The 144179-nt window shown below is 42.9% G+C and overlaps 1 protein-coding gene and 1 long non-coding RNA gene across 5 annotated transcripts; both read right to left on the reverse strand.

The window, feature by feature from the left end:
* Window positions 1-11490: 11490 nt before the first annotated feature.
* Window positions 11491-17652, reverse strand: LOC116970677. Its single transcript, XR_004411256.1, has 3 exons — window positions 17578-17652; window positions 16331-16339; window positions 11491-11500 (listed from the first exon to the last, which is right to left on the reverse strand). It is a non-coding gene; the product is annotated as an uncharacterized LOC116970677 (long non-coding RNA).
* Window positions 17653-22993: 5341 nt separating this feature from the next.
* On the reverse strand, window positions 22994-106890 carry slc20a2 (solute carrier family 20 member 2). 4 transcript variants are annotated; one of them, XM_033017900.1, is made up of 12 exons: window positions 106571-106888; window positions 78151-78311; window positions 65698-66234; window positions 57618-57758; window positions 53760-53845; window positions 53548-53644; window positions 49594-49713; window positions 49297-49500; window positions 38154-38745; window positions 30568-30753; window positions 27873-27957; window positions 22994-25176 (listed from the first exon to the last, which is right to left on the reverse strand). In XM_033017900.1, the coding sequence occupies exons 3-12, from the start codon at window positions 65984-65986 to the stop codon at window positions 25012-25014; spliced, it is 1965 nt and encodes a 654-aa protein (XP_032873791.1). In that variant the 5' UTR covers window positions 65987-66234; window positions 78151-78311; window positions 106571-106888; the 3' UTR covers window positions 22994-25011. The 4 variants fall into 4 exon arrangements, with proteins under 4 accessions (XP_032873791.1, XP_032873792.1, XP_032873789.1 ...); XM_033017901.1 differs by lacking the exons at window positions 27873-27957; window positions 78151-78311 and adding an exon at window positions 26876-26960 and having other exon boundaries at window positions 106571-106890; XM_033017898.1 differs by lacking the exon at window positions 78151-78311.
* Window positions 106891-144179: the final 37289 nt, after the last annotated feature.

Raw genomic sequence — 144179 nt, forward strand, 5'->3', positions numbered from 1 at the left:
TAGGATAGAAGTATATAAATTATGGGAGGCATATGTAGAATAGATAGGCAGAACCATTTTCCCAGGGTGGAAATGTCAAAGACTGGAAGGCACAACTTTAAAATGCGATGCGCGGGGCAAGTTTTTTGAATGGCAGGTGTCTGGAAAGCACTGCCAGGAATGGTGGTGGGGGCAGATACGATAGTAACATTTGAGAGGCTTTTGGATAGGCACGCGTGTATGCAGGAAATGGAGGGATATGGATCACGTCCAGGTAGTGGAGATTATTATTATCCCATTATTATCGCCATGGACATTGTGGACAAGTGCTTGTCCCTGCACTGCATTGTTCTATGTTTCCCCTTCCCATGCTGCATTTCATCTGTAACAGGGGCTGAGACAAGGTGCAGGGGTGTTTGTAATGGCAAGGTCCTGCAAATTGTGAATGGAAAATGCCTAAGTGTATGCATTAGTGGACAGGATTGCAGGTTGGTGGGCTGATTTCAAAACATGTGATGTTGATTGGAAGATGATATTGTGGGACGAGGAGGGTGGGCAGGCTGACAGGATGTGAGTGTATCCTAATTGTGAGCATCCTCGCCTCTAGGTTAGTGAGCTGCTGAGTTTGGGAGAGACCTCTCCTATTTGTAGCAGCAAACTGAGTAATCTTTTCCTATTGGAAGCAAGCACAAGTAATGGTGACTGCATTGATCTGCAATAGTTATATAAATAGCATTGACAGTTGTCTCCACTGACGTTGATGAGGAAGAGAGGGCATTAACCTTCTTTCTGCACTGGTATCAGGTTGGGGGTTCACTAACCTTGCTCGTCACCTCCTCCACTGCTATTTTATCTGGGATGAGGGGAGCCTCCCTGGGGAGTGCACCAATGCTCTTTGCAGCTGTCAATATTTGATAAGGATATCAAGGTCAGTGGGAGTGTGGCTGTCGGCATAGTCCCAGCCAGGAGCCAACACTGTGGATATCCCTCTGCACAGGGCAGTGACAGCCTGTGCAATGACCTCCCCGTGTGCCTGGTGTCACTGGTCAGTGACATCAGTTGGAGGGGGTTTATTTTGTTAGATGCAGGCCACGCATAGAAACATAGAAAAATAGGTGCAGGAGTGGGCCATTTGGCCCTTTGAACCAGCACCGCCATTCGATATGATCATGGCTGATCATCTAAAATCAGGACCCCATTCCTGCTTTTTCCCCATATCCCTTGATTCCTTTAGCCCTAAGAGCTACATCTAACCCACTCTTTACTCAGATATAAAGTTCACTAAAAGAGGTCAAAACAGTTTCTTCAATTCAAACAAACTTTTACACTAAGGAACAGGAAACTACAAATGTGCAGGAAGGAACTGGAGATGGTGGTTTTAAACCGAAAATGCTGGAGTAACACAGCGGGACAGGCAGCATCTCTGTAGAGAAGGAATGGGTGACGTTTCGGGTCTTGACGTAGGTCCTGATGTAAGATATAAAGTCAGGCAACACAGAGTTTGCACAAAGACATACAGTGCCCTCCATCATTTATTTATTTGCCTCTGTACTCCACAATTTAAGATTTGTGATAGAAAAAATCACATGTGGTTAAAGTGCACATTGTCAGATTTTATTAAAGGCCATTTTTATACATTCTGGTTTCACCACGTAGAAATTAGAGTTGTGTATATACATAGTCCCCCCCATTTCAGGGCCTCATCATGTTTGGGACACATGGCTTCACAGGCATTTGTAATTGCTCAGGTATATTTAATTGCCTCCTTAATGCAGGTATAAGAGAGCTCTCATCATCTAGTCTTTCCTCCAGTCTTTCCATCACCTTTGGAAACTTTTATTGCTGTTTATCAACATGAGGACCAAAGTTGTGCCAATGAAAGTCAAATAAACCATTATGAGATTGAGAAACAAGAATACAACTATTAGAGTCTGAAGAAGGGTTTCGGCCCGAAACGTCGCCTATTTCCTTCGCTCCATAGATGCTGCTGCACCCGCTGAGTTCCTCCAGCAATTTTGTGTACCTTCGATATTCCAGCATCTGCAGTTCCCTTTTGAACACAACTATTAGAGACATCAGCCAAACCTTAAGCTTACCAAAATCAACTGTTTGGAACAGTATTAAGAAGAAAGAGAGCACTGGTGAGCTTACTAACCGCAAAGGGGCTGGCAGGGCCAAGGAAGACCTCCACAGCTGATGACAGAAGAATTCTCTCTATAATAAAGAAAAATCCCCAAACACATGTCCGGCCAGATCAGAAACATTCTTCAGGTGTGGATTTGTCAATGACCACTGTCCACAGAAGACTTCATGAACAGAAATACAGAGGCTACACTGCAAGATGCAAACCACTGGTGAGCCGGAAAAATAGGATGGCCAGGTTAGTTTGCCAAAAAGTACTTAAAAGAGCAACCACAGTTCTGGAAAAAGGTCTTGTGGACAGATAAGATGAAGATGAACTTATATCAAAATGATGGGAAAAGCAAAGTATGGAGGAGAGAAGGAACTGCCCAAGATCCAAAGCATACCACCTCATCTGTGAAACACGGTGGTGGGGGTGTTATGGCCTGGGCATGTTTGGCTGCTGAAGGTACTGGCTCACTTATCTTCTTTGATGTTGGTAGTAGCATAATGAATTCTGATGTGCATAGACACAGCCTATCTGCTCAAGTTCAAACAAATGCCTCAAAACTCATTGGCCGGCGGTTCATTTAACAGCAAGACAATGATCCCAAACATACTGCTAAAGCAACAAAGTAGTTTTTCAAAGTAAAAAAATTGTCGATTCTTGAGTGGCCAAGTCCATCACCCGATCTGAACCCAATTGAGCATGCCTTTTATATGCTGAAGAGAAAACTGAAGGGGACTAGCCCCCAAAACAAGCATAAGCTAAAGATGGCTGCAATACAGGCCTGGCAGAGCATCACCGAGAAGACACCCAGCAACTGGTGGTGTCCATGAATGGCAGACTTCAAGCAGTCATTGCATGCAAAGGATATGCAACAAAATACTAAACATGACTACTTTCATTTACATGACATTGCTGTGTCCCAAACATTATGGTGCCCTGAAATGGGGGGACTATGTATAAACACTGCTGTAATTTCTACATGGTGAAACCAAAATGTATAAAAATGGCCTTTATTAAAATCTGATAATGTGCACTTTAACCATATGTGATTTTTTCTATTACAAATCTCAAATTGTGGAATACAGAGGCAAATAAATAAATGATGGGTCTTTGTCCCAAACATTATGGAGGACACTGTAGATTTTAACATAGAATATAAAACATAGAACTGTAAAGCTCTGGAACGGGCCCTTTGGCCCACAAAATCCACGCCAAACAAAATTCCAGGTTAAACAAATCTCCTCTGCCTGCTCTTGATCCCTATCCCTCCATTTCATGCATATTAATGTGCCTATCTAAAAGCCTCTCAATTGTCACTGTTATATCTGCCACCACCATCTCCACTGGCAGCCCGTTCCAGACACACACCAGCCTGTGTGTAAAAACCATGCCCTGCACATCTCCTTTAAATCTTGTCCCTCTTACCTTTAACCTATGCCTTCTAGTCTCTGTCATTTCAACCTTGGGAAAAAGATTCTGACATCTACCATTCTATGCCTCTCATCATTTTATATGCATCTCTCAGGTCTCCCTTCAATGTCCGATGCTCCCGAGAAAACAGTCCAAGTTTGTGCAAACCTCTCTTTATAGCAATACCCTCTATTCCCGGCAGCATTCAGATAAGCCTCTACTGCACCCTCTCCATGTCCTTCTTGTAAAGTGGCAACCAGAACTGCGAGATGTGCCCTAACAAAAGTCCTTCAAAGTTGTATCATAAGTTCCTGACTTATACTCATTGCTCCGACTGATGAAGGCGAGCATACCCCACCCTTCTTTACCAGTCTATCTATGTGTATTGCCACTTTCAGGTAGTTATGGACATAGACCACAAGATCCCTCGGTACATCAAGGGATGTTAAGGGGCTTGTCATTAAGTAATACTTTTCCCTTACATCCAACCTCCAAAGTGCACATCTCACATTCGCACAGATTAAATGCCATCAGCTATTTCTCCACCCATCTCTGTACCTGATCCCACTGTATACTTTGCAGCCTTTCCCACAGTCCGCAACACCACCAATTGATGGTGTTGTCTGCAAACTTACTAACCAACCCATCTACATTTCCATGCAGGCTCTTTGTATATATCACAAACAAGGTCTCAGCATAGATCCCTGCGGAACTCCACTAGTCACAGACCTGCTGCCAAAATAACACTTTTCCACTCTGTCATCTGTAGGTAAGGCAGTTCTGAATCCAAGTGACCAGTCATCATGGATCCCATGCATTTTAATCTTACCATGAGAGATCTTATCAAATGCCTTGCTAAAATCCATGTAGACAACATCCACACCCTACCCTCATCGATCACTTTTGTCACTCCCTCAAAAAAACTCAATCAAATTCATAAAAGAGGACCTGCCATGGATAAAGCCATACTCGAGATTATCCAAGTCCAAGTGACTTTATTGCGAGATTATTTGGAGGTTATAAAATTATGTGGCGATAGCAGCCATTAATTCAAAACAAGAACCAGTCTTCAGAATATCTGTTCTAATGTACACAGGAAGCAATCATCAGTTTGAAGCTAAAAGGACAGTTTTGTAAACAGGTTTTATTTTGTAAACAGCTGTCCACTGATGTGACCATGGCCTGTTCTCATCTGCATCAGCCAAATGTAAGACACTGTGGAGTTAATTGGCTTACATCAATTCAAAAATCTTCACTTTAAGTTATTTCACACCATTGTGAAAGAGATGAAGGAAGCTTCCAGACCAGACATTTTATCATTTGCACATCTGTTATAGGCATATTTGTGTCTGTCTACCAATAACTTGGGGGTATTTGCATGCTGAAGAAAGTCAGCCCTCAGAACACTAATTGTGATTGTCTGGACTCTGCTCTTAGAAGCTTTTAGACTATACATATGAATTGCTTTGAACCAACAAAGGTTTTGAAACATTCAGAGGTGTCTTGTCAGCGACATTATAAATATGTAATTCAATGGAACGTTGTCAGTCTCATATTATCAAAGTAAACAATATAATTGTAGCTATCATTGAGGCCAGTTCATTGGCTATATTTAAGAGGGAGTTAGATGTGGCCCTTGTGGCTAAAGGGATCAGGAGGTATGGAGAGAAAGCAGGTACAGGATACTGAGTTGGATGATCAGCCATGATCATATTGAATGGCGGTGCAGGCTCGAAGGGCCGAATGGCCAAAGGGCTGAATGGCCTACTCCTGCACTTATTTTCTATGTTTCTATGTTTCTATTGATATTCCATTGAATCACCTGCTGTTATCTTTGATTTTAAGAATATATACACTCGAGTTTCAAAGATATTAACGACAAGGTCTATAAGAGAATATCTGTTTTTCTTGACAAATGCTCTTTGGCTCTTTGGTCTGCCCGAACCTTATTGATCTCCCAGCAGAGCGAGGTGTCCGTCAGGGAATGCTGCTGACTGGCCCATTCCAGACTGCAGGACTACATGCTGAGGGACGCACTGACGCTTGGTGCAGCCAATGCCAAGGCCCTGTGGGGGACTACTGTCTAAGGTCCTTTCACTGCGGGATATTGAGGGGCAGGGTGTGGTGGAGACACCATTCAAACGGGGAAAAGGATATCACTGCAGAAGGACACATGAGTGGCAAGAGTGCCTGGATGAAGCATAGTTGTAAATGCTGCCAAATATGAGACTAATTAATTTTTAGACGCTAAGAATGTCAGAAGAGTTTTTGCGCTGTTCTTGTTTTGTATATGTTTTGTATATATTTTTTATTATGAATAAAGTCTACTTTTGGGGGAAAAAATGATAGGTGCAAACTGAGTATAACACAAATGACGCTGAGAATATCTGAAGAGGTTTTGGGCAGTTTGCAGTTTATATATTTTTTAAATTCTGAATTAAGTTTATTTTTGGAAAAAAAGAAAGACTTTTATTTCAACCAACTTCAGCCTCTGAATGACTCAGTTCAAAAAAGTCACAACACTGACTGTCTCTAATTAGCCTGTTCTTTTGCAAATACAAGTAAATCTGTCCCAAATAATCCTCCCTAATAACTTACCTGGAACTGAAGGGAGGTTTACCAGCCAAAAGTCTCCTGTATTATTTCTACTTCCCTTCTCAAAAAATGAATTACAATGGCCACTCTCCAGTCTCCTGGGACCTCACCTTAAAGAGGTTCTTAATTGGGGGGAAAAAGGCAGAAATGCCAAGTGATTAATGGAGGGAATTCTAGAGTTTAGAGTTCAGCCACATGAAGACATGACTTTAATGGAGCGATGAAATGCAGAATGAAATGAGCATTGAAGGAGTATGTGTATCCCAGAGGGTTACACTGCTGATAGAGATTACAGAGATACAGAAGGGTGATACATGGAGGGATTTCAACACAAGAATGAGATCTCATAATCCCGGCATTGCTTTACTGGGAGACAGAAACCACAAGGCAAATAAGTGGACAGCATTCACCTCAAGTTAGAACATAGTCCGCAGAAACCAAAATTACCTCAAATTCAGAGGAAGTCTACTGAGAAAGGCCAGCCAGTTGTGCTTCAGAGGAATTAAGTCTGGACAAAACAAAGTCATGGAAAGAATCTCCATGGTGAATGGGCTGGGGCAGCAGTGGACAAGTTGCAGAAATGAAAATAAGCAGTTTTCGAGATGGCATGGATATCTGGTCTTACTGAACTCAGCGTTAAATATGCAACCAGGCTTGCAAACAATCTGGTTTACAATTTCCAGGGAGTGGAATGGTTTTGGTGACAAAGGAATAAAGTTTGTGATGAGGATTAAAGAGGTTAGCTTTGCTCTTTCCATTGTTTAAGTGTCAAGAGTCAAGTGGGTTTAATTGTCATTTGCACTGACAACAGAACAACTAAATTCTTATTTGGAACATTTCAACAGGCCTATAACACAATACACGAAGATAATATGATAACCAAAAAAAGTAATAAATGAATAAAAGATCTATAATGCAACCAAACACAGTTCATAGTTAATAAGTTCGTGTTGTGTAGTGTTCAAACTTTATACTTTAGAGATACAGTGCAGGAACAAGCCGTTCGGCCAACCGAGTATGGACCTACCAGCGATGACCGCATACACTAATACTATCCTACACACTAGGAACAATCTACAATTTTTTACCAAAGCCAATTAACCTACAAATCTGTGTATCTGTGGGAGGAAACTGGAGCACCCGGGGAAAATCCATGCGGTCACATGGAGAGCATACAAAATCTGTACAGACAGCACCCATAGTCAGGATCGAACCTAGGTCTCTGGCACTGTAAGGCAGCAACTCTACTATTGTGCCACTTGAAGAGCCTAATGGTTGTTGGGAAGAAGCTTTCCTGAATTTGGTTGTCATAGTTCAGCATCCTGGACTTCTTTCAAGGTGGTAGGAGTAACTTATGCCCATCCAGCCCTTGATGTTGGACAGATGGTCTACTCATTTAAGTAGACTACCAACTTAAGAGGCTGGATCAAGAAAGGTGGTGGTGAGATCTAAGCAGAAATGCCTGTGGAGTCTGGAAATTGATCTTCCGGAGGAGGCGCTGCCCTGAACGGCTGCCTGTCCTGCAGCTGTCCGTTTTTTCCCCTTCTTTTTTATTATTTTTAGTACGTTGAGTGTAGTCAGGGGGCCTAATCTTTTTATGTGTGGGGGGTGGTGGGGGGGAAGGAGGAAACTGCTTTTCGAGTCCCTACCTGGTCGGAGGGGTTGCCTTCCTCCGAGCAGCGACTTCGACCTGTCCTTGCGGCCTACCAGCGGGTCCTGGAGCGACGTTTCCCTGAGGGGACCTGGCCAGAACATCGGCTTTGGCGGCGGCGCAGAACGTCGGCGTTGGCGGCGGCGGCGCAGAACATCGGCTTTGGCGGCAGTGCAGCGCTGGAGCGCTATTGCGGAGCGGGCGATGCCTTTCCTGGGTCGCCGCGCTGGGACTCCAGTATGCTTGGTACCGCCGAGGAAAACATCGTGGAGCCGCGGTTCTGCGGAGCGGCCAGCTGCGACGTTGAACTTACATCTCGCCGAGATCACCAGTGTGCGGAGCTCCGTCTGGCGTGGTCTGTTGGCTTGGAAGCCGCAGGCTCCGGTGGGAGGGCGGCCGTTCCTGGCACCCCAAGCCGCTGGGGGTTCTCCCGACGCCGGAGCACCATCACCCGGCGAGAACATCGGGCGCCGTGGCGGCGACTGTGGAGGCCTCAATAGGCCCGACTATGGGTGGACAAGAGGATGGGGACTGGACTTTGTGCCTTCCCCCACAGTGGGAATCACTGTGGGGGGATGTTTTGGTGTTGAATTTCTTTATGAATACTGTGTTGTATTTTTATTAGTGTGCTGCAAGGACATCATAATTTCCCCTGAATAAGGGGATTAATAAAGTAATCAATCAATCAATCAGTTGATAACCATTTAATTGTCATCTTTCTCTATAATCGGGTTCAGTGGATTGCCTGTGTATAGAATGAGATGGTGGAACAATTTGCTGTCAGGTGGGTAATGTACTCTGCCACATTAATGTCCTGGGGCAATGGCCAGCTGCACTTCAGGGATTCAGACAGTTATTCTGGGGATCATTTACAATACTTAGTTTGGGGAAGAGGAAGGTTATTTGTTTTTATATTAGTTTTTCAGACAGTGGGAAGAACTCTTTCTGTGATTGTATTACACCATCTGTTCAAAACCTCCTTCTGTTCCTTTCGTCAGAATGTCCCCAGAATCTTTCATTATTCCATGGAACTATAGATTTTAAATGACTTTTCCCATCAATTTCCAATAATGAAAACGATGGAAAAGTTTAAATTGTCTCAGTAATCTATAGTGTGTGCAGGCAATAATATTTAACATAGGAATTAACAAGTCTATTTTTGAAATATAGACAGTCCTATGACGTTGAATGTATATATTTAGTCCTCAGATATGAACTATGAATATTCTACCCACTGATACAAGGCTGTGACTAACAGCTGGTGGTTGGTCAAGAATCGCAATTATTTATGGGCGGAAATTCCTCCGATTGACCTTCTCAATGAACAGTTGTACGACAATTCTGCATTTGTTGATTACCTATCCTAATAACAGGAAAGAAATGGAGTGCAGGGAACAGATATCTATCAATAATCGGAATGTCAAGAGGAGTTTGACCTCCCAGCAGAAGGGTTGAGAGGACACACAAGGAACAGCAGATGTGGAATCTAAAACACAAAGTCCTGGACTAACTCAGAAGGCCCCTTGTCCCATTCCACCTAGATTCCTCCCGCTAGCTTAACATTTCAAGCCACTTTTCTCCATATTTAACACACTTTTGTTATCTGCCAATGAAGCTCCGCTCACCTGCAATGTTAACCCACTCCCAAAAGGACCCAAAGTGATGAAGTAACTCAACAGGTCAGACAACATCACTGAAGAACATGGCTATGTGATGTTTTGGGTCAAGACCCTTCAGAAGAATGAAGACCCCCTTCTGCACTCAGCCCATGCAGTGACCCGCACCCACCCCTTTTCAAGGTTTTTCCCCCCTATTCCAATCAGTTTGAAGAAGGATACCGTTCTAAAACATCGCCAGTTCATTATCTTCACAGGTGCTGCCTGACCCACTGAGTTCCTCCAGCACTTTGTGTTTTGGTTGAGTGGAAAGTCAGTCTGTAGTGGGGATCAACTCTGCAGCCTGCCAGCCAGGCAAAAATGAAGAGATAATAAATCAAGAACTTCTGTTGTTACTTGAGGGGCTTGAAGCAGTTGAAAGAAGAAATTACTTTTTTTTATTGGCCATGAAATAAACCCACTTGACCAAGAAATAAAGTATGACTTCTTGGTTGTAGACCAAGAGCCATCTGCAGGTTCTTGGCTGCAGATGGAGATGCTAGTCAGATAAACAAACAATAGAAAACGAGTGCTTGACTGTATGGTGTGTAGGTATTCCAGTATACTGTATCGGTCAGAGACAACACAAAGCCGACTGCAAAGGAAGATGAATTTTAACCAGACGTGCTCAAGAAAACTCCCACTTTCAACTCTTGTATTTTGTGTACGGTCTGTTGAGGAGCCTATCTTTACTTACCATTGGTGATCCATCTCTACCTTGCAAGGAATACATCATTTTGCTCACATCCTCGAAGGAGATCTTACCTTTACCATCCTGTTGTAGCAAGTGGCTATTCAGCCTACATACATGTTCCATTATTAAATAAGATTATATCAAATCTTTATCTTAATTTTCTTTATCTGTCTTAATTCCCCAACTCTTACTACTTTAAATTAATAAAATCTATCAGCCTTTGATTTGAAATATTTAATCGACTGGGACTGACAGCTTTTTTTTTGGTGGGGGGGGGGTAACTGTTTCAAACATATGTGGCTGTTTCTTCAATCAAGAGCTTACTGAAACATCCCTAAATGGCCTGCTACTAATTATAAGGTTACCCCCTTTTATTCTGAACACTCTTGCCAGAAGAATAATTTCCCACTATTTACCAATCAACTCCTTGAATCAACTTACACAATTTAATTAAATTATCAAAGATAGACACAGAATAGACACAAAAAGCTTGAGTAACTCAGCAGGTCAGCGTTGTGTTGGTCCATATTGAAGCACCCATTGGCCAACCTAAAGTAGTATGCCACAGTTGTCACATACCTCATCAATGAGTGTTCAGAGGACTGTGTGCCAAAGAAGTCAATCCGAGTGTTCCCCAACTGAGACCCACGTGAGTTTCACACTCAAGTGAAGATCAGCTCTGAGGTGTTTACGTTCGGTGATCCCCACCTGTACAGTAAATCTAGGCACAACCTTCACAAATCCATCCAGGGTGCTTAGAGCCAATTCCAGACAATTCCAGTCCCAGACTAATCACACAGACACTTGTCGATTGTGGCAAGGCTTGCAAGTGTAGTGGATACAAAGTGAATTTGGGCAGAACAGCTGTCAATTAATTCATCCCTCCCTGACAAATTCAATACTAAAATAAATAAAGGATTTCTAATTTCATTGTGTATTTTACACTTCATGGAGCCCCAAAGCATATTGTAGCCAATAAATAATGTGAAAAATATATTGTGTAGGAAGGAACTGCAGATGCTGGTTTACACCAAAGATAGACACAAAATGCTGGAGTAACTCAGCGGGACAGGCAGCATCACTGGATAGAAGGAATGGGTGATGTTTCGGGTCGAATTGGTTTGTTTCAAAAAAATAATCCCATTCCTTCTATTTAATAATGTATTGATGTAATGCAGGAAACACACCAGCCAATTAGCACTCAGCAAGATCTCACCAGCCACTATGTGACATTGATCAGATATATATTGGCCAGGGCATCAGGGAAATGGCATGCGCTCTTCTTGAACGATATCTTATGTCCCTTATCAACTAATTCTAAAAATAGCACAAATAGTGTAGCAGACCTATAGTATAGACTGGAGTGTTAATATAGACTTTGTGCTCTAAGTCTTGCAAGTCCTACCGGCGATGATTTTATAAGAAGGGTAGCGCAAAGCTAAACAACTTTCACAATAAATCTGTGTTCAGTTGATAAATCTCAACAGAGCAAAATAGGGGGTCTTCAATCAATTTGCAAAGCGTCTGTTTCCAGCAACTTCAGGGAACTCACATACAAAGTGAAGCCCGAGGAGCTGTGTATCTTGTGAGTAAGCAAGTTCTTGGAGTTTGGAATTTAAGCACAGAACCTTGAATATAAAAATCTGACACAGTATTCCACGTAAATGATTGGCATGTGAATCTCCCAGAGGTCAGACTCCAGACCTTTTACCCTCACATTGGGGACATGCTGGACATACCTCATCATTTGCCAGCTGTTACCACATTTGACAAAGGTTTCAAAGACTAGGCCCTCACAGTCAAATTAAGAGTGAACGAGTCATAACACCTGATACAACGTAGTGAGAATAGAATACTGATAAGATTCACATCCTAGTTTGTTCACTAGGCTGAGTTCGACAGTGGAGTTAAACAAACTTCTGGTGACTATTCTCCTCACCCCTTCACCATTTCATTGGAAGGCTTGTGTGATAACTCTGTAAGTTCCGATTTCTTTAACCCAAATTTTCCATAAACATGAAGGTGAAATAGGGCAAAGGTATGCCTCCTCTATGTTTCTTGTGTTGCTGAAAACAAAGATGAACAAACAGAAAATGTTGATATTCTGCTGCACAATCTAATAAATAAGTTCTCATTTTCCATATATTTTATACTGAAGATTTAATGCAATATGGTGTGATACAATGCAAGATATGTCACATTCTCATATTCAAGATTCTGTACTTGGAATTCCAAACTCAAAAAACCCTGCTTATTTACAAGTTATACTGTTTTTATTTCTCTTGGGCTTCACTTTGTCTATTCCTCTTTTGAGTCCCCAAAGTTACTTAAAACAGAGAGGCAACATACATTAAATGGTTTAATTTTAAAATGTCAAAGACCAAGGGGAAGATATTTTGGAAAGGCACAAACTCAGCGGGACAGACAGCATCTCTGGAGAGAAGGAGTGGGTGACGTTTCGAGTGGAGACCCTTCTTTAGTCTGAAGAAGGGCGACCCGAAACGTCGCCCATTGAGAGATGCTGCATGTCCCGCTGAGTTACTCCAGCATTTTGTGTCTATCTTCGGTTTAAACCAGCATCTGCAGTTCCTTCCGATGTATATTGGAAAGGTTTGGGCAGAAAGAAAGATACACATAAAATGCTGGAGTAACTTGGTGGATCAGGCAGCATCTCTGGAGAAAATGGATAGGTGACATTTTGGGTTGGGACCCTTCTTCAGACTGATTTCACACTGACTTCAGACATCAGTCTGAAGAAGGGTTCCGACACAAAACATCTATCAATTTTCTCCAGAAATGCTTCCCAACCCGCTGAGTTACTCTGGCATTTTGTGACTATCTTTGGTATAAACCAGTATCTGCAGTTTATTTTATTACATTATGGGTTGAGACATTTGGCAGCACAACCATTAAACACATTAAAGATGAGTGAACCTGTACATATTTTAATGATATAGGTGAGTTCAACGTACCTTGCTAAATGTAGTCAAATTTAACTTACTATGAATTCCTCTGTTCTGGGGTGCATAAACACAGATATCTGGAAGTGACTGGTCAAGTTTACAAGGCTGTTAAAAGTGTATGCAATTCAATGCTTTATGAGCAGACATTAGCGCGATAACAGCCAGAGATCAGCTCTGGCATCACACTTTAAGAAAGATGATAATGTCCTTTCCTTGAAATAGATGGAAGTGAGGATTACTGGAATGGGATCAGAAACTGGGTGGATGGAATGTTTAGTTAGACTCGAAAAATGGTGCATGTTTTCCTCAAAAGAGAAACTGAAGAGAGGATTTTATCAGGTCGTTCAACATCAAGAATAGTCTCACTAGTTAATAAAGGATTGTTTCCAATGATAAATAGGTTGATAATTGAGGCAAAGATTTATTACAACTAGAAAGAGAACTAGTTACTCAAAGAACGTGAAGTTCCGTCTGAGGGGATGCACTTCCTGAAAGGGTGTTGCAGGTTCAATAGTAACATTCATGGAGATCATAAAATCATGTGATAGGAGAAGAATTAGGCCCTTCGGCCCATCGTCCACTCCGCCAATCAATCATGGCTGATCTATCTCTCCCTCCTAACCCCATTCCCCTACCTTCTCCCCATAGCCTCTGACACCCATACTAATCAAGAATCTATCTATCTCTGCCTTAAATATACCCTTTGACTTGGCCTCCACATCCTTCTGTAATTTGTGAGTACCGGAAAAAAACAATTGCGCCATCATGGGAACAGAGCAGATTAGATGGCTACAGCAAAAGAACGAGGTATAGCGATGAGCTATCTCTTTATATGCTGTATACTTCAATTATATTCTTAGCTGTTAATAAATTCATGAAGCAATGTATTGCACAAAACATGACCTTTCTCACAAGACAGTTTATGACTTCCAAAATAGGTCTCAACCTCATACGAAGATAAATCATTGACAATGAAGGTTACCCTGCCCACTGTTATTATCTGTTACCTACTTCCTCCTCTTGTAAGCAATGGTGACACATGGTGACACAAGCATAAGACCCAGCCAATATAAAACCAAGTTCAGGAAAGTGATGGATTATTAAATGCTTCAGCCATGCAGTCTGACTATTAACCATTCAACCGCCAGTCACACGATATTTATTCACATCTGCTGACTAGCTCTGACCCTTTGACCTATTTGACCATTAGACCTATTGAATCTTGAATAACATCGAATTTCATTCACCTTACTAATTCTCTTAGTAAAATCACATTCCCATCAACTCTTTCCAGATTCTTCTACTCACCTGCACACATTTTACAGTAGCTAGAAAACCAACCAGCCTGCATGTCTTTGGAATATGGGAGGAAAATGGAGACAGGGCATGTGAAGCAATTAAGCTAATCTATTTACTTCCGTGTCCTCTCATTGGATTGATATCTACAGAAGAGACGGACTTCGTACTCTCACTCCTTTTTATAACTTTTAAACCGAAGCCCCTAATCTGTAGTGTGAGTAATGAAGAATCTCAGTTTGATCGAACTGAAGCTTGGTGCAGCCAACACCAAGGCTCTGTGGGGGCGGACCAGTCTAGGGTCCTTCCGCTACTGGACATTGGGGGTCAGGTGTAGTGGAGACGCCACTCAAATGAGGGAAGAGCTATCACCCCAGGGGACCACATGAATAGCGTGGGTGCCGGGTATAATGATATTTCTGTGAACGCTACCAAATACAATGCTAATGAATGTATGTGTAGCCTCCGAGAATGTCAGAAGAATTTTTGCACAGAGAGAACTGAAAGAGGGGTGGGGATGGGACAAAGCCGGGAGACAGGTGAGGATGGGACAAAACCGGGAAAGTGATAGATGGCTACAGGCGAGGGTGATTGATTGATTGATAGATGGGTGGATAAAAGCTAGAGACGAAGAGACAAAAGGAGACCAAAAAGTGACAGAGAGACAACAAAGTGTCAAATAAAGAGGGAAGAAAAATGTAAAGCCAGAGGAGGGGATATAGATGGAAGAGGACAGGGTAAGGGTGAGGGGTGTTTGTAGATTAGATATTTAAATTAGAGAATTCAATGTTCATACTGTTGGGGTGTAAGCTACCCAAGTGGAATATAAGGTGCTGTTGTTCCAGTTTGCATGTGGTCTCACTCTGGCAATGGAGGAGGCCCAGGACAGTTATGTCAGTATAGAAATGGAAAGTGCAGTTTAAATGGTTAGCAACAAGATATCCAGTAGGCCTTGGTGGCCTGAGTGTAAGTGTTCGGCGAAATGGTCACCTAGTCTGCGTATGTTCTTGCCGATGTAAAGGAGGCCACTTTGGGAGCACCAAATGCAGTAGATGAGGTTAGAGGAGGTGCATGTTGGGGTCCCTGGATGGAGATGAGGGTGGAAGTTTAGGGATATGTGTTACATCTGGTGATTGCAGGATAATGTACCTGGGGAGAGGGTGGTTTGGCTAGAAAGCGATGAGCAAACCAAGGAATTGCAGAGGGGGCAGTCGCTATGAAAAGCAAAAGGGGTGGGGATGGGAAGATGTGACTGGTGGTGGGATCACATTGCAGGTAGTGGAAATGTTGAAGAATGATATGTTGGATGCAGTGAAAGTGAAGGACCAGGGGAACTCTATCCTTGCTCCATTTTAAGGGAGGGGATGCAAGAGCACAACGGCAGGCCACAGAAGAGACATGCGGATGTATCCATCCACAACAGCACGGGGAAACTGCGTTTACAAGAGAAAAAGGACATCTCAGATGTGGAATGTCCCATCTTGGGAGCAGATGTGGGGAGGAAAAAAATAAGAGTAGGGATCACATCCTTGCAAGAGGCAGGGTGGGAGGAGTTGTTGTTAAGATAATTGTGGGAGTCAGAGTATTTATTGTAGATGTCAGTCGATAGTCTGTCCCTGGTGCTGGAGACAGAGAGATCAAGAAAGGGGAATGAGGTGTCAGAGAAAGTCCAAATGAATTTGAAGGCATGGTGGAAGTTAGTTGTAAAGTTGATGAAATCAATGAGATCTGCAAGGATGCAGGAGGCAACCCTAATATGGTTGTAGATGTAGCAAAGTAGGAGTTGAGAGATGATGTCAGTGTAAGTTTGGAAGGACTGTTCAACGTGAACAAAAAGGCAGGCGTGGCTGGGGTACATGCAACTCTCTGTGCCTACACCTTTTGAGAGAAGTCAAAAGATAAGTTGAGGGGAGGAGATGTTCTACCAGACGGAGGCGAATGTTAGTCTAGGGGAACTGATTGGGTCTCTGTTGAAGGACTGGTCTCTTGAGTTCAACTTGCTTTCAGTAATTTAAAAACTGATATTTTGTTTCAAAAGTATGTTGGCCTGTGCATTACAAAGTTCAGGAATGATATAATTTTGAAACTCCAGTAAACTTCCAAAACAATGGCTTTGACAAATTTATTGAGGATAAAGTATTATCAGCTGAGCCCCACAAATCCATAACCAGGGAATATGTATTTAGTTTCAAATGCTTGTTCCTGAAATCCAAGAGCACAGTATCCAGTTTCCTTCTCTACCCAACTGATATATAATCCAGGACCTTGGCTAATAATAGTGAAGTTGAATCCCACTTTAGCACCCCCCAAATTTAAATTCACTTTATTTTATATCTTAGGAGTTAAGATTGTATAGATAAAAATGACCATGAAACATAAACTGTTACATAAACTAACAAATTAATAGTCATCGATGTAGGAAACCTGTCATCCTAACTTCGCCTGATCATTTTGTGATTCTGGTCCCATTTCGTTGTTGTTGACTCTTAACTGTGTTCTAAAGTTAGCGAGCAAACCATGTAGTCATGTAAAACCAGAGCAAATAAGGTTGAGAAATACATGTCACTCTTGCCAGCAAAGTCAGACCCCCAAAGGGAAATAGCATTAGTATTTCTCTAAACTATACAAATACTTCACAGCAGAAAATTAACTACAATCAAATTGTTTTTATTTCTGGGTCTTTTAATGCAATACAGACTTCAATTTTGGCACCATCATGGTTACTTAGTTGTATATTTGATTATTGTATATTATCTATGTATTATTGCATGTATGTGCTTGTAAAATGCATGTATGGCGACCCGAAACATCACCTATCTATGTTCTCCAGAGATGCTATCTGACCTGAGTTACTCCAGCAGTCTGTGGAGTAACTCAGGTCAGCGTTTTAAGAATGTAATTGTTCTGTTATCAGCACATCTGACAATTAAACACTCTTGACATGATGTTAAATTTTGCATAATTCGTTTACCCAATTATAATCGCACTTGTCACTTACAACATTTCGCATGATGTGCTGTTTTCGAGATGTTCACACATCAGCTGTATCCACTCCCCAAGTAACATTCCCAGCAGACGTGGATAAGTGACATTTTAGATCAAGACCCTTCTTCCGATTTATTTAGTTGGGTAGATTTAAATCCCACATATACCTTAGAGGGATTTGAACACCTCTCTCTCTAGTTCCCTGCACTATCAAGCACATAGTTTACTGATCAGGAACATTGACCTGTGGAGTAAATCTGACAATTCCAATTTGGAAAATATCCAATGTTGAAATGTTGGAGTAAATTAGTGGCTTTGGCACAGTGACAATGGACCACTTGGAATCCTCAGCGTCAAAGGTGGATGGTGCTGCGAGGTTTGTAGTATAAGAGATCAGTTCCACATCTGCTTGCTTCCATTCACATTCTGGAACCTGGTCTATAGTTCTCTTCAAACTGATTTTCCATTGTTTTATAATCATGACATGCAGACAGTTCATCCAAGTATATTAAACTAGGGAGTTTTGTCTAACAGCAGTCAGGTTTTGGGACCTTTACAAATGTAGTGTTGATGTCAAATGTATTATAATGGAGCAGGTCAATGAATTAACTCCCCTTCCCATTCCAAAACTGACCTTTTTGTCCCAGGCCTGCTCCACTGTCAGTGTGACGCCAAACGCAAATTGGAGGAACAGCACCTTTGATTTCTCTTGGGCAGCTTACAACCCAGGATTTGAACGTTGATTTCTTTAATTTCAAGCAACGCTTTAATTCATTCCCCGCCCTATCCACTCACGCATAGCCCCCAACTGCACAGGCACGGCTAGAGGGGGGGGGGGGGGTAGAGAGGGAGAGGGTGAGGGGGATAGAGAGGGAGAAAGAGAGGGACAGAGGCAGAGAAGTAGGTAGTCAGGGGAGGGAGGGGATAGAGAGGGAGGGGGTAGAGATGGAGGGGGTGGAGAGGGGGAGGGAAGGTAGAGGAGGGGGTATGCGAGGGAGTGTAGACATTTGAACAACTCTCCCTACTCCCTCCTCTCTCTCTGCTCAACTCCCCAGGATTTTTTCCTCTCCCCCACTCACCTCTTCGAGCGGAGCCGATGGAGCTGGTCTTAGCGGGTCCGAGCCGAGCAAGTCCCAGCAGAGCTGAGCGTGCGGGGCCAAACTGGTTCCAGTGGATTGGAGTGTTGTACTGCCCCTGGTAGGGGGGTAGAGAGGGAGTGGGTAGAGAGGGAGATGCGCAGAGAGGGAGGCGGGAAGAGAGGGAGAGGGATCCCAGCTGGGCCGAGCGGGTCAGAGTGCTCAGGTCCCCCTCCCGCGCGGAGTGTACTGTCCTGACTTGCGAGTCGATTGTGACGTTAATCGGAATTTTTTCCTTCAAAATGAGAGCTTGGAAAATTTTAATATTTTGAAGCTGTTTTTAAAAGGCTAGTAACTTGTGAAATATAGGTTGAAATGCGACGGGAAAATATTTATCCCGTCCGTGGAAGAAATGTGAGTAGCATGTGTGAAAATGGGAAGGCTGTGGCCTAGCGTTTGGAAGAAGATAGGAATTAAGGAGAATGACAATGCTGACACAACCCTGGCCCACACACACACAAGAACAAAGGGAAGCGTTTTAGTATAATATAGATATATAGATAAGAGTCTGTCACAAAATACATCATGAGGGGCTTATGTAGATTCCTTAAAAAGGACAAATTGATTCTGCTATATATTAATGGTATAGATATAATTGGGTGTTACAAATGTGGTTCTAACATAGAAACGTGGAAAATAGCAGGATGAGGCCATTCGGCCCTTCGAGCCAGCACCGCCTTTCATTGTGATCATGGCTGATCGTCCCCAATCAATAACCCGTGCCTGCCTTCTCCCCCTATCCCTTGATTACACTAGCCCCTAGAGCTCTATCTAACTCTTTCTTAAATCCATCCAGTGATTTTGCCTCCACTGCCCTCTGTGGCAGGGAATTCCACAAATTCACAACTCTCTGGGTGATAAAGGTTTTTTTCTCACCTCAGTCTTAAATGTAGGACAACAGAAGGAAACAAAACGGGCTATACGGGCTGAAAAGATGAAGTACGAAGTGAAGCTGGCCAGGAATTTCCAAAGTCTACAGAGTGATTTAGGCCATTTGGAAGAATGGGCTGAAAGATGGCAGATGGAGTTTAATGCTGATAAATGTGAAGTGCTACACCTTGGCAGGACAAATCAAAACAGGACATACATGGTAAATGGTAGGGAATTGAAGAATACAGATGAACAGAGGGATCTGGGAATAACCGTGCATAGTTCCTTGAAGGTGGAATCTCAGATAGATAGGGTGGTAAAGAAAGCTTTTGGTATGCTAGCCTTTATAAATCAGAACATTGAGTATAGAAACTGGGATGTAATGTTAAAATTGTACAAGGCATTGGTGAGACCAAATCTGGAGTATGGTTTACAATTTTGGTCGCCCAATTATAGGAAGGATGTCAACAAAATAGAGAGAGTACAGAGGAGATTTACTAGAATGTTGCCTGGGTTTCAACAACTAAGTTACAGAGAAAGGTTGAATAAGTTAGGTCTTTATTCTCTGGAGCGCAGAAGGTTAAGGGGGGACGATAGAGGTCTTTAAAATGATGAGAGGGGTAGACAGAGTTGATGTGGACAAGCTTTTCCCTTTGAGAATAGGGAAGATTCAAACAAGAGGACATGACTTCAGAATTAAGGGACAGAAGTTTAGGGGTAACATGAGGGGGAACTTCTTTACTCAGAGTGGTAGCGGTGTGGAATGAGCTTCCAGTGGAAGTGGTGGAGGCAGGTTTGTTGGTATCATGGATGAGAAGGGAATGGAGGGTTATGGTATGAGTGCAGGCAGGTGGGACTAAGGGAAAAAAGATGTTCGGCACGGACTTGTAGGGCCGAGATGGCCTGTTTCCGTGCTGTAATTGTTATATGGAATATAAAGAAGGACAGTAAAAGCTTATTTAGATATGTTAAGGGAAAAAGAATAGCAAAGTCAAATGTGGGTCCCTTGAAGGCAGACACGGGTGAAATTATTACGGGGAACAAGGAAATGGCAGAAGAGTTGAATAAGTACTTCGGATCTGTCTTCACTAAGGAAGACACAAACAATCTCCCAGAAGTACTGGAGGACAGAGGATCTAAGAGGGTAGAGAAACTGAAATAAATTTTCATTACGCAAGAAATAGTATTGGGTAGGCTAATGGAACTGAAGGATGATAAATCCCCTGGTCCTGTTGGTCTGCATCCCAGGGTCCTCGGGGAGGTGGCTCGAGAAATGGTGGACGCATTGGTGATCATTCTCCAATGTTCAATAGATTCAGGATCAGTTCCTGTGGATTGGAGGATAGCTAATCTTATCCCACTTTTCAAGAAAGGAGCGAGAGAGAAAACAGGGAATTACAGACCAGCTAGCCTGACTTCGGTGGTGGGAAAGATGCTGGAGTTAATTATTAAAGAGGTAATAATGGGGCATTTGGATAGCAGTAAAAGGATTAGTCCAAGTCGGCAAGGATTTATGAAAGGAAAATCATGCTTGACTAATCTTCTGGAATTTTTCGAGATGTGGCAAGTAAAATGGATGAAGGGGATGTAGTGTATCTAGACTTTCAGAAAGCCTTTGATAAAGTCCCGCACAGAAGACTGGTGACTAAAATTAGAGCACATGGTATAGGAGGTAGGGTGTTGACGTGGATAGAAAATTGGTTAGCAGACATGAAGCAAAGAGTTGGAGTGAACGGGTCCTTTCAGAATGGCAGGCAGTGGCGCAAGGCTCGGTGTTGGGGCCGCAACTGTTTACCATATATATTAATGATTTGGAAGAGGGAATTAGGAGCAACACTAGCAAGTTTGCGGATGGCACAAAGCTGGGTGGCAGTGTGAGCTGTGAAGAGGATGTTAGGAAGTTGCAGGGTGACCTGGACAGGTTGAGTGAGGGGGCAGATGCGTGGCAGATGCGGTATAACATAGATAAATGTGAGGTTATCCACTTTGGCGGCAAAAACAAGGGGGCAGATTATCTCAATGAGGTTAGGTAAGGAGGAGATACAGAGAGACCTAGGTGTCCTTGTACACCAGTCACTGAAAGTTGGCATGCAGGTGCAGCAGGCAGTGAAGAAAGCTAATGGAATGTTGGCCTTCATAACAAGAGGATGTGAGTGCAGGAGTAAAGAGGTTCTTCTGCAGTTGTATAGGGCTCTGGTAAGACCACATCTGGAGTATTGTGTACAGGTTTGGTCTCCTAATTTGAGGAAGGACATCCTTGTGATTGAGGCAGGCAGGCAGTGTAGGCTCACAAAATTGATGCCTGGGTTGGCAGGACTGTCATATGAGGAAAGATTGAAAAGACTAGGCTTGTATTCACTGGAGTTTAGAAGGGTGAGGGGGGGATCTTCTAGAAACATATAACATTTTATAAGGACTGGACAAGCTAGATGCAGGAAAAATGTTCCCAATGTTGGGCGAGTCCAGAACCAGGGGCCAGAGTCTTCGAATAAAGGGGAGGCCATTTAAGACTGAGATGAAAAAAAACCTTATCACCCAGAGAGTTGTGAATTTGTGGAATTCCCTGCCACAGAGGGCAGTGGAGGCCAAATCACTGGATGGATTTAAGATAATTTCACCCGTGTCTGCCTTCAAGGGACCCACATTTGCCTTTGCTACTCTTTTTCCCTTAACATATCTAAATAAGCTTTTACTGTCCTTCTTTATATTCCTGGCCAGCTTCCCTTCGTACTTCATCTTTTCAGCCCGTATAGCCCGTTTTGTTTCCTTCTGTTGTCCTACATTTAAGACTGAGGTGAGAAAAAAACCTTTATCACCCAGAGAGTTGTGAATTTGTGGAATTCCCTGCCACAGAGGGCAGTGGAGGCCAAATCACTGGATGGATTTAAGAGAAAGTTAGATAGAGCTTTAGGGATATGGGGAGAAGGCAGGCACAGGTTATCGATTGGGGACGATCATCCATGATCACAATGAATGTCTCAAAGGGCCGAATGGCCTCCTCCTGCACTTATTTTTATTGTTTCTATGTTTCTAAATGGCCTCCCCTTTATTTTAAGACCGTGGCCCCTGGCTCTGGACTTGCCCAACATTGTGAACATTTTTCCTGCATCTAGCTTGTCCAGTCCTTTTATGCATTTTATATGCACATACAACAAAAGGAAAATTAAATGGAGATTTCTACTTCAGGGGCAGCATAGTGGTGCAGCGGTAGAGTTGCTGCCTTACAGTGCCAGAGATCCAGTTTCGATCCTGACTATGGGTGCTGTCTGTACAGTTAGTATGCTCTCCCAGTTGGTTTTCTCTGAGATCTTCGGTTTCCTCCCACACTCCAAAGATGTACTGGTTTGTAAGTTAATTGGCTTGGTATAAATGTAAATTGTCCTTAGTCTATGTAGGATAGTGTTGATGTGTAGGGATTGTTGGTCTGCGCGGACACGGTGGGCCAAACAGTCCGTGCTGTATCTATGAACTAACTTAAACTAAACAGTTAGCATACAGGCTGTTGCTGTCTTACAGTAAATAACCAGTCAAAACAAAAACATTTTCCAGTGAAGATTTTATTTATTTTTTTAGATTTTATATTTTAAATATTTCGCATAATTTTACCACAAATGAATTATTTTGTTGGGGGGAAAAGTAGTCAGCTGTTAACAAAAAGGTACAAGTATTAAAAATAATACATTTACAGTAGATAGATTTCTGGAAGACACCAACTTGGACCACAATGGAAACATTTCAATGTGCAACAAGGGACATTAACGACAGAAAGGGATTTTAACACACTGGTCAGTGTAATAGCATGGTAGCTACATTTGTATTGTCTTTTATCGCGGGTACCCCAAAGTGCTTCATAATCAAGAACTGTAATCACAGTTGAAAAAAAATCCATAATCAGCAAAGAGCACAATCTTTTCTAGTGATGTTTATTGTGAAATAAATATCAGCTAAGATCCTGGATAGAATCCCCAGCTTCTTTATTGAATAATGCCATGACATCTTTTCAATCCCACTCAGGAAGGAAAACAAAGTTTAACAACTGAAAGAAGCAACCTCAGAATATGCAGCACTCAACCTCAGACAGCGAGGAACTAATTTGATTTGTGAATTACATAATAAGTAATTGGCAGCTCATTTATCACTCATCTCTCAAAAATACAAAAGAGTAAAAGGACAACGGCTCGTAAAGTTGGTTCAAAATCAAAAATATCTGGAGCTAACTTTTAACTAAAAGGCAACCATAACCAGGAGCTTGATGATCCATCTAATGGGCCGAATTCTGTCGAGGTTCGAGAGCTTGATTCAATATTGGTGCAAACTCACCAGAAACCAGTCAAATCAGTTCCTTCAGCAAATCACAAAATGTTGGAGTAACTCAGCGGGTCGTGCAGTATCTGTGAAGAGAATGGCTAGGTGATGCTTTGGGTGGGACCTTTCTTTAGTGGTGTGATGGGTCCCAACCAGAAATATTGCCTATCCATTCCCTCCACAGATGCTGCCTGACCCATTGAACTACTTCAACACCTTATGTTTTGCTCAAGATTCAAGCATTGGCAGTTCCTTATGTCTCTAAAGGTTTCCTGATTGTTTGCACCAATGTCCCAGACAAAAGAATCTCCACCCAACCCAGCGGAAATAAACTGTACTTGTTGTACATAGCACTCCGGATATTCAACTACATTTTTGACACCACAAAGTGCATAATAGACAATTTGCCTAATATTGGTTTAATATTTTATTCGATACACAAGAATCCTTTTCCTTTTAAACCAAAATGAAACTAACATTTCCTTCTAGTACAAGGCAAACCAAAGGTTATTGATTTTCTAAACAATTAGAGATGGAACCCAAAATTATAAATAGGAATCTCAATAAACCAAAGTGGAAATACTGACACGTCTTTATTTTTTGAATCTTTGGTACATTCAATAGTGTTTTGAAGTCTTACATGTGTGAGTGAAGTGTACTAATTTTTAAAAAAAAACACAAACAAACCAAATCTCTTTTTATAGATAGTATTTACAATGGAAATTACAATATAATACAACTATCAATCTTATAAGATGAAATTAAGTTTCCATGAAACCTATCACAATGAATCTCTCCTCATTCTAATTATGATGTTTGCAGCATGCAGAGTATGCATGGAGACCTGTGCCTTGTAAAAAATATCGGCTAATTATTGAGAATATGGGTTATTGTACCTTATTGCAGATCAGAAGGACAATTTTACTAAATCACAGCAGAGAATTGTTTTTTAATTCTTAGGTCCAAAAAAGGTTTTCAGTGATTAATAATACAATATATACAGCAGTTTTACATCAATGGGGGCAAATCTTCCAAGTATTACAATCCATTCAACAAACATCATGATTTGGGCAGCACTATTTACAGGTGCACATGTACACCATGAAATAGGGCTTTGCCATTACCAGCTACCAAATTATCAAAATGAGCATATGTAGTGTAATATACAGTCTGAGAAAACAGATAAGATGGAAATACAAAATTAACTTACAGCTGTTTACTTCCTCTTCAAACAGCAAACAGAAAAAGGAATAAACCAGCTTTTCGGAAGGGGTTGGGACTGCTAAATTGAGGAGACACCTCACACTGCTGGTTAAAAAAAATTCTTAATAAACACACAATTTAAACATATGGCAATATTCCATATACAAAGAGTGCCATAAAAGCAGCACTGAAGAGACCAGAGACTGGGACAGTCACAAACCAGGCCAGGAAGATATTACGAAATAAGTGCCAGTCCACAGCTTTGCGTGATCGGATCCAGCCCACGGCCACCACAGATCCAACCTAGGCAAACAAAAGCAGTCAAACTTCAATAGGAGTGAAGAAGAGTGTGGAAGGGATACATGTGAAAAATGAAGTAAGTGTAGACCGATATTCACTGGATGAAATCATGTCAAAATAGAATTTAGCCAAAACCCAGACACCATTCCCTCGTTACAGTTAGGCAAATACTTCACCCAGATTGCACCTAGAAACTCAAGCACAGAACTAGTGATAGATCAAACCCATGCGTTTTAAAATGAAAAGAAAATCCCCAGTATATAGCTTTTAAAGGCAGTTCTCTGATCTTGCAACCCCAGAGGCAGCTTCACTGAACAAGTCTAAAACACCTCACTGGCTCAGCATCCCTTTCAGTGAGACTCAACTCCTGGGTGTGCAGGACCAGTCTTTAAAATTCTACGTTAATCGGTCTACTCTTATAAACAAAAGTGAAACCAACTTGGTTAATAATCTAAGAGATTTATTTGGTAATGCATTAGACAGAAAAACAAAGTTGACAGTTGGAGAGTGAGCAAGTTAGAAGGACTTCAAGCAGAATTAATTTTGAAGCATTTATTTCAAACAGAGCAGGACAACACTTAACCTCTGAAGGGTTCCTCCCTCTCATTGAGAAATAATTTAAAAGGACATATCTGTACAGACCAAGTGCAAGATAAACATCCATCAGATTCTGCAGGGAATACAATGAAGGCTTCCAAGGCCAGACAAGATGCAGTCATGAATTCAATAATTCCCTCCCTATCTAATCCACCCACAAGATATGGGCCTTGCTGAGTTAGCTTCACCCACCAGGCAAAGGGTCTAACTACTCTGGCCCCCTTCTCCACCAAGGTTCAAGTTTTCATGACCCAGATCCATGTCACTTTCCTTCCAAGCTGCAAAGCTCAATGAACAAATCAGCAGTGGTTGGGGAGGGCATAAATGATCTCCTATACTCAAAGCTAGACCTTCAAACATCTTTCATGCAAGGACTGTTCGGTTACATGTTTTCTACCGAAAGTCTGTCATTATGCAGAAGAACTATTTGCTGGTGGGGAAAAGAGAAATGGAGTTTATCTTCACATTAAAACAAAACCTAAAATCTAGACTGTTGGAGAAAAAGTGTTTCATCTCCACAATCCTTTCTGCAGAATTATCTTTCTGTGAACTGCCCACAAACTGAGCATATTAACAACTTGCTCAAAATACACAACTGCCAAGTTTCTGATAGGTAGAATCAGCGTTCCTGGCATCAGCATAGTGTAAGGAAGTTACCCTCATCAACATGTGAAACATCTATGAAAACTCTGTATCCCATCAGCTGCTATCTTTTACAGATAGCTGATGTCACAATGTTGTACCAAGCCCTGCCAGTTAAGATACAGCAGTAAAATTAGATCAAGAACATAATCATTCGACAAGCTTATATTGCAGGGGATTTATTTAAATACTATCTGTGTGCCTTGACCTATCACCTCATCCTCTAATTCTGCTTCTACTGGTTCATATTCAGCATCTCAAGATCAATAATATAAATCTGCACACATAAAACAAGCAACGTTTAAAATATCTTTCTTCAATTAACTTCTAGCTTAAAATGAAGGACCTTGCGAGCTAGACAGAAGGCAGCAGAATGCAGCAGTTAGCATGGTTTTAGTTCAATCAGTTGTTTTGCTAAAAATGGTAGTGACATGGTTGCTGCATTAACAAGACACACGAATACCTTGCAATGAGTGGAACTTATTGGAATGCCCACATTTGAGGCTACAAGTACAGTTAGCGCACTCATTACTTCAATGCAAAATCCACTGTGAAGAAATAGAAAATAAGTTTGAAGTAAGAAAAGCACATGAAAGACATTCCATCACAAACATGCAATGTGGAACAAAGTGCAAGTGGCGAGAGGTTCCATTAGGCACCAACCCAGCTCCAAGGAATTGCTGCGAATCAGTCCATAATGGCATGAAAAGATCATTGGGCTAAAACAGCATTGCTACCATCAGATTATCTACAACTTAAGGCCATTCAGGGTTAAAACAAAAAGCATTTTGGGGCAATTCATCTGTAGCCAAAGATCTTCAAGTTCAAGTTTGCGATTACTGTCAGTTAACCAAGTAAGGTACAGTGAAATCTTTGTCCCCTTGTGCAATTTGTGTGCAGGATAACATTTTGCACAGACATAAGAGTTGGAAGTTTTTAGGGAAAAAATATTCAATTCTGATCAGAACGCTGTCTGCGTTATGATTTGTTTTATATTAGAGGAATAACAATCATGCAAATAGTTGCTTGGTCATGTTCAGCTTGTAGTTTGTTGCACCTTACTCTCCACAATCCGATTAATAATTCCTTCTACCGACTGGTTGAGAAGACCTTTGCTGCTGTAAAGAACTTTGGGGACATCCCAAAGTTATGAAAGGCACTATCTTAATGTTACACTGTTATTTAAAAGGCAGCAAATAATCAAGTAGGATTACTTTGTCCATTCTTAAAGAACTGCAAAATAGACATCTATTCCTTTAAGATTTTCCAGATCTTGTTTAGCATTAAGTATGTTCTTTGTAACCAGGCCTTGCACAAGACAGAATGTAGAAAGGTAGTTAGTTTGCCTCTCTATCTGCCCACTTCAAGATGAATCATGCCACCAGGAACTGATGAGAGCAAGCCTCAGAGTGTAGTGCAGAGTGAACTGCTCGGGATGCAGTCACAGAGCATACGCATACCTTGCAGTGTGTGGTACTGATAGGAAGTCCAACATTGGAAGCAACCACAACTGTGAACGCCGAAGCCAACTCAATAGTGAACCCGCTGCAGGAAGCACAAAACAATACTTCACAGTCATTTGTTGTACCAGCGAGTCTCCAGATCTTTACTATGAAGCCTCAGGCAGCAAGCAAGAGTCTTACCACAGGTTTAGGTGAACATCCAGGGCAACCATTTGAAATATCCAGCAGCCGTGTGTAGTTTTAAAAATGATTTAAACTGAAGTAATTACATAAATGTTCATGGCATAATGCGTTCACATTATTACCAGCAATTTTACTAGAAGTGTTCACTGCATGCATAAACTTGCTCAGACAATTGCAGTAAATTGCATTTAACTGTGGACAAGCAGCATGAACATAAACTTGGCACCAAACAAATAATATACACGAGTCTCAATGTGGCTAACAAGATCATCTTCTCCCCCAAACACCCCTACCCTCAGTCCACATAATTCAATCATTGGGCTAACTGATATTGGTGCAGTTGATGCACAATGTCTATGTAGTGCTTCCAATATCTTCCAGCATTCCATAGTATGATGTGTATCCTCAAGTAATGGAGATCAACCATGAATATATGCAAGAAAAGATTTAACTTTGGCAAGCCAAATGTAAAGAAATGACAAATATTCAGGTAGCATCTCATTCACTGTGGTGATACATGCGTGGGAAAATTAAAAAAACTCTGCCACTTCCAAGATGCTTGGCTGTAGCAGGAAGAATAAATCCTTTCCTGTTTCTTAAGTTAACAGATCAGTGGGTGCAGGGGATGAAAACGGAAACACAGGCAATTGCTGTGATTGAATTGATTATCAACAAGCCAACACAAACAATGGTTCTCCATGTTCATGAATACATAGTTGGTCTGTTTGAATAGCGTGCACAGCCACAATGGCTGGTTATCCAAATAATGGCAAGCTCAGATTAACAAGCAAGGCAGTATAAAATGGACACAGGATAGTTATGGGTAGACACAAAATGCTGGAGTAACTCAGCGGGTGAGGCACCATCTATGGAGAGAAGGAATGGGCGACATTTTGTGTTGAGACCCTTCTTCAGACTGATGTCAGGGGAGGGGGTGGGACAAAGATAGAATGTAGGCGGAGACAGTAAGACTAATGGGAGAACTGGGAAGGGGAAGGAGAGAGAAAGCAACAGTTATCTTAAGTTAGAGAAATCAATGTTCATTCCGCTGGGGTGTAAACTACCCAATATGATGTGCTGTTCCTTCAATTTGCTCTGACAATGGAGGAGGCCCAGGACAGAAAGGTCAGATTGGAAATGGGAGGGGGAGTTGAGGTGCTGGGCCACCAGGAGATCAGATAGATTTAGGCAGACTGAGCGGAGGTGTTCAGCAAAGCGATCGCCAAGCCTGCGCTTGGTCTCGCTGACGTACATAAGTTGACACCTGGAACATTGGATACAGTACATGAGGTTGGAGGAAGTGCAAGTGAACCTCTGCCTCACCTGGAAAGACTGTTTAGGTCTTTCACTTCAACTCCCCCTCCCATTCCAATCTGACCTTTCTGTCCTGGGTCTCCTCCATTGTCAGAGTGAGGCCCAGTGCAAATTGGAGGAACAGAACCTCATATTTCACTTGGGTAGTTTACACCCCAACGGTATGAACATTGACTTCTCGAACTTCAAATAGCCCTTGCTTTCTCTCTCCTTCCCCATCCCAGTTCTCCCACTAGTCTTACTGTCTCCACCTACATTCTACCTTTGTCCTGCCCCCTCCCCTGATATCAGAGGGGACCCGAAACGTCGCCCATTTCTTCTCTCCATAGATGCGGCCTCACCGGCTGAGTTACTCCAGCATTTTGCGTCTACCTTCGATTTTACCAACATCTGCAATTCTTTCTTACACACAGGATAGTTATATTCATTACTGAACATTAAGGAAAAACCTCCACACTGAATGAAGCACAGATGTAGGAACAAAAGGAAAAAATAAATCAATAATATAGCACAATGCCAAATATTTTAAGGAAACAGTACATTAATAACCACAATTTTAAGAAATTAAAACTGGATGCTTGGTAATTGTTATATTTATTATTCTCGAAATGTGGTCATATGTGGGGGTTTGCTACTGTTCCCCAGCTACCAATAATGTGGCGAAGGGCCAGCTTCAGGATCTGCTGTAAACCACGAGGTATTCCTTATGGTGGCTTGCTATTTTGGGAAGAATAGGTGGGATGGAGGTGATGGAGGCTATTAAATGCATAGTGAAAGGTAGAAAATGTTCAAGATGCGTGGCAGCTAACACCAGATGTTTCCAACCTGTGCCACACTTGTGAATCATGATCGCTACACACTGGGGGATGGGTTTCTCAGAGCGAGCAAGCCATAAATTTGGCCAAAAATTCTATTTTGACCTTGTATTGAAATTCTATTGAAGGGCCGAATGGCCTACTCCTGCACCTATTGTCTATTGACCACTGTCTTTGGAGCTCAAGTGGTGCAGTTGATGCACAGAGTGGGATGGAAGAATGGAAAGGCAGGACAACAAAAAAACCAATTGTGTTCAATTTTAAAAGGGCACAAATACATTGGAGGTCCTTGGAAAGGAAAAACACAGGGTCCCTTCACACAACAATCTTACTGCAGAATTAAATATGACATGTGCAAGTGATCTAGATGCCATACTCACCTAGATGGGGTGATGGGAGTGAGATCTTTGCCCAGGGTCTGAATGACTCGCCTACCCCAGACCCAGAGACCAGTACAGATGCCCACGCCACCATATAGCAGCAACCAGATCGGCGTGGAGGCATTCTGCACCACACCTCCTTCTTGGTAGATCAGCCAAAGAGCAACCAGAGGGCCAATTGCATTGCTTTAAAAAAAACAGAAAAAGCTCAACGGGAGCACAAAACAAAATAAATCTACTGGAAAAAAAGAGAAAAAAATCTGAATGTTAAAATAATTTCATTTTCAAAACAATATAGTTTACTTCATGCACAACTTAACAAACCCACCATCTCTTTGGCAGTGGCCTGCCACTCTAAAGGGAATTACCAAATTTACCCAGGAAAATAAAACTATGCTGACCAACAGTTAATAATTCAGCAGTACCATTTACCACAAGACTGCGGATACTAGAGATTTGTAAATAAAAATAAGCAGCTTTCTGAAGGAACATAAATTAGATCTGCAGATATGAAAGACCAACATACACCTCTTCAGGTTGGGATCAGGTGCAAAATCATTGAAGAGATGACTAAACAATAGATGGTAGAAGCAAAGATAGATGCCAGAAGATCAATAAATCAAAAATATAAAACATCAGCCTATAAATTGTATAAAAAGGAACATCTGATGTAGGTGTCTGATGTCTAGATTTTCCAAGGATGAGTGCAGAGATGGAAAATGGGAATAAAGGTGTTTTTTTTCTGGTTGTGCGCCAGTGACTAGCAGTGTTTCCGCAGGGGTCGGTGCTGGGGCCACTACTCCATGTTGTACATCAATGAGGATGAGGGAATTGAAGGCTTCATGGCCAAGTTTGCAGATTATATAGGTGGCGGGGCAGGTAGTGTAGAGAAAGCAAGGAGGACTTGGACAATTTGGGAGAGTGGGCTAAGAAGCAGCAGATGGAATACAGGGTTTCAAAGAGTGGAATTATGTATTTTGGTAGTAGGAATATAGGTGTTGACCATTTCCTAAATGGGGAGAGGCCGCAGATATTGGAGGTACAAAGGGACTTGGGGTGCTAGTGCAGGATTACCTAAAGGTTAATTTACAAGTTGAATCGATAGGAAGACAAATGCAATGTTCTCATTTATTTTGGGAGGACTGGAGTATAAAAACAGGGATGTAATGCTGAGACTTTATAAGGCACTCGTCAGACCCCATTTGGAGTATTGTCAGCAGTTACTCATATCTGAGGAAGGATGTGCTTGCATCGGAGAGGATCCAGAAGTTTACGGGAATTATTCAGTTTAACATATCATGAGCGTTTGTGAGCACTGGCCCTATACTCGGAGTTTAGAAGGATGAGGGGGCACCTCATTGAAACGTACCGAATAGTGAAAGGCCTGGATAGAGTGGACGCAGCAAGGATGTTTCCACTAGTGGGAGAGTCTAAAAGGACGTAACTTTAGCAAGGAGATGAAGAGGAATTTATTTAGCCAGAGGATGGTGAATTTGTGGAATTCATTGCCAGATAGCTGTGGAGGCCGTTATTGGGTATTTTCAAGGCAGCGATTGACAGATTCTTGATTAGTAAGTGTGTCAAGGGTATGGGGAGAAGACAGGAGAATGGGTTGAGAGGGAAAAATAGATCAGCCATGATTGAACGGCAGAATAGACCACAGAATGGTCTAATTCTGCTCCTATGATTTATGAACTTATGAAGCCACGATCAGCTTCAATAATAAATGGACGTCAGAGAGACTGGACAGTCGTTAATAAGGCACATAACCTTCCCCTTCTCGAGCATATTGGTTGTCTTAAAGCAGGCGATAACCTCAGATTGGACTAGGGAGAGGTTACAGATGTCAGCAAATACTCCAGATAGTCTACACAGGTTCTGAGGGCATAGCCAGGGACTCCATCCGGCCAGTTGCTTTCCGCAGGTTCACACTCAGGAAGGCCAATCTGATGCGGCAATGGTGACAGTGGGTACAGGTGCACCCAGGATTAACGTGTGAAATAAAGCAATTGTTGAAATTTCACACAACAATTTTAAGAATCTGATTTTGTTTTGTTTTCCAGAATATTTAATAGATCAGTACATGCAATATTGCAAGACCCATTCTCAAATAAGTGTAAAAGTGGATAAGCAGAATTTGTTTCACATTTTCTGTTTTTAATTCTGGCTTCCAGCATCTGCAACATTATGTCCTCAAACATCATCAGCAAAGAGCCTCAGAATGAATCATTATGCTACATGGCATCTCTAATTGCCAGAAAAGTAAAAGCTATAGCTGTCTATTCACACAACTACCAGTCTCAGTAGACACGGAACTACAGGTGCTTAACTCGGAGTCAAGTATCACCTCTGGTGAACGTGGATAGCTCAGTCACAGGAGATAGAGCAAACCAAATCTCATAATGTAAGCATGGCCTGGTGCAGCATATACAATATGACGCTTGCCACCACTTCTGTGCACTAAAGTGAATGCCTGAAGAGATTAAAGGTTACACTAACATTTCCAGCAGAATTTCAGACATTCATCAATGAGGCTGGTCAGTCAGGGCAGGGCCCCTGGATGGAAGTGGTTGGCATTTTTAATGCTGTACTGTAAAACTAGTTCATACGTCACTTTTTAAAATTGAGGTGCAACTGCAACAGGGATGATATACAACAGTTAAACATTCCTGTTTCACAGTAATCAACTGGACTTGTGGACCATTAACAGAAATGCTTACTTGCAGCAGCTGCCTTCCTACAGAGCCACGAGAGAGAAATTGACACCATTGATCAGCAGACCCTATGCCACTAAACTCTGGGCACAATTCCTTCTTCCCACGTTTAAGATCCAGTTCCACTATGTTTTAAAAAAAAAGACTTAAAAATAGTTATTTTTCCTAACCTGATTCCTCAGCTACAAAAACAGGGCAGGATGTGGCTCTGCCAGAACCAGGGTTAGCATCAACGAGGCGTTTTCCCCCTACCTAACCTAACCCACAAGAACTTGTACACCAGCCCTGTGAGTGGGAGAGCTGCAGTTGCTGTGGAAAAGCTGTTTGCATCAGCTCACATACTGTGGATGGCAGGGAAAGGTTAACGCTTACGAACTGATTGCCATAATGACCCCCTCCCTCTCCTGTACATTTCTAGGAGACAGGTTTAAAACAAAATCTTTTTACCCAAGTAACAAATATCCATTTTGGGCAAAACGTTGCAGATTTTTAACACTTTAGGAATTTATTCCATCAAGGTCAACAAAACTTGGAAATCTTTACTTGAGGGTTTAATGAATCAGCACCCAATCTAGGGATTTAGCTGGGGAAGAATTCTGTACTCCAGTCAGCATAAACTGATTAATGCTTGAATTTCATCTTTCAATTCGCTACACAGCTTGTCATTTGCTATAAAGACATTGTTCTTTTCCAAATATCCAAAGAACATCAAGTTTCTTGCTTATTTTTTTTAAATATCTGAACCATCCAACAAATAACAATTAGTAAATCTGACATGGAGTGCCTTTTACCCAACTTTAGGAAGTAGGTGCCACTAGTTTAGTTTAGCGCGGAAACAGGCTCCACCGACCCCCGTATATTAACACTATCCTACACACACTCATGATAATTTACATTTATGCAAAGCCAATCAACCTACAAACCTGCACGTCTTTGGAGTGTGGGAGGAAACCGAAGATCTCTGGGAAAATCCACGCAGTCACGGGGAGAACGTATAAACTCCATACAGACAGCACCTGTAGTCGGGATCAAACCCATGTCTCTGGCGCTGAAACTCCAACTCTGCGCTATCGCATCGCCATGTTGTTATAGTGTTTATTTTAATCCCTGGTCTCAATCCCAGACCACTTTAGAGACTGGTAGAAGCAGGCAAGACATGATAAAATGCCAGGTTATTGTCCATAAGTTCTGTGCGCATCAGTTATTTTGCACTAAATTGCAATCCCAGTTATAAAGCCACCTTATTGATATCAGCAATTTACTGTTCCCTTTGCTTTCAAAAGCGACTGAAAATAGACCTACTGACATTTGCAGTCTCTGGATTACAAGTCCAACAACATAACCACAACCTGACATATGATGCCAACACCTACCAGAGAATTAATAAACAAAATCCAGCACTAACATGGGTTAGTTAGGATGAAGAACAAATTATTTGAGAGAACGACACTGCAACTCTTATTTCACGCTTGATGCTTTGCAGCCGATGAGACTGCAGAACAGGGGGGGAGAGGGAGGGAACAGAGAAGATAGAGACAGAGAGGGGGGCGGGCAAGAGTGAGAAAGACTGGGGGGTTGGAGTTGGGCGGGGGTGGGGGACAGGGAACCAGGAGAGTGTTGAAACAGACTAGTGTATTACATATTCTTTGTAATGTCATATTTGCCAGAGAAAGCATATTATGATCTGGCAGCATATATTACAAATAGAATGTAGGCAATTTTAAATTTAACCTGCCAGAGCACTCTCACGCTGCCTTTCCTAGAAGTGTAGCAAGAGATCTTCTCTCCTCATGACTATGAAGTTTGGCATGCATAAAGAGGCCATTAGAAATGCTGCTAACTCCATGTTACATAAACAGAGTTGTAAGCAGGCAAAAACAAATTTACAATCTGGAATTTATCAATAGAGTGCATTTTGACAGGACTGCATTCCTTTAGTAGTGATCCCAGCCAGAATAATATGTTCAAGTTTCTGAAGTGTGAGTTAAAATTCACAACTTCTGATCCAATGCTATTGCCACCAAGCTAAGACCTTAAAATACTCTAGTGAAATAATATATAATTATTGAAGTACTTTGTTCATCTGAACAAGTGACTTAGAATGTGCTGATCTTGTTCTTCAGTTCTCATGAAGAGGCAGTACAAATATTGGCTGAGTGTTTGTATCATGCATATCCCGAGTATATGGAGACACGAGGACTGCGTGCTGGAGTAACTCAGTGGGTCAGGCAGCATCTGTGGAGGGACTGGACTGGCGATGTTTCTTCAGTTTCTGAAGGCTCTTCTTCAGAATCTGAAGAAACGTCACATGTCCATTCCTCAATTCAGAAATTAAGGATACCAAGTAGGTAAAGACCAATCTACTGTGTGATTAGGCTGCAAGAATTACTGTGCAGTTTGGGTATCCAAATTGCAAGAGAATAGTTGAGTACTGAATAGATTTACCAAGATCTAAATCAAAACTGATAAGATTATCAAACTAGATCATACATTTTGGGGATCCTTTTTTCTCGGCAAGATTAAGTCATTCAGTTGGGTGGACATGGAGATAGCAGCTGCAACTAAATCCAGGGGACATGAATACAATCAATAACAGATCAGCAAGATGATTTTAGGAGGAATTATTTTGATAGAGAACGACGAGAACTCCACGCCATGGGAATGCTTGAAGGATTCATAACAATTCAAATTGAATATACAGAAAGTTAGGTTTATTTAAGGTGTGGAGGGAAAAAAAGAGGGATATTGTGTTACTGCAGGGGAAAGAGGATTACTGCAAGAAAATGAAATTGAGATAAAGCGAGGTTCAGTTGTGGCCTTGATGAATGGAATAACAGGTGCAGAAGTCAAGTGGCCAAATTCTGCTTCAATTTCTTATGAATCGCTTGTTCCGGGTACTGAAGATTCTAAGTGATTTCACACCTAATACAGTCGGTTGTGTGTGAAATACAAGATCACTATTCACAGAACTGCCAGGCTAGTAATTGAAAATAAAATACATGGGTGCTTAACACGAGGCGACAAGCATGAAACTGAATTTCCATAATCAGATCCCTACTCAAATGAAATAGAAAAAATACACTTATTCAGGAAGTGAACAATAAGTCAGCAGCAAGTTCTGCCAGCTACACACGTTTAAGCTATTTTTAAATTGTCAGCTAGGCATCAATGACCTTGAAGAAGAAATCGTGTGTGAACAGGGAGGTGAAAATGACCAGTAAATCTATAATTAGTAAACTACTCCACCAGTTTGTCTTCAGTCACTTCTTATACTGTTCCCCCTGGCGTTCCTTGCACACGTTACCTGGTGTTCGTCCTTCATTATGCCACAGAGGATTTTTAATACCAAGCTGTAGAAATCTAGATTAGTATCTCAATGTTACAAAGAGGGATAAGTAAAAATAGAATTTGCACTTATTCAGCCTTTTTGTACACTCTGGGCAGTTCATTGCACTTCATGGCCATTTAGAATTGTCATTTTTAAGCAGGTTTTCAAAAACAATAATGGATAAACAAACATAATACCTGTTACAGTGATGCTAGTGGAAGGATAAGGATCTCAAATGACCTTTGAGACACTGCTTCGGGATCTTTTAATCTAACACAGGACTGATGAGGCTCGGTTGAAGTCACATCAGAGAGAAGTCCCATTAATAATGTTGCAATCCCCCAGCTCACTGGAATATTAGCCTTGATACTGGTCACACCCACACACACTCAGGTCAATGACAGACCACCATGGCCTTATCAAAAATGACTCTTTTTACTCTTTTACTTGTCAAACAGTATCAAAATATCTGTTATTTTTCTCACTGCTGTTTTTATGGTATGTTTCTGTACGTACATTTTCCACATTCCAAAACACAAATGTACATGTGGGAGAAGGGAGCGCAGGGAAAATGGGGCAACCAAGAAATAATCAAGATTAAAATATTAACATGGAGCATAAATACACTAAGCTACAGCTTGGAGTTACCCATCAATTTAAACGTGAATAAAAATGCTATCCGCGATGAGTTACAACAAGCCAAAGGGCTTAAATGAAGCATTTCAGCCAAATTACAAGAGAAAATGTTAGCTACCATCTTATATAATAATTGCCAAGATATGCACAACTGGTTACTTTGATCTTTAGCAAACCTTTGGCACGCTATGTGGGTTAGTGGTTGATTTTTGTGGAAGATTACTTAGGAATTAGAGCACATAGGCAAAATATCATTAAACTTGTGGTCCCTTGAAAATCTTTAGTTTATCTCTATCTTCAGTCAGGTCATGGGCCAAAATGTGAGGTTTTGAGCAGAGGAATAGACACATTTATATGGCTAGTTCTAATGAACCTTTGTTGGAGACACCTTGTAAAGTTAAACGTTGAACTCTTTACATATGAGAAACACAAATTGGAAGCAACGCTATCCAAAAGATCAAGAGGAGAGTGTTCATTGAGTTAATGCCAATATTCCAACGTCAGAAACTAATATCTGGGAGCATGCAATGTATGCATAAGCTCTGCCGCAACCATGAGAGGCATGCAATAAATACACTGGTTGAGACATACAACCGTATTACAGGTTTTTGTTTTTAAAGTTCAGCTATTGGTTTTCCCCTGGGGCAATCCAATTTTGCTTTATAATTTAAAGACCAGCCCCTGGTACGGTCAATTTAAGGGAACAGAGGAAGCTCTGTCAAAATAGGCACAGCTTGAAGGAAACTGCAAACAATAGTTATTTAGTTATTTGTAAAACAATGGCCAATGTTACAATGGTACCAACCTTGCAACTCAACCCCCACTGAGATTGGCACATTAGACACAAAATAAATATGTCGATGAACATTGCGAGGAGAAATAAATCAGAGTTTTGAAAGTGCACTTACCTAACATCATTACCACCATGTGCAAATGAACCAAAGCAAGCGGTAAGGATCTGGAGAAAGTGAAAGAGCAAATGGACTTGGGGCTTTTCCTTCTCCTCCCTGTCTTCATCCGCAGCATTCTCTGGTGGCGGCAGGGGATCACTCAGCTCACTTGCCAGCTTCAATTCCACTTCTCCTTCCTCTGCCTCAATCTCTGCTTCAGCTACTGCATTGCAGTAGCTGGAATAGCTGTCATAACGAAGCCGTTTCTTGGAGTAGGAGGCCACATCATCGACCAGCTTTTCATTGTCTTCCACCCCCAGAAAATCTGAGGACTTGAAGGCTGGCTGGACCGGCATGCCGCAGATAGCGGCAGTGTAGCAGGTATAGCTGTTGTTGCGGCGGAGAAGTCTGTAGGAAGAGCTCTCCGGTTGTGTCCGATCATCAGTGATCTTATCCAAATGCATCCGGTGTAGGAGATCTTTGTATAGTCCAGAGTCTTTGTGCACTGTGTGGTACACATGACCGTCACTTCTCGAGTGCCCTTCAAAATTAAATGTACCATTTGAAAAAGGAGATTTTAAGGTGCCATTCGTAAGGGATGCAGCTCTACCTATAAAAGTAAATTAGTATCTTTCAGGTTAACAGGTAACATTTACTTTCCAGTTTCCTGGGAACCAAGACAAATTCATAAATATCAGCAATGGCCAAACCACTACCACACTGGCAGACACAGTCTATAACCCCTTAGGGCACATCAGGATAAATAACATTCTGGCCAGCAATTGCTGTACGCCTGAGAATGGAAGAAAAAGCTGCCTGGAACAAGGAGGACCCATTCTAATGTATAACCCATTGAGTCCAATAAAATTATGACCAAATCAGCACGGACAGGACTGCTTATTGGTTCAGGGCCATTTGATGAGCCTATAAACCGACACACAAGGTGGTATCAACATTTAGCTGCAGTATGGCAAGCACCTGGACTAACCCCACTAGTGTGCCAGAAAACAATTGCATCTGATGCTCAATCAGCTAAGGAGACCATGTACAGCTGTGGCTGATGCAGAGAGTCACTGAGTCATACAGCATGGAAACAGGACCTTCGGCCCAACTTGCCCATGATCTGGATCTGGATGTAGTACGCTGAAAAGCTCTAGGTAGAACATCACTCAGCACTGGACAATTTTTACATTTTATCAAGCCAATTAACCCACAAACCTGTATGTCTTTGGAGTGTGGGAGGAAAGCGAAGATCTCGGAGAAAACCCACGCAGATCACGGGGAGAACGTACAAACTCCATACAGACAGCACCCGCAGTCGGGATCGAACCCAGGTCTCTGGCGCTGCATTCTCCGGACGTACAACAGGATCTGGAGGTCCTTGTTCATGACAACCAGGAGCCCCATCTACACTAATTTACCTGCCCGTGTTTAAACCATATCCTTCTAAACATTTCCCATCCATCTTTACGACTCCTCTTGATTGATAATTCCAGTATTTTCTAGGTCTGGATGGTCTACAGATTGTTTAATTGTTTTAAAATCATTTTTTAGGAATCTACGACAGGACCCACTTCCGCCATCATGAATGCCTCTCGTGGTGCACCAACCTGTGGGCCTTTGCCTGTAGATTCACAAATTCAAGGAAATATCTAACGTGTGCTGACCACATGGAATCCATCACAACCCAACTGACCGCGATCATCGTTGGACTCATCAAGGTAGCAGAGATTCTATCTTTGCAATGCTCAAAAGTGTCAAGTTGGGAAAAGGGGAAGCACAACAGGATCTGGGGGTCCTTGTTCATCAGTCAATGAAAGAAAGCATGCAGGTACAGCAGGCAGTGAAGAAAGCGAATGGAATGTTGGCCTTCATAACAAGAGGAGTTGAGTATAGGAGCAAAGAGGTCCTTCCGCAGTTGTACAGGGCCCTAGTGAGACCACACGTGGAATATTGTGTGCAGTTTTGGACCCCTCATTTGAGGGAGGACATTTGTGCTATTGAGGGAGTGCAGCGTAGGTTTACAAGGTTAATTCCCGAGATGGCGGGACTGTCATATGCTGAGGGAAGATTACTAGACCAAGTGCAGGTCCGTTGGGTCTGTTCCCCCAACGTGCGGTTGTGGGGGGGGAGGCGGCATGCAGCGTCACACACCAACTACCCCCCCCCCCCTCCCCCGCACTCACGCTAATGGAGGGGAGAGAGAGAAAGGGGGGAGAGAGGGGGAGGAGAGAGGGAGTGCTGAGAGGGGGGTGAGATGAGGGGCGGGGGAGAGGTGGGGAGCAGGGAGGGGGAGTGAGGGGGAAGAGGGGGGGGGGGAAAGAGGAGAGGGGGGGAAAGAGGAGAGGGGGGGGGGAAGGGGAGAGGGGGGGGGAAAGAGGAGAGGGGGGGAAAGAGGAGAGGGGGGGAAAGAGGAGAGGGGGGGAAAGAGGAGAGGGGGGGAAAGAGGAGAGGGGGGGAAAGAGGAGAGGGGGGGGGAAGAGGAGGAGGGGGGGGAAGAGAGGGGGGGGGGAGGAAGAGGAGGGGGGGGGAAGAGATGGGGGGAGGAGGAGGGGGAGAAGGAGAGGGGGGGAAAGAGGAGAGGGGGGGAAAGAGGAGAGGGGGGGGAGGGAGAGGGGGGAAAGAGGAGAGGGGGGGAAGCGGAAAGAGGAGAGGGGGGGAAAGAGGAGAGGGGGGGAAAGAGGAGAGGGGGGGAAGAGGGAGGGGGGGAGGAGGGGGGGGAGAGGGAGGGGGGGGAGGGGGGGAGAGGGGGGGAGGGGGGGAGAGGGGGGGGGGGGGAGAGGAGGGGGGAGGGGGGGGGGAAGAGGAGGGGGGGAGGGGGGGGGAGAGGAGGGGGGGGGGGGGGAGGGGGGGAAGAGTGAGGGGGGGAGGGGGGGGGGAGGGAGAGGGGGGGGGAGGAGAGGAGGAGAGGAGGGGGAGGGATGAGGGAGAGGAGGAGAGGGAGGGGGGACGAGGAGGAGAGGGAGGGGGGGAGAGAAGGGGGAGGAGGAGGAGAGGAAGAGAGGGGGGGAGAGGAAGAGAGGGGGGGAGAGGAAGAGAGGGGGGGAGAGGAAGAGAGGGGGGGAGAGGAAGAGAGGGGGGGAGAGGAAGAGAGGGGGGGAGAGGAAGAGCGGGGGGGAGAGGAAGAGAGGGGGGGGAGAGGAGGAGAGGGGGGAGAGGAGGAGAGGGGGAGGAGAGGGGGAGGGAGGAGAGGGGGGGAGAGGAGAGGGGGGGAGAGGAGAGGGGGGGAGAGGAGGGGGGGGAGAGGAGAGGGGGGAGAGGAGAGGGGGGAGAGGAGAGGGGGGGGAGAGGAGAGGGGGGGGAGAGGGGGAGAGGGGGGGGGAGAGGAGGAGAGGGGGGGGAAGAGGAGAGGGGGGGGGGAAGAGGAGAGGGGGGGGAAGAGGAGAGGGGGGGGAAGAGGAGAGGGGGGAAGAGGAGGAGGGGGGGAGAGAGGAGGCTGGAGGGGGAGGGGAGGAGTGAGGGGGCGAGTGGAGGAGAGGGGGAGAGAGGAGGAGGGAGGGGGAGAGAGGAGGAGGGAGGGTGTGAGAGGAGGAGGGAGTGAGGAGGCGGGAGGGGAGAGGAGGAGGAGAAGGGGGGGGAGAGGAGGAGAAGGGGGGAGAGGGGAGAGGGGGGGATAGAGGAGGAGAAGGGGGGGAGAGGAGGAGGGGGGGGAGAGGAGGTGGGGGGGGGGGGGGGGGGAGGAGAGAGGAGGGGGGGGGGGGGGGGGGAGTGGGGGGGGGGGAGAGATAGGGTGCATTTTTACTTCAACCCAAACCCAAACAACCATTTGCAGGCAGTGCTTTTTTACCTCTAACCATATTTTCATTTTCAAACCAAATTAAGGGTACTCACAGTGCTGTAGACATTTGTCAGTGTCATTCAGAGCTCTGATTGAGGCACACCACTTGCAGAGACTGATTGAGGCACACCACTTCCTGGTTTTATAGTCCCACCCCCTCCCTCCAGCAGGGGCAGCAGAGAGAATGGGGAATTTTGTAAAAACATTAAAATCTCTGTCAATTTTCATCGACGGGTAAAATCCTCAGCACACATGCGGCGGAGGGGGGCGCTGAGCGAGGTGGCCAAAAATGACGGCCGTAAGTGGCGGCATACTCTCGGAAATCACAGCACAGAAAGCCAAAACCGGTCAAGAACAGACTTTTAGTAATATAAAGGGTTTGGACACGCTAGAGGCGGGAAACATGTTCCCGATCTTGGGGGAGTCCAGAACCAGGGGCCACAGTTTAAGAATAAGGGGCAAGCCATTTAGAACGATGAGGAAACACTTTTTCCACGCAGAGTTGTGAGTCTGTGGAATTCTCTGCCTCAGAGGGTGGTGGAGGTCAGTTCTCTGGATACTCAGAGGGTTCTCAAAGTTAGGAGGGGGATTTCTTAAAGAAAGTCAGGGGATATGGGGAGGAACGGGGTACTGATTGGGGATGATCAGCCATGATCACAATGAATGGTGGTGCTGGCTCGAAGGGCCGAATGGCCTATTCCTGCACCTATTGTCTATAAAAAGTGAGGCCATAATCACAGATCAAAGCTCCCAAATCAGGGCTGATGGATGGCCAATTAGATAGACACAAAATGCTGGAGTTTCTCAACGGTTCAGGCAGCAGCTCTGGAGAAAAGGAATAGGCGACGTTTCGGGTCGAGACTCTTCATCAGCAAAACCAATATAATATTCCAAATACGGCTTCACCAACATCTTCTAAAACATCCCAGCTTCTATACTCATTATTCTGACTGATGAAGGCCAATGGACCATAAGCCTTTTTTTCCACCCCATCTACCTGTGCTGCAATTTTCAGAAAATTATTTTAGACTTTACCTTAGAGTTACAGCACCGGAACAGGCCCTTCGGCCCACCTAGTCCATGCCGACAAGCGATCACCCCATACACTAACACTATCCTACAAGCTAGGGACCATTTTGCAATTTTCCTGAAGCCAATTAACCTACAAACCTGTACGTCTTTGGAGTGTGGGACGAAACCAGAACCCACACAAAGTCACAGGGAAAATGTACAAACTCTGTACAGACAGCATCTGTAGTCAGAATTGAACCTTGGTTTCTGGTGCTGTAAGGAAACAATTCTACTTCTTTGTCGTCTTGATCCCCCAGCTCTACAACACTCCCCAGAGCCATAGCCTTCACTGTGAACGTCCTGCCCTGGTTTAAATCCCCAAAATGTAACACCTCATACGTGTTTGCATTAAACTCCATTTGCCATTCTTCAGCCCTCTTGCTCAGCTGATCAAGATCCTGCTGTAATTTTTGATAACCATCTTCACTTTTGACACCGCCTACTGTAGTGCCATCTGCAAATTTACTAATCATTAGTGTCATCTGAAAAATTACTATTCAGGACACAGAATTTAGAGTTTCACAATTGGTAGGTTCATAGCATGCAGGATCAAAGCAAGGGGAAAGAGTTAATTCTAATGCAGTCATCTAGTTAAGAACTAAAGCAGGGTGTTACATCTCTTTTGTATGTGTTGGATGGAATTTGGGACAACCCAAAATCTCATGAAATCACCTTGTTTATGCCAGAAGGATAGGGAAATAAAATTAGTCATTGGCAGTCTGGCCAGTTTTGCCTTCCCACACAGCGGTTTCCTTCACAACTGCTTTGGCCAGTAGATAGCTGCTGAAGAGTGGTTATAAACAAAACATAAGAAAGCAGGTCATGCAGCATAAAGAGAGTAAAACTGTTGCTGCTTTAAGTCAATGACCTCTTTTATGACAACCCCACCTTCCACACCAGTGTTTCTAGTAGTTAGTTCCGTCTGAATAAGGGTACCAACATAAAACGTTATCTGTCCATTTCGCTAAACAAATGCTTCTGGGCCGGCATGTATCCTCCAGCACTTTGCTTTTTCAAATAGTTAACTTCATTGGCCTTAGACTAAAACAGTTTCTTCCTCCACAGATGCTGCCTGACCTGCTGAGTACTGATAAGAATTTGTATTTGTATTTCTGATTATTGGCATTTGCAGTGTGTGCTACCTGTAGATTCACAACTGTGTGGTCAAATTCTCAACTCATTTCTTACTATACATACACACAGTCCCAGATGAAGTACAAAGTGTACTTTGTACTTTCTACAAAGAAATAGCCCACTGAGACCATGTACAAGAGTCGCCGTGTTCAAAGTCAAGGTTGCAGCTGGCCGTAAAGGCCGGTTGCCTGGTGGTGTTGCAGAGTTGGCCTGACCAGACAATGTTCTAAGCGTTCTCCACCACCCCATGCAATTTCTGGTTGAGTCCGGTCCGCACACTCAGTCTCTTCGAGCAGCACCAAATCAAGTCGAGCCCCAGGCTGCTGCAGGGCCTCCAGCCATCGACTCCATCTGGATTGGCCAGCGAGTCGTCATCCCTCTCCTCACGCAACCACCATCCAGCATTTGTGCTCCTGGGGCACCTCCTGCTGCTGGCCTTGAGGGCACGGAAGGCAAGAACCTAGTTTCTCTTACTGGTCCTTTTGTTCTTGTGCCCACCGTCACATGAACCTCCCGCTCCAGTTCTTTGGGGACAAGCAGGGTGGCTTCCCTCTATAGGCAGGTTTCCCGATTCTGTGCTGCATAACACGAAGGTCTGCCACCTCGCTGCACAACAGTCAACCATGCAGCAAATTGATGGTACAAGGTGTTGACAACTTTCTGCAATCTAAAAGCATATATCTATACTTGATTGGAGACTGTTAGTTACAAGGAGAGGCTGGACAAACTTCAGTTATATTTACTAGAGTGCAGGAGGCCAAAGGGCTGACAGATATATAACATTTATGAGAGGCATAGATAGGGTAATTTTTTGCAGCATAGGTTTAAGGCAAGTGGGGGAGGAGTTCATAAGGACAGTTATGAGAGGAGTTTTTTGTTTTTACAGAGAGTGATGGCTGCCTGCAACACACTGGCTAGGGGAAATGGTAAAAGCAGGTATGATAGCAATATTTAAGAAGCTTTCAGGCAAACACATGAACAGGCAGTGAATGGAGCATATAGACCATGTGCAGCCACATGGAATTAGTTTAGACCTGGTCAGCTCAGACATTGTGGATCGAAGGGCTGCTCCTGTGCTATAATTGGACAAATTTTAATTGTGAACAGTTTGGAATAAGAGCATGAGACAATAAGAGAAGGTATTAGGGTCTACCATGTTGTACACTGGAGTCACTTTTTCATTCTTGTATTTTTTGGGATGTGGACATCTTAGCATAGTCAGCAATACTGACCATTTGCAAGTATTGTCATGTGTACCGACATGTAGTGAAAATTTGGTTTGTATGAAATCCAGGCATGTCATACCACACACAAGTACATCAGATAGTGCCAAAGAGAAAGGAAACAGTGCAGAATTTAGTGTTACAGCTGCAGAGAAAGTGCATGGGCTGCAAGAAAGTAGATTAGGATTTTGAAACTCATCCTTGGCTACGAGTGGTTCATTCAAGTGCCTGATAACAGTTGTTCTTGAATCTCGAGGTATGCGCTTGCACATTCTGCCCCATGGGAGAGGGGAGTACAGAGTGTGACAGGGATGCGAGTGGTCCTTGATTATGTTGACTGCTCTCTGAGGTAGCGTGGTGTAGCTGGAACTGACGGAGGGGCTGGCGGGAAAAGGAGTGCTGGTTTGTGTGATGGAGGGGGCTGTGTTCAGAACTTTCTGCAACTTACTAGAAGTTTTGGGCAAAGCAGTTGCCAAACTAAGCTGTGGTGCATCCTAATAGAATGCCGAATATGATGAATCAGTAGAAATTGATAAGAAACATTGGAGAAATATTGAATTTCCTAAGTCTTCCAGCATAAGTGTTTCCATGGTTGTTGCTTCAATGTGGTTGGACCACGGCAAATTGGTGATATTTATGCCTAGGAATGTGAAGCTCTTGGCAATCTCCACTTCAGCACCATTGATGCACATTGAGGCATGTACTCCAACCTGCTTCCTGGAGTTGATGACTAGCTCCTTCATTTTGCTGACAATGTGGAAGAGGTAGTTGTCTTGACACCATGTTACTTGGCTCTATTTTCTCTCTCTACTGTGACCATCATTATTCCAGATCTAGCCCAGATGTTAGTTTTGTCATTTGCAAACTTGTAAATGGAGCAGAATTAGACCGCACATTTGTGACTGTAGAAGGGGTTGAGAATGCAGCCTCGCAGTCACCGGCGTTGAGAATTATCATGAGGGATGTTTTGTTGCCTATCCTTATGGTGATCTGTGGCTCAGAAAGTCGAGGATAAAATTGCGGAGAGGGTGTGCTGAGACCCCAGTCCTGAATTATGGTTGAAATTATGTTGTTGAATATGGAGCTATAGTTAACAGTAGAAACTCAATAAAGATGTCCTTGTTATACAGAGGTTCCAGGGAGAAAGTGATGAGCTGCGTTTTTGAATACAGCACTGGGTAGGCAATAACGTTACATTTGCATTGCGAGTACTATCTAACCACTCTACGCTGGTGGTGAAAGCAAAATTCAGTGGTAAATAGGGTACAAAGCAGACACTTTCCCCCTGGATGGTTACACATTGCTGCAGTTGACCTCATCTAGATGAGTGGAGTGTTTTCCATTAAACACCTGACTTATGCTTAGGTGTGGATCTGGGATGTCTGGAGTTTAGGAGAATGAGGAGGGACCTCATTGAAACGTACAGAATAGTGAAAGACCTGGATAGAGTGGATGTGGAGAGGATGTTTCCACTAGTGGGAGAGTCTAGGACTAGAGGTTATAGCCTCAGAATTAAAGGACATTCTTTTAGGAAGGTGATGAGGGGGAATTTCTTTAGTCAGAGGGTGATGAATCTGTGGAATTCTTTGCCACATAAGTCTATGGAGGCAATCAGTGGATATATTTAAGGCAGAGATAGATTCTTGATTAGTACAGGTGTCAGAGGTTATGGGGAGAAGGCAATAGAATGGGGTTAGGAGAGATAGATGACTGAATGGTGCAGTAGGCTTGATGATCCGAATGGCCTAACTCTGCTCATAGAAACATAGAAAATAGGTGCAGGAGGAGGCCATTCGGCCCTTCGAGCCAGCACCGCCATTCATTGTGATCATGGCTGATCGTCCCCTATCAATAACCTGTGCCTGCCTTCTCCCCATATCCCTCTACTCCACTAGCCCCTAGAGTTCTATCTAACTAGCTAAATCCATCCAGTGATTTGGCCTCCACTGCCCTTTTTAGCGTGGAATTCCATAAATTCACAACTCTCTGGATGAAAACGTTTTTTCTCGCCTCAGTCTTAAATGACCTCCCCTTTATTCTAAGACTGTGGCCCATGGTTCTGGACTCGCCCAACATTGGGAACACTTTTCCTGCATCTAGCTTGTCCAGGCCTTTTATAATTTTATATGTTTCCATAAGATCCCCCCTCATCCTAAACTCCAGTGAATACAAGCCTAGTCTTTTCAATCTTTCCTCATATGACAGCCCCGCCATCCCAGGGATCAATCTCGTGAATCTACGCTGTACTGCCTCAATCACAAGGATGTCCTTCCTCAAATTAGACCAAAACTGTACACAATACTCCAGATGTGGTCTCACCAGAGCCCTATACAACTGCAGAAGAACCTTTTACTCCTATACTGAAATCCTCTTGTTATGAAGGCCAACATTCCATTAGCTTTCTTCACTGCCTGCTGTACCTGCACGCCAACTTTCAGTGAGCAGTGTACAAGGACACCCAGGTCTCGCTGTACCTCCCCCTTGCCTAACCTAACCCCATTGAGATAATAATCTGCCCCCTTGTTTTTGCCGCCAAAGTGGATAATCTCACATTTATCTATATTATACTGCATCTGCCACGCATCTGCCCACTCACTCAACCTGTCCAGGTCACCCTGCAACCTCCTAACATCCTCTTCACAGTTCACACTGCCACCCAGCTTGGTGTCATCCGCAAACCTGCTAGTGTTGCTCCTAATTCCCTCTTCCAAATCATTAATATAAATGGTAAACAGTTGCGGCCCCAACACCGAGCCGTGCGGCACTCCACTCGCCACTGCCTGCCATTCTGAAAAGGACCCGTTCACTCCTACTCTTTACTTCCGGTTTGCCAACCAATTTTCGATCCATGTCAACACCCTACCCCCAATACCATGTGCTCTAATTTTAGTCACCAGTCTCCCGTGCGGGACCTTATCAAAGGCTTTCTGAAAGTCTAAATACACTACATTCACTGGCATCCCTTCATCCATTTTACTTGTCACATCCTCAAAAAATTCCAGAAGATTAGTCAAGCATGATTTCCCTTTCATAACTCCATGTTGACTTGGACTAATCCTTTTACTGCTATCCAAATGCTCCATTATTACCTCTTTAATAATTGACTCCAGCATCTTTCCCACCACCGAAGTCAGGCTAACTGGTCTGTAATTCCCCGTTTTCTCTATTGCTCCTTTCTTGAAAAGTGGGATAACATTAGCTATCCTCCAATCAACAGGGACTGATCCTGAATTTATTGAACATTGGAAAATGATCACCAATGCGTCCACTATTTCTAGAGCCACCTCCCTGAGGACCCTGGGGTGCAGACCATCAAGCCCAGGGGATTTATCATCCTTCAGTCCCATTAGCCTACCCAATATTATTTCTCGCCCAATGAAAATTTCTTTCAGTTCCTCTACCCCCTTAGATCCTCTGTCCTCCAGTACATCTGGGAGATTGTTTGTGTCTTCCTTAGTGAAGACAGATCCGAAGTACTTATTCAACCCTTCTGCCATTTCCTTATTGCCCATAATAATTTCACCCGTGTCTGCCTTCAAGGGACCCACATTTGACTTTGCTACTCTTTTTCCCTTAACATATCTAAAGAAGCTTTTACTGTCCTTCTTTATATTCCTGGCCAGCCTCCCTTCATACTTCATCTTTTCAGCATATGCTCCTATCACTTATGATCATATGATGTCAGAAGACAAGTCATTCATTGCATGACACCCAATTTCTGATCTGTTCCAGGGCTAATTAGCTATGATATAAGATATGGATGGTGGGATCTCTGAAATAGTAATACTATTGAATTGAAGGGGTAAATGGTTGTACTCTTATTGGAAATGATTAGTGTAAGGCACTCATGGCATGAACGTTGCATGACATCACCTTGATATCAACTACAGTCTTCTTGCTAAGATAATTTCATTAATACACAATAGGCTGAAATCTTGTGCGTGTTCTGACTCACCATTTGAAACTCCTGTCGTTGCAGCGATAACATGGCTCTCTGAGGCACCAGCACATGCCTCACTGACTCCACCAGTGAGAGGTAGCATGGACTCGTCTGCTGCCTTTGCACCAGGCAGCTCTTTAAATACTGGTGTTTCTTCATCTTGGCTTTTATCAAGACTCTCATTTGAAAGTTTAGACAGCACCTTAACCTTTAGTTTACCTGCAAGACAGATTAGGTAGTTTTAACTTAACTAGGACTTAATTGCACCTGAAAAAGAAAACACAGCTCATGACTATAGTGTCAGAGGCTTACTTTCAATTTTCCTCTTCATCCAGGGGCATACCAACAGCCACACCACGAGTGCAGCCAGCAGCGCTCCACCAAGGCTGATTAGCACCGTTGCCCAGACGGGGAACATGCCCAATCCCAGCACTAGAGAATAGAAATGCAATCTGATTGTTCTGCTTAGAATCCAATAATCATTTTAAGAAGTCTCTGCATTTGGAAATTTAATATTAAAACTCAAAACAAGTTACATTCCAGTTGGACCCCGCAAGTTTTAAAATCATAGTTATCAAAATCAGAATAGCTTTACACCACAACTCCATTTACTAATTTTTAAAGTGATAACCTTATATAAATTTTATATACATTTAAAAAAACCATCTATTTTACAAACACTCAATTACACTCAATCAAAGGCATCTAAAACCTTTGGCACAGATACACTTAAACATTTGATATTGTTCAACTATAAAATAGAAATGGTTGTTAAACAACTGGAAAATTTAAATGAAACATTTTAGAGAACAAAAGGCTCCAACCTCATTTTTCTTTTGCTATTGAAATTATTCTCGAGGTGGGAGGAAGAATGCTGCTAGCATCTGCTACTTACAATAAAACCATAATTTGTGGTTTCAAAAAACCGACTGGTATAAATAGATGATGAAGATCATGATCATGACCAGGTGCAGCAGGCAGTGAAGAAAGCGAATGGTATGTTAGCATTCATAGCAAAAGGATTTGAGTATAGGAGCAGGGAGGTTCTACTGCAGTTGTACAGGGTCTTGGTGAGACCACACCTGGAGTATTGCGTACAGTTTTGGTCTCCTAATCTGAGGAAGGACATTCTTGCCATAGAGGGAGTACAGAGATGGTTCACCAGACTGATTCCTGGGATGTCAGGACTTTCATATGAAGTAAGACTGGATACTCAGTTTGAACTCGCTAGAATTTAGAAGATTGAGGGGGGATCTTATAGAAACTTACAAACTTCTTAAGGGGTTGGACAGGCTAGATGCATGAAGATGGTTCCCGATGTTGGGGAAGTCCAGAACAAGGGGTCACAGTTTAAGGATAAAGGGAAAATATGTTAGGACTGAGATGAGAAAAACATTTTTTACACAGAGAGTGGTGAATCTCTGGAATTCTCTGCCACAGAATGTAGTTGAGGCCAGTTCATTGGCTATATTTAAGAGGGAGTTAGATGTGGCCCTTGTGGATAAAGGGATCAGGGGGTATGGAGAGAAAGCAGGTACAGGATACTGAGTTGGATGATCAGCCATGATCATATTGAATGGCAGTGCAGGCTCGAAGGGCCGAATGGCCTACTCCTGCACCTATTTTCTATGTTTCTATCATTCCATCAGCCTCTGCATAACTAACCCCACCCATCCATTTCAAGCAGCAGTGTTAGAAGGGCTCTCCCATATCGCTACCACCGCCACTTCTCCACCACTGATTCAAATATTCAGCCAAGCTCCCAATCGTACCCCAAACAAATAAATACTGGGCTCTGATCAGAAAGGACATGACAACTCTCCTAACACAGACCTAGGAATAGTGCTCAAATTTCTCAGCACCTGAACTGCAGTCATTGCTTTACTGTTTTAATTCTGTTTTTCAGCATTTGTTATAGTTTGCTATGAGCCATGGATAATACATGATTTCAGTAAAATTATAATCTATACATTGTATTGACATGATATTCAACACTTTCTCAAACAATGTGTTCTATTCTTGGTTGCTAATGGAAAACCAAGCACTGGAATGCAAAGATTTTATAGCAACTGGAGGGCAACTTTTCATACGGAGGGTGGTAGTTATATGGAATAAACTGGTAGAGATAGCGATTGAGGCAGGTACAATATCAGTTTAAAGATATTTGACCAGGTACAAGGGTAGGAAAGATTTAGAGGGGTATAGGTCAAACAGGCAAATGGGACTAGCTTAGATGGGTGTCTTGCTCAGCACGGACAGGTTGGGCCAAAGCACTGTTTTTGCCCTGTATGACTCCAAATTAGCTTGGAAAAAAATACATCTGGGAAATTCCTCCATATTCTTTCCAATAAAGGGGCACCAACATTCTTGCAGGGATGGCAAAGGGGTGTTAACCAGAGCAGCAGGTCAGCAAATGGTTGGGCCTAAGGGAAAGTGGAGGTACGTATTCTGGCTGGAGTCTGTGACCAGTGGAGTTCCACAGGGATCTGTTCTGGGACCTCTGCTGTTTGTGATATATATAAAGGACCTAAATATAAATGGAAGGTAGACAAAAGTGCTGGAGAAACTCAACGGGCGAGGCAGAGTCTATGGAGCAAAGGAATAGGTGACATTTCGGGGGTCGAGACCCTTCTTCAGAAGAAGGGGACCCGAAACATCACTTATTCCTTCGCTCCATAGATGCTGCCTCACCCGCTGAGTTTCTCCAGCACTTTTGTCTACCTTCCATTTTTCCAGCATCTGCAGTTCTTTCTTAAATATAAATGTAGATGGGTTGGTAAGTAAGTTTACTGATGCCACCAAAATTGGAGGAGTTGCAGACAGCGAGGAATGCTGTCAGAAAATACAGCGGGATAGAGATCACCTGCAGAAATGGGCAATGGCAGATAGAGTTTAACCTGAGCAAGTGCGAGGTGTTGCACTTTAGGAGATTGAATGTAAGGATAGAGTGTACAATAAATGGCAAGACCCTTAAAGCATTGATGTGTAGAGGGATGTTGGAGTCCAGGTTATAGCTCGCTAAAAGGTGGCAGTACAATTAGGCATGGTGGTAAAGAAGGCATAAGGTATGCTTGCTTTCATTGTTAGTGACATTGACTATAAGAGCTAGGAGGCCATGATGCAGCCACGTTGGTTCGGCCACATTTGAAGTATTGCATGTAGTTCTGGCTGCCCCATTATAGAAACAATTTGGAGGCTTTGGAGAGGGTGTAGAGGTTTGTCGGAATGCTGCCTTGATTAGAGGGTTGCAGTTACAGGGAGAGGTTGGATAGACTTGCATTGTTTTCTCTGGAACAGAGGTTGAGGGGAAACCTGATTGAAGTATATAAAATTATGAGATATAGATAGGATAGAGTCAGAACTTTTTCTGGAAGGGTGGAAATGTCGAACACTAGGCAGCATAGTTAGAAGATAAGAGGGGAAAAGTTTAATGGAGATGTGTGGCACAAGTTTGTTTTTTTAAGAGGCAAAAGGTGGTGGGGGCCTGGAGCACATAGCTAGGGTTGATGGTGCAGATATGATAGCGGTGTTTAAGAGGCTTTTAGATGAGCACGTGGTGGTGAAAGGAATGGAGGGAAATGGATCATGTGCAGACAGAGGAGATCAGTTCAGCTAGGCATCATGTTCAACACAAACATTGTGGGCCAAAGGGTTGGTTCCTGTGCCATACTGTTCCATGTTCTAAAATGTCACATAAATCAAAGCACGCAATTTATTTGTCATATTTCCATCCAAAAAGGTTAAATTTAAAAAACGAACTCAAATTTGCAACATTCCTGCATCATAATTTAAGAAGCAGCAACAGTTTATTATAGACAACAGACTCATTACTTTTGATAGATCTAAGGCCATTAACTTACACAATGTTTCTCTGTTGAAATGTGTTGCTAAGCTACAAAGCTATCCTGGCATTAAAATGTAGATCACAGCCAAATTGAAGCAAGCCTCAACTTTGGGACCAATTTTAGTAGCCAATTATGGCAAATCCATCAGCTATGATAAAAGATAACATCATCTGCTGGTTACAGCTTGATGGGTCACCTTTGATTAAAAAAAAAACCTACTATGTAGTCAAAATGGCAAAATGTTAACGTGGTGAAATTGGCCTTTATTATTGACAAATTGTTGGTCACAGCAAAAAGCTACCCATTTAGCATTATGCTCCAATTTTGTTTTCTGTGGTTGGGTGCAAAATAAGGCAGCCGATTGCTGTTGCTGTGATCATTTTCATACCAAAGCTGCAACCAATTTCCAAAAGGTACTTACATGGTGCTCCAGTGTACAAGATTGAGAAGGTATTTATCCCTACAGTAGCAGCATAAAACAGCGGGAGTGCACGTAGGCCATTCGGCACAGGATCTTCCTACAGAAATGATTTAATTAGTGTTTTCAAAAAGTGGGGGGGGGGGGGGTGGGGGGGGTGCAAAAGAATGGGTTTCAATTCACAATTTAAATTCCTTTAAGAAAATAATACTCACCTTTTTCAAGATGAAGAATCGAATTAGGATAAAGAGCACTCCAGACATTATCCCTGATAGAAGCGGGGAAATGAACCAGGAGGCAACTGCAATGATAAAACGGCCACAAGTCAAAAATGATCAGAAATAAGGTTGCAATTTGCCCTCCCAAAAAAAGAGATTAAATGGAAAATGATGATTTAGGAGTTAAATTTGAATTGGACACTGGTCACACGATCAGTCATGTCGTTATAGATTGTTAATCTGTCAAGCCCACACCATTGATCTCTGTGGCACTCCACCAGTTACAGCTGTGGAATTGAAAATAACTCCTTTGTCCTGAATATTTTCTTTTGGTTAGCTAATCCTGTATCCTATGTTCTCCCTAATGCCATGAGCAGTCATCTTTAAAGTGGCACCTTATATTATTAACCTGGTTAAATAATAGATTCTAGAATCTCAGTCAAGGTAGCAGTGCCACAGGATTTGTCAACTATGAGCCCCATTGCTTTGCCTAATGAAAGGGACTGATTATGACTATTATTTAGAGTGCTTATGTCTTCCACCACGACAACAGATATAGAACACCTGCTCTAATTCTCTACCATGTGCCTTCTTCATCATTATTAATTCCTTATTAATCCATTAAGGAATGGACATTTAACTTTACTAACTCACTTCCATTTGTATATATCGGCACAAGCTTATATACTAATCTATTTTCTAAACTTCTTTTTTTTTTTTTTAGTCATCCTATGCTGATTTTCTAAAGATCCCCATTCTTCTGCATCACCACAACATTTCCTTTTGTTTTATTATTTTAAACCTTCCTTTATTAGCCTGGAATGGACTATCTTCCTCATAATCTATTCCTCAGATCTTAAAAAAAAAAATGTTTTCTTCGGCAATGGCAGTCTATCCGCTAATTTTCTTTTGAATTTATTTTCGCAATCCACTTTTAGCTTTCGCACCGTTGTAATTTATTTTCCTTTAACCCTTTGAATTATCTTCATCGTTCATTTCCAGAAGTGACTATGAGTTTGTTCATTCATTCTGTTGTTTCATAATTAATGATCAGGTCTAAAGTAGACTGCTCCTTGGTTGGTTTCATAATTGTTTGGAGAAAGTGTAGATAAAACATTCTATGAACTTGATCTCCAAGTTATCTTTGTCAATCTATGTGAACATTTCAGTCACCCATATTCATTGCTGCTATCTCTTGCAAGACTATTTCTTGATTTATGCCGTCCTGCAGTAGTTCTTGTTGGGGGCGTGCAGGCTGCTCCCACTGGGGATATCATTCCATTACAGTTTCTTATTTCCACTGAAAAGGATTCAATTTTGATCTCCTGATCATTTCTCATTACCGGTCTCTTTTTTTAAAAAACAAATTTGTCCCACTCCTTTCTTTCCGTCTAACCTTCAAAAATTGGAAGTACATCGATATCAATGTTTAACAATCACGAAAAGGGAGACGATTAGGAAGTATTTAAAAATATATTTAAAATATATCCAGGGTGGATATAGAAAAAAGTTTCCACTTGTGGAGGATGGGGAAAAGGTCATAGGTGATAGGAGCAGAATTAAGACATTCGGCCCATCAAGTCTACTCCGCCATTCAATCATGGCTGATCTATCTCTCCCTCCTAACAACAATTCTCCCCATAATCCCCGTACTAATCAAGAATTTATCTATCTTTGCCTTAGGCCCACAACTAAAATTCATAATCATAAGCCAATCATTCAAATTTAGGAGAAACACCTTGACCTAGAATGATGAGAATGCGAAACATTATACCTCATGTACATTTGGTACACATTGACTAATTTGAAAGGAAACAAGATAGTACATGAAGGTGAAAACAATAGAGGGATGTGCTAATAAAAGGCAAACTGAAACAAGTGAGGAGAGATTTCACTGGCAACATAAATACTGTCGGGGACTCAAATGAGCCGTTATTGAGTATTTATTGATATTCAATATAACTGAAGTGCCCAAAATTCTAATTAAAAAGAGATTGAAGATTCCCCATTTCAATGCTTGGGAGAATTAATGCTATAAAAATGATTTTTTTACCGCAACTACTGTACCTACTTCAATTAATTCCGATATATATCCCAAAAACTTTTTTCAAAAAAGTCGACTCCATTGTTACAAGTTTTGTCTGGGATTATAAGAATCATAGAATAAGTAAAAAACATTTATGTAAATCAAAGATAAATGGAGGTCTGGCTTTGCCAAATTTCTTATTTTATTTTTGGGCAGTCCATGTTAAAAACATGAATTTTTGGCTGGAAGAAATGGACCAACAACCAGATTGGCTAATGATGGAAAAGGAAGACTGTATACCTTTTGAAATTGGACCGATCATATTTGCCCCCACAAAACAGCACAAAAAAACCTATAAAGAAAACCCCATAATACATAGTGGAATACGAATTTGGAAACAAATAAAAAAAGATTTAAAATTGAATAATATACCACTCTGCCTTCCCATTGTAAATAATCCTTTGTTCAAATCATCCTTTATGGACAAAGGTTTCACACAATGGAAAAATCATGGAATCAAAAATATAGGACATCTTTATGGGAAAGGTACTTTTCTTTCATTTCAAGAGTTACAACTGAATTATGGATTGCACTCAAATAATTTTTCAGATATCTACAAATTAGAGATTATGTTAAATCTAATACACAAGTTTACAGGAATAGGGAATCAGAAATTCTTGATGAATGTCTGAACAAGCATCCTAATACTGAAAAACTAATAGCTTATATTTATAACACCCTACTAAATAACGAGGTACCACCGACCGAACTACATAGATACAAATGGGAAATTGAAATAGGTCATCCTATCACGAAAGATATGTGGGACGAAAGTTTACAACAAATACATCAATGTTCATTAAATGCCAGACATATTTTAATACAATTCAAGGTCTTACATAGACTACACTTCTCTAAAATAAAACTAAATAGAATCTTCCCACAAATCTCTCCTATTTGTGATAAATGTCTACATTTAGAGGCTAATTTAACACATACTTTTGCAAACTGTATAAAACTTAAACATTTCTGGACAGATATTTTTGAAATAACTTCAAAAGTTATTAATACAAAACTGGACCCAGACACAAAATTAATAATACTTGGAATATCAGAACAAAGCTTAACACTCACAACAAACCAAAGAAACTTCCTCAATTACAGTATAATAACCGGAAAAAAATTAATATTAAAATTTTGGAAAGGCCCTACAACCCCCACAATCAAAATGTGGATTACGGAAATGTCGGAGACCCTATACTTAGAAAGAATTAGACTTGTCTTAAAGGACAAACAAGATCTTTTCCATAAAATTTGGGCTCCATTCATTAACTATCTGAAGGGATAGACTGGCACAGCACGAGGACCCAGCTGAAACTTGAACTCAGGAACAGATGAAAAACTATACTCTATACTTTATAACCTACGAACCTATCTCCATTGATGTATCACAGGTAACCCATTCCACCTCCCTTGTTTTTCTGTTGTGTTTTTTTTTTGCTTTCTTTTTTATTTGTAACTTTCTACCCTCTCTTTTTCTCGCTTTCTATAAAAAATAAAAATACTAGAAGCAGAAGTAATTGATAATGGAAAATTTTAATAATGTATGACTGATGTATATGAAAAGTTTTTTTTTTCTACTATAATATGTAACTACATTGTATAATATGTCTACTTCTAATAAATAAATAAATAAAAAAATTAAAAAAAAGAGATTGAAGATTGTGAAAGAACAGCAACGTCTGTCAGAAAAATAATGAAATGGAGGAGTTAGCAATCGTTGTTTCTGTGCATAATAGTCTCACACACAAAAGGAAAAGGTCAATTACCAATCTTGATGAGCTGGACCCATCGGACACTCCGAGCACCAACTGAAACAAGCGAGAAACCAATGGTGGCTCCGACAATGCAATGTGTGCCTGATATCGGAAGCTTCAAAAATGAAGCAATGAGTTGCCAGATTGCAGAACCTATCAGAAGCAAGAATAAGAAAATGTGAGGCATTAACTTTCGCTGTTAAATCACACTTTGTTTCAGCACTAAATATTCTGGTTTAGAATTATCTGGTTTAGAAAAACCAACATCAAATGAAGTCACACAACTATTTGCAAGGGATTTGAAATTGTGCAATTAACAGCGATTACATTTCAAGAAAATAAATTATTAGCTATGAAATGCTTTGCTACATGGGTCACTCTACTTTGTTCATCAGAAAACATGTATTTACACTGCAGCTACTGTTTCTGGAATCTGGTTCCCAATAAATAAACTCCTCTATTACGAATACCGTTGCACTCAGTATTTCTACTAAACTCTACCTATATATCACATGTCACTTGTATTTGTTAAGTACCAGATGGGAACGAAGAGGAGGGTTAAGAACATGAATGCTGTCCAGTTGTTCAGCCTTCTTTTAGCATGAAAATGTAGTGCCTGAGAGCAGGCTTTTCTTGCATAAACCTAGGCACGAATAAGCATACTTAGCCCTAGGCAAACTTGGCCATATCAGCGGATATGGGGAGAAGGCCGGAACGGGGTACTTATTGGGGATGATCAGCCATGATCACATTGAATGGTGGCACTGGCTCAAAGGGCTGAATGCCCTACTCCTGCACATATTGTCTATTGTACTTACATTGTAATGATAATGCTGGGACTAAATGGAATCTTAGGCACCAAATCCTTCAGGCAAGCGGAACTTAGGCAGTTAAAAGTCCACAAATCTGTACCTACTTGAAACTAGTGATAAACACAAAATGCTGGAGTAACTCAGCGGGATAGGCAGAAGGTCTGGATAGAAGGAATGGGTGATGTTTCGGGTTGAAACCCTTCTTCAGACTTGAAACTAACTTGCAAAGCATTTTAAAGTGATGGTAGGAGGAGGGGAAGCAGAAAGAGAATAGCAATAGTCAATCCCAACAGATTTTTCCTCTTTCCAATTCTCGTGCCTTCCCTGCCAGGGTTGAAGGTCGTCAACTGGTAGCATTTAAACACTAAGAGTTTTAATACAAATTCCTTCCTTTTCTCACCATTGGAAGAATAGTTGATTTTTTAACCTAGTCAAAACACAACTATCAAATCAAATGACGATGCGGTGTACAAAAAATATGAACAAGGTCTTCCCATTTTAATCAAAATTGCATTAATTTCTGCTCCAAAGTCACTTCCAAAAAAAAGCCAAATATGGTCAGATGACTGAACCAGAGAGCAAACAATGAAAAAGCCTTGGCATGGGTTATTATCAAATAGAAATAAAATTGTAATAATTCACAGCAATTCGACATTCTCCCTTTCCAAATTACCCATCCCTGGATTTAAGTGCATTTTTAAATATGGCTGAAGTATTGGCGTCAACACCTGCATTATCAATTGAAATGGAGAATATTTGTGAGACTCACCACCTTCAATCATTGCAGTACTTCTGACACAGATGGCCCCCATGGTGGCATGGGGTTGAAATAAAATCACCGACAATAAATGTGACTTGTTTCAGGTCATGGATTCGTCCAACTCATGAGAGGCAATAGCAAGGTTCAGATCTCCTGCACTGGTCACAGTGACCTGGGTCAACATTCTGCTGAATTGCAATGATTCACTCTTTCGCGATCATGCTCAGAATCCTCTACGTGGTCTTCCCCTGCTGATGGAGTTCCTCACGAACACCAGGTTGTTTGTGGACTGGTGAAATTAATCTTATTGCTGCTTCTAATCTTTACTCTTTGTAAGTTTAATATCAAACATTTTATTAAACTGTATAGTTTTTTTTTTAAACAAAGTTTACTTTGTCACTGTCACACCTTTTTTTAAATTTAAAAGTGGCATTTACAAACTGCTTACACCAACTTTGCTTTTAAACAAAAGCATTGTCTAATTTTACCGATTCAGGAGGTACCTGGACTACCTCGTCTACACATCTGGACGCCCGCAGCTGGGGGGAAATGGAAGAGGACTGGCCAATTTTTGTGCCTTCCACCACAGTGATGAATGCTGTGGTGGATGTTTGTATTAAATTTTTATTGTGTTTTTGTGTGTTCTTTTTTCATTGTACCGCTGCTGGCAAATTCATTTCACTTGCATTTTATGTGCAAGTGACGAATAAAACTGATTGATGGATTGATGTAAGAATTTACAGCTGGTCCTCTTTCTTTTGCTCAGTGATCACAATCTTTCTTTCCAGCTCACCTACATCATTATCAAAGTGGAATATACAAAGTATACTTAAAAAAATATTATTCACAAAACATGCACATTACTGACAAGGCTATGTTTACTGCCCTGTTTCAATTGTGACAAAACTTGCTTCGTCCTATCGACATTGAGTGTTTATGGTATTATGTGGGGAGTTTGAGTTTTGATACAGTAAAACAACTTCTAGGGCACAAAGTATAAGAGTCGGGGAGTCATGTTACAGCATTATAAAACTTTGGTTAGGCCACATTTGGAATAATGTGTGCAGTTCTGGTCGCTTCTTTACAGGAAGGATGTGGATGGGTGCAGAAGCACTTTACCGGGATACTGCCTGGATTAGAGAGGTTGGACAAACTCAAATTGTTTTCTCTGGTGCATTGGAGGCCGAGGGAGATTTAATAAAGTTTATAAAATTATGTGAGGCTTACATATGATGGACAGTCCAAATCGTTTTCCAAAATTGAAATGCCCAATTATGAACATAGCTTTAAAAGGCCAGAGGGGGAACGTTTAAAAGGAGATGAGCAGAGCATTATGTTCATAACAGACATCAAGGGCCAAACGGCCTGTTCCTGTGCTAGACTGTTCTATACTAAATAGCCATGTGGTAAGGAAATCTGATTCGTGGAAAACGGGTTTGCCTTCAGCAAAGCTCCTCTTGTCTTTCTCATTGCCAAAAGCCAAATAAGCAAGATGTTCTTGAAGTAATCTTGTGTTTTTGCAGAGCAGAAGAGATGAGGTTGTTATCCGATCATGAGCAACTGAAAATGTTATGTATTATTTGGAGTTTGGACAATTGGGGCTGATCTTATTGAAATATGCAAGATCATAATGTGCAGGAAGGAACTGCAGATGCTGGTTCAGAGTGAGGCTAAACGCAAATTGGAGGTACAGGATCTCATATTTCACTTGGGCAGCTTACAGCCCAGTGGTATGAGATAATATTGAGTTCATTCACTTCAGGTAGCCCCAGCATTCCCTCTCTCTCTCTCTCTCCATCCCTCTCCCATCCAAGTTGCACTAGCTTTGCGTTTTCACCCTACAAACAGCTAACAATGGCCTGTTTCCTTTATCATCGCAACTTTTTTGCTTATCTTTTATTAATTCTTCTTTATATCTCCATATCATCTATATCTCTCATTTCCCATTATCCCCAACCAGTCTGAAGAAGGGTCTCGACCCGAAACGTCACCCATTCCTTCTCTCCAGAGATGCTGCCAGTCCCGCTGAGTCACTCCAGCTTTTTGTGTCTATGCAAGATCATAAAGTAGATATCATGATGTTTCCATGAGTGGGATATGGTTGTGAGATGGGCAACTCTCTGGAATTTCCTACCCTAGACGGTCTTGGAGGCATTTAAAAGTGGTGTTGGATGTTTTTTTTGAAAAATCATGGAACTGGGGGCCATGTGGCATGGACACAGAAGAGAGTTGAAGCCTGGGGCACACAGTCAGAGTGGAAACAGGCCTTTTGGCCCAACTCGCCCACACCTGCCAACAATGTCCCAGCTACCATAATCCCACTTGCCTTGCTTGGTCCATATCCCTCCAAACCTGTCCTATCCATGTACCAGTCTAACTGAAATTATCATACTGAATGGAGTAGACTTGTGGGAGGTAGGTAAGCTACTCCTTCTCCTATTTTCTTACCATATAGCATGCAATCAGAGCATAACTCGTTCCTGTTGACCAAGATGCCCATCCGAGCTGGTCCCATTTGCCCTCATTTGACCCATATTCCTTCAAACCTTTCCTGTCCATGTAGTTGGCCAAATGACTTTTAGATGTTGTATTTGTATCTGCCTCAACCAATTCATTTGGCAGCTTGTTCCACACAAGTACCATTCTGCAAAAAAAAAAAATTGGTCCCCTCAGGGTCTTATTCCCCTACCGCAGGAAATAGACTATGCATTCATCCTACCTATGCTCATTATTTTATACATCCTTTGTAAGATCACTCCTCAGTCTCCTCTGCTGCAAAGAATAATTGTGTTTATCCTTCAGCCAAAGTAGCCATTCATTATATTAGCGTGGTCACACGCATTTGGCCTTTTACAGTATTGATCATTTGGTCTGGAGTGCCATCGTATCTAGAAATTGTACGTGTGCTATCACATTTCTGGCCTAACCATGGTAAATTGCAGATATAAGCTACTATAGAGTCTTGAATAATGAATATTTTTCTGTCCATTTTGTAATTTTTCTTTCATTCAGACATGCAGCATGATGATTTCAACATAAAATGACTTGAATGGTGAAAAAGCACGAAATAAGGTCCAGATCTGGCCACCTTGAAAGCAGAATGTTTTGCAGACAGGATTTAAAAATAAGACACAAGAAACTGCAGCTGCTGGAATCTTCAGCAAAACAAAGTGCTGGAGGCACTCAGCAGGTTAGGCAGCATCACAGAAAGGAATGGACAGATGGTAGTCTATTTGCATTTTGCTCAAGAGACGAGATGTTACCAGAATTAAGATAACCAGACAAAGGGGACAAATAGCATGAATACAAGGAAATAGTTCACACTTGTGACCAAATTCAGAAATAGACACTATAAAAGGGTAGTTTACAAACATTAGTGTAAAATTTGATAAGATAACATATAACGTACAAAGCATTGTTATTTAAAGTGGCTAAAGTAAGTAACACAGGTACTTTTATGGAAGGAAGGAGAAAAATGACTACGTTACAAGAAAAGGATGGCAGGAGTTAAGGGAAGTTTGAATGAGCATGGAACGTTTTGGGCTGAATGGCACCCACCTTTCAATGATGTATAAAGTCTGTTAAAATGATAATTTCATATCTTGGTGCAGTGCACATGGCACTCTGGATCAAAATCAAGAGACAACAACCTACTCCTTCTCAAACACTTAAAATAGTTACAAAAATGAAAGATCAGCCAAATGTGGGTAGGTGGGACTGACGTCGATGGAGCCTCAGGGGGCCTAGTGTAGATGGGGCACTGTGGTCGGCATGGATAAGTTGAGCCACAGGGCCCGTTTCTGCGCTGTATGACTCTGACTCCAAGTACAAACACAAATATAGAGTTCCTCATTGGGTGGGGAACAGAAATAAAGAATTTCACACCAAATTAAATTCTAAATAAACACAAACACCCATAAGTTATCTGGATCATGAGAACCAAAACCTTAAGGAATGGCACAGCAGCGCCGCCAGTAGAGCTGCAGTCTCACAGCTCCAGAACTCAAGATTTGAGCCTGACCTCAGGTGATGTTTATGTGGAGTTTGCACATTCTCCTGGTGATCACATGGGTTTCCCCTGGGGGCTCTCGTTTCCTCCCACATCCCAAAAATAAGTGGATTTGTAGATTAATTGGCCTTTGTAAATTGCCGCGAGTGTGCAAGGAGTGGATGTGGGATAATAGGGAACTAGTGTGAATAGGTGATTAATGGTCGGTATGGGCTCAGTGGGCTGAAGGACCCTTATCCATGTTGCATCTCCAAACTAAACGAGGAATGTTCTATCGGGAATCCATATAGTGGCTACATTGGACAGTAGCTGACAAATGAGATGTAGTCTAACATTAACAGCGCTGAATACTTAAGGCGGCAAAAGGTGACAAAAGTGCAGCACACATATTTTGTGACCAGCTTATATTCTGAAAAAAGAGATATCCTGTGGAAGTGTTTTTAATTCTCAAACATTTGAGAGAGATTTATTTTGAACTCCACACATTCTGCACTGGACATCGGGATTGGTACTGGGTTGCTGGAGCTGAAGCTGCAGTTCTACCATAAAGGGGATGTTGATTTACTTTTAAAAAATTTTTTTAAATCACATTTCATTGTGATAATGAACAGAAACAAGAAAGAAAACAGAGGAGAAGAGCTTTGGGAGCCATAGGTCTAAAGTCCCATGTTTCTTCCTGGCTTGTGGAGTTGTAAAAGAGGTCCTAAATTACACATTATGCCAAATGATTACACCACCTTGTTTATGCCAAATGATTACACACACACAAAATGTTTTGATCTTTGGACATGGGTCTTATAATTAATCATCTAAGTAATTCTCTTACAAACAACAGCTACCAGAAAACATTAAGTAGTAAATACCGACGTAATGGCAAAAAAAAATGTCTCAACCATCCCTCGAGGCCAAACTAAATCCCAATCTCTGTGGCTACACCAGCCTCCTCAGACGTAGACACGCCATACTATGTATCAAATCCCACCCACAAGCATACAAAAAAGATAACTAGAAATATCTAGACATAGCTATATACTAACTAACAGTAACTAACTAAAGCATAAATGGCTCCTACAACTGAGGAGGGGAGGGAAAGAGGGAACGAAGGAATCGAGAGGGAAGACAGATAGAGGCAATTAAAGAGATGAACAATGTGAGAATAGAAAAAGAGAGATAGCAATATCTTGAGTCTGTGTTATGGTAAGATTGCACCTGTCCTTAGAGTACATGTTAGTGCCAAGTCTGTGCAGCAGCACCTGGTCTTCAATCATCTTGGTCCTGCTTGCCACTGGACCAAGAGCTTGGACAAGATTATGTGGTAATACAACTGACACCAAAAATTCACTATAGGCATCTTCCATTTCCCAGAACTAGAGTGAATACAAGTTGTCCTCAAGCTGAAGTATTGCCTACAAAGAGAAAAGATAGGCGAGATGGAGGGGAGGTTTGATGAGGTATCACATGACATTGAGTTTATAGCCTCCTGCAAAGTAGACTGGATGGGGCTTGCAGAATCCTTCTGTAAAATAACATTGTGACTCAGTTAGAATTCCATTCTGAAATGCAGACTTCTTGGAAACACTTACAACTTGCATTGGTGAGATTTGGACTCTAAACTTGCCGTTAGCCTAGCACATTATCATAGCCATAAATAGGGATAATGGCTCAACAGGTTTCAATTGGAGAAGGATAAAGGATAGGGATAGATGTGTGACAAATGTTGCAGGTTTTGGTTTGTGTACAGATTCGATGCACTAATGTCACATTAAAAATGGATGTAAACAAATATAAGGCAAAAAGTTGGTCAGAGTTGAGTTGATGTCAGTGCAATTGGCAACTGTCTAGCAAATTCAATTGCCTTCTTTGTATTTCACTAAATTATGCAGTGGAAGACCTTTATGCAGTCCCGTTACATAGAAGTCAGGATTCTTAAAACAAATACATGGACATACACATGCCGAGTCATAGAGTGATAGTGTGGAAACAGGTCCTTCGGCCCAACTTGCCCACACGTCCCAGCTACACTAGTCCCACCTGCCCGCGTTTGGTCCATATCCTTCCAAAACTGTCCTATCCATGCACCTATCTAACTGATTCTTAAATGCTGGGATAGTCCCATCCTCAACTACCCCCTCTGGAAGCTTGTTCCACACACCCACCTGTGTGAAAATGTTACCCCTCAGATTCTTATTAAATCTTTTCCCCTTCACCTTAAACCTATGTCCTCTGGCCCCCGATTCACCTACTCTGGGCAAGAGACTCTGTGCATCTATCAGATCTATTCCTCATGATTTTATACACCTCAATAAGACCTCCCCTCGTCCTGCGCTCCAAGGGATAGAGTGCCAGCAGACTCAACCTTGTGACATCTTATTCGTCACAACACAGAAATCGTTAGACACTATTGTCAGTTCAGATTGCTCTGTATACCCAATCTTTAAACAAGAAGGGAATTATCTCTCTACTTGGTTATTTATGTTTTCAAAAACCATCAAAAGAAAGCCAACCACTTACCAGTCATTGCACTGACTTGACCAGCCATGAGGTATTTCTCAGTTCCGTTATACATGTTGACATCGATGATTCCCTTCCGGATAGTTTCTCCGACCTTTGCTCCAAGCAGTACAGACCCAGTTGTTTCAAAAATGGAAGCCAGGATGCAGGCTTGGCGCAGTGTCACAACACCAGAGCCCACAGCAGTACCAAAAGAATTAGCCACATCATTTGCACCCACAGAGAAAGCGAGAATAAAGGCTATTATGAAGCCAACTATCACCATCCACATGTATTCATCCAGCACCATCTTGATTTTTTCGGTTTCAAATATGTGCACAAATGTGAATTGGAAGAATCACATACAGAACACTCACAACCCTAGGCCAAGCTTCTGTAAACTGTAGTTTTCTTCTGTAAAAGTGCTTGGGAGATATTGTACTGCTAACTAATACTTCTCTGGGTAGTGATAACACAGTTTCTTAGGCTTAGGGTTATCAGCAGGTGAATGCATTCCATAGTTAAGTGTCCAGTTTGGTAGACAGGGATGGTCAACTCCTGTAAAAAAAAAAAGCATAGAAAGAAAAAGATCAACACAATATTTTATACAGGTAGAATGAATATCAAACGAAAACATAAAAAAAAAAAAAATCCAGATCTTTTCTTATAATCTTACAAACATTCACTTCAGGATGGTAAGAACAGGCAGATGGCAGTACTGCTACTTATCCTCCCCCAGCTCCACCTCTGGCCCCAGCAGGCTGGCCATCGTTTAATCTTTTGAGTTCACCCAAGTACATAGGGATGCGATTTAAGAATTCAGTTGCTCAAAACCACCCCAACTATATGAAAATAGCAGCATGTCCATCCCGTCCCCCACGTATTGCAACCAGTCAATACCATTCTAATTAGGGTGCCAGTGCAACATGGCTTAATTATTTCCTTAATTCATCACCCATGGTTACCAGGGTCAGTTACGGAAGGACTAGCACGTAGGCCCTCTGTATCATAGCAGCAATGTCCCATCCCCAAAAAAGCCGGAAGCAGCTGAAATGTATTATTTCTGATTTAAAGTTATTTAATGTGTCTAACATTCAAATATTTAAACAATAATTTTTTTTTTTAAACAGTAATTAAATAAAGTAAAATGAAATAACCATATCTTTTGCTTTTCCTATTGAAACCTAAAGAGCTCTCAGCTCCCTATGCCAGCATCACCAGGCACTGGAGCAGAAGGGCGATTTCCCAAATAAACAGCCAGATTTGACCTTTGAAATCTGCCAGCAAGTCCCACATTGCCAGATTTCGTGGCACGTTCATGGAAATCCATAGGTTCAGTTCCTGCGATTAAAGACCAGCATTCCAAAAGTCAGCAAGATCCAACCATCAATCTCTACGGGGTAGCACTTTATACGCTTTAAATATTATTTCCACCCAATTCAAAAAGGAATAAAAATAGCTTTTCCACAATACCTTACAACAGTCCAAAGCACCTCAGCTTTTGGAAATGCAGTCACTGTTTTGACGTAGAGAAATGCAGCAGCCAATATATTGCAAAATTCCACAAACAGCATTGAAATAGAACCTCTGGCACAAACTCAATTCTATGCAATAAAATGGCAGAAAATCAAGATGATAAAGGAGACCTTAGCTTGAAATTCATTGATGCAAATTCCAACAGATTGAAAAAAAAAAGCCCAGTTCAAAATTTCTGAAAACTGCATTTGAAATCCAAATCAACGAATGTGGCTCCAGCTGATGCAGCATTCATATACATAGTAAAAAGAAAGTACCAGAAAGCCATTAGTAGATAAAGGCAAGAATGTGGTAGTTAAAAATAAAAGCTACGATGGGCAACAAGCACCCGCAATTCAATCTCTTTGTTGAATTGGTTGCATTATTCAATGGGGGGTTTTTCCGTTAGGATTTCCACGCTGCTTTTATTTAAATAGTTAAATTTACTGTGTTTTACATTTTCAGGAAATGTAATTATTTATCGTATGTTCCTGAAAAATAAAATAACTTTCAATTCCTAATCACAAATATTTAAAATACTTCACGAAACACGTCTCAATAAATAAAGTTAAGCAAGTTTAGAAAGCAAGAGGAAAATAAACATCCATCTTTGTTGATTTTTCCCCATTTGATGAGGGATCAAAAGTTAGTGTCACAAACGGCTTGTGTCTATAGAGGAGCAACCACACATTGCTTGGAGACTGTCAAACATCAAGCGTACAATTGTCTTTATTGGGTTTGGATATGGATTTGTTCTGGTTATTAAAATCTGTATTTTTGTTTGTGCAACACAAGATCATCACTTAATCCTTCAGGCTTTGTAACATATTCTTTCACACAAGTAATTTTTGGATTTGACAGAACAATGGGTGCTCGAGGTCACATCCATTCTGAGCAGATCTCTGCCAAGATATAAGTCTGAAGGGTCCCGACCAAAAACATCACGTGTTCTCCAAAGATGCTGCCTGACCCAGTGCTAAGTTACTCCAGCACTGTCTTTATTTCGATTTATACTGTAAGCAGGTTCCAAATCCGCTGAAGCATTTGAGACACCATCGCAGGAAAAACAATCCACAATTTATTTATTAATTTAAGAGGAACTCCTAATCCTATTCCATGATTATGTACTGGTGACAGCAAAGGAAAGGTGGTGCATCAAACATCCGTGGAGGTATTCACAGCCAAATTTCCAACAGATAATGCAATAGCAAATAACAAAGTCAACAACAAACAGGCAACATCTGTCAAAGAGAACCTAAAAAAGAACAAATATGTGTGGAGAAACAACAAAGACTTTTAGGCAACAATGTAATAACTATAGATACACACAAAATGCTGGAGTAACTCATCTCTGGAGAGCCAATGATACAAATCCAGCTGGAAGAGCATACTCGGAGGAAGACATTGCGATTCTGCAAAAGGATATGGATGGATTGCATGATGGGCAAAAACCTGGCAAATAGAGTTTAATGTGAGGAAGTGGGAGGTCATTCACTTAGGTATGAAGAATCAAATCGCAGGTTATCTAAATGGAGAGGACCTGCAAATAAGTGCAGCTCAGTGGGATTCAAGCATTCTGGATCACAAAAAGTTAGCAGGCAGGTCAGCAAGTAGTTATGCAGGCAAATGGCATTGTGGCCTTTATTGCAAAAGGATTGCGTTTAAGAATAGGGACGTTTTATTACAGTTATACGGGGTGTTGGTGAAGCCACAACTGTCATACTGTGCAGTTTTGGTCCCCTTACTCATGAAAAGGATATAGCAGCCTTGGAGGCAGCCGAAAAGGTGATTCACCAGGCTAATTCCAAGGACGAGAATCCGAGCTAAAGAGGCTATACAGTTTGGATCTGTATTCGGATAGGGGCTTCGCAAGGTGGATATTGACATGTTACCTCTAGTGATAGAGCCACAAACAGGGAAACATATTTGCAAAGTAATTGGCATCATTTAAAATTGAATTGTGTAGCAATTTATTCTTTCAAAACATATGGAATCTATCGCATTAATGTAAATGGTAAATAATTGATGGCCACAAACTGATCTCCAAGGTAACCTGGTAACTTCCCTCCAGGCATAGGTCAGGATCCCTCAAGCCTCCTCTGTTACTCAATGCAATCAATCAATATTTCAGTTCTAAATGACTACCTCTAGACCCAGTGAAGTGCTGGATCAGGACTGCACCAAAGCACCAACCTGGATTATACATTCAGGGGACTGGAATGGGATTCAAATCCACAACCTATGATAGGGGAGAAAGTCAGTAAACAGGCTCTTCAGCCAAACTCATGCACAAGCTGTACCCATTTCCCTGTAAGCCCTTCCTATCCATGTGGCCATCTCAAATGTATTTTTAATGTTGTCTACGTCTCTGAAGTTAGATTTAGCTTTTGGGGCTAACAGAACCAAGGGATATGGGGAAAAAGCAGGAACAGGTTACTGGTTTTAAATGATCAGCCATGATCATATTGAATGGCGGTGCAGGCTCAAAGGGCCAAATGGCCTACTCCTGCACCTATTTTCTATGTTTCTATGTTTCAATGGATTTACTGGATGAATTGAAAGACAATGCTAAAGAGACATTTCAAATAAAAAAAAGCAATAAATATTATTTTATTCAAGAATGGGGAAATAGAATAGGTTATTTCAGATAATGAGTTGAGAAAAATATTTGGCACATGTCTACAGAGAGTCCAGGTACTATACATTTTTCTTTTACATTGATAGGATAACTTAATATTGATAAACCGAGGTTATGCCATTCAAATTCTACCACTACTGTCAAATGCTGGTTAAAAAACATACCTATGCCAGACATACATTCTTACGTATACATGTGCCCAGACACCAGAATACAAAGAGTAAAACTGCTGAACCAGTTTTATTTTGCAGCATGTTTTGCTAAAATTTATCTCAATTAATAAGTTGCATAATTATTCTGCGGACTCATTTCTGGAAGATCCTGCATTAACTGATCACAAAGGGGATACGCAAGTCAGACCAGACTGCCCACTGTGCCCAGTAGCCCCAAGAATCTTTAAATTGTAGCGGCACCATACGTGGTGAATAAAGGTGAGACGCCAGGCCGGTTCAAAGAGTCATTTATTCAGTGGTGACACGTTAGGTTGGTGCGCTAACTATAATATAATGTTGCTGTAACTGAGCGAGGTTGTTATCTCGGGCTCAGCTACTTGTCGACTTCTCAAGGTCTCGGGGTGAGAGACCTTTAGTACCAGGACACTCCCTCTAGCCCATGACGTCACGTGCCCGCCCTCGTATCTCCTGACGAGGGTTCGAGCAAGAGTGGCCCGTGTTTAGGCTGACGCCACAGGACCCCCCCAGAACCGGAGGAAGGAGTAGAATGATCGAGGGCGGCTCCTGCATGTGGGTCGGGGACAACCCGGGCGAGAGTCGGGACGGAGGCTCCACGGGCGCAGTGACGCTCTGCGTGGGCGATCCCGAGGTACCGAGGGGTGCGAGAGGACCGATGCAGAAGCCGCCGGACAGAAGAGACACAGTCGCATCTCCTCGACCAGCGAAGCAAGAGTGGCCCGTGTTTAGGCTGACGCCACAAAATCATGTTTGGAAAGGATTATTTAAGGGAGGCAAAACATAAAATCTTATAGACACAAAATGCTCCAGCATCTCTGGTGAGAGGGAATGAGTAACATTTTGGGTCGAGACCATTCTTCAGAATCAACCCAAAATATCACCCATTACTTCTCTCCAGAGATGCTGCCTGTCCCGCTGAGTTACTCCAGCTTCGTGTGTCTGTCTATCTCTGGTGTAAACCAGCATCTGCAATTACTTCCTACACAATATTATTTTTGGTTTTATCCACATTTGGAGATAAATGTGGAAAACATGGAAAAGATTTCTTCCCATATCATTGCACACAGTCATTCAAAAATGGAATTATCCAAGCATTGAAGATGCAACGGAAGCGACTCATTGGCAAATGATTGTTGAAGGTGCGCGCAGGTTGTAAACTATCATAGTTCACACCTGTAAGTTTATTTTCAAAGTTCATAAGGAAGGGCCACAAGTACCCGAGCGTAATCAGTTCTTGAGTCATTGCACTTGAACAAATCATCTCTACCCCTCCCAAACCCCAAGCAAAGTCGTTCCACAAGATGTTCAGAGGATCTTGCACATCCCCACTACTGAAACATGGGAAGAAATACAAATTCCCCAAGTGGTTCTTCAGTATTCATACAAAACATGTGCTACAATTATGCACTTTTAATTTTAAACCCCAAGGCAAGAAGAAAGTTAAGCCCGACAATAAATCAATCTACAAGTATAGTGCAATAATATTATCCCAGAATTTATGACTGTAAATAATTTCACAGACAACAGACTAAAAACTGCCAAAAACTTCATGTCCAGATAGTTACACAGTTAAACGTGCAAAGCTGAGAAATCCTGTCAGTGAAGCGCTACCCTACAAATGTTAAATCAACTGCATTTTACACTTCTTGTAAAATCCACTGAATAGGTTGAGCTTTAATAAATCAACTGAAACGGACTTTTCAAACAATGTCATAATTATTACTAAAACCTTCTCTAGTCTGGACAAATCGGCCAAACTAATTGCAATATACAAATGCAACGATTTTAAAGGTTAACAATGAACTCTGGTATTTCAGCTTCTACTTTAATCATGTCAATCTCACAATGTCACTTTTGTTAAGCGTTTACAAGTTAATTATATTGTATGATTTATATTGGTTTTCTTCTCAGACAATTGTTAAATTGGTCTGCAGTTTTGCTTGCCCCCAGATGCCTCACAGCCTGCAGTGATGGTGCCTAAAGTTATGCACCAGTGTTGGGTGGAGGGGAGGTGAGGGGGTAGAGAAAGGACTGCGCGGAAAGGAGGGGGTGGTGAGGAAACAGAAAAAAAGTTGCCACAGAGCCCCACCAAGTGTTTGTGGGCAACTGAGAGATCAGCAGCAAACACTGTTCCTTCACGGTTGGTGGCAAAAATCAGGTCAATAAGTTAGCCAATCTTGTGCTGCACTTCACATCAAAATCTGCAGACAAACCAATAGAAAATTGGATAAATCGCAGAAAACAAATCTAAGTGTAAAGATCTGCACAGAATCGTTTCATGAAAAAACTGATTAAGCAACATACATTGTCTTTTTTTTAGAAAACATATACAAGCTTAGCTGAGCAGTAATATAATTAATCACTTGGTAAAGTAAAATGCCATCAGCAAAGAAACCATAGAGAACTGAGGGAGCTGCCTTACCGTCTCACTGAAAAGGCCAATGCAAACGTTAGGGTCAAACTCAACAAGTTGAGCAGACGCACTGATATACCAGCCCAGTGTTTAAAATATGCGTCTGTCTCCCAATCCTTTTCCTCCTCAGCTGTTCTGAAAATATTCTTAAACCTGGCAGCGTGGCTGGTAGCAGAAGCAGCAAGCAAAGCTCTGCACTTTTATAATCCAAACACTGGGACTGTCACCCAGTGTCACAGCACATGACCGAAAAACAGGAGGAGAGCTGTAGGAGGTCCTTGGCATTCTCCCAAGCAAGCATGTGTCGTGCATGTAGATGCCACTCGCTGAGCTGGAATGCTGGGCTCAAGTCCAAACTATATTATATACAACAAGAGTGGATTCACTCGATTATGTATACGAAACCGTTGGATATCAAAATTTAACATGATTAACCCAGAGAGGGAACATTTCTCTACAGTATTCCAACATCTAATCACTCACATTAAAGTGGTTTCATTATAAATAAGCCTTATAAGTTGCACGTGTTAAAAGCCAAATTAAACAGCAGCTGCATTCAGCATGCAGTTGATGCGGGTTCCTTCAGAGGTTTAAGGTTGACAGATTCAAACATCCACTTAGCTGCGTCCCCACTAGATCAGAAAAGAGATAAAGAACAAAAATAGGAAGCAGGTAAGATGGAAGCAATAGGAAGACAGAGCCACTTTTAACATCCTGTCCCCAAGAAAAGTTGTGACCATGAATATGCCATCATTCTGAGCCATTGGTACTCAGGCAGGAAGAGTCTGTACTCAATGCAACGGAGATAAATGGCATCAGCAATGTGCCTCATCAAGACACAGGGGCTATTAACTCAAGCACCATTAAAAGCCAGTCTGCATCACTTAAAGAGAGTCCACAACAAGATTGCAGCAGGTGGTGACCAGGAAAGAGCGAGGATGCAAGGAAAGGCATAACAATACTTTTCTATGTGGTTACATGTATAAAACAGGATATACTCCAAGCTTGGTTTCAGAAACTAGTGGAACCTTTGGAGATGCAGGAAAATAAAAGGGCTGTGGTTTATCCATGCATAACATACCATACAGACGTGCATGAGAAGATCAAGATGTCGGCAAATGGGAAAAGCCCGAAAACCTGGATGAAGGTGTACATCCCAGCATCTGCACCACATACATTCCCATTTTTCACCTACAATCGCAAATACACACGCAAACATATGCCAGCCGCAATTCCATTATGAAATCGGTATGAAAATGCACATGGTCTATCAGAGGTCATAAACCACTTGTAGTCGAATGGAGGAAAAAAAGTAACAAACTGCCAACTTCTAGATCACACAGTTCACCACTAGAGTGTCAAATCATCATTTGTATGGAAGTGATAGGATCTCCATTTATTATTAGTAGACCCAATGCTGGGAGAACATCACTGCATCCACTCAGTACAAGTACAAGTTGCTCATTGCCTGAAACTTAGACATCTTTCTTACAAGCTCAGATTGTGGTTATACTAAATGTAGATTCAGATGTTAAGGGTCTTGTATCTGATGATTCAACAGTGTTATTTTACTCAGATTACAGAGGTATCACCGCTGGAGGAGCATCAAAGGCTCAATGAAACATCAATCCGTGGCCTCAGAATTAACCACTTTTGCCCTGCTCTTCCTATTTATACTGTCACTCATACAGATAAGATGTAATCCGAAGCCATCCTCTCTGAAGCTCCTCATCAGTTATCCTGCTACCAAAGTAGACGGGCATTCAAGAACACATGGAGGAGATACAAATTATGAATTGAAGTTCCTAAACAATTTATACTTCTCTCAGAGTGTCTCAAATCCAAAACCTTAATGTGCCTTCATTCCATAGATATTGCCTGACCTACTGAATATTTCCAGCATTTTCAGATTTATTGTCTTGCATCATCACACTGTAGCCATTTTAACAAATGTGCTGGTAAATTTCTGCAAGGTTCGATCAGAGTTCAAGCACCAATATACGTTTCAGCATCAGTGTCACACACTATCGCATTTTATATGACAATGTGGATTTTGTTGTACATAGGCTGCTCTTCTATCTAGCAAAGGCTTAGTCACTTAGCAGCTCATGGCATTGATTAAGCAGTAACTAGCCCCACCATTTGCAATGATGGTTCAAAAACTGATAACACAGCAGACTCGAGCAGACTGAAAGCATCACAGATGCTGGGATACTGCGTATTGACCTGCACAGTGTTGTTTATGGACGTGCATCAGCTGGATGCCAAAGGAATGGAATCCTTTATTGGAATAAATCTTAACAGTTGACGTGTGGTGTCCAAAAAAGGTACATGTACTCATTGGCGGACTTCAGAGGCTGCTGCTCTCTGGCAAAATAATGAAGTGCTTGAAATAGAAAGCCTTTTATGCTTTTACACAACAGTAGGTGGCAACTTATGAAATGTAGTGGAATTGGATCGTTTTTTTTGGAGCATGCTACAAGTACATAAAATTCCATGAGGTACAGATATGGTAGTTAGTCTTTTTCCCAGGGCGGGAATCTAAAAATACTAGAGGGCATATATACACAAGCAAGTATGGAAAGTGCTGCTTGGGGAGGTTATAGAAGCAGATATGGTAGCCATGTTTAAGAGGCAATTAGATAAATGATCAGGTAGATATTCGAGGGATATGGACCATATGCAGGCAGATCAGATTAGTTGCAATTGGCATCATGATCGGTACCAACATGGTGGGCTGAATGACCCGTTCTATCTCCAGGTCCAGGCCATAAAAGAACCAAACATGTAAAAGCCAATGGCCAGAGAAAACAAAAAAACTTGACAGTCATTGGTAATAGTCATCAATACTACAGTTGGAGCTTGAGACAGATTAATTACTGCATCTCAGACCATTTGCACTCCCCAGGCACATTCTGTTAATAAATCACTTCAAGGAGGAATACCTACATAAGTGTCCTATCCGGACAGACCTGGTTAGAGTAGAAGCCTAGAAGAATAAAATCCTTCAGTGTACTGCCTTTAATAATTTCGCGAAATAAATCATACATTTATAGAAATGCAACTTCCCTTAGAAGCTCAACTCATACAAGTAATGATCGAGTTAAGTTCAGTCCATGGTGGCTCCTTATAGCCCGATTCAGCTTAAACCAGCTGCATGTATGCATTTTCTAATGAGTTAGGTACATATGTAATCATGGAGAAAAGGTATTGTTAAAGCAATTTAAAATGGCTAAGCCTGGTCATTATCTTAAGGAAATCCTGAAGTGATGTGCAGATCTAAGCTGATCATCCTTCAACATCCATCCACAACTATCTGCCCTAACATTAGTTGTGACCAATATCAAAGGAGTTTCCTTCTCTCCCTCCCATTCCTACCTGTTAAAAATCAGTGCTTCTAGATGCCAAGGCAAAATGGATTGGCTGTCAAGCGCAATTACTCATCTCTTGTTCACTGATGTTTACCCACTCGTTCACTGGGTGGCATAGTCACGGCAGCAGTAGAGCTACTGCCTCACAGAGCCAGAGACCCAGGTTCGATCTTGACTAGGGGCCCTGTCTGTGTGGAGTTTGCAAGTTCTCCCTGGGTTTCCTCCAGGCACTCCAGTTTCCTCTCACATGCAGGTTTGTAGCTTAATTGGCTTCTAAATTGCCCCCAATGTGTAGGATCCAAAAGGGAATAGAACGTGTGTGCAGGTGACCAATGAACCACGTGGACTTAGTGAGCTGAAGGGCCTGTTTCCACACTATATTTCTAAACTAAATGGATTGAAACTGAAAAGGCTTATAAATTTTAACACAATCGTCAAGATTACTCTCCAGTGTTGGATCACCAAGGCTTTCTGGAAAAAGCCTGGACTTTCCTGTCAAGACTCCACTGGAAATACTATACCCAAGAAAGTAGTTACTTTAACCATTTTCAGGGAGAAGATTGTAGTTAGCAGTCTTTGAATTGAGTGTAGTAATCTCCTAACACAAATACTGACAGCAATTGCGATATGCTATAAATATCTGCAGTTACATTGATACCTACTTAATCCTTGCACAGCACTGAGGTTACAGTTGTGGCTGTAACTGGCGGCAGAATCCAAGGAAGACATCCTTACTAAAGTAAAATTCCCAATATTTAATAACTGCTGCCCAAGCAAGCTGGGTGATTGTCATTTCCTAGTAAAAACCCTCTCAACCTGCTCTCATCCCACTTCCAATACTCCTCTAGTATCTTTGCTTCCAACTCGGTTCGTTCTCCTACTCACAACACCTTTCCAAGGGAGAAATTGCTTTGCGCAGATATACACAAGAACCAAACTACTGACAATAAACATCAATATTTACTCCAAGGTGGTATCAAAGCATTATGTACAGGCGCAAAAGAAATTAAAGGATGAAGTAACTACCAAACCTCAGATCTGAAACATTCACTTTGTTTCTCCTTCACAGATGTTGCCCAACTTGCTGAGGAACTTGCTCTATGACGGGAAGTGGAATCACTACCAAAACTGGTGCGAAGTTACTATATCAACGGTATAGTATCGAATCAGAATGTGAAAGATCATTCAAAACATGCAATAACAATTCAGTGACTATGAGAAAGGTAAAGTACTTTCTGTCCTATCCCAAAATATCTTTCTGCATGATGTCTGGGAATGGGGTGGGATAACAAAATGGATCCGTTATATAGGAATTCTTCAATTCCAATTCCTCAAAATAACTGGAGAGTTTAGAGGGATCTTGGGATCCAAGCCCATAACTCTGTGAATGTGGCTGCAGAAATAGAAAGAGTGGTAAAGAAGGTATGGTATTCTTACCTTCGTTGGGGCATTGAATGCAAGAGTCAGGAAGTCATACACCTTTAGAAGACTTTGGTAAGGCCACATTTGGAGCATTGCGTGCAATTCTTGTCTTCCCAATAAGGATGCGGGGGGGTTTGGAAAGAGTTCAGAGGAGATTTACCAGAATGATGCTGGGATTAAGGGGTATTGGCCACAAGGAGAGGTTGAACAGACTTGGATTGTTTTCTCTGGAACTCCTAACTGTTGGAAAAGAGATCTACTACGCATATAAAATTATGAGAGGCATAGATAGGGTAGGCATTCAGAACATTTTCCTGCTTGGAAATATCAAATACTACAGGGCACAGCTTTAAAGGTGAGAATGGCAAAGTTTAAAGAAGATGCACAAGGCATTTATGCACAGGGTTATTTAAATACAGAGGGTGGTGAGTGATATTTAAGAGATTTTTAGACATTAGTTATGTAGGGAATGGAGGGTTATGAATTGTATGCAGACAGGTACGAGTTGGTTTTGGCATCACGTTCGGCAGAGACATTTTGGGCCACAGTGCTCTACAGTTCCTGTGCTCTACAGTTCTGTGATCTATGTAATGAGTTAAAAGCACAAGAACACAGTAACCATTCTATGCAACCAAAAACATTATTTCAGCAATGTAAGAAAATAAACTCCAAAACAGGAAGTGATTGAAATCTTTTGATTAGAATTAACAGATCAAGATCAGACCTGTTCAACAGATCATTGTTCAAATGCAGAAATACAATTATTGTAAATTTAACATTATCACAGGTAAAGTCTATAAATCTCTTGTCAGAAGCTAACCACAGATCCCCACCCATCCACAAACTCAGTAGGCATAAAAAACATCAGCACCTATAAGTTTCCCTCCAAGTCACACGATAATGATCTGAATGTATAATGCTCACCATCACCTCAAAGGACAATTAAAGTTGGGCAAAAATAAATGCCAATGACATCCACGTCGCTAAAATTATGTAAAGTGTTTTAAAAAAGGATATGTTTGGAGACTTCCAGGGAATAATGAAACTTGTTCTGTCTGCTGTGAACATGAAAAGAGGCCCAAATCCTAGGAACAAAAACAGAGGGGACTAATTACATCATGGAGGTATCCATCTTTCCAATTAAGCTAAAGGAATATAATAGTCTCTCACGATGGAACAGCTTTTATTAACGGAGTGGGCATGTTGGTACCTGCAGAGTACCGGTGTTTAGTCTGAAGGGATTTGGGACACTTTAATCCTTCACCAAATCCCATGCATCTGCCTATGGACTCCTATACTGTTTTGACAAGGCCCAAGTTGTGCTCAAGGCACATTGCAGCCTTGTAAACGCCGTAATGAATCCAACAATTTTTGATAACTTGCTTTTGCTGTCTGTAACAGGACTGGCAAATTTTGTTGAGGATTATTTACCTGTAATATTCTGTTGTTTCCTCTCTGCAAACACTAGGCATTTCCTTCAACTCACGTGCATTTCACAGCTTTACAGGTTATTTTCTTTGTTTTCTCCCTCCAACTGCCCTGATTAATCTATCACTCACTTCATTTCCCCAAAAACTGATCACCACTACGATCCTAACCTCAACCCGTCAGGACATATTCCCTTTGTCCTATACAATACTGCAAGCTTCTGGCTGTTTCTGCAATTTAAACTTCGCTTAGTTGTAGATTTCACTCCCAGTGCTGATCAAGGGTGTTTAACCTGAAACATTAAACTTTCCACAGATGTTACTTAACTGCTGACAGTTTCCACCTTCACTCATTTCCATTGGGATGTAAACCCTTGCTACATATCCAAGGCAACTATTCACACCCTCGACGCTGTTCCCAGCTGATCCTAGCTAGAGAAAAATGTCCTAAATTGGCATCGACGTGGTTTGAAAAGTCAGTTTGTAGAAGATATTACTGCGTAATGAGGACGTGCTCAAAGACTAGAAAAGGTTGTGATTTAGGTCTGAGGAAGATTTCTACAAAGCATGTACCCAAATATCACCATGTGAATTATTGCCAACAATTTGATTTATTACTTATTACTGCATAACAGATGTCAGAAACTTGGTTATTTATTCCTATGCAGAAAGGTTGGTTACTTATCCTTCAGCATTCATAGAGATTGTGACAGTGTGATCTATCATTTATTTCTAAGAAATTAATCATCCCACCAATAACATTGATGACTATCAGCCTTCGTTTCTGACAAGTTACAATTCAAACTGCTCAGGCAATTATTAGCTCACCATTCGTGTTGAGTTATAAAGTTAGCTATTCACAGGAGATTTCACAACATCACACTGTCACAAATATATCAAGGCACTTACGCAGATTACAAGTGAAAATGGGTTATCCGCTTGATTATATGGAGCAAAACGTTCAAAAATTAACTTAAGCAAGATATATATTACTTTTCACTCCCTAGTCTGCCCCAATAGTTTTATTGTATTTTGTACATTAATCATAGTTGTAATTTAAAAAAAGCCAATTTGCACGTAGCAAGATTCCACAAACAGTAATCCAGTAATAAGTATCCAGAATCTGTTTCAGCAATGTTGTCATAGAAACAATTGTTGGCCAACATGATGGCCAATCTCACCCCTTTATTTAAAAAACGCCGACAAATGGAATTAGCCATTGAGTATATTCAAAGTAGCCATGAGGGCACCAAGGAATCAAACATGGAATCTGAACGGGGAAAGCATTGTAGAAATTCAGCCAAGATCTTACTGAATGGAAGAGCCAGCCCAAGAGTTCAAACTGAAAGCTCCAGTTCAAGAGATTTGTTTTACACCAAAAATAAACTGCAGTATTTCAAAAGCCTTTTTCACCAACATTAAAATCGCACCAATAAAAGCAAATAAATGTTTGAGGTGGGCTAATGGGAACAATAAACTGCAGATGCTGGTATCTTGAGCAAAACAAAGTACTGGAGGAACTCAGCAGGTCAGGTAACACACGAGCAGGGAATGGTCAGACAACATTTTGGGTTGGGACCCTTTACTCCTCCTGTAACCATGAGCACTCACACGTCCACTGCTATACCTGGCTTTATTGACGAGTTCGTTGAACAGTCCGTGATCCAAATGTACCCCAGCAGCATTCCCCAACTCATTCTCCACTACATCAATTACTTCATAGGAGCTGCCTCCTCCACTCTGGCAAAACTCATTGATTTCATCAACTTTACCAACTTTCACCCCACCCCCAAATTCACTTAACCCTCTCTCTTGAAACGTCTCTCTCCTTTTTTCGATAGTCTTCAGCATAAGGGACAGATTATCGAAAGACGTCTACTACAAATATACAAGATCGAAGCTGTAGATGAAATGTCTTCTGTGAATGACTGCTGCAACTCAAGTGTACTTAAGAAAAAAAATTAGGGGCAGGGTTGGTTGTTGTGAAACCCACTCAAGCCAACAACATGACTTCCTCCAAGAGACCAATGAGAGCTCCACCCCGTGGTGGAGCTACATACTTCTAGAATCCTTTTCCATAACATCCATTTTCTTACTTCTGTGCCTTTTGATCTTTCGTCTTTTAAAAACTTTAGCTTCATCAATTTAAAGTTGATGTATTACCTGGGAAACTTAAATGTTTTACATTTGAATACTGCTCCATTAATGAAATTGGTTTGTCCCATTTGGAAATTATTATTATTATTATTCTGCTTTAAATGTGCAATTTACAGACAGATTTAATATTCAGTGTTTCTCCCAGAAGTGTAACACGAAGAACACCAGAAGTGAGCCATCTGCCTCTCAAACCTCTTCAGCCATTTAATCAGATCACAGATGACCCCGTGGCTCAAATTCAACTTTCTGCCTGTTCACAGTCCAAACTTTTACTGATCTTCAGCGCTCTCACTTACATTTTTCCCCGGGCAATCTAGGCAGCTTTTTAGGTTGCCAAATGACAGTTTAGGTGGTCATTTAAGACGGCTTGCATGACGCGTGAGATAATGTGCTCGGACGAAGTGCGTAGTTACCAGTTGGAATTATGCTCAATGAGGCATTCACATATTATTTCTGCTTCAAATAAAGTGACAAATTAAACATATTCGCCAATCAAGACATGATATATACCACAATGACATGCAGCAAAATTATAATACAGTATCTCAACTCTTTTTACACATTGTAATTAATGCAATCTCTATTATTTCTTTCCACTTCCAAACAAAAATGTGGTTGGATTATTCAGCGTATGATCAACCTGTGTCAATAAATCCTGGACCATGGTAACATATATGCTTAACCATGCACACTACAGATTGATGCAAGCATGTGAAGGACCGAAAATTATCATGACATGGCCATAGCATGGGTCGTTATTGCTATTGGTACAGAAACACTCGCTTCCCACATAATGTAGCCACAACTAATTTACAGGTTGCAAGGAAATTTCTAAAGGCATTTTAAGATAATACCTGTTAAAACTGACTATACCCATCTGACAGGTTAAACATTACAGTAACTGACAAAAGATGGTCAAAGGACAACTGCAGCAAATGTTCTTTTGTTAATACGTTTAAAGGTACCAAAACACCACATTACCGGACATTCAGATTAGATGTACGTGTTGTGAACAGCAATGAAGATACGCAGTTTGTACGCACCAGATTTTTAAACAATTATTGATAAACACTGCTTCCATCATTTAGCAGAATTCACTTCAGAATTAACGTTAAAATTTCAACTTAAAATATCTCCTGACCAAATTTGTGATGTATATGACAGACTGTAGAAGTGAAACCTGGATAAATACAACGTATAGATGTGAATGTTGCTCATTAAATAACGACAGTACAGATGCTCCATATTAAGAGCATTGATTTGCCGTTAAAATGAATTCTGTAATAAAGTGTCAACGGTAACAGTGACAATCGAAAACTGTGGTTTTAATGTTTCACGTGTTAACAATTTAATTAATCCATCTTTATGGATTAAAACAAATAACATTGGGAATTAAAACACATTTGATTGCATTCCGTTATCAAACATTGTCAATGTTCGTTCTGAAGACATTTCCAGCACAGTAGGGTGTGTGTGTGTGTGTGTGTGTGTGTGTGTGTGTGTGTGTGTGTGTGTGTGTGTGTGTGTGTGTGTGTGTGTGTGTGTGTGTGTGTGTGTGTGTGTGTGTGTGTGTGTCAGTGAGGGATGGATGGCGGGGGGGGTTGAGGAGGCAATCGGTGCGGAATGGATGGATTGAGGCAGGGGAATTAGTGAGTGATGGGTGGAGTGGGTAAAATTGTGAGGTGAGATCGCGGGGGATGTCAGTGGGGTTGAATAGGGGGATCAGTACGGGATGGACGGGGGAATCTGTGCAGGATGGATGGGGGGGGGTCGGATCAGTGCAGGATGAATAGGGGTAGACAAAAATGCTGGAAAAACTCAGCGGGTGAGGTAGCAACTATGGAACGAAGGAAATAGGCAACGTTTCGGGTCGAGACCCTTCTTCAGACAGATCCCCCACATTCTTCTTGAACAGTACAGGATGGATGGGGGGGGGGATCAGTTCAGTACAGAATGAATGGGGGGGGGGGGGGGAGGAAAAGAGTCAGTACAGTGTGGATCGGAGGGTCTGTGCAGGATGAATGGGGGGGGGGTCACTACAGTATAGATGGGGGATCAGTGCAGGATGAATGGTGGGATCAGTAAAAGATGAATGGGGAGATAACTACAGGATGGATGGGGGGAGGGGGGTCAGTATGGGATGAATGGGGGGGGGGGGGAATCAGTACAGGATGGATGTGGGGGAGCTGTCCAGGATGAATGGGAAGGGGGGGGGGGGGTCAGTACAGGGTGAATTGGGGGACCAGTGTAGGATGGATGGGGGATGGCAGGAGAATCAATGCGAGGTGGATAGGGAGATCAGTGCAGGATGAATAGATGGGGAGAGGGGGGGTAGATGGGGAGGGGATCACAGGGGATGTCAGTAAGGACTGAATGGAGGCAGGAATGGGGATCAGTGTGGGATGGAGAGGAGGGGTCCCAGTGGGGAGAGGGATCCCAGTGAGGAGAGGGGTCCCAGTGGGGAGAGGGGTCCCAGTGGGGAGAGGGGACCCAGTGGGGAGAGGGGTCCCAGTGGGGAGAGGGGTCCCAGTGGGGGGAGGGGTCCCAGTGGGGGGAGGGGTCCCAGTGGGGAGAGGGGGGGGGGGAGAAGAGAGGAGGAAGGAAGGTCAGTGCTCCTCGGACAACACCGGCATCATCGCCCCGCTGCCTTGGCCGTCCCTGTCCATCGCCATGTGCCGCCACCAAATGGGGAGGCAGTTGGGATCTCCTCGCCACCGCCTCCCCTCCTCCGCAACCCAACAGGAAGGTGCGGGGCCGAGCAGTGTAGGTGCTTCAGATGGCGGAAGGGGTCCTACCCCTTCCTCCCTCCCTCCTCCCGGCCTCGGCATGCGGGAGGGCTTGTTTTGAAAGCGGTTATCGCCATTGGCGGAGTGGCAAGCAGCGGCCGCTATCAGGGCGGGCGGGGTTCGGGAAGAGGAGGAGGTGGAGCCGCTGTCATTCGCTCCGACCCTCCGTCACCCCGCACCTAGTATCTTTGCCCTGCACTGCAGCCACCGCAGTCGCCGCCGACACGACGAAACGTCACGTTCCTTTTCTCCAGAGATGCTGCCTGACCTGCTGAGTTACTCATTTTGTGTCTATCTTTGGTATAAACCAGCAGTGCCAAGCCGGGCAAAATGTCTCGTCACTTAGGTTGCCCGGCGGCACTTTAGGTCGCCATTGGCACCCGGGCAACCGCTAATTTCGAGCCCTGATCTTAGATTCGAATGCATTCATATGTCTTCTAAAAATTCAAAAAGCCATCCCTGAGACCAAGTCTCCCAATACTAGACTCTCCAGCTGGACGAAATATGTCTCAACAATTACTACAGGCCAATCTTAAAACTTTGCTTCAAAGGACAAACACCACATCCCAGTTCCATGAATTAATAATAATTTTGCCAAACCTCCACAATTCTTTATTTTATGCAAAAACCTTTGCAGAAGCATTGGGCCAAATGCCTTTCAAAATTTAATGTATACTATATCCACTAAATCCCCCCCTGCCAGTTAAAATCTCAGCTTTTAGCCATAAATCTTCTCTTCATAAAACTAGGTTAACTAATTTTACAATTTTCTTGGTGCCCTGAAATTATACCTTTAGATGCTAATTTTGTTACCAATATGCTGTAATGCATCTTTAATCAGTCTAGTCCTTTGTCCTCTCATTCCCCAAATAGCTGTGCTATATTTGTCATCTTTCAATCTGCTTGGACAGCATCATAGAAAATAGGTACAATCAAAAATTAGGAAAAGTATAACAAGGGATTGTCATATCTTACAATACTGGATGCAGAACCAGGGGATTTGTTATTTCCTCAAATTTCTACAAGGAGGAACTTTAAACTAATTTCTCAAAAGATCATAGAATGCAACCAATCAGCCCATCAAGTTTACACCAACTCTCTGCTAGAGCAATTTGGTCTGTCCCATTGCCTAGCTCTTTCCCCATACGCCTGGAATGCTTTTCTTCCTTGCTTATCTAGCAAAATCCAAAGCGACAACTTAACCTGCTTCCACTATCTATCTAGGCAGTGAATTTTAATATTTATACAGAAGCCCAGGATTTAAAGGGCATTTTTAAATGTAAAGCATGCATTCTTTTCATCCTGGCATCAACATAGAAACATAGAAATTAGGTGCAGGAGTAGGCCATTCGGCCCTTCGAGCCTGCACCGCCATTCAATATGATCATGGCTGATCATCCAACTCAGTATCCTGTACCTGCCTTCTCTCCATACCCTCTGATCCCCTTAGCCACAAGGGCCACATCTAACTCCCTCTTAAATATAGCCAATGAACTGGCCTCGACTACCCTCTGTGGCAGAGAGTTCCAGAGATTCACCACTCTCTGTGTGAAAAAAGTTCTTCTCGTCTCGGTTTTAAAGGATTTCCCCCTTATCCTTAAGCTGTGACCCCTTGTCCTGGACTTCCCCAACATCGGGAGCAATCTTCCTGCATCTAGTCTGTCCAACCCCTTAAGAATTTTGTAAGTTTCTATAAGATCCCCTCTCAATCTCCTAAATTCTAGAGAGTATAAACCAAGTCTATCCAGTCTTTGACAGTCCTGACATCTCAGGAATCAGTCTGGTGAACCTTCTCTGCACTCCCTCTATGGCAATAATGTCCTTCCTCAGATTTGGAGACCAAAACTGTACGCAATACTCCAGGTGTGGTCTCACCAAGACCCTGTACAACTGCAGTAGAACCTCCCTGCTCCTATACTCAAATCCTTTTGCTATGAAAGCTAACATACCATTCGCTTTCTTCACTGCCTGCTGCACCTGCATGCCCACTTTCAATGACTGGTGTACCATGACACCCAGGTCTCGCTGCATCTCCCCTTTTCCTAGTCGGCCACCATTTAGATAATAGTCTGCTTTCCTGTTTTTGCCACCAAAATGGATAACCTCACATTTATCCACATTATACTGCATCTGCCAAACATTTGCCCACTCACCCAGCCTATCCAAGTCACCTTGCAGTCTCCTAGCATCCTCCTCACAGCTAACACTGCCCCCCAGCTTAGTGTCATCCGCAAAGATCTGTACATATTTACATCCAGTTCTGTGTTCCAGGATATCACTTCGATTTCCATCATTTACATTATCCTCCCTAATGAAATGAATCACTTCACATATACCCATGTTAAAATATTTCCAGGTACCTCCCCATTCCACCTGCCTGTTTATGTCCGCTTGAATTTATAACTATCCTTCTCACTTCAAAGTTTTGTATAATTTGCAAATTTTGAAATTTATGTGTGCACCAAGTCCAAGTCACGAACATACAGCAAGAAAAGCAGTGGTCCTAGAACTGAACCCTGCCTCCAGGTCGCAAAAGCATCCATTTACAATTGTCGGCTGAAACTAATCCTGTATCTATTCCATAATTTTGCCAGTATATATAAAGATTATGTAGAATTTAATCTTACCATTTATTTTCACATCAGCTACAACATTCTCATCGAGTCTGGTAAAAACTCAACCAGATTATTTAAATGCTAGAAACAAGGAACTACAGATGTTGGTTTACAAAAACAAAAAAAAAGTGTTGGGGTAACTCAGCCGGTCAGGCAGCATCTCTGCAGATCATCGATACATCACATTTTCAGGCCACATCCAAAACTGGAGGAATAGCACCTCGTATTCTGCTTGGGTTGCTTACAACCCAATAGTATGAACATTGAATTCTCCAGTTTTAGGCAAGTACAACCCCTGCCAACCATCTCCTGCCTTCCCCCATGCCCCAGCTGGACTTGCACCTATTGCTTTCCTTCTCCTCCCCCCCCCCCCCCCCCCCCCCCCCCCACACATGCATTCCCCCAGGTTCACAATTTTCAACTCTTCAATCCCTTTGTCTCACATCTTCTGTTTATTCACCTCTGGCCATCAGCCCCCCCAACCTGTATCAATGCATTATCTGCCAGGCTTTGTCCGCCCTTCCTCTATTCCAGTTTATTTCCTCCTTCTCCCGCTCCCCCCTCCCCACCCACTAAACAGTCTGAACAGTTCTCCAGAGAAGCTCCACCGCTACCCAAAATATCATCTATTCCTGTTCTCCTGACCAACTGAGTTACTCCAGCACTTTGTCCTTCGTTTATTTTTTAAATACTATTTGCCTTGATATACCCATATCACCAACTCTTAAAAAACGGTCTCACTAAATATCATGTCTAGCAGCCTGCCAACAGAGGCAATTATTGCTGGAGTTTTCATTTGATCCCATTGTTGAAGTGATATTTTCCATTCTCTGGCCCTCTGGCACCCCCCACTGTATTCGCAGGCGGTTGGCCAGTTGTTACAGGATTTGAACTTCGCCTCCCTCACAGGATTAATTGCATTTGAAAATACTGATTGTAGCAATAACTTTTCTGATGCCTCCTCTTTATCAAATCTGTTTTCCAGTATCTCAAGTAATGTCACTCATTAATTTTGGCATTACTTTTATCCTTTGGCAAAGATAGGGCAGTGCTCGTGTAAAGTCTGTTATGCTTCATGTGTAGATTACTATGTAGTCATTGTCAAGTTTTTGGATTGCTTTTTGTATTCGTTTAGTCTTTCTCTGACATTCTCTTTTTAATCTATATATATATATAGCTGGTCTGAAACGTCTACCCGATATTTACCCCTTTCATTTGACATTCCTCATTCTTCCCCTTATCCTGCTTCATTGTACTCGGTACCAAAGTCTCAGATACTTTAAAAGAAAATCAGACCCTACATTTTCAGAAATGGGACTGAATTAACAATTCACAAATTAATTAACAAGTATTAATTACAAATTAACAACATAAATCTTCAATTCTCTCATCTGTGTCACCTACTCTAAATCTGGCCAGTTCTCATTTACGAAGAGTATTTCGGGAAAGCCTTAAAATTAACCATAGGATGCAAAAGCAATTCCAGGCAAGTTCAGTCAGTTCTGCTCAGAAGCAGTAGAGGGCAGCTTAAACGATACACGTATCCCAACAGAAATAAGCAGATTGTTCTAACAAAAGTCCATCCGGGTCTTAACTTTTATTCATAGTGGCTTAATTCAAATAAACTGCAGACAATAAAAAGAGCATTATCCTTGATCTGATTTTCTTAATGCCATCAGATTTTAATAGTAATTTTAAAGAGATCCAAGTTAGGGACAATATTTGTTAACCAAGGAAGGATTTAAAGTTCAAACACATCAGGCAAATAGGAGATAATCCTGTCACTACTGCCAAGTTTCACTATATACGTTTGAGGCATTATGACAGATTGCAATACATGAAACACTTTGTGCTGTTAAAATATTAATGATTTATCGCAACTTAAAAATCACAATGGCACTTCAATATCTCTTCAGGGTAAATAATCAATTGGCGAGTATAGATTTGTCACACTATGAATTGCAAACACAGTACTTCGATCTCTGACATTCAAGGTTGGAGATGCAGATTCATACAAGTAGTCCAGGACTGCCCTTTAAAAAGTCACCAATAAGGCTAAAAAGGGACTTTTGTTCTAAATTGGATGTGACAACTGTAGCATGACATCACTTCCTACAAGGAAGTGGCAGCACAAGTAACAGCTAAGCATCACTCCCAGACAAGCTCAATGTGTTCAATGCACACTTCGATAGGGAGAACACTGATATCGAACACCCAAGGCCCTCGATGGCATCATAATCACAGTCACCAAGGCCAATGTCATAAGTTCCTTCATGAGCATGAACCCTCGGAAAGCATCTGGACCTGAAGATATACCTTGTCATATTCTCAAAGCCTGTGTGGACCAACTGACTGGGGTTTTTGCAGACATCTTCAACCTCTCATTACTGAGCTTCTCACCCGCTTTAAACAGGCTTCAATAATACTGGCGCCCAAGAAGAGCAAGATAACATACCACAATAACTACCAACTGGTGGCACTAATGTCTACGGTGATGAAGTGGCTTGAGGGGTTGGTTATTGAGCATATCAACTCATTCCTTAGCAAGAACCTAGGATCAGGAGCGAAGCAGTACACACACTCCCGTATACGTTGATGGCACTGATGCAGAGATGGTTCAAAACTGTAAGTTCTAAGGAATAAATATCACCAGCAATTTGTCCTGGACCATCCACATCAAAGCAATGGCCAAGAAAGCACACTAACGCCTCTACTTCGTTGGAAGGCTTAGAAAGTTCGGCATGTCCCCAACAACTTCTATAGAGGCGCACTAGAAAGCATTTTAATCAGAATGCATCACAGCACGGTTTGGGAACATCTCCATTCAAGACCGCACGAAATTGCAGAGAATTGTGGATGTAGCCCAGACCATCAGGCAAACCAACCTCGTTTCCATAGACTCCATCTACACTTCACATGCCTCGGCATGGCCACCACCATATCTTGGTTGCACTAGGGGCTTCAGACTTTTATTTTGTTTTGAACTACATTGTTCTTTTACTTAATAAACAAATGAAAAACAGTTTAATATGTTATCTATTGAGTACCTTGCTTCTAAACCTGTTGTGCTGTTACAAGAATTGCATAGTTACGTTTTGATACATATGACAATTAAACATTCTTATCATAAGGCAGTCTTGTCTATTTAATGACTTCAGTAAAATAAACAAATTGTGTTAAGGTGTGCTGTAAATACAATAAAACATCCCAATCTGTCAGACCAATACAAACACCATCACTACGAACAATTCTCATTTGATAGAGTAAATGTTCAACAAGAGCAAGATTGGGTTAGATATCAAATTGTGTGAAGCAGGGCCCTCAGCACCTTTTATAAATCAGAAACAAACTTTATCAGCAGGATCACATTTTTCCACAATGTAGCAAATTTAAATTAGATTAAATGGGTATTGCTAGTTTGAGGTGGTCACAATTTTCCAAAATTAAATGAACTGGACCACTAGCACAGCATGAGCAGAGTCTGGATAACCTGCTTTCACCTCCTGATTCTTCAAAGTATTTTCACCCTCAAGCCATATTTATTAATTGCCTAGTTGAATGTAGCTCCCACAAAGCAAGGACGCCCAACACCATTCCCCACAAAAGTAACCTAATCCAATTTCTTAAACATTACCCCCCTGCACTACTGGTCCTGAAGGCTCTAATATGCTCTATCCATAAATTTATACTACACCAACTTGCCATGACTTGTTTGACAGCAACTTACAAAACTCACAAGCTTTACCTTGCAGGGTAGAACCATGGAATGGGAACACCATCACATTCACATTCTATTTCACATTACATGTAAACCAGACCTCAAAATACATTACCATACTTTGTTGGGTTAAAATGCTTGATCTCCTTATCTAAAAGCACAGTTGAACGACTTTACCACAAAAACTGCAATGGCTCAACAAGGCAGCCCAACAACCATGCTTTCTTTGCCAATTAGCTATGGGTATTAAATGAGCCTTTCCCAATCTTACATTATTTTAAAAGGTTAAGCCACTAGGTGGAGCTCCACGCAACTGGAACATGATTACATCACACAAAATGAAGGTACTGTACACAGATTGAAAGTGTAAGGTACAAAGATCAAGAGAGAACATGGCATGCTGTTTCCAAGCTCATTCTGCTGGATCAACAAAGGATCCATTCTTGTATCCTCTTAATTCTCATTCTGACTACTTTCTGACATCAACCAAACACCACATTTGTAGAATTAAAAGAGAAACTTGGTCTCTTGCCACACATCACTATAGAATTTTTAAAATTGGAAAACCAATCATAGAGCATGTAATTTTTATACTTACTTTGTCTTTACTGTGTGGGTTTTTGACATTACATCTTGGGATGGTTTACTGTGTTAAAGTATGCCATACATTTAATTTGTTTATTTTAGTATGTCTAGATTACATTGCACTGTTATCAAACACAATACCTTGCACAAGTCCATTTCACATGGAAGAACAGATCAGATCTTTGAAGATAATATTTCAAAGAATCAGTTTAAGCAGGGCTTTAAACCAGTCTCAATAAATATCAATGTTGAATATGACGCAATCAGCGAAAGTCCTACTCTGGCGGTTTGGATAAACAATCCAGACCAAACCTTTATTGCAATGTTCCACTGTTGGGAAGTGCTTTTTATAAGCTGTTAAACAAAAGAAAACAGCATGGAAATTTGTGGATGCAAATACTGAAAATTATGAATGCGAATCAAAAACGTTTTGAATACTCAGCTAGTTTCTCAGCAGTAGGATGGAGACAGTACCTCAGCATCCTTTAGCGTAGACAAACTGCTCTATCTACTATATTGATTCAGAGCTCTGTTACATATAGAGATTACTAGGTGGATAGAAGAAAATATTATGTTCTTAAAGTCTCCTTGGAACAAAATACATCATACCCACTGAATCCTAGTAAACAAACTACTACAATCAGTCGGAAAAAAGACCCCTGCTCAAACATTAAGAATGCCAGTGACAACTGATTTTTTTACACAAGATCAGCACAAACTGTAGAAGGAGCGTACTTCACAGACTACCTATTCCCAAGTCTCAGTAAATATATCCTGCACCAGCTGTGGTAGAGTATGTTGCTCTCATTGGCTTATCACTTCACAATCCACAGAAATGCTTACAAACAAGTCATCCTTGATCCTGAAAAAGGAAAGATGATGAATAAAAGGGACAAGGTCCAAGCCTTATGGGTAATACAAAATAAAATAAAGTGCTGGATTAACTCAGCAGGTCAGACAGCATCTCTGGAGAATAAGGAAGGATGGCATTTTGGGTCTTCAGATAAATGTTCTCTAAAATTACTTAGAAAATTAGCACACTCCAAGCGCTTAATGTGTCAAATCCCAAACACACTAGTAGAGTCCACCTGGTCTCAGCCTTAACCCATGTTATATTTCTTTATTAACGTTCAAGACCTTTGCTCTGTCTGGTCTTGCATTGCAAAACAATCCAAATATATTCAAAAGAGAATGTGTTACTGCGCAATGGGAAAGGTTAGGCAAAAATAAAAATAAAATTTCTAATAATTCCGCCCTTTTAGACATTAAAGTCAACACAACGCTGTCATTGGTTCAAACATAAAAAGTATTTCATAAGCTATTGATTATCATTTTTAAATAAGCATGTGTATTTGTATCTATTCCAAAAAAAATATTTTTCTGGAAAAGTAATTTGAGATCATTACAATGTCAATTGAAGAGAAATAATAGAAGAAAAAATCTAGCTCTAATTTACATGTATGCTGAAGTTCCTGAAAAAATAAATGACCAACACTACTACCATGTTCCACTGTACCAAATTTATTCTTACAAAAAAAAACGAAATAAAAAGCCATTTAGATACTGCATCATGCTCAATACCTTTGCATGAGCTTTTAGCTCAGTGAAAGGATTCCTTGCTCCCCCACCCCAGTGTCAAGGGGCTCACACAGATCCAGTGTGAGGAATTTGGATCTGCTGATCAGACGTGTAAATCACCAAAGCCACACAAACGGCATCATAATCCGCAACTCCCGTATACATGAGCATGAAACACTTCTACACTTGGGATTCATCATCACAGAATGAATACAGTTGTGGAAGGAGCATTCTTGTTCACACAAACTGTCAATTAATTTCAGAACCATTCCACCACTTCACACAGTTTACAAGGAAAGGCGAGAAAATGTAAAAGTACTTTAATTCATACTTGCTCCATTAAATATTTATTTGTGAGACGTGGACATTTCAGCCAAGGTCCACACTCATTGTTCCATGGTGGTACTGCTAGAGGGCCTACTAATCACAAGTTATACAAATTATGATGCTCCCACAATAGAGCAAAAATATCAATGTAGGATTCGTCCTATAAATGAAATGGCCCAAGCAGTGGCTTTCCAATGTCCAATTTGGAGCGACCAGCTGTATATTTGGTTGTCACTTATTCTACATTTGATATTTGCACACTCTGGTAGATGGCAACCTCATTAGACATCTCCTAGAAATAGTTGTGATTGACAGGCTTTATAGCCCTTTCTGAGCAGAGACCATCAGTTTACCTACATTTCCACGACACCCCAGATTTCTCTACTCCTCCCCTTCTCTGCAACCTAAAACAAGTTCTGATAAAAGGCTATTATCCCAGAACATTAACATGGATTGTGCCCAACCTGCATCATTTTTTAAAGATTAGATCCCCCCCCCCCCAGTTTGCTCCTTCATCAAAATGTGGTGGTCCAACGATAATCAACGATTGCATTAGCGCTACTTCTTGCAAAACCTGTCAATGTTTTCATCTTTACATCAGCTTCCACATTGCCCACAAATTCATCTGGTCTATTTTTGAACCCTTTTCTGGATCACTCTGTCCCCATCTCAGGAGACAAACTATCCACCGATATCTCCTATAAACCAACTAACAATGCAGCTATCTTGATCATACTTCCTCCCACTCTTTCCGTCTCCAACTCTTTCTCTCATTTTCTCCGCCTCTGCCACATCTGTGCAAGGGGGGGAGGGCGTGTGAGGGGGGGGGGGGGGGAATCTCCCCTCCTACTTGAAATTGTGCAATCTGGTAGAGAGAGCGAGAGCGAGAGCGAGAGAGAGAGAGAGAGAGAGAGAGCGAGAGCGAGAGCGAGAGCGAGAGCGAGAGCGAGAGAGAGAGAACATCAAGAGCAGCGGATGCTATAAATGAGGTTGGAGGAGATGCAGGTGAACCTCTGTCGCACCTGGAACGACTGCTTGGGTCCTTGAATGAAGTCGAGGGGGGAGGTAAAGCGACAAGTGTAGCATCTCTTGCGGTTGCAAGGGAAAGTGCCCGGGGAGGGGATGGTGCGGGAGGGAAGGGAACAATTGACCAGGAAGTTCCGGAGGGAGCGGTCTTTGCGGAAGCAGACAGGGGGGGAGATGGGAAGATGTGGCGAGTGGTGGGGTCACGTTGGAGGTGGCGAAAATGACGGAGGATTATTTGTTGTATGTGACGGCTAGTGAGGTGAAAGGTGATGACTAGGGGGACTCTGACCTTGTTACGAGTGGGGGGGGGGGGGAGATGGGGGAGAGAGAGCAGTGTTACGGGGTATTGAAGTGATCCTGGTGAGAGCCTCATCTATAGTAGGGGAGGGGAACCCTCGTTCCCTGAAGAATGAGGATATTTCCGATGCCCTGGTGTGGAACACCTCATCCTGGGAGCAGATACAGCATAGACGGAGGAATTGGGAGTAGGGGATGGAGTCCTTACAGGAAGCAGGGTGGGAAGAAGTGTAGTCTAGTAGCCATGGGAGTCAGTGGGTTTATAGTGGATGTCGGTCAGAAGTCTATCACCTGCGATGGAGATAGTGAGGTCAAGAAATGGTCCAGGTGTATTTGAGTGTTGGATGGAAGTTAGTGGTGAAGCGGATGAAGTCAGTCAGTTGTGTGTGGGTGCAGGAGGTAGCACCAAAGCAAACGCCGATGTAGCGGAGGTGGAGGTCGGGGATGGGGCCCTGGTACGTCTTGAACAAGGATTGTTCGACATACCCGACATACCCTACATGCCCATAGCTACGCCTTGTATTTGGAGGAAATGGGAGGAGTCAAACGAGAAGTTATTAAGGGTAAGGACCAGCTCCGCTAGGCGGAGGAGAGTATCTGTAGGCGGGGATTGTTTGGTTCTCCGGTCGAGGAAGAACCGGAGAGCTTTGAGACCCTCCTGGTGGGGGATGGAGGGAGAGTTACTGGACGTCCATGGTGAAGATGAGGGGATGTCAGAGACAATGGGTCTACCAGGACAGTCAGGTTTGGGGATTTTGGGGAGAAGGTAAAATCGGGCCGTGCGGGGCTGGGGAACGATGAGGTTGGAGGCTCGGGGGGCAGGGTGCCGGAGTGGATTAAGTCAGTGATGGTGCTAGAGATAGTGGCCTGGTGCTCATCTGTGGGGTCATAGATCAGGGGTAAGTAGGAGGTGTCCGAGAGTTGGCGCGTGGCCTCAGCTTTGTAGAGATCGACATGCCAGACTACCATGGCACCTCCCTTGTCGGCGGGTTTGATAACCAACTCTGGGTTGTTGCGGAGTGAGTCGATGGCTGTACGTTCAGAGGGGGAGAGGTTGGAGTGAGACGGGGGAGTGGAGTGTGAGTGTGTGTGTGAGTGTGAGTGTGTGTCAGTGGGCGTCAGCGGGCAGACATTTTCAACCGCTCACTTCTGAGGTCTGAGGTTCCCACCTGCTTTAAGAGGGCATCAATAATACCGGTGCCCAAGAAGAGTAAGGTGACGTGCCTCAGTGGCACTAATGCAGGGCTCTCGCTTAACTTTTTTTCCCTGTTGCCTGCCGGGCAACCTCGACAGCTTTTTGGATTGCCAAATGACAGTTTAGGTGGTCATTTAAGACGGTTTGCATGAAGCGTGTGATAATGTGCTTGGATGAAGTGCGTAGTTACCAGTTGGAATTATGCTCAATGAAGCATTCACATATTATGTTCAAGAACTGCAGATGCTGGAAAAACTCAGCAGGTGCAGCAGCATCTATGGAGCAAAGGAAATAGGCAACGTTTCAGGCCGAAACCCATCAGTCTGAAGAAGGGTTTCGGCCCGAAACGTTGCCCATTTCCTTCGCTCCATAGATGCTGCCGCATCCGCTGAGTTTCTCCAGCACTTTTGCCTACATTCACATATTATTTCTGCTTCAAATAAAGTCACAAACTAAACATATTCACCAATCAAGACATTATATATACCGCAATGACATGCAGCAAAATTATAATACAATATCTCAACTCATATTGCAATTGATGCAAGCATGTTTTCTGTGAAGGACCGAAAATTACCATGACATGGCCATAGCATGGGTCGTTATTGCTATTGGCACAGAAACACTCTGGCTTTCCACATAATTTATCCACAACAAAATGTACAGGTTGCAAGGAAATTTCTAAAGGCATTTTATGATAATAGCTGTTAAAACCGACTGCCCATCTGACAGGTTAAACATTACACTAACTGACAAGAGATGGCCAAAGGACATAACTGCAGCAAATGTTATTTTGGTAATATGTTTAAAGGTGTCAAAACAAATAATAAAATTGGGAATTAAAACACATTTGATTGCATTCCGTTATCAAACATAGTCAATGTTCGCTCTGAAGACCATGAAGCACAATAGGGTCAGGGGGTGTGTGAATCAGTGCGGGGTGGATAGATGGCGGGGGGGGGGGGGGGGGGTGTGGGTGGTTTGAGAAGGCAATCGGTGTGGAATGGATGGATTTATGCCAGTTGGAAGAGTGGGCTGAAAGATGGCAGATGGAGTTTAATGCTGATAAGTGTGAGGTGCTACATCTTGGCAGGACAAATCAAAATAGGACGTACATGGTAAATGGTAGGGAATTGAAGAATGCAGGTGAACAGAGGGATCTGGGAATAACTGTGCACAGTTCCCTGAAAGTGGAATCTCATGTAGATAGGGTGGTAAAGAAAGCTTTTGGTGTGCTGGCCTTTATAAATCAGAGCATTGAGTATAGAAGTTGGGATGTAATGTTAAAATTGTACAAGGCATTGGTGAGGCCAATTCTGGAGTATGGTGTACAATTTTGGTCGCCTAATTATAGGAATGATGTCAACAAAATAGAGAGAGTACAGAGGAGATTTACTAGAATGTTGCCTGGGTTTCAGCAACTAAGTTACAGAGAAAGGTTGAACAAGTTGGGGCTTTATTCTTTGGAGCGCAGAAGGTTAAGGGGGGACTTGATGGAGGTCTTTAAAATGATGAGAGGGATAGACAGAGTTGACGTGGATAAGCTTTTCCCACTGAGAGTAGGGAAGATTCAAACAAGGGGACATGACTTGAGAATTAAGGGACAGAAGTTTAGGGGTAACATGAGGGGGAACTTCTTTACTCAGAGAGTGGTGGCTGTGTGGAATGAGCTTCCAGTGAAGGTGGTGGAGGCAGGTTCGTTTTTATCATTTAAAAATAAATTGGATAGTTATATGGACGGGAAAGGAATGGAGGGTTATGGTCTGAGCGCAGGTATATGGGACTAGGGGAGAATACGTGTTCGGCACGGACTAGAAGGGTCGAGATGGCCTGTTTCCGTGCTGTAATTGTTATATGGTTATATGATTGAGGCAGGTGAATTAGTACGTGTTGGTTGGAGTATGTAAAATTGCGAGGGTAGATGTCAGTGGTGTTGAATGGGGGGGGGGGGGGGATCAGTACAGGAAGGATGGGGGGGGATCAGTACAGGATGAATGTGGGTAGACAAAAATGCTGGAGAAATTCAGCGGGTGAGGCAGCATCTATGGAGCTAAGGAAATATGCAACGTTTCGGGTCGAGTCCCTTCTTCAAACTGTTCCTCCCATTCTTCTTGAATGGGGGGGATCAGTAAAGGATGGATTGGGAGGGGGGGGGCACAGGATGAATGGGGGGGGGGATCAGTACAGGATGAATTGGGAGGGGGGTCAGGACTGTGGATCGGAGGGTCTGTGCAGGATGCATGAGGGGATCAGTGCAGGATGCATGAGGGGATCAGTGCAGGATGCATGAGGGGATCAGTGCAGGATGCATGAGGGGATCAGTGCAGGATGCATGAGGGGATCAGTGCAGGATGCATGAGGGGATCAGTGCAGGATGCATGAGGGGATCAGTACAGGATGCATGAGGGGATCAGTACATGATGCATGAGGGGATCAGTACATGATGCATGAGGGGATCAGTACAGGATGCATGAGGGGATCAGTACAGGATGCATGAGGGGATCAGTATATGATGCATGAGGGGATCAGTACAGGATGCACGAGGGGATCAGTACAGGATGAATGGGGCTCACTACAGGATGGATGGGGTGGATTGGTGCAGGGTAAATGGAGGATGGGTCAGTACGGGATGAATGGGTGGATCAGTGCAGTATGAATGGGGGGGGGGGGGAGAAGTGCAGGATGGATGGGATGGGGGGGTCAGTACAGGATGAATTGGGGGACCAGTGTAGGATGGATGGGGCGGGGTGGCAGGAGAATCAATGCTAGGTGGGTAGGATGATGAATAGATTGGGTGGGGGGGGGGGGAGGTAGTTGGGTAGGGGGGGAAATGGGATGTCAGTGAGGACTGAATAGAGGAGGGAATGGGGAAGAGAGAGAGGGAGAGGGAGAGGTGCAGAGGAGGTGGGGAGGAAGGTCAGCGCTCCTGGGACAACATCGCCCCGCTGCCTTGGCCGTCCCTGTCCAACGCCAATGTGCCACCGCCTCCACACCACCGCCTCCCTCCTCCGCCAGCCGACAGGAGGGTGCGCGGCAGAGCGGTGCAGCTCAAAGATCCTATAGCTATAGGATCTGTCGTGCAGCTGCTTCAGACCACGGAAGGAGGCTTCCCTCTCCCTCCCGCTCTCCCTCCTCCCGGCCGCGGCGTGCGGGAGGGGTTGTAAAAGCACCGTTGGCGGATTTGCGGCCGCTATCAAAGATCTTATATAGCTCTGCTATAAGATCTTTGGCCGCTATCGCCCTGATAACCGCCACTGCTTGCAAATCCGCCAATGGCACTTTCACAACCCCTCCCGCACGCCGTGGCCGGTAGGAGGGAGAGAAGGAGGTTCCTTCCGCCGGGGTGCGGGAGGAGGCGATGTAGCCGCTATCGCGGCCACTGTTGCTGCTGTTCGGAGCCCGTCATTCGCTTCGACCCTTCGCCACCACGCACCTAGTGTCTTTGCCCCACAATCAAAGATACTAGACGAATACATCCGCCGCCGCCGACACCAAACGTCACGTTCCTTTTCTCCAGAGATGCTGCCTGACCCGCGGAGTTACTCCAGTTTTTTGTGTCTATCGGTATAAACCAGTATTTGATTGCCAAGCCGGGCAAAATGAGTCGCATTTAGGTTGCCCGGCTGCACTTTGAGTGGTCAATGGCACCCGGGCAACCTCTAATTTCGAGCCCTGTAATGTCTGTGGTGATGAAGTGCTTTGAGAGGTTGGTTATGGTGCACATCAACTCCTACCTCGACATGAACCTCGACCAACTACAGCTCGCATACCGCCACAACAGGTCAACATTAGATGCAATTTCACTGGCTCTCCACTCCGCACTGGACCACTTGGACAATAAAAACACCTACGTCAGGCTGTTGTGTATAGACTACACCTCGGCGTTTAATACCATCATCCCTTCCAAGCTGGTTACCAAGTTCACGAAACTGGGCCTCTGCACATCCCTCTGCAATTGGATGCTCGACTACCTCATCCACAGACCGAATTGGAGGAACCACTTCATCCTCAGTAACAATTAGTTCGGGAGCACCTCAAGGCTGTGTGCTCAGCCCCCTGCTTTACTCACTCTATACCCATGACTGTGTAGCTGGTCATAGTGCGGACTACATCATCAATTTCGCTGATGTCACCACTGTGGTTGGACGAATCACAGATGGGGACGAGTCAGAGTACAGACGTGAGATCGACCGACTGATCAAATAGTGCCAGCACAACAACCTGGCTCTCAACATCAGTAAGACCAAGGAACTGATTGTGGACTTTAGTAGAGGAAGGATGAGGACCCACAATCCTATTTATATCAACAGGACGATGGTGGAGAGGGTCAATACTTCAAATTCCTGGGCGTGCAGATTTCTGAAGATCTTTTGCTGGACCCAGCACACCGATGCAATTGTAAAGAAGGCGCAGCAGCGACTCTACTTCCTGTGAAGATTACGGAGATTCGGCATGTCGAAGAGGATTCTCCTAAACTTCTACAGGTGCATAGCAGAGAGCATTCCGACTGGTTGCATCGTGGCCTGGTTCGGCAACTTGATCGTCCAGGAGCGAAAAAGACTACAAAAAGTTATGACCACTGCCCAGTCCAGGCTATTAAACACAACAAATAACTATGAGCTCTGAACTGAAAAAGACTATTATTATTTGTTATTTGCACTATATTTGTTATTTATTGAACTTTTTCTTTTTTTCCCGCCCGTTATATACAATGTTTACATATTCTTTTGTGCTGCAGCAAGTAAGAATTTCATTGTCCCGTCCGGGACATATAACAATAAAACACTCTCTTGACGATGTAATTAGGAGGCAGCCATGATCCCAGAGTGCTCGCCGCCTAGCTACCATGAAACAAAGTGCGTGATTGGTCAATTGGCGTCTGACGCAATGTCAAACGTACATTGTTTGGACAATTACTACTCGGAAAATTGGAGGTTTTTCTCATATTTTAAAAATATGTGCAGGTTTTGTTCGTGACGAGTTTCAGGTATGATTTCTATAATATTTTTACACAATATGTTAAACATGCAGGGAGTTACGTGATTTGGGTCACGCACTTAAACAAAAAAGCACCTCGGCCCACAGCCTAAATATAATGCAGGAAAAATGTGAGGAGCACATAATGAGAAAAATGGAATACTTGTTAAATGGCAAGAGATTTGGTAATGTTAATGTTCAAAGGGATCATACTCTGAAATTGTAACACAAAACCTACTGTTTGTATTAGTACACAATTTTAGTATTAGAGCCTGACAAGCATACCTAATTTTAGGGAGAACTAATTGGTATTTTTGCCTTTATTATAAAAAGATTTGAAAACATAAATATGGACATTTGGTACAACTGTATAGGGCTCTGAGCGACCATACCTAGAGTGCAGTGTAGTCAGGGCCGGATTTACGTACAAGCCGGACTAGCTTAAGCTTAGGGCCTCGAGGTCTAGGGGGGCCTCGCAGAGTCGGATTTATCACCAGGCTTCACAGGCTGAAGCCTAGGGCCTCGAAATCTAGGGGGCCTCCGGCCAAGGCAGGCCACCTGCCGTTCAACTCTGGGCGGGCCCACCTTGCTATCTCTCGGTCTGTCACTCTCCGTATCCGGGTCTCAGGTCTCCGCTCGCTCCTCATCCGCCGGCACGGCAGGCCGCCTTGCACATGCGCATTGCTGTGGCCTGCACGTCCTCCCCCTGCACATGCGCACAACCACGGCCCGCACATCATCGGCCGCCCTGCGCATGCGCACTGCCACGGCAACTGGTCAGCGCTGGGCACTTTCTCCCTCGCTTTGAATTGTGGGCGATTTGGCCGCCATTGCTGTCCGGTTGTGTATATATATGGTCTATGGTATATAAACACACTGAACTTTTATCTCCCGTTCTGTATTATGTTCACATATTCTGTTGTGCTGCAGCAAGCAAGAATTTCATTGTCCTATCGGGGCACATGACAATAAAACTCTCTTGACTCGGACAAGCAAAAAAGGGTTCTTGGGGAAAAAAGAGGTACCTTAAATTTAGTTGCGTCCGTTTGGGTAACTATGGTAGAGTGAAGACTATTCCATGCTTTAATTGTGCAGGGGAACTCCAAGGAGCAGCCAGCAACTCAGAGGGAGTTAGATGTGGCCCTTGTGGCTAAAGGGATCAGGGGGTATGGAGAGAGGGCAGGTACAGGATACCGAGTTGGATGATCAGTCATGATCATATTGAATGGCGGTGCAGGCTCGAAGGGCCGAATGGCCTACTCCTGCACCTATTTTCTATGTTTCTATGTTTCAACTCAGGATAAAAGAAATTGGGTGGCGTTTCGGGTAGAGATCCTTCTTTAGACTCCCTCTGGTTTTAGTGTCTTTCGTTTAATTTAAAGATACAGCGTGGAAACTGGCCCTTCAGCCCACCGAGTCCACAGCGACCACTGATCACCCATACACTAGTTCTTTCCCACACATTAGCGGAGTAAGTCAAGAGTGTTTTATTCTCTCACGTCCCAGTTAGAACAATGAAATCCTTACTTGCAGCAGCACAACAGAATATGTAAACATAGTACTCTGTAAACAATGTTATAAATGAGAAAACAAAACAGTGTATATTTATATATGAATATATAAGTGTGTGTGTGTGTGTGTGTGTGTGTGTGTGTGATATATATACACCCACACAATTTCCCTCCTGGGATTAATAAAGTTTTATCGCATAGTATCGTGTTTGTAGGAAGGAAGTGCAGATGCTGGTTTAAACTGAAGATAGACACATAAAGCTGGAGTAACTCAACAGGTCAGACAGAATCTTTGGACAAAAGGAAAATATGATGTTTTGGCTTGGGTCTGAAATAGGTTCCTGCACACCTTTGGAATGTGGAAGGAAACAAGAGCACCTGGAGAAAACCCATGTGATCAAAGGGAAAAGGAGCAAACTCCATACAGACAGCATCAGGATCAATTCCGGGTCTCTGGCACTTTTAGGCAGCAACTCTATGGCCAATGTACAGCCCCATAATGTTGAACTTAATTAAAATGACAAGTGTGGCATTTCCTGCGGTTGCAAGGGAAAGTGCCAGGAGAGGGGGTGGTTTGGGTGGGAAGGGACGAATTGACCAGGGAGTTATGGAGGGAGCGGTCCCTGCTGAAAACCAACAGGGGAGGGATGGGAAGAGTGGCCAGTGGTGGGATCCCATTGGTAGACAAAAAAGCATGAGAAAATCAGCGGGTAAGGCAGCATCTGTGGAGCAAAGGAATAGACGACGTTTCGGGTCGAGATCCTTCTTCAGATTGATGTCGGGGGGGGGGTGACATGAAAAAGAAAGGAAGAGGCAGAGACAGTAGGCTGTGGGAGAGCTGGGAATGAGAGGGGAAGGAGGGAGAAAGCAAGGGCTACCTGAAATTAGAGAAGCCAATGTTCATACCACTGGGGTGTAAACTACCCAAGCAAATATGAGGTGCTGCTCCTCCAATATGCGGTGGGCCTCACTCTGGCCATGGAGGAGGCCCAGGACAGAAAGGTCAGATTCGGAATGGGAAGGGTAGTTGAAGTGTTGAGCCACTGGGAGATCAGGTTGGTTATTGCAAACTGAGTAGAGGTGTTGTGCGAAGCGATCGCCTAGCCTGCGCTTGTTCTCACCGAGGTTGATCATATGCTGAATAATCCAACCACATTTTTGTTTGGAAGTGGAAAGAATAATAGAAATTGCATTCATTGCAACGTGTGAAAAGAGTTGAGGAACTGTATTATAATTTTGCTGCATGTCATTGTGGTATATATCATGTCTTGATTGGTGAACATGTTTAGTTTGTGGCTTTATTTGAAGCAGAAATAATATGTAAGTGCTTCATTGAGCATAATTCCGACTGGTAACTACACTTCGTCCAAGCACACTATCGCACGCGTCATGCAAGCCGTCTTAAATGACCACCTAAACTGTCATTTGGCAACTTAAAAAGCTGCCAAGGTTGCCTGGCTGACAACAGAGAAAAAAAATTAAGTGAGAGCCCGGCAAGGTGTATAATATTTTTGACACTGTCATAGGCCTTTCTTAGATATGCTGTCACAACGCACTGTAGTCTCTAAACAACCCATTAGTAATTTCCCAGCTCAAGTGGAACAGCTTAGGGCATCTAAATCCGGCCCTGGGTGTAGTGTTTTGGTTTCCTTATCCAAGAAGGGATGCACAAGCCACAGAGTAGGTGTGTAAGATTCATGTGGCTAGATCCAGGGATTCTTGATTAGTACAGGTGTTATGGGGAGAAGGCAGGAGAATTGGGTTAGGAAGGAGAGATATATCAGCCATGATTGAATGGCAGAGTAGACTTGATGGGCCGAATGGTCTTATTCTGCTCCTATCACTTATGACAGGTAACATTACTGAATGACGAGAGATCATGTAAGCTGGACCTATATTCTCTAGACCTTAGAAGAATAAGAAATATCAAAATATAGAGAATTGGTTACAGATCAGATGCAGAAAGAAAATGTCCTGTGGCCAAAGAGTTCAGGATGAGGGAATCAGTCTCCAGATAACCATTTAGGATAAGGTATGCAAACAGATGAGGTTAGAAAATACTTCATTCTGCGGTTGACGAATCTTTGGAATTCTCTTCCCCAGAGTGCTGTGTAGCCTCAGTCAATGTGTTAATTCAAAACAAATTGATATTTTGGTGGACATTAAAAGATAAGGGAATAATACTAGAGAATGGCTCATTGCAGATAATTGATATAGATGATCAGCTACAATTTTAAATGAATGAAGAAGCAGACTCAAAAGGCTCAATGGCCTACTCCTATTCTTGTTTTCCACATTTATGTACGGCAAACTCCATCAAACAAATGATCAACATTACTACTGGACTGGTGATGCTGTGCAAGGATAAGTATTGGTTAGGGAACTGGGAATTAACTGTTCATTTTTGAAATCGTGTGCATGATCGTTTACTATCTCTAACAATGCAACATACCCTCACTGTTGTTAGTGGGAGCATAGATATTTATACTTAAAATTTCTAGAATGGCACAGATCCAGAACCTTCCAATTTACTTATGGCAACATTCAGGCCATCGGGTGCATGCCAACTCCCAAGAAAACCATTGGTTTCACCTCTCATTTCCCTGTTGCCTTTCCTTTTTATCCACTCACATATGCCTATCAACTCCCAATGAAGCTTTTGTCTGTAACTGATGCTAAAGGGCAATTTCAGCAGCCATTCAAGAGAGTTAGATTTAGTTCTTAGGGCTAAATGAATCAAGGGATATGGGGGAAAAAACAGGAATGGGGTACTGATTTTAGATGATCAGCCATGATCATATTGAATGGCGGTGCGGGCTCAAAGGGCCGAACGGCCTGCTCCTGCCCTATTTTTCCTAGGTTTAACTTGTAATGGCAGTTGGGGGGGGGGGGGGGGGGGGGAGATGTGGAGAAGAAACTGGGGAAAATTCACGGTATAACAGCGAGAACATGCACACGTCACACAAACAGCACCCAAGACAGCTGCCCAAACCTCAGGTCTCTGGAGTGGAAGCAGTAGCACCATTAGCTACTGTACCAGTGAAAGTGCTATATATTGAGCCACAGATGATAAATGTAAATATTTACACAATGGAAGCACAATGCATAACTAAGACAATAAATTTGAAACGTTTTAAAGAACACCTCAGAATTGACAACAAATGTAATAAAGTAGAATGTTAATCTGAGAGGATGAGTGCCCCGCAAACAGTGATCATGACGTAAATTAATTTAACACCTAGTTTGAAAACTATAAGGAGAATGAAACTCAAATCAAACCTTTTCATTGTTTATGGCTAAAGAATAAACAAACACAAAATGAATACAAAAATCACAACACAACAGATGCTGAAAAGTTTAAAAATAGATAAACAGATCAAGCTACATCTATGGAGAAATGTTCATGCTCAAACATATTATGAGATTAAGACCATAAGAGATAGTAATAGAATTAGGCTGTTCACCATTGAGTCTACTCTGCCATTTTAATCACGGCTAATCCAATTTCCCTAACAACCCCATTCTCCTGTCTTCTCCCCGTAACTTTTGACACCTAGAATATTTTTTTCATAAGGTAAACTACACCAAACTAACTCTGTTTTCTATCTATCAGTGTAAATTAGGTTCAAACGCGAATGTAAAGGCTGCTGTTTGTAGAACAACTGCACCATCTAAGCACTGGAATCTGACCCCTAATCTAAATTTTAAGGGAGACCAGTGGTTGACATTATAAAATTAGACTACTGAACCACAAATCAGCACGGATAACACATTAATGTTCACACGACATTCAGTTCACTGAATGACATGTCACAAAAGTGTGGATTGACTTCGTATTAATCCAATCTCTGTTCACCCAATGGCACTATGCATTTATAGCAGGTGCCGCACATCCCCGACACGCAAGTGCGTAGTTTAACGCTCTGCTCTGCCTTCTGATCCAGGGAACCATTATTGCTACAAGCTGCTACAATTAAGGCAAGGGAAGGCGGAATGCGGGAAATGTACAAGATTTAAAGAAAAAAAACGAGTTGGAGCGGGTTGGTGTCATTGTGCTCGCCTTAGTTTCAGTCCCTTGATTGAATTCCGGTTCCACTTGGATCTGCTCCCTCACGACCGCTGCACCAGTCGGGTTCAGTGAGTGACTTGCCCAGAGGAAAACAACGATTCCAGCTCACTGGAGGGGGTGGGGCTGCCCATGGGAGAACTTGTCAAAGGACGCCCTGGTTCAAGGGGCGACCTCCGGCTCTCTATTCCAGCTGTTTGGGGAGGTGAGTTTACAGGGCATCCCCGCCCCCCGGGCGGATGGGGGAGGGAGGGGAGGTTGCGAGCGGCCCGCTAGATCCCTGGACTACACGGAGGGAGGGCGCAACGGCGGCCGCGCCTCGAGGCCCACCTGGGCGCCCCAACCGCCGTGTCGCGCGCCCCCCGCTTACCACGCGAGGTTCCACTGCGCGCCCCCGCTTACCACGCGAGGTTCCACTGCGCACTCCCGCTCACCACGCGAGGTTCCACTGCGCGCTCCCGCTCACCACGCGAGGTTCCACTGCGCGCTCCCGCTTACCACGCGAGGTTCCACTGCGCGCTCCCGCTCACCACGCGAGGTTCCACTGCGCGCTCCCGCTCACCACGCGAGATTCCACTGCGCGCTCCCGCTCACCACGCGAGATTCCACTGCGCGCTCCCGCTCACCACGCGAGGTTCCATTGCGCGCTCCCGCTCACCACGCGAGGTTCCACTGCGCGCTATCGCTCACTACGCGCGCTCGGCGGACGTGCCGAGTCCATGGAGCTTACGAGTCGGCGCTCACATGGAGGCGAGCGCTTCCTATCCAGCCCATGTGGCTGCCATGGCGGGGGGATCCCGCCTTACCGGCTACTGCTCTCATGCCTTAAAAGGAGATGTGCAAATAAAAGGAGGTCAGACCCTCAGCCATCTGACGCTTATCCTCAGCCTCCCAGCCCCGCTTTTGCAACAAATGAAGCGGTGCTTTTGGGAGTGTGGGCTGGGGGGGACAGCGGGCCCGACAGCGGTGTGGCGTGTGGAGAGGATTTACTCTGGGCGGATTTAACCAGAGGAGCGGGAAGATAAACAGTTTTTTAAAAAATCCTGAAACAAACTTCACGCTGGGCCACGTTCACTTACCGGGATGTGCCGCTATGGCCACTAAGTCAGAAGCTGGCCCGATCGTGAGGTGGTTTCTCCGGCAGAAACGTGCTTGTCCCCTGGTTGATCGTGAGATTGAACCACGTCCCGGAACTGTTGCTGTTGTCTTTATTGCCAATTCAGAATGGTCTAAACGGCCATGTTAACCCTAATGCGAGCTAAGGGAGCGATTCTGACTCTCTTTATACCAACGAGAGAGAGGAGGCGGAGCGGCCGCAGAGTCCCTTGTGGGTGGAAACAAGGGAGACACCGAGGTACTCTGCTTATTACTGCGAGAGGGGAAAACCAGATACCGCCCCTCCACGCAATGTGTGCAGTTTTGAAACATCCGTATCGTGCCACGAATACCAGCACCAGCCGCGGTGTTAATGTGGCTACGATTTGTACCATAAATATCAGCACTATCTCCGTCACAAATAAACAGTAATAGGCGGTCCATTAAAACCAGCAACGCGACTGGCAGTGCGGGAACCTTTGTCACCAGCACTTGGGGCGCCCCTTCCAGAATTGCCAGCACCAGCCAAATCATTAACGCTGGCATCACCTCAACCGAGGTTCATTACAAGGCAGTCCATTCACACCATCATCGCGTATATCACAAGCACCTTCAACAGCCAGACCACTCATGCCAGCGATACCACAAACTCCAGCTCTTGGCTCATTTGTATCGCAGTCGGCACCAGCCAAACCAGCCTCCCATAGAACGTTGAGATGTTTTGCAATTTTAAAGAGGCTACATAGATCTAACTGTAATCCTACGATTATAGCAAATCAGTAAATATAATTTCCAAATATACCAGGTTCAGCAACACCTATTCCAAACAGTGTTGTAAAGATACATGAGCTGCAGCAGACAGCTAAAAGCAAACCATAACCCCCATACTTTAAGCAGTTTCAAAACCAGCTAAAAACAACATTTCACAGATCAGTGAATGGACTTGGAAAAAATACAGGTCTTAGATGGGGTAGAGGGGTGTGTGTGGATGGAGGAATCTTTTATAAGGCAAGTCTGATTTAGAAAGTAATCTACAGACACAGGAAGACTAGCATTACTATTACTCTTCAGCACGCACTATGATCAGCAGTAATAAAAAATACTGGCTTGCAATTGTTAAGAGAGGGGGTTAATGTACTAATTTAAGGCCCTTCATGAAGGATCTGAAGAAATATATGTTCTCCCCACTTATCTTCTGTACAGAACTGTACTTTGGTCTCTGTCGATGTGTTGCAACCAGACAACCCCTCAGATGTAGACTTCATCTTCCAAACCTAATTCAATGACTTCTTCAGACCCAAAGAAGCTATTGAATCATATCCCTTTCATATTTTATGATAAATACATTTCCTAATCAGGGCTTCTATCTAATTTAATCTTGTAAAAATCAAATTAATATGGTTTGTAGTTTCCATAAGAAAAACTGAAAATTCCCTCTGACTGCAAAACGCTACGTAGGAATTATAAAAATGTAAGCTTGTACAAGATAAATACTAACCATTGCATGTTAACACTTGTCTTGCACATGAGAACTTCAATCATGTGTCTGCAATATTTTTGTATCCTTTTTATTAATTTCCCATATTTTACAGTTCTTGCATGATGATCTGGTCATTGCTTCTTCGGTCACCGTCTCTACTAATGCATTCCACAACCAATCACAATCACAATCCCACACAAAATATATCTAATTATTATGCATTATTCAACTATATTCACTTTCACATTATTCAAATACATTTGCATTGTGATCTCAATAGCACAGGAATTATATTTTATATTCTATGTATATTTAATTGGATTTATAATATTCAATAAAAAATATGCTGCCGTCTCACAAATTCCAGCTCGTCAGGTTCAATCCTGACCTCTGGTGCCCTCTTTGTGCACCTTCACTCTCTAACTGCATAGGTTTTCACCAGATGCTGTTTTGTTTTCCTAAATCCCACAGACATGAGGGTTGTTTACCTAATTAGCCACTGTAGATAGCCCCTGGTGTGTAGATGAATGGTAGAATTTAGGGGAAATTGACGGAAATATGGAGAGAGCAATACGGGGTTAGTGGGGGATTGGTATACGGGGTGCTTCATGGAATACATGGAATTGTCGGCTGAAGAGCCAGTTTCCATGCTGCATGACTGATGACATCTTCATTAAAATATTCAGATTTGGAATTGTCTACAGTATTTTTTCAATTCACTATGTTCACTCATACCCCTTGGCTTTAATTACTTTCTAGTAGCACGCAACACCAGTTCTCACCCTATCAATGCAATCAAAGGTCAAAGGCAAAAAAAAAGAGAGTAATTCATTGCTAATAAGCCAGATCTTTACATTTATAGCTGACCACAGAAATATGAAACTCTCAAATGAATATTTTTAGCATCTATAAGGCTACTGAAAATTCTTAGAAATAATTGTTTTTCTCCACTTCCTAACCCAAGATGACCATATTCCCCAAAAAGCTTACCTTCTTAGGGGGAAAGTTACACTTTTTTTATAATGCTATTTTAGCCCCAAGGACTTGCATACAGTTCTGTCATCTCATACGATCGGTTAAGACTTGTCAATGTACCAACTGCGGCACCATGGTTAACAATATCTTCACAATCACTCATTTGTCCACAATCTCTGTCAATTAGGGGTCTGACCTGACATACATAGACTTCATCATACCTTCACACAATTAGTATCACGCTACATCTAATAAACCATTCAACCATTAAAATACAAATTTCTGGAGTAACTCAGCAGGTCAGGCAGCATCAGCGGAAGGAATGAATAGGTAATGTTTTGATCGGGACCCTTCTAAAAACCAGGGTTATGATGGCTTCAACTCCAGGAGAGGAGTTGAGATTGATGGGGAAAGGAGATGTATTTGCACATTCCACATCTCAAAGAGATAAAGCTGGCAGCATTCATGCTCACTCCTGTGTCTCTCCACTACTGTCAGTGGCCTGCCCAGATATTAGTTTGAGGCAGAGGCCCAGAAATGTCAGGTCATCTTCTGAGGTTACCTGCAGGTTCTTCACTGACATTCAATAGCCTTCCTTCAGCTATGCTGTCTCCACAGAGTTACCATCTCTATGAGTACTTGAACAGGCAATGGCCCTTGGGAAACACAAGAGTCTGCAGATGCTGGAATCTTGAGCAAAAAACAAACAGCTACAGGAACTCAGCAGGTCAGGTAGCATCTATGCAGGGAAATCGAGAGATTACATTTTGGGTCAGGATCCTTCTTTAAACTATCTATTTCTCTCCACATATGTTCCATGACCTGCAAAGGCTCACAGGATATTGACACGACAGAATGTTAAGTTTTGTGTACAAAACATTTTTCTTTCAGTGGGGTTTTATTGGAGATTGGCAAAGCCAACACTATAACAAATCCAAACTCTATTTTGCCTCCTCCTTCTCCCTCTTGCATTTCACCTCCAAAGCTTCTTTCCCATTATTGTGAGGCATGTAGAATACATGGCACATTGCCAATGAGCCATCAGCTGTTTTGAGAGGGTGGATGAAATAAGGTTTGTACAGATGATCACTGCAGAATAAATGCAGCAAGATTCTGCCAGGATACCAGGTGTTGATCTGCCTGATTTGATTATTCCTCCAAATATGTTTCATCCCACGGGGAATGTTGGCTCATGCACTCTTACCTCGGAACTGGTGGTTTGTACAAAAACCTTGAAGTTCATCAGAAGTATTTTGATTTGACACACCATTCCCTGTGGAGATCTGAAACAATTATGGAAAGTGTAAAAAATTATTGCCAGACAAAATAAGCCAGACAAAATAAGTCAACAGCTATCCTGCAAATGGTTGTTAATGTATTTAAATAACACCATTATTGGGGCTTAGAGGTGGAGGTAGAACAACAGTAAATCGGTTGTACTTAATGTCAGAAGGCATTAAGCAGACAAGAACTCCAAAAAGCAGTCAGAGCTGATATCAAATCAGTGTCCTTACTAATTAACATTATTATTTGCCATCTCTGCAATTTGCTGACAGATATTACATGTGTGTGCACTAACCCTGTGGTGTCAAAGAGTTTAAGAAGGAACTGCAGATGCTGGAAAATCGAAGGTACACAAAAATGCTGGAGAAACTCAGCGGGTGCAGCATGCTGGATGCTCTATGGAGCGAAGGAAATAGGCAATAGGCAACGTTTCGGGCCGATTACTTTGCATCCTTCAGGAACATAAAATGACACAATTGAACCTAGTTTTCACCCATAACCCAAATCTTTGAATTTAAATAAAAGCAAAATTATCTTTAGATTAACTTTGTGCGTTCACTGCCAATATCACGCAGTCAATGCCATTTAAAGAATCTGTATATTAACGTCCTTTTTAGATGAGATGTTAATCTATATGGCCTAACAGCACTATCTGAAGATTCCTCTGGGTGTTCTAGACAGTGTTTATTGCTCAATCAACTTTACCAAAATGAATGAACTGGTCGTTTAACACACTACTATTTGTGAGGTCCATCTGTACATAAACTGATTGCGTGTCTACCTCATACACATGTCAAACATGTTTCATTTGTTATAAAGAGCTTTGAGATATCTCACACATTATATGTAAATGCAAAAATATGTTGTCACAAATGCTATATTTCTATCTAACCTTTTCGTAACACAACAGAGATGATATTATGCTGCTCTTAAATAATAATTGGAAAATTTCAACACCGCCACCTGGTTACACCACCTGACTCGTGTCCCTGTCACAGCTCAAATCATATTACAGTACACAATAAACGGGTGGTAAATGTTTGTTTTGTACTTTAAAGAATATAACACACTCTGCTCATATTTTTATTTCAAGCACACATAGTAATTCCAGTATGATGTGCGTTTCCCTAGGGAGACATTTTACCCCAAAGTAATATTCCCTACTTCTAAAATACACATGTAATCATATTGGTTTGTATCCTTACTGGCTGAAGTTATAAGATGCTGCCTGTTGCTGTTAATTTTCCTGGGAGCTTTACTAAGCCGCTGATCTGAGTTTAAAATGAGAGGTTACATAACTTTGCAGTTTCTTTATTTAATTCTGCAGTCATTTCAAAAATACCTCAAACTTTTAAAAAAAATGCAGCCTCTAATTATGTTGATGACTGAGGCACAATAATGGAAAGCTAGTGTTTTTGTTTGTTTACTCTTGCGTTGGTCAGTCTCTTTATGATCATGACTAACATTATGAGGTCCCAATACCATGGTACTCCTAACCAACAGCTGCAAACCTAAACAAGAGCATCATCGTCCTATGATAACAGTTTGGTAACTTAGTAGATTGCATGTTTTCAAGTCTGTGTTATTTCAAAAGTACTTCAGAAATGAATGAAATAAATTGTGTGGCAATGCCTATAATAGCCTATCAATTTAATTCAAGACATAATCTCTGTTTAGACGTCTAACAAACACATTGTTGAGGCTTTCTTGTCATTTTAATTTATATTTTACTTTTTTTGGTCCTGAAGAGAAATTTAATTGTTCCTGAGGTGGCCAGTGATTTGTGTGGATAAAATTGGGACATTATAGAGTATAAATAAAGGATGAGGTGATGGAGTGGGCAAGGAAGAGGGGAGGGGGGGGAGGCAGTAGAGCAGAGTGTATATTAGTAACAAGTAATTGTTGACACATTCTTTCATCATCCAGCGCTTGTATATGTTTATGTCCTCAAAAAATCAGATTTCTTGCAAACATGAATATATAGTGACATTTCACAGGCACAAAATATTTTTTTCTGATTCTTTGTTCACACCCTCTCTGTACAAATTACAGAGACCAGAGTACACGGAACTCTGTTCCATAAGCAGGACATTTGCTAAAATGTGTAAATAAAAAATTAATTACAACTGCAAAACGCAGCACACCATGCTTTGTAAAATGGAATTAATAACCCCCAATTCATCACCATCTAATTCTTTAAAATGCGTCTGGATCTGATGATCAGCCAGCGTCTGATCCTGAGACGTGGACTGACGGTTAGTTGAGCACCAAGTAACTGATCCTGGGACAGGGGGCTATGGTGAACTGTGTTTCAGGCCCTGGATTTTGTATTTGGTAATGTATTCAAACTTCGAGCTTCAAAATTGGACTGAAGGAGAGCCAGGCTCCAGCATTTGGCCTTGGCTGTGGGGCTGACATTGAGGCAAGGTTCAGGCTGCTGCACCTGAGACATTTGACAGTTTCGAAGGGTTTCAAATGTATTTTATTGACACGTGCACCAATTAAGGTACAGTGACATTCGAATTCGACCGTGGGTCAGAGGTGCCAAGTCTCTGGCTTTAGGAATAACGCAGATGCCAGGCTTCCAGTTCCATGAATGGAGGTAATGGTGAGTTTACTCCAGATTTCTCAGTAGTGTTGGTGGTGTGTAAAAAAGCTTTGCTCTATCACATAACTTAGAATGCTGGAAGTACCCAACAGACCATGGAGGGAGAAACAAATAGTTAATGTTACGGGTTAATGACTCGTTCTGACATAAACTGGAAATGTTGGTGATCTGAAGTTGATTCATTTTACACAGTGCCCAGACGAAGATGAGATATTTTCCTCGAGTTTGCATTGAGTTTCATTGGAACTGTGCAATAGACCAGAGACAGAGAATGTATGAGTGGGTTGGACAACCAAAGTGTAAGACAACTGGAGCCCTCTGAGTCGCTCTTTGACTCTGTGGCAGAACAGAGGCATTCTCAAAGATGGCCACTCAATCTAGTTTTCCATTGTTCTCTCCTCTGACCCCATTAACACTCATTCCCCTTGTAGTGGAAATCCAAATGCCTCTCCCAATTGTGTCAGCATTCATTTGTAGTTTTTCTAGTTTGGTGCATTGCAATCTATACTCACAATGTGGTCTCCTGTACATTGAAGAGATTACATATAGACTGGGTGACCTCTTTGCAGAGCACTTCTGTTCAGTCCCCAAGGATAACCAGAGCATCCAGTTGCATGTCACATTAATCCTCCATCCCACTCCCACTCTGGCCCTTCTGTTTTTGCCCAATGTAACCCTGAGGAACAACATCTCAAGTCCTGACTTGGTATTTTACCGCCCTCAGAACTTAACATTGAATTCAGAAACTTTGGAGAACTATCCTTTCCAGTTTGCATAAGAGCAGGCCCATTCTGATGGATGCTCATCCACCTGTAACATTAACTTAGTTTTGCTCTGTCCCTGGATGCTGACAGTTATGGATATTTTCAGCATTTTGTTTTATTTCAGATTTCTAACAACAATACAGCTTCCTGTCTCACTGTTCGATCATTTTTTAAATTTCTTTCTTCTAATCTCAGTCAACCTCCATTTATGTATTTTGTGTGTGTTTTTTTGTTGTAAACCAGCATCCGCAGTTCCCTGTTATAGACAATAGATGCAGGAGTAGGCCATTCGATCCTTAGAGCCAGCACCACCATTCAATGTGATCATGGCTGATCATCTACAATCAGTACCCCATTCCTGCCTTCTCTCCATATCCCCTGACTCCGCTATCTTTAAGAGCCCTATCTAGCTCTCTCATGAAAGAATCCAGAGAACCGGCCTCCACCGCCCGAGGCAGAGAATTCCACAGATTCACAACTTCCTGTGTGAAAAAGTGTTTCCTCATCTCCATTCTAAATGGCTTACCCCTTATTCTTAAACTGTGGCCCCTGGTTCTGGACTCCCCCAACATCGGGAACATGTTTCCTGCCTCTAGCGTGTCCAAACTCTTTATCTTATATGTTTCAATGTGACCCTCTCATCCTTCTAAATTCCAGAGTATACAAGCCCAGCCCCTCCATCCTCGCAGCATATGACAGTCCCGCCATCCTGGGAATTAACCTTGTGAAACTACGCTGCACTCCCTCAATAGCAAGAATGTCCTTCTCAAATTTGGAGACCAAAACTGCACACAATACTCCAGGTGTGGTCTCACTAGGGCTCTGTACAATTGCAGAAGGACCTCTTTGCTCCTATACTCAACTCCTCTTGTTATGAAGGCCAACATGCCATTCGCTTTCTTCACTGCTTGCTCTACCTGCATGCTTACTTTCATTGACTGATGAACAAGGACCCCCAGATCCCGTTGTACTTCCCCTTTTTCCAATTTCACACCATTTAGATAATAATCTGCTTTCCTGTTTTTGCGACCAAAGTGGATAACCTCACATTTATCTACATTAAACTGCATCTGCCATGCATCTGCCCACTCACCCAACCTGTCCAAGTCACTCTGCATTCTCATAGCATCCTCCTCACAGTTCACACTGCCACCCAGCTTTGTGTCATCTGCAAATCTGCTAAAGTTACTTTGAATCCCTTCATCTAAATCATTGATGTATATTGTAAATATCTGCGATCCAAGCACCGAGCCTTGCGGTACCCCACTATGCCTGATATTCTGAAAGGAACCCGTAAATCCCTACTCTTTGTTTCCTGTCTGCCAACCAATTTTCTATCCATGTCAGCACTCTACCCACAATACCATGTGCCCTAATTTTGCCCACAAATCTCCTATGTGGAACCTTATCAAATGTTTTCTGAAAGTCCAGGTACACTACATCCACTGGCTCGCTCTTGTCCATTTTCCTAGTTACATCCTCAAAAAATTCCAGAAGATTAGTCAAGCATGAGTTCCCCTTCATAAATCCATGCTGACTCGGACCGATCCTGTTACTGCTATCCAAATGTGCTGCTATTTCATCTTTTATAATTGACTCCAGCATCTTCCCCTCCACCGATGTCAGGCTAACTGGTCTATAATTCCCTATTTCTACACATGGTTCCACCACTTTTTATGTCTGTCTCTTTTTGTCTCCATTTTATTGTAGATTGGTGATCATTCTTCTCCCTACTCTTCCCCCTTTACAGCATCTTAAAACATTTTTGATGTCTTAACTTTTCGTGGGTTCGGGTCAAAATCATTCACCAGCAACATTAATTCTGTTTCTCTGTTTTATTTTATTTTTCCAGAACTTGCAGATTTTTTGTTTGATTACCATCCTTTGCTCTCTCCTAACTTAATTTCTGCTGCAAATCTAAACCGCGCTATCTGCTTTGGAAGACAAGCAAAAATGATAGAACTTATTAAAATGCAGGTGTTGTTGACAAAGCAGATTTTGAACTGTCTTAAGTTTGAAACATTTTTAAACGGCTAGTGTGACCTCTGAAATTAGGATCTTTTTATTTGTGTTTCAGCAGAATTTTTATATTCTTTCATCCAGTTTTGAGTTTGCGGGGTCTCTTCTCCTCCAACTCTACACCAGTGTTTCTCTTTAGCTTCTCTTCTCCTCCAACTCTACACCAGTGTTTCTCTTTAGCTTCTCTTCTCCTCCAACTCTACACCAGTGTTTCTCTTTAGCTCCACGTACCCACATCAGGGTTTCTCCCTCTTCAACATCTGCACCAAGACTTTCTTCTTCTTCACCAACTCCAAACCAGGGTCTCTCCCTCTCCTCCAATACCATCCCAGGGTATCCCCCCCCCACCCACATCAGGGTCTCTGATTTCCTATTCCGGACTCCAATTCTTTCTTTCCTCTGTTTCCACATTAGGATCTTGCATTCTCCCCCAGCTCACACCACACTCTCTCCTTCTCTCCTCAAACTCCACAACAGGATCTCTCCCCATTTCCCCCAACTCCACTTTGGGTTCTCTTCCTCTATCGTGACCCTACAGCAGGATTTCTCTCAAACTCTATGGCTCCATACTGACGTCTCTCCCTTTTCCTGTCCCCCACGGTGGATACTTTTTCTTCAACGTCTCCATGCAGTAAAGTATCTTCCTCTTCCAATCCCACACATCAAGCCAAGCTCTCTACCTCTCCCGCACTGCCCCCCCCCCCTCCCCCATTTGCCACCCACCCCCACCTCACCAGTTTTCCTATTCCACTCAAACACTCAGAAGCCACTGAGGATGCGCATTTGAGAAAATACATCGAAGTTACCAAGATTAGGTCAAAAAGCCATTTTGCCAGTAATGGAACTGAAGTTGTGACCGGAGTCATTAAATACGAATCTCACCACGGCAGGATGTGACATTGAAACTTCAAATAAATCTAGTAACTTGTATGTTAACAACAGAAATAATCATCAAATCTGTCAGTCCAGAGCAGTGTGAGTGTTCAGCTGTCACGCGCTCATTATGACATCGAATACATCAATATATATGCACGTATGGACACTAAATCATGGCCCACCAATCCTTCACTCACACACCCAAATCTCACAAGCAGTTCTCTGACCTACTATTGAATGCTTAAAATCCACTCGCATTGTCTCATAATTCACCTCATAACTTTCCACACAATCTGTCCTACTATCTTACAATCACATACTTACAATCCTCTTACGTATAAGCAATCAACTTATACTGTCTGTCACCACACTGTCCTTTTCATAACTACCCTTCTTTTGGACAAAGGCAAAAATAAACGGATATAGACTGATATGGTGTGTTACGAAGAAATTAGCTGATGTAAACAGGATAATTGGATGAAACAACTTATAGGTAAGAAATGTAATTTATTTTAAACCCTATTTGTGGATGTATCAATTTCCAGGATCTGCATTGACTGATTCCCGTCATTTGCAGCAGTGGAATGGGCACATGCAACTACAACTGGTGCTGGAACTACAAATGTTTGAGAGCCCCCATTTACTGCATTACTCCCAGCCCATATGTAAAGGTATGCTTCTCCAAAAAAATAATCCTTTCTTTAACTTCTTATGCCCCTGTCCCACTTAGGAAACCTGAACGGAAACCTCTGGAGACTGCGCCCCACCCAAGGTTTCCGTGCGGTTCCCGGAGGTTGCAGGTGGTTGTCTGAGGTTGCAGGTAGTGGAAGCAGGTAGGGAGACTGACAAAAACCTCCGGGAACCGCACGGAAACCTTGGGTGGGGCGCAAAGTCTCCAGAGGTTTCCGTTCAGGTTTCCTAAGTGGGACAGGGGCATAATTGATCACGTGCTGGTTGTGTTTCATTTGTTTCACTGCCACCCACGAGCTGTGCAATTCCCCTCTGACTCCTTTCTTTGCACCCTGCATTGTTTTGATTCCTGAATATTTTTCTTCACATTGCACTGTAGCTAATCTTTGTAAATCTAGTGGCTTTTTGACCGACCCAGAGCTGAAGGACTCAATCAACTTGTTGCCAACTAATGTGAATATGTTTGCACAAAATATGCCCGGTGCCACCTTTTGTAATCTGGTAGATGTTGGAAGCTGAAAGAGTTACAGATAAACAGCTGTGTTAAACACTGCAGGGGATATTTGGTGCATTGACCATATTGTGGATGCCCCTGCACAATTGCAAAACTGCCAGACCAGATAGCTCCAACGCGGCGACCCAGGCAAGGCAACGCCCGCTCCAGCACTGCGCCGCCGCCGAAGCCGAGGTTCTGGCCGGTCCCGTCAGGAAACGCGGCTCCAGACCCCGATGGTCGGCCGCGAGGACGGGTCGAGATGCTGCTCGGAGGTAAGCCGCCTCTCTGACCAGGTAGGGACTGAGAAATACAGTTTCCCCCTCCCTCCCCCCGCAGCCCCCACACATAAAAAGAATAGACCTCTAAACAACACTTTAAAAAAAATTTTTTTATTAGAAGTAAGTATTTTATTAGAAGTATGGTACCATTGGTACCTAGTATATATTGGCATGTTACAATTCATGTACAGCTTCTTCTTATTTTTATTTTAACAATAAAAAGGAGACAGAAAGAATAGAAAAGAAGTAAAAATGTGTGTGATATCAGAAAGTAAGAAAAGGAAGATGAGGAAAGAAAGAAAATGAAGAGAAAAGAAGCAGACTTTAACGTACTAAAAAGAAACAACATTTTTTAAGGTACTAAATTTTTTTTAAAGAAATGAAAGGACGTACAGCTGCAGGCAGGGCAGCCATACCCAATTGGACGGCGACCCCTAACCCCACTAGTCCCTGGTGTGTGTAGGATAGTGTTAATATGTGGGAATCGTTGGTTGGCGCAGACCCATTAGGTAGGTATGTTGCAAAGCCTACCTGAAGCGTCGTTGAAAATCTGCTGCTGCCCGTGTGCGCGATTTTGGCGCCGTTTAGAGGGGGCGGGTTTAAAACGCGATTTTCTCTAGGCTGTTCAAATCGCAGATGTTCAGCCTAGTTAATTATTAACGAAAAATCGCTGGAAGACCCCGTCGCAAAAGCTATTATTAGTTTTAAAGGCCTCGTATAATAGTTATAGTAGTTTAAAAATCCATCTCTAAACCCGCGACCGCCAGCAACCGCAAGGTCTCATAAAGCAAATAATTGAAGTTAGACTGTATATTTTTACATTAAAAAGGGCTTCTAAAGATCCCTTTATACAAAGTTTAATATTGCGAGTAGCTCAATTTGGGCCCATTATATCCCGCAGTATTTTTCTCGGCATTTGGGGCACAAATCTACCGCAATGTGAACGTTCTAAACCAGCGCGTTCCACAGGGACCCACTGGAAAGCTGATTTAAATGGGCATTTATTTACAGCAATTAAACACTGAATTCCTTCCATTTGGTCTATAAATTAATGTAAATGAGATTTAAAAATCATGTTTTATTGTGAATTATTTGTGAATATTATTTGGACATTTAGGCTATTTAAAAATGTTAATCATTTATTAAGAAATGGATAGATGTTTAGATCTAGTAATTGAAGTCTGAAATTAGCTACAATTAGGTAACTAACTAATTATATGCTTTAATTTCAGGTCATCCAAGTAAGATTATTTTATGTTTGTTTCAGAATGCTTCAATCTATGATAACTGAAAATTTCATTCAGTTCTCTTAATTTTTAAGAAAGTTATGGGCTTTTGACTGTTCACGATCACAGCTTTTTTGTTATGTCCATAGAAAATCAATAGGGAACAAGATGCTCATTTCCGAGTATGAAAATGGCCATAACTTTTTAAATACTTGAGATATGAAAGTGAATTAGGTGTCAAATTAAACTTATTTTTATGCTTTATCTGATGGGATAAATTACAGATTTGATTTTTAAAATCTCAAAATTTTGTGACATTGCTACATTAGGTCGCAGGGCCTGTTTCCGCCCTGTATCTCTAAAATTAAAACTAAAAACTAAATGCTTGCCTGGAGTGTACCACCAATCTCATCTTTTATGGCACATTCCTGATCTTTATTTTATTACAGCTCCGTGAAGCACCTTGGGTGTTTATGATAGACACAAAGTGTTGGAGTAACTCAGCGGGTCAGGCAGCATCTTTATTGCACATGCTAAGGAGAGTTAGGTCAAAAACAGGGTGAAGCTCTGATTTCATCCCCCTCACAGGTCCCCCTTTTACACCCATCTCCACCCATTCCTTCTCTCCAGAGATGCTGCCAGCCCAGTCGAGTTACTCCAGCATTTTGTGTCTATCTTCGTGTAAACAAGCATCTGCAGTTCCTTCCTACACATTCCACACTGAACCTGTCTGGGTGGAGTAAAACTAGTTTACATTTCAGATATGCCAGAACTATCATAAACGTTTATTATTTCTGATCAAATGCACCAAAATGTTATACAAGCACGACTAAAACCTATACTTAGGCTTCCAGCATAACTAGTAAAGAGCACCAAACGATTCTCCCACTGCCTCAACAATGCACTAGAATCCACAAGAGCCCATAACAGTGGATAGATCTCAGTAACCATACCAGTTCTGCTTTGTCCTCTGTTGTTATTGCTTTTCATGAGATTATTGTGTAGAGGCAACATGCAAGCAAGCTGTGATGTATCAACTTCTACCCAATAATGTCATGAACAGGACAATGGATTGTGATTGAATTCTATGGTCAGTAAATAGGTGCTGCTGCACCATGTCAAAGTGTAGGGCCGTCAGTAAGAATGGCTGGCTCAGCTAGTAGCTTGAGAATATGAAACATGGCAACAAGGAGGAAACTGAGAGTGGTTTGGGCGATCGTAGGTTGGGCGATCGTTTCGCCGAACACCTCCGCTCAGTCCGCAAAAACCTACCTGAACTCCCGGTGGCTCAGCACTTCAACTCCCCCTCCCATTCCCAATTCAACCTCTCTGTCCTGGGTCTCCTCCATTGCCAGAGTGAGCAACAGCGGAAATTGGAGGAACAGCACCTCATATTCCGTCTGGGGACCTTGCGTCCTTATGGCATTAACATTGAATTCTCCCAATTTTGCTAGCCCCTGCTGTCTCCTCCCCTTCCTTAACCCTCTAGCTGTCTCCTCCCACCCTCCCATCCGCCCGCCCTCGGGCTCCTCCCCTTTTCCTTCTTTCTCCCACCCCCCATCAGTCTGAAGAAGGGTTTCGGCCCGAAACGTCGCCTATTTCCTTCGCTCCATAGATGCTGCTGCACCCGCTGAGTTTCCCCAGCAATTTTGTGTACCTGTGGTTTCATTATGTTTACTTTATAATTGAAAGGTAGTCAACCAGGTTTTTCCTTTAATATTTTTACAATCATATCAGAAAGAACAAAATAAGAACAAGAACGTATAGATTTTAACTAATAATCTTTGTTTGAACTAGTCACTATGGACAGTCAGCTGCTAACATTATTTGAACAGATCTTTCGTTTTTACTGCATTATATTGTGAATTATAAAAGGGTACATGGGTAAATTTTCTGCAGCTTAATTGGAATCAACAGGCCACTCTTACATTTAATAGATTAGTCCCTATTTATAAATAACATTCTCAGAAAAATACTTTTGGCATCAACCTTGTGCTGGTATACAAGCATCTGCAGTCGAAAACTAAAACTCAATGTAACGCGTTGGGGGTAGATTACACAGTGTGGCTTGAATGTTGGATAACATTCAAGTTCAACACAGTAACGAGTCAGGCTCACACCACAGATTTCTTTCTGTGACCATTTTAGAATAGTTTCTTGTGAATCAGGACTGGTAAATTGAAATAGACAGCAATAATGCAGGATGCATATCAAACAAAAAAAGGTCCAAAGAAGAAATATATTTTCAGAATATGATTTCTGAAATTCTCACTCATTATTCCTTCCTTTTGGTCACGGACAAAATACTGTTGATACTTCATTATCTAAAAGGTTATAAAGTTATTAATGCTATCGCTGAACAAATATTTTGCAAGATAATGCAATTTCTCTTTCATACAATCTTTCCTATCCTGCCGTGAGCAATTGGTGCAAATAGAAAGAGGCAGATTTTAACCAGGAGGAACTTTTTGACAGGAAGGAATTCTGTTGTGATGGTTACCTGCCTGACTAAAGACCATGGCAATTTTCGCAGCTAGGCCTCTCTTAACTGCTGTTTGGAATGGGTACAAAGCTAAGGCTATGGAAGGAAAGATCAAGATCAGCACTGATGCAAGCAATTGGGGAAGAAAGGTTTTTGAAGGATAGCGCAGACTGTGGAAGCATGAAAAAGAACTAGATGGCCACAGTTAAGAAGGCTTGCTCCTGTGAATGATAATCTTTAAAGTATCTAAGCACGAATTGTTGAACAGCACTATTCATGCCCGGCACTTACAGCTATGTATGTTTGTGAGTCGGATGCACAGACCCAGAAGGATACACGCCGTCAATCCCATATTCTTCAGTTTTTCTTTCATATAAATTCAATTGCAAGGCACATAAACATTACACTTCAAAGTAGAAATACAAAGCCCTAGTCTCTGCTGTTCGAGGAACCTTAAAGCAGTTATACTATATTGAGCTTTGATCATTACCCAATGCTTCATGTAATGAGCAGCTTTCAGCTGGCCAGTCCCCATACCCTAGAATCCCTCTTCTAAATTCTTCTGTCTCCTGAAGAAGTGTCCTGACCTGAAATGTAAACTATCCAGGTCCTCCAGAGATGCTGCCTGACTCACTGAGTTACTCCAGCACTTTTTTTTGCTAAACCAGCATCTGCAGTTTATTGTGTCTCAATTCTTCTGTCTCCTTTTCTTTGGGGTCCTCTTGATACCCATCTCTTCAACCAAAATGTCAGGGACCCTCTCCTATTCTCCTATCACCCCCCCCCCCCCCCCCACACACACACACACACACACACACAACCCCATCCCCCCACACAACCCCTCCCCCCACACAACCCCTCCCCCACACAACTCCACCCACACAACCCCTCCCCCCACACAACCCCTCCCACCCACACAACCCCTCCCCCCACACAACTCCACCCACACAACCCCTCCACCCACACAACCCCTCCCCCCACACAACTCCTCCCCCACACACTCCCCCCCACACAACTCCTCCCCCCCACACCCCCCCCCCCCACACAACCCCCCCCCCACAACAACTCCTCACCCCCAACCCCTACCCCCACACAACCCTCCCCCCCACACAACCCCTCCCCCCCACACACCCCCTCGCCCCCACACACCCTTCCACCCACACACCCCCTCCTCCCCACAACCCCTACCCCCAACAACCCCTCCCTCCCCACAACCCCTCCCGCCCCACAACTCCTCCCCACCCCCACAACCTAGTGAACCACCCCCCACAACCCCTCCCCATCCCCATTAACCTAGTGAACTTACGCTGTACTCCCTCAATAGCAATAATGTCCTTCCTCAAATTAGGAGACCAAAATTGCACACAATACTCCAGGTGCAGTCTCATCGGGGCCCTGTACAACTGCAGTAGGGCCTCCTTGCTCCTAAACTCAAATCCCCTCACAATGAAGGCCAACATGCCATTAGCTTTCATCACTGGCTGCTCTACCTGCATGCTTGCTTTCAGTGACTGATACCTGCATGCTTGTTTTCAGTGACAGGAGCAGGTCACACGGGTGTTTTGGAAGTTTAATTCCATGATAGTGTTGTTACAGTTTACAGTGGCATCCAGGGGCATATTGCACAACACTACTGCACCTGCCCAGAACCCTCTATATGTTAGACAGTTGTTTTCACAGAGGACAAGGATTAAAAACTTGGACGCTGTTGCATCTCAATAGACATCCATGTTTTAAATTTAAATTATGTTATATGGAACTTGGATGGTGTTAAGTGATCCACTTTCTAAGATCCCCATCATCTCCAACACTGAAGATCTTTTTCAGTACTGTACTGAAATATCAACTTACTGTAAATTTACATTTCAGTTCGAGACCCTTCTTCAGACAGGTGTCAGGGGAGTGGGCGGGCAGAGTTAGAATGTAGTCGGAGACAGTAAGACTGGTGGGAGAACTGGGAAGGGGGAGGGATGGAGAGGGAAAGCTAGGGCTATTTGAAGTTGGAGAAGTCAATGTTCATACCGCTGGGGTGTAAGCTACCCAAGCGAAATATGAGGTGCTGTTCTTCCAATTTGCACTGTGCCTCACTCTGTCAATGGAGGAGGCCCAGGACAGAAAGGTCAGATTGGGAATGGGATGGGGAGCAACCGGGATATCAGGTAGATTAAGGCGGACTGAGCGGAGGTGTTCAGCGAAACGATCGCCGAACCTGCGCTTGGTCTCGCTGGTGTACAGGAGTTGACACCTGGAACAGTAGATGAGGTTGGAGGAGGTGCAAGTGAACCTCTGCCTCACCTGAAAAGATTTTTGGGGTACTTGGATGAAGTAGAGCGGGGGGTAAAAGAACATGTGTTGCATCTCCTGCGGTTGCAGGGGAAAGTATCTGGGGATGGGGTGGTTTGGGTGGGAAGGGACGAGTTGACCAGGGAGATGCGGAGGGAACATTCTCTGCAGAAAGCAGAAAGGGTGGAGATGGGAAGATGTAGCCAGTAGTGGGATCCCGTTGGAGGTGGTGAAAATGTTATATACTGTATGCGACGGCTTATGGGGTGGAAGGTGAGGACAAGGGGAACTCTGTCTTTGTTGAGAATGGAGGGAGGGGGTGCAAGAGCAGAGCTGTAGGATATCATGTACACCCTAGTGAGAGCCTCATCTATAATGAAAGAGGGGAACCCCCGTTTCCTAAAGAATGAGGACATCTCCGATGATCTACTGTAGTATGGAAAACCACATCCTGGGAGCAGACGCGGCGTAGACGGAGATTTGGATTATGTTTGGATTTGTTGTGAGCAGATTGGTTGTTGCATTTCATTCAATGGCTAGATACTTCCAGTGGGTGCAAAATGATTTGAGGATGAGGAGGTCCCAATATAAATCCAACTTTGTTTACTTTCTTAACCATGGATAAACATGCTCGTCTGCATCACCCATATCCCACATCCCAATAACTTTTTAAAACAGTAACTTGAGCAACAGGATTCGCAATGAAAACAAATACGTGCAGTATCCAGTGATGTTAAGGGTGAATGATTGCTTCAAGGTGCTTTTCAGAAAATGGTTATGGTACAGTTTCTGTCATAGTTTCTCCAAGAGACTGAATACTCAAATGTCTTAGCTGTGCAAATGAGGTTTGGTGAGCAAAGAGGGGAAAGAAATTAATGATTAAAAAAAAGAAGCATGCTCATGCTCTCCTCATGCTCATACTCTCCTGGTGTGTGTTCTTGATGCCAAGAATGCTGAAGCCAATACTTAGGCAGGGTGGAGCAAAAAGACATATTATACATATTGTACATTGCCAACAGAACAAAGCATATCAAAATCTCCCTGATGATATGATCTGTATACATGGACCTTACACCCTATTGCATGATGTTCAATCACTTTATTATGTGATTTTGTAATATGCCAATATTATTAATGGCAATATTCTTATGTAAACCATCACCGACCCTAATTGTAGTTCAAGGCTGTAATCACTAAATGGCAGGGAGGTTTACGTCTCTCATCCATTCTCTATTAGAAACATAGAAACATAGAAAATATGTGCAGCAGTGGGCCATTCGGCCCTTCGAGCCTGCACCGCCATTCAATATGATCATGGCTGATCATCCAACTCAGTATCCTGTACCTGCCTTCTCTCCATACCCCCTGATCCCTTTAGCCACAAGGGCCACATCTAACTCCCTCTTAAATATAGCCAATGAACTGGCCTCAACTACCTTCTGCGGCAGAGAATTCCAGAGATTCACCACTCTCTGTGTGAAAAAAGTTTTCCTCATTGTCGGTCCTAAAAGATTTCCCCCTTATCCTTAAACTGTGACCCCTTGTTCTGGACTTCCCCAACATCGGGAACAATCTTCCTGCATCTAGCCTGTCCAACCCCTTAAGAATTTTGTAAGTTTCTATAAGATCCCCCCTCAATCTTCTAAATTCTAGCGAGTACAAACCGAGTCTATCAAGTCTTTCTTCATATGAAAGTCCTGACATCCCAGGAATCATTCTGGTGAACCTTCTCTGTACTCCCTCTATGGCAAGAATGTATTTCCTCAGATTAGGAGACCAAAACTGTACGCAATACTCCAGGTGTGGTCTCACCAAGACCCTGTACAACTGCAGTAGAACCTCCCTGCTCCTATACTCAAATCCTTTTGCTATGAATGCTATCATACCATTCGCCTTCTTCACTGCCTGCTGCACCTGCATGCCTACTTTTAATGACTGGTGTGCCATGACACCCAGGTCTCGCTGCATCTCCCCCTTTCCTAATCGGCCACATGAGGGAGTGCAGCATAGGTTCAAAAGGTTAATTCCCGGGATGGCGGGACTGTCATATGCCGAGAGAAAGGAACGGCTGGGCTTGTATACACTGGAATTTAGAAGGATGAGAGGGGGTCTTATTGAAACATATAAGATTATTAAGGGTTTGGACACGCTAGAGGCAGGAAACATGTTCCCGATGTTGGGAGAGTCCTGAACCAGAGGCCACAGTTCAAGAATAAGGGGTAAGCCATTTAGAACAGAGATGAGGAAACACTTTTTCACACAGAGAATTATGTGTCTGTGGAATTGTCTGCCTCAGAGGGTGGTGGAGACCGGTTCTTTGGATACTTTCAAGAGAGAGCTTGATAGAGCTCCTAAAGAAAGCGGAGTCAGGGGATATGGGTAGAAGGCAGGAACGGGCTACTGATTGTGGATGATCAGCCATGATCACATTGAATGGCGGTGCTGGCTCGAAGGGCCGAATGGCCTACTCCTGCACCTATTGTCTATTGTCTATAATTGTTTTCTTACAAATCAAACATTTATATTGTCATTTCATAGTGAATTTTCTCCTTGTCATTATTCGTTGGTATTTGGAATGTCCTAGCCCTTGTCCACGTGTTGCCTGACCTCGCCTTCAGTCCATATCTTATGCTGACCAACAAGCCTTTCAATATCTTCAGCTGAAGCTGTGAGGCAATGTCTCTACCAGCTGCAGCAATGTGCTATCCCTTTTAGTAGCCTTGGGTAAAGTAGCCTAACTCACTGGCACCAATCCACCTCCCAATCATTCATTACATCCACCAGAGTGAACTGGCTGCAGAGCTATTCATCCTGCAACCTCTCAGACCTGCAACCTCCATAATGGTCAAGGCCAGCAGGTGCATGAAAACATTATCACCTATATTTCCTCTCTGGGTTGCACATGGCCAATTATATCACCGTTCCTTCTTCGTTTCTGTATCTAAACAATGGAATTCCCTGTCAAACAGACGGCACAAGCACCTTCACCAGAAAGACTGCAGTGGTTCGACAGGTGATTCATCGCTACCTTCGAGCCAATGGCTCAAAAAATAAAGAAAGAAAGAAAAACATAAACACATGGTTCATGTGTACCTGAGTGAATAACAAAAAAATGGAGGAAGGAAATTAAAGAAAATGAGGCAAAAGGGGAGGCAAATATAGATCCAACATTGTGATGATGCAGAAAGATAAGAGGGAATTAATATTCCCTACCAGTTTATTGTGAGCATTGCTGTGAATGTTTGATAAGAACTTATTAAACAGAATAATGAAACAGAATAATGAAAATTGATTTCCAAAATATCAAAAAGATGATTTTCATTACAGTTTAATAATGAAAAAAAAAGGAATTCAACTACTTTGGGCTCAAGATTACAACCAGAATACCATTGAATAGAATAGAATATGTTTATTGTCATTGCACAAAACTGAGCAACGAAATTCCATTTGCTTCCCCTCCGTTAAAAGAAATACAACACAACAACCAATACACATATGTACAGTTAATAGTAAAATAATAGATACATTTTTTTTAAAGTTTAAAAGAATTTAGCGGTATTCCTCGAAGTTTCTTCTTGCTTCCCAGTGTTCACTATTGGAGTTAAGCTCTTTTACCGCACATGGGTAGAAACTATTTTTTAGTCTACCGGTGCGAGCCTGCAGAGACCTGAGTCGCCTCCCCGAGGGTAGCAGAGTAAAAAGGTGGTTGGCAGGGTGGGATGTGTCCTTCTTGATATTTATGGCTCTGCGCAAGCATCGGGCCTTGTATATGTCATCCAAGGAGGGCAGGTTAGCGTTTGTAATGCGCTGCGCAGTTTTTATAATTCCCTGCAGCGCCCTCCTCTCAGCCACAGTACAGCTGGCAAACCACACCAGGATTCCGTAGGTGAGGATACTTTCCACGGCACATCGATAGAAGGACAGCAGCAGCGGCTGTGAGACGTTAGCTCTTCGTAGAGACCTCAGGAAATACAGCCGCTGATGAGACTTCTTCATTTGCCATTTGAGGTCCTGGGAGATGTTTATTCCCAGGAACCTAAAGTCGTTAACTCTCTCCACCATGTCTCCTTTGATGTATAAGGGAGCAGGTTCCTCTCTCCTCTTCCTCCTGAAGTCAACGACAAGTTCTTTTGTTTTTGATGGGTTTAGTACCAGGTTGTTTTTGGTACACCAGATGGTCAGTTTTTGGACTTCATCCCTGTAGGCAGACACGTCATCGTTGTTTATCAGTCCCACCACAGTCGTGTCGTCCGCAAACTTGATGAAACATTGAGATGTGATTGGACATTTAAACCCAGGCTAAAATTACTTACCATTGAAGCTCAGGAATGGAGGGGGCGAGGACAAAATGGGAAAACGTTAAATGCAGGTTAAGATGTGAGAATCAGATTCCTGCAGAATTGAACCCATTTGTTAGAATATCTGCACCATTGCCTTTGTCTTTTTTACAAGCAATCATAATGACATAATGACGCCCTGATCTGTCTAGAACTACAGAGGTAGTATGCAGACCTTCAGCTAGGGTTGGGCAGGATTATGACCACCATAACAGCAGATCAAATGTTTACATGCCAAATTATTTATGCATACTACAGCAACATCATATGCATTTTTTTAATCAGCCACCTTTATCTTATCTTTACTCTGCACTTGTAATAAATAAAGTTTTGCTTCTAGAAACTCTCCATGTGTATGCATTGATCTGAACCTGATTCGAACTTATACCTGTTATCTTCCATGTCATAAAATTTAATACCTTTTTAATAGTACTCTAGATTTACAGCTTGCTTTGTATCTGGCCGATGCAACTAAGACGTACTGGTTTGTAGGTTAATTGGCTTATTAAATGTAAAAATTGTTCAAAGGTTCAAAGGTTCATTTATTGTCACATACACCAATTGGTGTCGTGAAATTCAAGTTGCCATTGCAGCACACTAATAAGAATACAACACAAAATTAAGGAGAATTTAACATAAAACATAAAAACATCCCCCCACAATGGTTTCCACTGTGAGGGAAGGCACAAAGTCCAGTCCGCATCCCCTTGTACACCCATAGTCGGGCCTATTGAGGCCTCCGGAGTCGCCGCTACGGGGCCTGATGTTTCAGGCCCTTCTCGCCGGGTGATGGTGCTCCGGCGTCAGGACAACCCTCTCAGCGGCTTGGGATGCCTGGAACGGCCGCATCCTTACTGGAGACCGCGATCTCCGAAACCGACAAGCCGCGCTGGACGGAGCTCCACCACTGGCAATCTCAGCAAAAGATCCCAGGCTCCTGATGTTAAAGTCAGCGCCGCCGCCCGTGGCTGGCCGCTCCACAGACCCGCAGCACCGCGATGTTCAATCGACGGACTCAGCATTACGGAGCTCCAACGCGGCGACCCAGGCAAGGCAACGCCCGTTCCAGCACTGCGCCGCCGCCGAAGCCGAGGTTCTGGCCGGTCCCGTCAGGAAACGCGGCTCCAGACCCCGATGGTCGGCCGCGAGGACGGGTCGAGATGCTGCTCGGAGGTAAGCCGCCTCTCTGACCAGGTAGGGACTGAGAAATACAGTTTCCCCCTCCCTCCCTCCCCCCCCCCCCCCCGCAGCCCCCACACATAAAAAGAATAGACCTCTAAACAACACTTTAAAAAAAAAAAATTATTAGAAGTAAGTATTTTATTAGAGTATGGTACCATTGGTACCTAGTATATATTGGCATGTTACAATTCATGTACAGCTTCTTATTATTTTAATTTTAACAATAAAAAGGAGACAGAGAAAGAATAGAAAAGAAGTAGAAATGTGTGTGATATCAGAAAGTAAGAAAAGGAAGATGAGGAAAGAAAGAGAATGAAGAGAAAAGAAGCAGACTTTTTAACGTACTAAAAAGAAACAACATTTTTTAAGGTACTAAATTGTTTTTAAAGAAATGAAAGGACGTACAGCTGCAGGCAGGGCAGCCATACCCAATTGGACGGCGACCCCTAACCCCACTAGTCCCTGCTGTGTAGGATAGTGTTAATATGTGGGAATCGTTGGTTGGCGCAGACACATTAGGTCGCAGGGCCTGTTTCCGCCCTGTATCTCTAAAATTAAAACTAAAAACTAAATGCTTGCCTGGAGTGTACCACCAATCTCATCTTTTATGGCACATTCCTGATCTTTGTTTTATTACAGCTCCGTGAAGCACCTTGGGAGTTTATGATAGACACAAAGTGTTGGAGTAACTCAGCGGGTCAGGCAGCATCTTTATTGCACATGCTAAGGAGAGTTAGGTCAAAAACAGGGTGAAGCTCTGATTTCATCCCCCTCACAGGTCCCCCTTTTACACCCATCTCCACCCATTCCTTCTCTCCAGAGATGCTGCCAGCCCAGTCGAGTTACTCCAGCATTTTGTGTCTATCTTCGTGTAAACAAGCATCTGCAGTTCCTTCCTACACATTCCACACTGAACCTGTCTGGGTGGAGTAAAATTAGTCTACATTTCAGACATGCCAGAACTATCATAAAAGTTTATTATTTCTGATCAAATGCACCAAAATGTTATACAAGCACGACTAAAACCTACACGTAGGCTTCCAGCATAACTAGTAAAGAGCACCAAACGATTCTTCCACTGCCTCAACAATGCACTAGAATCCACAAGAGCCCATAACAGTGGATAGATCTCAGTAACCATACCTGTCAAGTCAAACTGAAATGAAAGAACAGGTGCAGAGAAATGCTACATTGAAATCACGAGCAGTGATTAAAGTGGGCGGAACCCCAGCCTGCCGAGTTCTGCCCAGGGGGCAAAAAGGGCACACAGCACCAGAAGCCAGGGAAGAAGACGGAAGAGACTTGCGGGCGGCAAAACTTGAACAGTAAATCAAAAGGACCGTCCGAAAAGACTGCCGCGATAGCCAGAAAAGGCAAGCAGGACTGATTTTCTACAGACCCGATTGGCAGCCGGTTTTTCACCTGGTAAAGACTAAAACTGCTAAAAAACTGCTAAAGACTAATCTGCCAAAATAAAAGGAGGAGAAAATAAAAAAGGTGGAAAAGAAGTGTTTGGTCTGAGTGAATCCAGTTCATCATTTCGGGGTAGATAAATCAAATCCCTTTCAAGCGGGGAATCTGCAAAAACATTAGAAGACTTGACATTGAAAAACCGTTGTGACCAGGAGATTTGGAAACTTAGAAAAGAGACAGTTAAGTCAAGCTAAATCATGGCTGATGAAGTTACTGGAAAGTCAGCTGAGCAGCTCAAGGTGGAGAAGACAACAGCAAAACGGGCATTCTCTCGCCTTGTTAACAGCATCATTAGGAACCATAAAGAAATGTCTGAAGAGGAGCTCAGGAACAATTTCAACAAACTCATGCAGGAGGCCGAAAAAGTCATGGAAGCCAATGACGATGTGGAGGCTGGACTCATTGCAGAGCTGGACGCAGATGAGGAAACTGTGTTAACGGAACAGCAAAAAGCCGACCTGGCAAAGACTGCAAAGGAGTGTGTCGAAACTAAAAGAGGTCAAAGGGCTCATCCAGGACACTCTATGGGCAAACTTTGGAAATGTTGAATTATCCACCTCACTACAGACAGCAGATGGTGCATGTGAACTTGCTGCTGCCACCGCACCATCAAATAGCAACCAAGAAGCATATGAATTCATGCTTAACCACCTGCAGAAACTGGTAGAGACTGCAAAGGAGACGTACAGTCAGTGGAAATGTTGGGTCCTTCTGGATGAGCAAGAGAGCTTCCAGAAACACCTAAGAACACTCGAGCTTCTCGTCCCCAAGCTGGTTTCCAGGAAGGCTGACTTCATACAGGCAAGAATAAAGAAGGACGCTGAAGGATTAGCACAAGCGGCAAATGCTTTCAATTACCCTTCACCAGCCATCAGTCTGAGACCCACGGCCATTCCTAAGTTTACTGGAAACAAGCGTGACTTTTATAGATGGAGGAAGGATTGGGAAGCACTGCAAAAGCAAGATGAACCCACTGGATCAAATGAGGTGAAGAAGGTTCAATTGCTGGACAGTCTGGAGGACAAAATTACAAGAGACCTCCGCCTCACAAGTTATAACACTGCAGATGATATCTTTCGTGTCCTAGAGAACCGGTTTGGAAATCAAACAGCTATTGCTATTGAGAAAGTGGAGGAACTTCAGAGAATCCCACCTGTCAGAGGACATCAGCCACGTAAAATAGTGGAATTAATTCAAGCTGTGGAAAAGGCGCTTAAGGACTTGAGCGATCTCGGAGACACAGGCGCTATTAAAAATCCACTGATGACAAAATCAATTGAAACCAAGCTTCCAGAAACCCTCAAGAAGGAATGGCTGGTTTATGTAGCTGACAAGAGGAATGCTGTGGCACCAGAGAAACGGTTTGACAGTCTCTTGTCATTTCTCAAAGAGCAGGAGAGCATATACGAACAGCTCGAGCAACTGAGGGACGAGGAGCCGAGTAGAAAGGAAACTCGGACTGAACCAAGACATGCCAGAACCAAGTCTACCAAGTCAGGAAATGACCACACAAGTTGTGTAGTCTGTGGTGACGTAAAGCATAAAAGGAAGCTCTACTTCTGCAAGCAGTTTCGAGGGCTAAAGCTGACAGAGAAAAGAGCTGCAGTAAAGAAGTTGGGAGCATGCAAAAAGTGTCTTGAAGTTCATGATGATGGTTCATACTGCAAACCTGCATATCTGTGTAAAAATAAAATCTGCAAGGATGAACAGACTCCTGAGCATCATTTTTATCTGTGCCCCAATTATGAGATGAGGAAAAGCAGTGTGGATCAGAGAAGGAGTAAATTTGGTCCAGATGAAGATAAAGGCAAGAAGAAATATACAGTGGACCAAGAGGAGTTTTTCAGCAAACTTCCACCAGAGTTGGCAAAACAATGCCGAGATGTGTTCTCCAACACTGCATCAAGAGCCTTCAACACTGCAAAGCATCAGCCAAGCCTCCTAAAGGAAGGTGGACTGCAAGAGCATCCAGTGATTATGATGCTTCTGGAGGTCGTAGCAAATGCTGGACAAAAGGTTGGGACATTAATTGACTTGGCTTCAGATACCAACTACATAACTCACAAGGCTGCGAGTAGACTGAACCTTAGGAGTGAAGACATCACGCTTATCGTCCATGGAGTTGGGGGGATGAAGGTCCACGTAGAGACGAGGCGCTACCTTCTAAAGATCCGAGTGAACACTCCCAAGGGCACACTCAAGTCGCACCAGTTAGTTTGTTATGGATTGGACAGCATTGCAGATGTTCACAAACATGTGACACCACAGCAGCTGCAAAAGTTCTTTCCAGACGTCCCACTTGAGGAACTTGTGAGACCAAAAGAGATACATTTGCTCATAAGCCATAGAGAAGGTCAGCTAGCGCCTCAGAGGATTAGAACTGTTGGAGATCTCATTCTGTGGGATGGACCACTGGGAAAGACTGTTGGAGGTTGTCATCCTGAGCTGTTTGAGAAGCTTACCATGTCAGCCCACATGTCCAAAACACACTTCGCAAGATCAATAAGAGCAGCTGCTTTAAAGTATGAGGAGCTCACTGCCCCAGTCCCTGAGGAACTTTCACCAAACGGACAGGTCGCCGTCAAAGTCCAGAAGTCACGTACATCAACCGCCAATCGGGACTTCTTGGATTGGTGGAAGTGGGATAGCATTGGAGCAGCATGCGAGCCAAAGAGCGGGGGTTGCCGCTGTGGAAACTGCCAGCCAGGCGGAAAAGAAATGACTCTTGCTGAAGAGAGAGAGCTCGAAGTGGTAAGGGAAGGCCTCACCTACGTAACAGGAGACCGTCACAGTAAAGACCCACATTAGCATGCTAGCTATCCTTGGTTGAAAGACCCAGCTTCTCTACCAAATAATAAAAGGACAGTGGAAGCCACATTTCTCAGGACGGAGAGGCAGCTATCCAGAGAACCTGAATGGAAAAGTGCCTACACAGCTCAGGTGCACGACATGGTGGACCGAAAGGCTGCAATCAAATTGTCCGAAGACATGATTGCAAACTGGAAGGGACCAGTGTGGTATGTGAGTCACCTTATTGCTCCAAACCCCCACTCTGTCACAACCCCAGTGAGACTAGTGTGGAACAGCAGTCAAAAGTGAAATGGTGTCAGCTTAAATGATTTGCTGATGAAAGGTCCAGACGTCCTCAACCAAATTCGCGCCGTCCTCAGATTCAGAGGCGGAATCTATGCTGCTCTGGGAGACATAAAGAAGATGTATAACTCAGTCTGGTTGGAGGACCGTGAAGTACACTTACACAGATTCCTCTGGCGAGATTCCGAGGATGAGGAGCTGGGAGAGTATGCTATCACAAGAGTGAACATCGGAGACAAACCTGCGGGGTGCATTGCACAGTTGGCAATGCGTGAGACTGCTAATCTTCCTTCTTTTACCCACCTCAAGGATGAGCAGCAAGTACTCCAGAAAGACAGCTATGCTGACGACATCCTCACATCTCACAACAGCCTCGACCAGTTGAGAATCATCACAGCAAATGTGGAACGAATCCTAAAAGCTGGTGGGTTTGAGCTCAAGCCTTGGGTTCTGTCTGGCCAAAGTGGGAGGAAGGAGGACAGTGATGCATTAAAGAAAAGCAAAACAAAAAGCATGATCCTACCAAACCAAATGCATGATGATGATAACAAGGCACTTGGTCTGGGCTACATTGTTGAAGAGGACATGCTCCACGTTATGGTGGGAATCAATTTCTCCAAGAGAAAGAAAAAGATGCGGCTTGGTCAAGGCCTTCTACAAGAGCAAATCAAAACTCAAGATGCCAAATCCCCTAACAAGAAGAGAGCTTCTCAGCCAGGTAGCTGGGCTATATGACCCCATCGGCATAGTGGCTCCTGTTAAGCAAAAGGGAGCGATTCTAGTACGCAGAGCTTTCCAAGAAGCAAAAGAGGGAAGCTGTTCGGTCAGAGACACATGGGACATGGCACCCTCAGATGGACTCAGGGAGGATGCAATTAAGCTCTTTGAAGAGTACGTACAACTTGGAAAAGTCAAGTTCATCAGGGCACTGACTCCCTCTTGCTCCGCAACTGAACCCTTGGGAATCACCTTTTCTGACAGAAGTGAGCACACCTATGGGGCGGTGATGTACCTGAGATGGGATTCAGACCATGGCCCAATTGTCAGACTTGTGGAATCCAAGGCCAAGTTAACTCCCTTGGACCACAGAGGAGACGCTGTTAAAGCAGAGATTTGCGGAGCAGTGTTCGCCTCACGCTTAAAGAAGTATTTTGAGCTACACAGTCGAATTCAAGTGGAGAATTGGTATCATCTTGTGGATAGCCAAACAATCCTTGGTGCAATACAACGAGAAAGCTACGGATTTCAGACATTCTTCGCCAATCGGATTGGAGAGATTCAAACAAGCACCAACATTCAGGACTGGCGGTGGATTCCTGGCCCACAAAACATCGCTGATGTAATCACCAGAGGTGCCAGCCCTCAAGACCTTGATCAGTATTCGGAGTGGCAAAATGGACCGAAGTTCCTGGTATTGCCTGTGAGTGAGTGGCCAATAAAATCAGCTAAAGAACTGGCTGCCACTGCCAGAGAGAAGATCAACAAGTTACAGAAGAAAGCTTTTGTTGCAGCACTATCAAGAGCCAAAGTAGAGAAACAAGAACCGGAACCAACAAACCCAATGAGACCACCTGCAGGGTCAGCTATTCAGAACCTTGTTGATGTCAAGCGGTTCAGCATTCTAACTCGACTGATCAAGACAGTCGCATGGATTTGGAGAGCAGCGAAGAGGTTTCTTGGCAAGAACAAAGCCCTAAACAATCCAAAGTGGGAGGCCATCTCTTTGACAGGAGTCATTACAGTAAGAGAACGAGAAAATGCTCTAAAAGACATTTTTTGTGCTGCGCAATTGGGCACAACTTTCCCAAGCACCACAACAGATCGACTGGTAGCCTATAAAGACCAAGATTCTGGGCTGATGGTTTGTGGTGGTAGAGTGCAGAGCTTTGAAGAGGATAAAGTTGCTGTTCCCATCCTGCCCGTTGAGGCCTGGGTGTCCATGCTGCTAGCTCGGGAGGCTCACAGGGAGAGTCATGACGGAGTGGCTGGGACCTGGCTTAAAATGAGAAGAAAGGCTTTGAAAGGAAGGGCAAGGCATTCCACTCAGGGGAAGGAGAGGATCCAAGCCACGACTGTTCACAGGGATGTTAGGCGGCTGGTTGTCTTACTTCCAGTAGAAGAACGACAGAAATGCATCAGGAGACCAAGTTCAAACCTAGACTTCAAAGTTTGACTTTAAAGCGTCGATCTCCCAAGTGGTTCCATTGGAAGATCGAGTGGGAGGTGTCAAGTCAAACTGAAATGAAAGAACAGGTGCAGAGAAATGCTACATTGAAATCACGAGACAGTGATTAAAGTGGGCGGAACCCCAGCCTGCCGAGTTCTGCCCAGGGGGCAAAAAGGGCACACAGCACCAGAAGCCAGGGAAGAAGACGGAAGAGACTTGCGGGTGGCAAAACTTGAACAGTAAATCAAAAGGACTGTCCGAAAAGACTGCCGCGATAGCCAGAAAAGGCAAGCAGGACTGATTTTCTACAGACCCGAATGGCAGCCGGTTTTTCACCTGGTAAAGACTAAAACTGCTAAAAACTGCTAAAGACTAATCTGCCAAAATAAAAGGAGGAGAAAATAAAAAAGGTGGAAAAGAAGTGTTTGGTCTGAGTGAATCCAGTTCATCATTTCGGGGTAGATAAATCAAATCCCTTTCAAGCGGGGAATCTGCAAAAACATTAGAAGACTTGACAATACCAGTTCTGCTTTGTCCTCTGTTGTTATTGCTTTTCATGAGATTATTGTGTAGAGGCAACATGCAAGCAAGCTGTGATGTATCAACTTCTACCCAATAATGTCATGAACAGGACAATGGATTGTGATTGAATTCTATGGTCAGTAAATAGGTGCTGCTGCACCATGTCAAAGTGTAGGGCCGTCAGTAAGAATGGCTGGCTCAGCTAGTAGCTTGAGAATATGAAACATGGCAACAAGGAGGAAACTGAGAGTGGTTTCATTATGTTTACTTTATAATTGAAAGGTAGTCAACCAGGTTTTTCCTTTAATATTTTTACAATCATATCAGAAAGAACAAAATAAGAACAAGAACGTATAGATTTTAACTAATAATCTTTGTTTGAACTAGTCACTATGGACAGTCAGCTGCTAACATTATTTGAACAGATCTTTCGTTTTTACTGCATTATATTGTGAATTATAAAAGGGTACATGGGTAAATTTTCTGCAGCTTAATTGGAATCAACAGGCCACTCTTACATTTAATAGATTAGTCCCTATTTATAAATAACATTCTCAGAAAAATACTTTTGGCATCAACCTTGTGCTGGTATATAATGAAAACTAAAATCTCAATGTAATGCGTTGGGGGTAGATTACACAGTGTGGCTTGAATGTTGGATAACATTCAAGTTCAACACAGTAACGAGTCAGGCTGACACCACAGATTTCTTTCTGTGACCATTTCAGAATAGTTTCTTGTGAATCAGGACTGGTAAATTGAAATAGACAGCAATAATGCAGGATGCATATCAAACAAAAAAAGGTCCAAAGAAGAAATATATTTTCAGAATATGATTTCTGAAATTCTCACTCATTATTCCTTCCTTTTGGTCACTGACAAAATACTGTTGAAAGTGCAGATCCCTAATCTATGTCAATGATTTGGATGAGAAGATACATGACAAGATTAGCAAGTTTGCTGATGATACAAACGTGGGTGGTTTTGCAGAAATTGAAGATGGTTGTGAAAAATCACAGCAGGATCTCATTGATTGGCCCGGAGGGCTGAGAAATAGTTGATGGAATTTAATGCAGAAAAATGTGATGTGTTGTGTTTTGGGAAGTCTATCAAGGGCTGGACCAACACAGTGAATGGTAGGGCTCTGGGTAGTGTTGTAGAGTAGTAGGAGTGCAGTTGCACAGTTCCTTGAAGGTGGAGTCGCAGGTAGATCAGGTGGTCAAAAAGGCATTTGGCACATTGGCCTTCAGCAGTCAGAGTATTGAGTATAGAAGTTGGGAGTTCCTGTTGCAGTTGTATAAGACTTTGGTGAGGCTGCATTTAGCGTATTGTGTTCAGTTCTGGACACCATGCTATAGGAACGATGTTGTCAAGCTGGAAAGGGGTACAGAGAAGATTTACGAGAATGTTGCCTGGACTAGAAGGTCTGAGCTATAGGGAGAGGTTGAGATGGTCGGGACTCTATTCCTTCCCGTGCAGGAGGATGAGGGGTGATATTATCGAGGTGTATAAAATCATGAGATGAATAGATTGGGTAGAGTCTCTTGCAGAGTAGGTGAATCGAGGACCAGGGGACATGGGTTTAAGGTGAAGGAGAAAAGATTTAATAGGGATCTGAGGGGTAACTTTTTCATGTAAAGTGTCGTGAGTGTATGAAACAAGCTGCCAGAGGAGGTAGTTGAGGCAGTGACCCTCACAACATTTACGAAATAGAGAGTTACATCGATAGGACAGGTTTGGAGGAATATGGACCAAACGCGGGCAAGTGGGACTAGTGTAGCTCGGACATGTTGGCCAATGTGGGCACGTTGGGTTGAAGGGCCTGTTTTCATACTGTATCACTCTATGACTTTATGACTAACTGCTGGGAACATGCTTCATAAGTTTTTGCCCCCCTCTCTTCCCTCCTCCTCACTCCCCTCCCCTTTCCACAAGGTTTCCACGAGGACTGGGAGAAATTCAGAGACCAGCAGAGGAGGACAAAGGGCTTAATTAGGAAAGGGAAAATAGATTATGAAAGAAAACTGGCAGGGAACATAAAAACTGACTGCAAAATTTTTTATAGATATGTGAAGAGAAAGAGATTAGTTAAAACAAATGTAGGTCCCTTGCAGTCAGAAACAGGTGAATTGATCATGGGGAACAAGGATATGGCGGACCAATTGAATAACTACTTTGGTTCCGTCTTCACTAAGGAAGACATAAATAATCTGCCGGAAATAGCAGGGGACCGCGGGTCAAAGGAGATAGAGGAACTGAGTGAAATCCAGGTTAGTCGGGAAGTGGTGTTGGGTAAATTGAATGGATTAAAGGCTGATAAATCACCAGGGCCAGATAGGCTGCATCCCAGAGTACTTAAGGAAGTAGTTCCAGAAATAGTGGATGCATTAGTGATATTTTTTCAAAACTCTTTAGATTCTGGAGTAGTTCCTGAGGATTGGAGGGTAGCAAACGTAACCCCACTTTTTAAGAAGGGAGGGAGAGAGAAAACGGGGAATTACAGACCAGTTAGTCTAACATCGGTAGTGGGGAAACTGCTAGAGTCAGTTATTAAAGATGGGATAGCAGCACATTTGGAAAGTGGTGAAATCATTGGACAAAGTCAGCATGGATTTACGAAAGGTAAATCATGTCTGACGAATCTTATAGAATTTTTCGAGGATGTAACTAGTAGAGTGGATAGGGGAGAACCAGTGGATGTGTTGTATCTGGACTTTCAGAAGGCTTTCGACAAGGTCCCACATAAGAGATTAGTATACAAACTTAAAGCACACGGTATTGGGGGTTCAGTATTGATGTGGATAGAGAACTGGCTGGCAAACAGGAAGCAAAGAGTAGGAGTAAACGGGTCATTTTCACAATGGCAGGCAGTGATTACAATTTATATTAATGATCTGGATGAGGGAATTGAAGGCAACATCTCCAAGTTTGCGGATGACACTAAGCTGGGGGGCAGTGTTAGCTGTGAGGGGGATGCTAGGAGATTGCAAGGTGACTTGGATAGGCTGGGTGAGTGGGCAAATGTTTGGCAGATGCAGTATAATGTGGATAAATGTGAGGTTATCCACTTTGGTGGCAAAAACAGGAAAGCAGACTATTATCTAAATGGTGGCCGATTAGGAAAAGGGGAGATGCAGCGAGACCTGGGTGTCATGGTACACCAGTCATTGAAAGTAGGCATGCAGGTGCAGCAGGCAGTGAAGAAAGCGAATGGTATGTTAGCTTTCATAGCAAAAGGATTTGAATATAGGAGCAGGGAGGTTCTACTGCAGTTGTACAGGGTCTTGGTGAGACCACACCTGGAGTATTGCGTACAGTTTTGGTCTCCAAATCTGAGGAAGGACATTATAGCCATAGAGGGAGTGCAGAGAAGGTTCACCAGACTGATTCCTGGGATGTAAGGACTTTCATATGAAGAAAGACTGGATAGACTTGGCTTATACTCGCTAGAATTTAGGAGATTGAGAGGGGATCTTATAGAAACGTACAAAATTCTTATGGGGTTGGACAGGCTAGATGCAGGAAGATTGTTCCCGGTGTTGGGGAAGTCCAGGACAAGGGGTCACAGCTTAAGGATAAGGGGGAAATCCTTTAGGACCGAGATGAGAAGAAACTTTTTCACACAGAGAGTGGTGAATCTCTGGAACTCTCTGCCACAGAGGGTAGTTGAGGCCAGTTCATTGGCTATATTTAAGAGGGAGTTAGACGTGGCCCTTGTGGCTAAAGGGATCAGGGGGTATGGAGAGAAGGCAGGTACGGGATACTGAGTTGGATGATCAGCCATGATCATATTGAATGGCGGTGCAGGCTCGAAGGGCCGAATAACCTACTCCCGTATCTATGTTTTCTGTCAAATATTTCCGATCATGCTCTTGAATTTCTTGTTCTGAGTCTCTTCATCAGGAGCAATGATTAACATCTAACCAAGTTCAACTGAGAGTCCTAAAACCTACTTGGCACGTGACCAATGCCATAAGACAAGGCAACTGGGAAATCAAGAAGGTTTGCAGGGAAAAGTAGCACTGAGGATAATGGGAGGCTATGATCTTTATATTCATCACACTCTCTATTAAACGTGCTAATTTTATTTGCAAGCATATTTTGTCATTATTTGTAAATTCCTGCTGTTTACATATTTGAGCTGTTATTGTTACCATTAATTTTCAATGATTATAGTCTTCCATTCCCTTGGACATTATGATGTTTGTGTTACATTTTGTGTGTTCTTTATTATCGTATTGCTGCTGACAACCCAAGGGGCGGGGCGCTACTCTGTGAGCGACTCGCGGCGCGCTGCTCCCGTATGTTTGTATGTGGAGCCACGTCAAAGAGGATTTTCTGTTGCGACAGACAATAAAGTTTTCTGAATCTGAATCTGAATCTGAATACATTCTTCCTTGCCAAGATGACACATTGAGACAGGTGATATCATATTTCGCATAGCGGCTCAACATTGTAAATTTCTGTTAGCTATGAAACCCCAAGTGTTGCAATTAATAGAAGAGGTACATTTGTAGCTCACAAGACCTTTTTTTACCCCCCACTACATTAGCAGAATTCATATTGTTGAAAGATATTGGGTTGCAGAGGGACTGTGGAGGAAAGGGGAGGATTGTTATTGGGGAGGGTGCTGTTTTTGGAGTAAAAAACTTGTTGTGAAGGAGGGAAGGGACTTTGAGTGTTGGGAGTTGCCACTGGTGAAGGAGATTTATGTTTGGGGTGATGGGGAGGCAGTTTGGAGTTATGATGGGGAGATGGGAGGGGTTGGGTAATGATGGGAGAAGAGCAGGACTGAGGTGGAACCGCAGTGAGGGAAAGTACATGAAGGGACCGTCCTGTAAGTCAGTGATTCCCAACCTGGGGCCATGGCAAATTTCATTGGGGCCACAGAAAATTTGGGGATTTAGGGGGCCACAGGTTCAATGAAGGGGGCCACTTTTTTTCCGCTAATAATGTCAGGGAGGGCCACAGAGAAATTAAAAAGCCCAAGGGGGCCATGAGCTAAAAAAGGTTGGGAACCATTGGTGTAGGTGACTCCATGTCCTTAGACCAGCTGAGGCTGCTGCCCTTCATTATTCACTGAAGGAGACCTTGTAAAGAAAATCTATTTCTGCATGACTGGACAGGAACACCTGTGGGTCACACATTTGGATTTACGCCACACCAGCATAGTCTCAAAACAGGCACTGCATGCTTTTGTACACACTGCACATGTGCGCCCATGACTAAATACTGCAAATGCAAAGAGGACATGGGAGGAATCCAGTGCCATCTGTCAAGTATATACAGTGTAATTGCTTAAATATTTTTAACGTTGCTTTTCCAATTAAATTTGATTCAGTAGCACTAATAAACATTACACCAAGCAATTGGACATCAGCAGTCATGTGCTTCGTGTCTGTCATTGTACATATACTATAAGCAAATTGTTTGAACAAATGGCATGATCTGCTTTCCCTTGAGCAGATTGTCACAGTTGTTATTTCCTGCAAGGTCTGGCAGGATCACTCGCTAATAAACGTTCATTAACATTTTATTGCAGAGGTTGGTTGTGATGAAATGTCACGCCAAGGCCGCATTTGTTCTCTTAATTTACATAAAAGAGCCCTTGCTCAGGGAACTCTTACTAGAGTCCTGCAATATTCACCCTTCTATCAACGTCTAAAAGTAAGTACTGATTAAGAATCTTTGATCTGAAACATTAACTTTGTTTCTCTTTTCACAGATGCTTCCTGACTTGCTGAGTGTTTTCAGCATTTTCTGTTTTCATTTCAAATTCCATCATCGCCATTTATTTCCCTTCATTTCCTGAAAGCAGATTTCCAGATCTTATTGCTTCCTGAGTAGGATTCCTCTGTTTGTAGTTTGTTGCCACATTTCACATTGTGACTACATTATAAAGTTCATTGGCTATGATATTGCACATTGGGCAAGTTTTACTGTTCGATTGCTAGAGTCCAGAGTTACAGAGGAGTCTGAAGTGTGGGATATGAGGAAAAATAATGATCTTAAGCTCAATCAAAGAGGTTGAATAGGAGAAACAATAAAAGGATGGATCCATTGAGATTATTGATTAGAAGCTTTGAATCTATCCATCCATCCATAAAACGGATTTTGTGCTCTTCCGGTTTGGGCTTTTTCTCTATTTACACAAAAATGGTACGGGATAGTGCTAAGATTTTTCACCAGGTTACTCACCATTCTCCTGTGCTGCGAGTGCAACAAGGTTTGTTCCGATCAGTGGTATACTATAAAAGATATAGAGGTTTAGAAATCTTAAAAACCGCGCCTGCACAGATTCCTTCAGTCTGCGCCACGGAGATGGATCTCTTCTCCTGTCAGTCAATGCCAAGGCCGGGATGGCGACGCCCCTTACTGCCCCACCGGCGACGCCCCTTCCCGCCTCACTAACAAACTCCTCTCCCCTCACAGTCAAAGATCCTATAAGATCTTTGCTCACAGTAACCTGTCTATCGTCTCCCCCACCACCGGCGGCAGCCGCGGAGGCCCTGGTCCCGTCTCTCTCTCCCTCATCACTCACCCCTCTCCCCCGCCCTCTGCGGCAATGGCGGGCCCGTCTACCCCCGGGTCCGTCTCCTCTGCCGCTGCTGTTGCGGTAACTCGCCCTCTCGGAGGAGATCTTCACCAACAGCTATTCGAAACTTGTGTTGCCCAGCGTGACGAACACTGACTACATCCACCCCCCCCCCCCAGCGGTGGTAGCGAGCAGGTGGGCAGGGCGGGGATGGGCCGAGCGGCAGCTGAACCGCAGTGGGCAGAGGGAGGGAGAGTCGGGTTGCTGGGTGGCCAAGCAGCTTGCGCGGAGTTTGAATCTCACACACACGCGCACACACACACACGATGCAAACTGGTCCGATCATCAAGTCAACTGGATCTAAACCACAGCTAACAATGAATGACCTGTGGAGGAAGACAATTGCAGATGCTGCTTTTTATAGATGGAGGGAGGGAGTGACTGAGGGTAGGGGAAAGAGAGGGAGGGAGAGGTGAGGGAGATAGGGATTGGGGAGTGGAGGAGGAGAGGGGAATAAAGAGGGAGGGTGAAGAGAAGGGGGAGGGAGTGCTGAGGGATGAGGGGAAATGAGCCGCGCCTGCGCAGTTGGGGGCTATGCGTGGGTGGTACAATATTGCGTTGGGAGGACGGGTTGCGTTGGGGGACCAGGACTCCTGTGGGACAGGGACCTAACAGGTCCCACTTAGTCTAGTAGAATTGAATGATATAGCAAGGAAACAGGACCATAGGCCAAATGAGTCCATGCCAACCAATTATCACCCGTTCACATTAGTTCTACAGTATATTCCACTACAGAGACCAATTCACCTACAAACCCACATGC

The sequence above is a fragment of the Amblyraja radiata genome, chromosome 3 (assembly GCF_010909765.2).
Source record: "Amblyraja radiata isolate CabotCenter1 chromosome 3, sAmbRad1.1.pri, whole genome shotgun sequence".
Lineage (NCBI taxonomy): Eukaryota > Metazoa > Chordata > Chondrichthyes > Rajiformes > Rajidae > Amblyraja > Amblyraja radiata.

Bases quoted from the DNA above. Each gene is read 5' to 3' on its own strand.
- slc20a2 (XM_033017901.1), bottom strand. From the start codon at position 65,986: ATGGTGCTGGATGAATACATGTGGATGGTGATAGTTGGCTTCATAATA. The intron at 38,746-49,296 runs GTGAGTCAGAAC...TTACTTTTATAG, and splicing joins AACGACAGGAGTTTCAAATG to GTAGAGCTGCATCCCTTACG. The intron at 30,754-38,153 runs GTAAGTGCACTT...TTTTTTTTAAAG, and splicing joins CATGGTGGTAATGATGTTAG to CAATGCAATTGGCCCTCTGG.